This window comes from Phyllobates terribilis, unplaced genomic scaffold (genome assembly GCF_046119375.1).
Source record: "Phyllobates terribilis strain yellow unplaced genomic scaffold, ASM4611937v1 Scaffold_29__1_contigs__length_15306474, whole genome shotgun sequence".
In the NCBI taxonomy this organism is placed as follows: domain Eukaryota; kingdom Metazoa; phylum Chordata; class Amphibia; order Anura; family Dendrobatidae; genus Phyllobates; species Phyllobates terribilis.
In genome coordinates this window covers 2,458,487-2,602,665 of record NW_027362789.1, presented here as the reverse complement: position 1 = coordinate 2,602,665, position 144,179 = coordinate 2,458,487, and the positions used below count along the sequence as shown (strand labels likewise).

The 144,179-nt window shown below is 45.8% G+C and overlaps 3 protein-coding genes and 1 long non-coding RNA gene across 4 annotated transcripts; 2 read left to right on the top strand and 2 right to left on the bottom strand.

The window, feature by feature from the left end:
* The first annotated feature begins 40,294 nt into the window (after nt 1-40,294).
* On the top strand, nt 40,295-81,772 carry LOC141178577 (uncharacterized). The gene is made up of 7 exons (XM_073660454.1): nt 40,295-40,362; nt 71,783-71,993; nt 72,123-72,302; nt 72,386-72,509; nt 72,588-72,685; nt 72,867-72,957; nt 78,059-81,772. Exons 1-7 carry the CDS (start codon nt 40,337-40,339, stop codon nt 79,414-79,416), a joined length of 2,088 nt encoding a protein of 695 aa, XP_073516555.1. The 5' UTR covers nt 40,295-40,336; the 3' UTR covers nt 79,417-81,772.
* Nucleotides 81,773-92,799: 11,027 nt separating this feature from the next.
* On the bottom strand, nt 92,800-103,356 carry LOC141178677 (uncharacterized). Its single transcript, XM_073660565.1, has 3 exons — nt 103,338-103,356; nt 100,659-100,787; nt 92,800-94,983 (listed from the first exon to the last, which is right to left on the bottom strand). Exons 1-3 carry the CDS (start codon nt 103,354-103,356, stop codon nt 94,214-94,216), a joined length of 918 nt encoding a protein of 305 aa, XP_073516666.1. The 3' UTR covers nt 92,800-94,213.
* Nucleotides 103,357-104,052: 696 nt separating this feature from the next.
* On the bottom strand, nt 104,053-112,927 carry LOC141178576 (uncharacterized). Its single transcript, XR_012254840.1, has 3 exons — nt 111,319-112,927; nt 109,641-109,817; nt 104,053-105,248 (listed from the first exon to the last, which is right to left on the bottom strand). It is a non-coding gene; the product is annotated as an uncharacterized lncRNA (long non-coding RNA).
* A 4,118-nt stretch (nt 112,928-117,045) lies between these two features.
* Nucleotides 117,046-143,038, top strand: LOC141178676 (uncharacterized). Its single transcript, XM_073660564.1, has 5 exons — nt 117,046-117,126; nt 122,500-122,649; nt 122,779-122,958; nt 123,544-123,634; nt 140,324-143,038. Exons 1-5 carry the CDS (start codon nt 117,046-117,048, stop codon nt 141,931-141,933), a joined length of 2,112 nt encoding a protein of 703 aa, XP_073516665.1. The 3' UTR covers nt 141,934-143,038.
* The last annotated feature ends 1,141 nt before the right edge of the window (nt 143,039-144,179 follow it).

The following is a 144,179-nucleotide window of genomic DNA, read 5'->3' as shown; positions in this document are numbered from 1 at the left end:
ACCAAAGGGTTGTGTGTCTGTGACCCCAGAAATAAAGGGGTGTGTCTCTGTGACCCCTTCAATAAAGGGTGGCTGTGTTATGGTTTGTGTGTCCCTGGACTAACGGTCTGTGTGTTTTTGTACCGAGCACTGCAGCACTGAAGGGGTGTGTGCACGTGTGTTTATTGTGTGTGTATAGAGGTGAGTATTTGAGTCTGTGTGTGTATGTATGTGTGTGTTGAAGTGAGTGTGTATGTGTGTGAATGTTCATGTATGTATTAAAGGTAACCCATCACTTCATTTCAGGCCCCTAAACCACCACCATTGTGAAATACCACTGTGTAATGAGTTTATAAAGATGCCCCTGTATAAATCATTCATTTCTGCATTGTGTAGAAAATGAGCTTATAATGAACCAACAGTTTATACAAGGACATATTTATTATTCTGTTGGTGCCTTGGTGGTGATTTCATTCCCAGTCCCCTTAAAGGGTTATTTGGGACTTAAGAATTGATGACCTATCTGTAAGATTGCTGATCAGTATGAGATCGGAGGGTCTGACACCTGGCACCCCCACGATCAGCTGAAATCTGCTCCGGCAGGTGCCAGACACATGATAAGCATACTTGATAGGACGCTGCTTCTGGTCTATAGGACGCACACAATACTGAGCACGATTTTTTGTTGTTAAAAAGTGCGTCATATAGTCTAGAAAATACAGTTAATGACGGTCACTCTTTAACTAAGAAATGCATCTTAACTTATGAAGGACTATATCCGTCATAATTCTGCTCTCCGCATTTCTTGCAGGCTCACACGCCGAGTCTGCATCTTTCTCGGCAGATGATGGCTGTGTTATTCAGCAATCATATGCCTCTAACAGTTGCAGGTTGGGCGGAGCTCTGCCCACGACAGTTAGCCTATTAAATCTTGCTATCAGTGTGTGACAGCGGCATTTAATGTGCGCCAGCAGGGGGTGCACCATTCCATCTCTTCATTGGCGCACCCGTGACTTGATCACTGAAGATCCCTGTGTCTGTCATCACTGTATTCCTGTGACAGCCAGCCTGGTGCTAGTGTTCATAGGAGACCGTGATTTCTGCTATATATAGCAATGCTGTATATAGCACAAGCAATCAGATGATTGCAGGTTCAAGCACCCTAAAGAGACGAACAATTACAGTGAAAAGTAAAAAAAAATGAAAAAAGTATAAAAGTTCAAATCATCCCAGTTTTCCCCCCATTAAAAATTAAGAAATATAAAACATTTAAAAAATACACATATTTGGTATCGCTGCGTTTGTAAAAGTCAGATCCATCAAAATATAAAATAAATTAATCCATTTAGTAAACGGCGTAACTAGAACATTAAATAAAATGCCAGAATTACAGATTTTCAGTCGTTGCAACAAGAAAAAAATATATAATAACAGGCAATCAAAACATTGTATATACCCCAAAATGATATCAATATAACCATCAGTTTGTGGTGCAAAAAACTCGCCCTCACGCAGCCCCATTCCCGAAACATGAAAACGCCGCGGCTTTCAGATCCCGGAAAGTGGCGACACGAGCAAAATATTTTTATTATTTTTTTTTACCAATTTCTGAATTTTTTTTCATCACTTAAGTGACGATTTATAGGATTTATATTTAAGTAGAAGAGATGAAGCTTTACTACCTCCTGCTCCAGCTCCAGCACTTCACCGCTGCCGCTGATCTTTAGTCACTGGCTTCAAGGGTGACATCATGACTGCAGCTATGCAGCCAATCACTTGGCTCAGTGGGCCATGCTGACAGAGCTTCTAAGCTCAGTGATTGGCTGCAGCAATGATGTGAGCTGAAGTTGAGCCATCACCCCTGCAGTCGGTCACAATAGAGCACAGGAAGCGCTGAAGATCCAGAGCTGGAGCAGCAGGAGAAAGTAAAGCTCTGTGTGTTTTCTCTACCACTGGGAACCTCCTATATATTACATAAAAACATTCCTGAAAACCCCTTTAATCTGACTTTATAGAAAAAGTCTATATCCGGCTGCTGTCCTCCCCTCATGAATCACAAAATATGCCAAGTGTGAACAACTCCTGTCCCCAAATGAGGACTTGCAGGCGATCAGTTGATAGTCGGGGGTCTGGCAGTGAACACCCTCTGCAATCAGCTGTGTTTTGCTGGACGTAGTGGCCTCTCCAGGACACATGGGGTATTACATGGTGCTCTTTCAGAATAATATGTAATATGTAATACATGATATCTTGACGTCTTCCAGAAGAAGATATTGGCAGACAGGTAATGACTTATTACCTACCAGCCATTGTCTCCTTTATCACTCGCTAGTTCTTATACACATTTGGATGATGTCACATCTTCGTTGGAAGCCGTATTAGGAACTTCCATCGCAGATTTTATCATACAGGACTAGTTCTCAGCCAACAGCTATTTGGCCATTGTTCACATGACGTAAGCCTATGTTATATACAGCGATATGCAGCAGGATACAAGAGATCCAGGGAAATATCCGATCGCCAGAAATTGGGTCAGGAAGGAATTTTTTTCCCCCCTGAATCAGAATTCTTTTGGGGGGGTTTCTTTGCCTTCTTCTGGATCTTTGGGTCCCAATGACTCTCAGGTAGTCCCCAATGACCGCAGCTCGTTTTGTGGTCTCCACCGGGGCCAATCTGAGAGTGACTGTGACCATAGTTTAATTTCTTAAAGGACCAGTAATATTTTCATTACAATGTTGCTTATTGCTATTTCAATAAAAAAATTAATTATATATATATATATATTGTTTTGTGTGTTTTTCTCCTGGATTTCACCTTACTCAGTGAGAATGATAAGAGTAATCACAAAATATGGGGGCTCCAGACACAGAGAGAACTCTGGTACCAAATTCCATGACAATTGTTCTGGGGTTCAGTCTGTGATGGAGCAGTAACATTGTATCCAGGACGTCGTACACACCATGCTACAGAAAGAAGACTGAAGAACGGGACGCAGCCGCAGAATACAGGAGACACAGGGTCTTGTGTAACAGTAAAAAACAGGAAAGATGTTCAACAAGTGGCCGGGGGGCTCCAGGACCAAACCAGGAGGGAGGCCTCAGTCATCAGTGGCCAATATTCCCATGAAGTGGTCCACATTTACCAACCGTTCTGCAGCCACTCGTTTACCTTTGTCCAACACCTCCGTCGCTCCTTGCAGTTATTAGGCCACCACTGAAATTCTTTTCTGATTACACACAGACACGTACATAGAAACCGTGCATGCCGCCATCACCGTCCACAACCAGAGTCCTGGTCCAGACCAGTGGCCTTTCCAATTCAAGTCTACTTGGGTTTAAACAAGGGTCCTGTCTCTAAGAGAACCATGTGCTTGCCACTTGGAACAGCAGTAATACAGTAACACCTGGTTAATATTCTTCGGGCACAGAGATGCACAGACAGTGAACCCTCTTAAAAAGAAGAATTGGACTGACATTCCCTAAGCAATAAGTACCCACACAATTGGAGGGACAGATTGCTAGCCCTTGCTGCACCATGGTGTATGCCCAGTGGTGGCCACTCTTAGTCCAAGTTGGCTCTTCAGATTGTATGGTGAAAGAACCTGAGGGCCATATACCTTCAAGAAAAAGATCTCATAAGGACACGTCGCCTTGAATTGTGAAGAACACAATAATGTTTTCCATATAATTATATTGTGTTCTATTCAGGATATATTAAAAAAAAGTCTGGTCCTTAGAAGTTATAAAATGAGGTCAATACAACCTCAGGTGACGAACAACACATCACAAATTACACCAGGTCATCGAATATTTACCAAAAAATAGACTTAAATGCAGAAACAGTGTGTGAAAAATTACAGGGGTTGTCCAATAAAAACAAGCTCCATTCTACAGGAACCTTCACCCCCGTTAGATTGGAACGGTGGTCCGCATGCTAAAATGCTGCTCCATTCATTCTATATGAGGCGGCCATGAAGTGCGCCCGACTTTTTTGGACCGATGAGACAGAGTGGCCTTACAGAGAAGGGTCCTTGGATTGGACGCCAAGTTACGGACCCCAAAGCAGCACTGAATATGATGTACTAGTGGGAGTAACGAGTGCAAGGGTTCAAGGGCGCCAGTAGTGGAAGACATAGTGCGCGAAACCGAAGAACAAGTAAGCAGACCTGCTGATCAGCACTGCAGTGCTGAGGCCGAGTTATGGCGAAATAGGGAGCGACAGTGCGCCCCACCAGTCCTGGAGTATATTACAGAGGAAGGATACTGTGTGGAAAATGCTTCATACTGTAAAGGAAACGGCCAGAACACTTTGTGCCCGATATCCCTTGTATGCCGGGACGTTGCTAGGGTCCTAAAAGATCAGGGGCCAAAGCCCCAAAGTAGGTGTTTCCCCATACAACCTCCCTGCCACTTAAAAGAGGACCTATACATATATAATTACAGTACACCATTGTTGCTAACCTAAAATACACAACTGAAAGACCAATATTCCCAAAATTACTTCTATACAAGGCAATAATAATCCCGCTACACAATGCCCTCTACCATCAACACTACACAGTGAGTACATAGTATTATGATATGACCATTGCCTCTACATAAAAAACACACTGTACAAAGACCATCTGACTTCTCACATTTCCAGCACCGTCCCCATCTATTCCCACCCTGCATAACCTCCCCATGCTGCCTGCTCTTCCGACGTGGAATAGGAACCTCAATACTTCAAAAATTATGTCATTACTATGATTACCCTCCACCAATTAATGCTACAAAGACTGTGTGCCAGATAGAGGGGACCTATAAAAATAATAGCGTCCCATAGAAAGTAGTAAAGACCCCACTGTGCTACCTAGCAAGTAATAATACCAGATATGAACTTATGAAAGTTTCAATATCTGAAGTGTTCCCTCCAAGCAACAAATACCGTTGAGTATCCCCTTTAACTAATAATGCCCCCTTAAAGCTACAATCAAACTACACCCAACTACAAAGTTCTTCTTCAAGTCTATGGACGATGATTTCGGGGTGGTGAAAGAAGAAATTTCTGATGATGCACCCATTTAAAAGAAATAATGTCCTGAGTGCCCCCATAGCACCCTGTATATTGTATGATAGTCCCACAGCTCACTACACACTGTATGATGGTCCCCACAGCTCCCTATGCACTGTATGATGGTCCCCACTGATCCTTATACACTACATGATGGTCCCCACAGTGCCCTATGCACTGTATGATGGTCTTCACAGCTCCCTATGCATTGTATGATGATCTCCACAACTCCCTATGCATTGTATGATGGACCTTATAGCTCTCTACGCACTGTATGATGGTCCCCACAGCTCCCTACGCACTATATGATGGTCCCCACAGATCCCTATACACTGTATGATAATCCCCATAGCTCCCTATACCCTGTATGATGGTCCCCACAGCTCCGTATGCACTGCATAATGGTCCCCACAGCTCCCTATGCCCTGTATGATGGTACCCACAGTTCCATATGCACTGTATCATGGTCCCCACAGCTACCTATGCACTGTATGATGGTCCCCACAGCTCCCTATGCAATGTATGATGGTCCCCACAGTTCCATATGCACTGTATCATGGTCCCACAGCTCACTACACACTGTATGATGGTCCCCACAGCTCCCTATGCACTGTATGATGGTCCCCACTGATCCTTATACACTACATGATGGTCCCCACAGTGCCCTATGCACTGTATGATGGTCTTCACAGCTCCCTATGCATTGTATGATGATCTCCACAACTCCCTATGCATTGTATGATAGACCTTATAGCTCTCTACGCACTGTATGATGGTCCCCACAGCTCCCTACGCACTATATGATGGTCCCCACAGATCCCTATACCCTGTATGATGGTCCCCACAGCTCCGTATGCACTGCATAATGGTCCCCACAGCTCCCTATGCCCTGTATGATGGTACCCACAGTTCCATATGCACTGTATCATGGTCCCCACAGCTACCTATGCACTGTATGATGGTCCCCACAGCTATCTACGCTCTGTATAATGGTCCCCACAGCTCACTATGCACTGTATGATGGTCCCCACAGCTCCTTAGATACTGTATGATGGTCCTCATACTTCCCTATACACTGTATGATGGTCCCCACAGCTCCCTACACACTGTATGATGGTCCCCACAGCTCCTTAGATTTTGTATGAGGTCCCCACAGCTCCCTAGACACTGTATGATGGTCCCCACAGCTCCCTAGACACTGTATGATGGTCCCCACAGCTCCCTAGACACTGTATGATGGTCCCCACAGCTCCCTATGCTCTGTATGATGGTCCCCACAGCTCCCTACGCTCTGTATGATGGTCCCCACAGTGCCCTATGCACTGTATGATGGTCTTCACAGCTCCCTAAGCATTGTATGATGGTCTCCACAGCTCCCTATGCATTGTATGATGGTCCTCATAGCTCTCTACGCACTGTATGATGGTCCCCGCAGCTCCTTAAGCACTGTATGATGGTACCCACGGCTCCTTATACACTGTATGATGGTACCCACGGCTCCTTATACAATGTATGATGGTCCCCACGGCTCTTTATGTACTGTATGATGGTCCCTGCAGCTCCCTACGCTCGGTATGATGGTCCCCACACCTCCCTATGCACTGCATAATGGTCCCCACACCTCCCTATGCCCTGTATGATGGTCCCCACATCTCCCTATGCACTGTATGATGGTCCCCACAGCTCCTTAGGCACTGTATGATGGTCCCCACAGCTATCTATGCACTGCATAATGGTCCCCACAGCTCCCTATGCACTGCATAATGGTCCCCACAGCTCCCTATGCACTGCATAATGGTCCCCACAGCTCCCTATGCCCTGTATGATGGTCCCCACATCTCCCTATGCACTGTATGATGGTCCGCACAGCTCCTTAGGCACTGTATGATGGTCTCCACAGCTCCCTATGCATTGTCTGATGGTCCCCACAGCTCCCTATGCCCAGTATGATGGTCTCCACAGCTCCCTATGCATTGTCTGACGGTCCCCACAGCTCCCTATGCCCTGTATGATGGTCCCCACAGCTCCCTATGCCCTGTATGATGGTCCCCACAGATCCCTATGCACTGTATGATGGTCCCCACAGCTCCCTATGCATTGTCTGATGGTCCCCACAGCTCCCTATGCACTGTATGGTGGTCTCTACAACTCCTTATAACTGGCATGATGGTCCCTACAACTTCCTATATCCTGTATAATGGCCCTCACAGCCCCATATATACAGTAATGTATAATGGCCCCCGCAGCTCAATATATATTGTATGATGGCCCCCACACCCACTTGTACACTATATTATGACCCCTACAGCTCCCTTTATACTGTATGATGGCCCCACAGCCCCTTATAAACTGTATTCTGGCACCCACTCCCCATTTTATATAATATGATGGTCCCACTGCCCCTCATATATAGCATGATGACTCCCATAGCCCCTTATAGTATGATAGCACTCACACCCCTTATATATACAGGTGCATCTCACTAAATTAGAATATCATCAAAAAGTTTATTTATTTTAGTTCTTCAATGCTGAAAATGAAACTCATATATTATATAAAGTCATTACAATCAAAGTGATCTATTTCAAGTGTTTATTTCTATTAATGTTGATCATTATGGCCAGGGGCGCACATAGAAATCATGAGGCCCCACCAAAAAAATAAAGAAATATTTGTCTGTGTCACAGAAGAGCCGATCTCACAACTTTCCAGCCTTTACTTCGCTTTTCTAATGTTCCTCCTACTGAAGTCCTAGATCCCTCTTTCATTGCCCCCATGAAGTATGATGCCAATAAAAGTGCCCCCCAAACACAGTATGATACCCCCATGGTGCATTCCTCCACATTAGCCTCTACATGAACAGTATAATGACCTTATTGTACCCCACTTCAACTCCCAAGGCAAAGTATGGTGCCCCTAACACAGTATGATTCCCCCAACTGTGACTCCCACACAGCCCTCCATACAGTATAATGGGCCTACATACAGTATAATGGCCCACACTAGCCCTCCAAACAGTATAATGACCCCACACAGCCCTCCAAACAGTATGATGGACCCCACACAAACCTTCACACCGTATAATTGCTTTCATACAGTATAACGGCCCCCCACATAGCCCTCAAAATATCATAATGGCCCCACATAGACTTCCATATAGTATAATATGCCACCCATAATCCTCCATATAGTAAAATGCACCCTCCAAAATCCTCCATATAGTATAATGCACCTCCCATAATCCTCCATATAGTATAATGAACTTCCCATGGTCCTCGATAGAATATAATGCACTCCCCATAGTCCTCCATACAGTATATTTCACACCCCAAAGGGTAAAATGCAGCCCCCATATAGTATAATGCACCACATAGAGTCCTGCAGTATTATGGGCACCACGTACTCACTGATTTTAAAATACTGTATGTTTTAAATAAGACGACCTGAGTATAAGCCGAGGTCCCTAATTTTACCACAAAAAAAATGGGAAAAAGTATTGAGTTGAGTATAAGCCTAGGGTAGGAAAGGCAGCAGCTACTGGAAAATTTCACCATCCTGGTATGTATGGCACCCCTCATCACCAATCCTGGTATGTATGGCACCCCTCATCCCCCAATCCTGGTACATATGGCACCCCTCATCCCCCAATCCTGGTATGTATGGCCTCCTCATCCCCCAATCCTGGTACATATGGCACCCCTCATCCCCCAATCCTGGTATGCGTGGCCCCCTCATCCCCCAATCCTGGTATGTGTGGCCTCCTCATCCCCCAATCCTGGTATGTGTGGCCTCCTCACCCCCCAATCTTGGTATGTGTGGCCTCCTCACCCCCCAATCCCGGTATGTGTGGCCTCCTCATCCCCCAATCCTGAAATGTGTGGCCTCCTCATCCCCCAATCCTGGTATGTGTGGCCTTCTCATCCCCCAATCCCCTGGTGTGTGTGGACCCCTCAACCCCCAATCCTGGTTTGCATGGCCCCCTCATCCCCCAATCCTGGTATGTGTGGCCCCATCACTGCATACTGTCTGTCATCACTGGATTCCTGTGAGAGCCAGCCTGTTGCTAGTGTTCATAGGAGACCGTGATCTCTGCTATATATAGCAATGCTGTATATAGCACAAGCAATCAGATGATTGCAGGTTCAAGCCCCCTAAAGAGACTAACAAATACAGTGAAAAGTAAAACAAAAAATCAAAAAAGTATAAAAGTTCAAATCATCCCAGTTTTCCCCCCATTAAAAATTAAGAATTATAAAACATTTTAAAAAATACACATATTTGGTATCGCTGCGTTTGTAAAAGTCAGATCCATCAAAATATAAAAAAAATTAATCCATTTAGTAAACGGCGTAACTAGAACATTACATAAAATGCCAGAATTACAGATTTTCAGTCGTTGCAACAAGAAAAAAATAAATAATAACAGACAATCAAAACATTGTATATACCCCAAAATGATATCAATATAACCATCAGTTTGTGGTGCAAAAAAACAGCCCTCACGCAGCCCCATTCCCGAAACATGAAAACGCCACGGCTTTCGGTTCTCGGAAAGTGGCGACACAAGCAAATTATTTTTATTATTTTTTTTACAAATTTCAGAATTTTTTTTCATCACTTAAATATAAATGATATAAATCGTCACTTAAGTAGAACAGATGAAGCTTTACTACCTCCTGCTCCAGTTCCAGCACTTCACCGCTGCCGCTGATCTTTAGTCACTGGCTTCAAGGGTGACATCATGACTGCAGCTCTGCAGCCAATCACTTGGCTCAGTGGGCCATGCTGACAGAGCTTCTAAGCTCAGTGATTGGCTGCAGCAATGATGTGTGCTGAAGTTGAGCCATCACCCCTGCAGCCAGTCACAATAGAGCACAGGAAGCGCTGAAGATCCGGAGCTGGAGCAGCAGGAGAAAGTAAAGCTCTGTGTGTTTTCTCTACCACTGGGAACCTCCTATATATTACATAAAAACATTCCTGAAAACCCCTTTAATCTGACTTTATAGAAAAAGTCTATCCGGCTACTGTCCTCCCCTCATGAATCACAAAATATGCCAAGTGTGAACAACTCCTGTCCCCAAATGAGGACTTGCAGGCGATCAGTTGATAGTCGGGGGTCCGGCAGTGAACACCCTCAGCAATCAGCTGTGTTTTGCTGGACGTAGCGGCCTCTCCAGGACACATGTGGTATTACATGGTTCGCTTTCAGAATAATATGTAATATGTAATACATGATATCTTGAAGTCTTCCAGAAGAAGATATTGGCAGACAGGTAATGACTTATTACCTACCAGCCATTGTCTCCTTTATCACTCGCTAGTCCTTATACACATTTAGATGATTTCACATCTTCGTTGGAAGCCGTATTAGGAACCTCCATCGCAAATTTTATCATATAGGTTCTCAACCAACAGCTATTTGGCCATTGTTCACATAAAGTAAACCTATGTTATATACAGCAATATGCAGCAGGATACACGAGATCCAGGGAAATATCCAATCGCCAGAAATGGGGTCAGGAATGGTATGTGTGGCCTCCTCATCCCCCCAATCCTGGTATGTGTGGCCCCCTCATCCCCCAATCCTGGTATGCATAGCCCCCTCATCCCCCAATCTTGGTATGTATGGCCTCCTCACTCCCCAATCCTGGTATGTGTGGCCCCATCACTGCACACACAAAAAATAAACACTTATACTCACCTTCCTTCCTCACCTCTGCTCCAGAGCTGCTGTGTTCTGTCTGCCAGCAGCTCATGTTGGTATCTGAGCAGCGCGCGCTCTCAGTTGCCGAGGTGAGCTGCTGCTGCCAGCATATTCACTCCTCTCCACGCCGGGACTATGAGCGTTGACAAGTGTGAATATGCATTCTCTTTAGTAGAGGGCACTGTAAGCAGGAGCCACGGCTCAGCGCTCCTCCGTGCCTGCTACTAAAGAGAATGAATATTCCTTCTTCTCCACGCCCATGGAAGTGGAGAAGAGGGAATATTCATGTCCCTTTAGCAGCGGGCACACGTGGTAGCTACAGCAGCCGCTACTGCGTGTGCCCGCTCCTCCGCCGCCGTAACCTCCCACCCCCCCAATACTCACCTATCCTCCTCGCTCCCCCGAGGCTCACAGGCCCCATAGCAGTGGTGTGGCCTGCCACCATTGGCGGTACGCCACTGATTATGGCTTACAGCCAATGAAATCACAAAAGTCATTATCTCAGTAAATTAGAATACTTTATAACATCAGCTTGAAAAATGTTTTTAAAATCCGAAATGTTGGCCTACTGAAATGTATGTTCAGTAAATGCACTCAATACTTGGTCAGGCTCCTTTTGCATCAATTACTGCATAGTGCGGCGTGGCATGGAGGCGATCAGCCTGTGGCACTGCTGAGGGGTTATGGAAGCCCAGGTGGCTTTGATAGCAGCCTTCAGCTCAACAGCATTGTTGGGTCTGGTGTCTCATCTTCCTCTTGACAATACCCCATAGTTTCTCTATGGGGTTAAGTTCAGGTGAATTTGCTGGCCAATTAAGCAGAGTGATGCTGTTGTCTTTAAACCAGGTATTGGTACTTTTGGCAGTGTGGACAGGGGCCAAGTCCTGCTGGAGAATGAAATTTCCATCTCCAAAAAGCTTGCCGGCAGAGGGAAGCATGAAGTGCTGTAAAATTTCCTGCTAGACGGCTGCGCTGACTTTGGTCTTGATAAAACACAGTGGACCTACACCAGCAGATTACATGGCTCCCCAAACCATCACTGATTGTGGAGACTTCACACTACACCTCAAGCAGCTTGGATTGTGGCCTCTTCACTCTTCCTCCAGACTCTGGGACCTTGATTTCCAAAGGAAAATTGGAACTCTGGGACCTTGTGGATGGTGTCAATGACTGCCTTCTTGGCATTTGTAAAGTCAGCAGTCTTCCCCATGATTGTGGAGCCTACTGAAACAGACTATGGGATATTTTTAAACACTTAGGAAGCCGTTGCAGGTGTTTTTTGTTAATTATTCTAATTTACTGAGATAATGACTTTTGTGTTTTCATTGGCTGTAAGCCATAATCGTCAACATTAACAGAAATAGACACTTGAAATAGATCTCTCTGTGTGTAACGTCTATTTTGGGATATTTTAGTACACCCATGATGATACTATAGACAGCCATTATACCTGGAATGGCCCCTTCCTTGCGTGCCTGGCTTTTTTTTGCTTACACGTCTAACAATCACATATGTGTTGTGTCCCTTCCCCCATCATCCTATTCTTCTATTGCTGAATAAATATGATAGATTTTATACTCCCTGGACTCCTTTGATGGTCTTTTACCCTGCGGGGTTTTCTTTCATATATGGACTCACTGTGTGGTGGTGATGGTAGAGGACATTGTGTAGCAGGATCATTTTGGCCTTGTATAGTAGTAATTTTGGGAATATTGGTCTTTGTATAGTGTATTTTAGATTAGTAACAGTGGTGTACTGTAATTATATATGTATAAATCCTCTTTTAAGTGACAGGGAGGTTATATGGGGAAACATGTACTTTGGGGCTGGGGTCCCTGATCTCTTAGGACCACAGCAACGCTCCTGCACTGGGGAAAAGCAGGGTCTGGAGGCCACTTTAATATCATCATTTTACGGATATGACGCCAAAGAAACTAATGAAGTGCTTTGCAAAGTTCCATAATTAAAAAATAAAATGGAACCATTTTACAAGACCCGTAGCGTCTCCATTTTTCGGGATCTGGGGCCGGTTTTATTTTTTGCACACCGAGCTGAAGTTTTTATTGATACCATTTTGGGGTAGATCCGATGTTTTGATCGCCAGTTATTGCATTTTATTGCAATGTTGCGGCGACCAAAAAACGTAATTCTGGCGTTTAGAATTTTTTTCTCGTTACGCCGTTTACCGATTGGATTAATTATTTTTTTATATTGATAGATCGGGCAATTCTGAGCACGGCAATAGGAAATATGTGTATCTGGGTGGTATTTTTAGAATTTTATTCTGAATGGGGCGAAAGGGGGGTGATTTAAACTTTTATATATTTTTAATTTTTTTTTATATTTTTAAAAACATTTTTTTTTTTTTTACACTTTTTGCTTGCTTCTATAGTCTCATTAGGAGGCTAGAAGCAGCAACTGTCCAATCACCTCTGCTACATACAGGGGATGAGCAGATCAGCTCTATGTAGCAGAAATGCTCCTGTGCTATGAGCGCCGACCACTAGATGGCGCTCATAGAGTCAGTACATGACAATCACTGGGGTCTGCTGCAGACCCAGGGTTGTCATGCCCACCCATCAGTGACCCGCGATTACGTGACGGGGTCACAGATGGGTGGGGTAAGTGACGCGCTTCCGGCGCGGCGCTGTTAAATGCCGCTGTCAGAGATTGACAGTGTAACGGGTCTGGGAGGTGGAACCTCAGAGCAACTATACAAAGGGGCAGTCCTTGTAAGGAAGCGGGTGGCTCCCAGGGAAGGCGGGCAGGTAGTCACGGCAAGTGACAGGGACAGTCTCTGGGTAGAAGGGCAGGAGGTCATGGCAAGTGACGGGGACAGTCTCTTGACAGGCGGATGGTCACGGCAAGTGGCAGCAGGGTAAGAGTCTCTAGACAGGCAGGTGGTCACGGCAAGTGACAGCAGGATAAGAGTCTCTAGATAGGCTAGCAGGCAGGTAGCAGGTGAGCGCTCCCAGGTGAGCGGGCAAGAGTCTCTGGACAGGCAGGTGGTCACGGCAAGTGACGGCAGAGCCTCCAGGTTCGCTAGCAGGCAGGTAGCAGGTGAACGCACCCAGGTGAGCGGGCAAGAGTCTCTGGACAGGCAGGTGGTCACGGCAAGTGACGGCAGAGCCTCCAGATAGGCTAGCAGGCAGGTAGCAGGTGAGCGCTCCCAGGTGAGCGGGCAAGAGTCTCTGGACAGGCAGGTGGTCACGGCAAGTGACGGCAGAGCCTCCAGATAGGCTAGCAGGCAGGTAGCAGGTGAGTGCTCCCAGGTGAGCGGGCAGGAGTCTCTGGACAGGCAGGTGGTCACGGCAAGTGAAGGCAGAGCCTCCAGATAGGCTAGCAGGCAGGTAGCAGGTGAGCGCTCCCAGGTGAGCGGGCAGGAGTCTCTGGACAGGCAGGTGGTCACGGCAAGTGACGGCAGAGCCTCCAGATACGCTAGCAGGCAGGTGGCAGGTGAGCGCTCCCAGGTGAGCGGGCGAGAGTCTCTGGACAGGCAGGTGGTCACGGCAAGTGACGGCAGAGCCTCCAGGTAAGCTAGCAGGCAGGTAGCAGGTGAGCGTTCCCAGGTGAGCGGGCAGGAGTCTCTGGACAGGCAGGTGGTCATGGAAAGTGACGGCAGAGCCTCCAGGTAGGCTAGCAGGCAGGTAGCAGGTGAGCGCTCCCAGGTGAGCGGGAAGGAATCTCTGGACAGGCAGGTGGTCACGGCAAGTGACGGCAGAGCCTCCAGGTAGGCTAGCAGGCAGGTAGCAGGTGAGCGCTCCCAGGTGAGCGGGCGGGCAGATCCATAGACAGACTGACAGGTGTTGGAAGGCAGACTGTCGGACCGCAGGAATGCAAGCAGATAGACAGGAATCAGGTAGGTATCAAGCAGAGATCTGGTAGGTAACTGGCAGGTATCTGGTAACGGGACCTGAGGGTTGAGTTGAAAGGCTTTACAACAACATTGCTCGGGCACCTCCATTTTGGAGGAGGTGCCTTATATATGGTGAGGTCCTCCGGCCATTGGCCGGGGACTCCTTAGGACAGTGCGCGCGGCCCCTTTAAGAGAGGGAGAGCTCGCGCGTGCCCTAAGCACAGAGGCCGAGAAGCAGCGCGCGCTGCCAGCAGAGCGGGAGGAAGCTGCCGGGCACGGAGCGGAGAGGTGAGGGGAACGGCGTCCCTGCCTAGCAGGAGGCAGGGACGCCGACGCTACAGACAGCAGCATTTAACATGTTAACAGCCGCAAGTGGATCGCGATTCCACCCGCGGCTGTTGGGGGCACATGTCAGCTGTATAAATCACGGTTTTAGGCATTGGTCTTGTAGTGTGGTATTGGTCTGCGACCAAGTGTGAATAGGTTCAACAAAACACAGCTGGCAGACTTTAAATGGAGGGTAATATTTGGCACGCTCCACAAAATGTCACGATTATTAGGTAAGGTGTGTATAGGAAAATGTTATTTAAGGAAATAAAATGTACATTTTATTGGGGAATCCACCGCAGTCAGTGATTTTAGTCCAGTGTTTTCCTGTAACTCACATAGCAGTAGAAGACAAAGACAGAAACACAATACACAAATAACGGTAAAGTTTTAAATATTAGAGTTAGGACTGTCCCATAAGGGTCACCGTTACGAGGCGGGATGGCTTTCGCATTATTTAGACAAAAATTATGTTAACTAAGTACGCTTTATTATTTTCATGCACTATCGCGATTAATTTATTTACTGCAGGGTGTTTGAGTATTGTATTTCTGTCTTAGTTTTTTTCTGGTTAGTGGCCATGTGTGAACATGCTCTTACATTCTGCATGCACGACAATTTAAATTCCAGTTCATGTCTCGAGGTTTTTTTCATATAGCAGAAGGTTATATGGATTAAAATAAAGGTTCATTTAAATAGCTGTCATGAATTATAACATGGGGCTGTGGGATATTTGCAGTCTGTGACTTTTTTGTTTAGTAATTTATTTCCTGAAGTATAAACTTGATACATAAAACAGCAGTGTCCGTTATGATGACATCACAAAGCACATGACAGCACCGAGAACATGACATCATAGACCTCACATGACATCATAACTGCTACAGAATGTATAAAGTTCTATTCCTGAGCCATCTTGTGTCACAGCTTGAAGAGGACCAGTCCAGGTAAGTAGCTCATCACTGAACGCTGGGGGTCGGGTCACATCGGAAAGGGAGGAGGACTGGCTGCACAGCATTGTGTCACAGCACAAACAGCAGAGCAAGATCAGGAAGAGATCTGCAGTGTGTGCTGTATGGACTGTGTCCTCATCCCCATGATATTTCCAGATGATTATTAGCTGCATTGTTTTCTTTCTTCCTGACCTTCCTCAAGGCTGTTCTGAGATCTGTGGAGTAACTATCATACGTCCGGCAATTATCAACTGAGAAGACTTTTTGGGATTCAGCAAGAAGGTAGGTGTGCGTGCATGTGAGTGTGTGTGTAGGCACAGCATTGAAGGTTTGTGTGACCCCAGATCTAAAGGGAAGTGTGTCTGTGACCCCAGCACTACAAGGATGTGTGTCTGTGACCCCACCAATAAAGGGATGTGTGTCTGTGACCCCACCAATAAAGGGATGTGTGTCTGTGACCCCACCAATAAAGGGATGTGTGCCTGTGACCCCACCAATAAAGGGGTGGCTGTGTGATGGTTTGTGTGTCCCTGCACTAATGGGGTGTGTGTTTGTGTCCTCAACACTGCAGCACTGAAGGGGTGTGTGCACGTGTGTTTGGCACACATGTACATGTCTCCAGAAATGTAGCACTGAAGGGCTGTGTGTGTGGCCCCAGCACTTAAAGTGTGTGTCTGTGTCTATTTGTGTGACCTCAGTACCAAAGGGATGTCTGTCTGTGATCCCAGAAATGAAGGGGTGTCTCTGTGACCCCATCAATAACGGGGTGGCTGTGTAATGGTTTGCGTGTCCCTGCACTAATGGGGTGTGTGCTTGTTTCCTAAACACTGCAGCACTAAAGGGGTGTGTGCACGTGTGTTTGGCACACGTGTACATATCCTCTGAAATGCAGCACTGAAGGGCTGTGTGTGTGGCTCTAGCACTGAAGGTGTGTGTCTGTGTCTGTTTGTGTGACCTCAGCACAAAAGGGATGTGTGTCTGTGACCCCAGCAATAAAGATGTGTGTCTATATGGCCCCATCAATAACGGGGAAGCTGTGTGATGGTTTGCGTGTCCCTGCACTAATGGGGTGTGTGCTTGTTTCCTCATCACTGCAACACTGAAGGGGTGTGTGCACGTGTGTTTGGCACACGTGTACATGTCCCCTGAAATGCAGCACTGAAGGGCTGTGTGTGTGGTTCCAGCACTGAAGGTGTCTGTCTGTGTCTGTTTGTGTGACCTCAGCACCAAAGGGATGTGTGTCTGTGACCCCAGCAATGAAGGGGTGTGTCTCTATGGCCCCATCAATAAAAGGGGTGGTTGTGTGATGGTTTGTGTGTCCCTGCACTAATGGGGTGTGTGTTTCTGTCCTCATCACTGCAACACTGAAGGGGTGTGTGCACGTGTGTTTGGCACACGTCTACATGTCCCCTGAAATGCAGCACTGAAGGGCTGTGTGTGTGGCTCCAGCACTGAAGGTGTGTGTCTGAGTCTGTTTATGTGACCTCAGCACCAAAGGGATGTATGTCTGTGATCCCAGAAATGAAGGGCTGTGTCTCTATGGCCCCATCAATAAAGGGGTGGCTGTGTGATGGTTTGTGTGTCCCTGCACTAATGGGGTGTGTGTTTGTGTCCTCAACACTGCAGCACTGAAGGGGTGTGTGCACGTGTGTTTGGCACACATGTACATGACTCCAGAAATGCAACACTGAAGGGCTGTGTGTGTGGCCCCAGCACTGAAGGTGTGTGTCTGTGTCTGTTTGTGTGACCTCAGCACCAAAGGGATGTGTGTCTGTGACCCCAGCAATGAAGGGGTGTGTCTCTATGGCCCCATCAATAAAACGGATGGTTGTGTGATGGTTTGTGTGTTCCTGCACTAATGGGGTGGGTGTTTGTGTCCTCAACACTGCAGCACTGAAGGGGTGTGTGCACGTGTGTTTGGCACAAGTGTACATGTCTCATGAAATGCAGCGCTGAAGGGCTGTGTGTGTGGCCCCAGCACTGAAGGTCTGTGTCTGTGTCTGTTTGTGTGACCTCAGCACCAAAGGGATGTGTGTCTGTGATCCCAGAAATGAGGGGGTGTCTGTGTGACCCCATCAATAAAGGGGTGGATGTGTGATGGTTTGCGAGTCCCTGCACTAATGGGGTGTGTGCTTGTTTCCTCAACACTGCAGCACAGAAGGGGTGTGTGAACATGTGTTTGGCACACGTGTACATGTCCCATGAAATGCAGCACTGAAGGGCTGTGTGTGTGGCCCCAGCACTGAAGGTGTGTGTCTGTGTCTGTTTGTGTGACCTCAGCACCAAAGGGATGTGTGTCTGTGACCCCAGCAATGAAGGGGTGTGTCTCTATGGCCCCATCAATAAAAGGGATGGTTGTGTGATGGTTTGTGTGTCCCTGCACTAATGGGGTGGGTGTTTGTGTCCTCAACACTGCAGCACTGAAGGGGTGTGTGCACGTGTGTTTGGCACAAGTGTACATGTCTCATGAAATGCAGCGCTGAAGGGCTGTGTGTGTGGCCCCAGCACTGAAGGTGTGTGTCTGTGTCTGTTTGTGTGACCTCAGCACCAAAGGGATGTGTGTCTGTGACCCCAGCAATAAAGATGTGTGTCTCTATGGCCCCATCAATTACGGGGAGGCTGTGTGATGGTTTGCGTGTCCCTGCACTAATGGGGTGTGTGCTTGTTTCCTCATCACTGCAACACTGAAGGGGTGTGTGCAAGTGTGTTTGGCACACGTCTACATGTCCCCTGAAATTCAGCACTGAAGGGCTGTGTGTGTGGCCCCAGCACTGAAGGTGTGTGTCTGTGTCTGTTTGTGTGACCTCAGCACCAAAGGGATGTGTGTCTGTGACCCCAGCAATGAAGGGGTGTGTCTCTATGGCCCCATCAATAAAAGGGATGGTTGTGTGATGGTTTGTGCGTCCCTGCACTAATGGGGTGGGTGTTTGTGTCCTCAACACTGCAGCAATGAAGGGGTGTGTGCACGTGTGTTTGGCACAAGTGTACATGTCTCATGAAATGCAGCGCTGAAGGGCTGTGTGTGTGGCCCCAGCACTGAAGGTGTGTGTCTGTCTCTGTTTGTGTGACCTCAGCACCAAAGGGATGTGTGTCTGTGATCCCAGAAATGAAGGGGTGTCTCTGTGACCCCATCAATCAAGGGGTGGATGTGTGATGGTTTGCGTGTCCCTGCACTAATGGGGTGTGTGCTTGTTTCCTCAACACTGCACCACAGAAGGGGTGTGTGAACGTGTGTTTGGCACACGTGTACATGTCCCATGAAATGCAGCACTGAAGGGCTGTGTGTGTGGCCCCAGCACTGAAGGTGTGTGTCTGTTTGTGTGACCTCAGCACCAAAGGGATGTGTGTCTGTGACCCCAGCAATGAAGGGGTGTGTCTCTATGGCCCCATCAATAAAAGGGATGGTTGTGTGATGGTTTGTGTGTCCCTGCACTAATGGGGTGTGTGCTTGTTTCCTCAACACTGCAGCACTGAAGGGGTGTGTGCACGTGTGTTTGGCACAAGTGTACATGTCTCATGAAATGCAGCGCTGAAGGGCTGTGTGTGTGGCCCCAGCACTGAAGGTGTGTGTCTGTGTGACCTCAGCACCAAAGGGATGTGTGTCTGTGACCCCAGCAATAAAGATGTGTGTCTCTATGGCCCCATTAATTACGGGGAGGCTGTGTGATGGTTTGCGTGTCCCTGCACTAATGGGGTGTGTGCTTGTTTCCTCATCACTGCAACACTGAAGGGGTGTGTGCACGTGTGTTTGGCACACGTCTACATGTCCCCTGAAATGCAGCACTGAAGGGCTGTTTGTGTGGCTCCAGCACTGAAGGTGTGTGTCTGTGTCTGTTTGTGTGACCTCAGCACCAAAGGGATGTGTGTCTGTGACCCCAGCAATGAAGGGGTGTGTCTCTATGGCCCCATCAATAAAAGGGATGGTTGTGTGATGGTTTGTGTGTCCCTGCACTAATGGGGTGGGTGTTTGTGTCCTCAACACTGCAGCACTGAAGGGGTGTGTGCACGTGTGTTTGGCACAAGTGTACATGTCTCATGAAATGCAGCGCTGAAGGGCTGTGTGTGTGGCCCCAGCACTGAAGGTGTGTGTCTGTGTCTGTTTGTGTGACCTCAGCACCAAAGGGATGTGTGTCTGTGATCCCAGAAATGAAGGGGTGTCTCTGTGACCCCATCAATAAAGGGGTGGATGTGTGATGGTTTGCGTGTCCCTGCACTAATGGGGTGTGTGCTTGTTTCCTCAACACTGCAGCACAGAAGGGGTGTGTGAACGTGTGTTTGGCACAAGTGTACATGTCTCATGAAATGCAGCGCTGAAGGGCTGTGTGTGTGGCCCCAGCACTGAAGGTGTGTGTATGTGTCTGTTTGTGTGACCTCAGCACCAAAGGGATGTGTGTCTGTGACCCCAGCAATAAAGATGTGTGTCTCTATGGCCCCATCAATTACGGGGAGGCTGTGTGATGGTTTGCGTGTCCCTGCACTAATGGGGTGTGTGCTTGTTTCCTCATCACTGCAACACTGAAGGGGTGTGTGCAAGTGTGTTTGGCACACGTCTACATGTCCCCTGAAATGCAGCACTGAAGGGCTGTGTGTGTGGCCCCAGCACTGAAGGTGTGTGTCTGTGTCTGTTTGTGTGACCTCAGCACCAAAGGGATGTGTGTCTGTGACCCCAGCAATGAAGGGGTGTGTCTCTATGACCCCATCAATAAAAGGGATGGTTGTGTGATGGTTTGTGTGTCCCTGCACTAATGGGGTGGGTGTTTGTGTCCTCAACACTGCAGCACTAAAGGGGTGTGTGCACGTGTGTTTGGCACAAGTGTACATGTCTCATGAAATGCAGCGCTGAAGGGCTGTGTGTGTGGCCCCAGCACTGAAGGTGTGTGTCTGTGTCTGTTTGTGTGACCTCAGCACCAAAGGGATGTGTGTCTGTGATCCCAGAAATGAAGGAGTGTCTCTGTGACCCCATCAATAAAGGGGTGGATGTGTGATGGTTTGCGTGTCCCTGCACTAATGGGGTGTGTGCTTGTTTCCTCAACACTGCAGCACAGAAGGGGTGTGTGAACGTGTGTTTGGCACACGTGTACATGTCCCATGAAATGCAGCACTGAAGGGCTGTGTGTGTGGCCCCAGCACTGAAGGTGTGTGTCTGTGTCTGTTTGTGTGACCTCAGCACCAAAGGGATGTGTGTCTGTGACCCCAGCAATGAAGGGGTGTGTCTCTATGGCCCCATCAATAAAAGGGATGGTTGTGTGATGGTTTGCGTGTCCCTGCACTAATGGGGTGTGTGCTTGTTTCCTCAACACTGCAGCACTGAAGGGGTGTGTGCACGTGTGTTTGGCACAAGTGTACATGTCTCATGAAATGCAGCGCTGAAGGGCTGTGTGTGTGGACCCAGCACTGAAGGTGTGTGTCTGTGTCTGTTTGTGTGACCTCAGCACCAAAGGGATGTGTGTCTGTGACCCCAGCAATAAAGATGTGTGTCTCTATGGCCCCATCAATTACGGGGAGGCTGTGTGATGGTTTGCGTGTCCCTGCACTAATGGGGTGTGTGCTTGTTTCCTCATCACTGCAACACTGAAGGGGTGTGTGCAAGTGTGTTTGGCACACGTCTACATGTCCCCTGAAATGCAGCACTGAAGGGCTGTGTGTGTGGCCCCAGCACTGAAGGTGTGTGTCTGTTTGTGTGACCTCAGCACCAAAGGGATGTGTCTGTGATCCCAGAAATGAAGGGGTGTCTCTGTGACCCCATCAATAAAGGGGTGGATGTGTGATGGTTTGCGTGTCCCTGCACTAATGGGGTGTGTGCTTGTTTCCTCAACACTGCAGCACAGAAGGGGTGTGTGAACGTGTGTTTGGCACACGTGTACATGTCCCCTGAAATGCAGCACTGAAGGGCTGTGTGTGTGGCCCCAGCACTGAAGGTGTGTGTCTGTGTCTGTTTGTGTGACCTCAGCACCAAAGGGATGTGTGTCTGTGACCCCAGCAATGAAGGGGTGTGTCTCTATGGCCCCATCAATAAAAGGGGTGGTTGTGTGATGGTTTGTGTGTCCCTGCACTAATGGGGTGGGTGTTTGTGTCCTCAACACTGCAGCACTGAAGGGGTGTGTGCACGTGTGTTTGGCACAGGTGTACATGTCTCATGAAATGCAGCGCTGAAGGGCTGTGTGTGTGGCCCCAGCACTGAAGGTGTGTGTCTGTGTCTGTTTGTGTGACCTCAGCAACAAAGGGATGTGTGTCTGTGACCCCAGCAGTAAAGATGTGTGTCTCTATGGCCCCATCAATATCGGGGAAGCTGTGTGATGGTTTGTGTGTCCCTGCACTAATGGGGTGTGAGTTTGTGTCCTCAACACTGCAGCACTGAAGGGGTGTGTGCACGTGTGTTTGGCACAGGTGTACATGTCTCATGAAATGCAGCGCTGAAGGGCTGTGTGTGTGGCCTCAGCACTGAAGGTGTGTGTCTGTGTCTGTTTGTGTGACCTCAGCACCAAAGGGATGCGTGTCTGTGACCCCAGCAATGAAGGGCTGTGTCTCTATGGCCCCATCAATAAAGGGGTGGCTGTGTGATGGATGGGGGGCCCTGCACTAATGGGGTGTGTGTTTGTGTCCTCAACACTGTAGCTCTGAAGGGGTGTGTGCACGTGTGTTTGGCACACATGTACATGTCTCCAGAAATGCAGCACTGAAGGGCTGTGTGTGTGGCCCCAGCACTGAAAGTGTGTGTCTGTGTCTGTTTGTGTGACCTCAGCACCAAAGGGATGTGTGTCTGTGACCCCAGAAATGAAAGGGTGTCTCTGTGACCACATCAATAAAGGGGTGGTTGTGTGATGGTTTGTGTGTCCCTGCACTAATGGGGTGTGTGTTTGTGTCCTCAACACTGCAGCACTGAAGGGGTGTGTGCACGTGTGTTTGGCACACGTGTACATTTCCCCTGAAATGCAGCACTGAAGGGCTGTGTGTGTGGCCCCAGCACTGAAGGTGTGTGTCTGTGTCTGTTCGTGTGACCTCAGCACCAAAGGGATGTGTGTCTGTGACCCCAGCAGTAAAGATGTGTGTCTCTATGGCCCCATCAATATCGGGGAGGCTGTGTGATGGTTTGCGTGTCCCTGCACTAATGGGGTGTGTGTTTGTGTCCTCAACACTGCAGCACTGAAGGTGTTTGTGCTCTCGTGTTTGGCACACGTGTACATGTCCCCTGAAATGCAGCACTGAAGGGCTGTGTGTGTGGCTCCAGCACTGAAGGTGAGTGTCTGTGTCTGTTTGTGTGACCTCAGCACCAAAGGGATGTGTGTCTGTGACCCCAGCACTGAAGATGTGTGTGTCTGTGACCCCATCAATAACGGGGTGGCTGTGTGATGGTTTGTGTGTCCCTGGTCTGTGTGTTTGTCTACCGAGCACTGCAGCACTGAAGGGGTGTGTGCACGTGTGTTTATTGTATGTGTATAGAGGTGAGTGTGTATTTGTGTCTGTGTGTGTATGTATGTGTGTGTTGAAGTGAGTGTGTATGTGTGTGAATGTTCATGTATGTATTAAAGGTAACCCATCACTTAATTTCAGGCCCCTAAACCACCACCATTGTGAAATACCACTGTGTAATGAGTTTATAAAGATGCCCCTGTATAAATCATTCATTTCTGCATTGTGTAGAAAATGAGCTTATAATGAACCAACAGTTTATACAAGGACATATTTATTATTCTGTTGGTGCCTTGGTGGTGATTTCATTCCCAGTCCCCTTAAAGAGTTATTTGGGTCTTAAGAATTGATGACCTATCTGTAAGATAGCTGATCAGTATGAGATCGGAGGGTCTGACACCTGGCACCCCCACGATCAGCTGAAATCTGCTCCGGCAGGTGCCAGACACATGATAAGCATACTTGATAGGACGCTGCTTCTGGCCTATAGGACGCACACAATACTGAGGAAGATTTTTTGTTGTTAAAAAGTGCGTCATATAGTCTAGAAAATACAGTTAATGACGGTCACTCTTTAACTAAGAAATGCATCTTAACTTATGAAGGACTATATCCGTCATAATTCTGCTCCCCGCATTTCTTGCAGGCTCACACGCCGAGTCTGCATCTTTCTCGGCAGATGATGGCTGTGTTATTCAGCAATCATATGCCTCTAACAGTTGCAGGTTGAGCGGAGCTCTGCCCACGACAGTTAGCCTATTAAATCTTGCTATCAGTGTGTGACAGCGGCATTTAATGTGCGCCAGCAGGGGGTGCACCATTCCATCTCTTCATTGGCGCACCCGTGACTTGATCACTGAAGATCCCTGTGTCTGTCATCACTGTATTCCTGTGACAGCCAGCCTGGTGCTAGTGTTCATAGGAGACCGTGATTTCTGCTATATATAGCACTGCTGTATATAGCACAAGCAATCAGATGATCGCAGGTTCAAGCCCCCTAAAGAGACGAACAAATACAGTGAAAAGTAACAAAAAAATGAAAAAAGTCTAAAAGTTCAAATCATCCCAGTTTTCCCCCCATTAAAAAATAAGAAATATAAAACATTTAAAAAATACACATATTTGGTATCGCTGCATCTGTAAAAGTCAGATCCATCAAAATATAAAATAAATTAATCCATTTAGTAAACGGCGTAACTAGAACATTACATAAAATGCCAGAATTACAGATTTACATTTGTTGCAACAAGAAAAAATATATAATAACAGACAATCAAAACATTGTATATATCCCAAAATGATATCAATATAACCATCAGTTTGTGGTGCAAAAAACTATCCCTCACGCAGCCCCATTCCCGAAACATGAAAACGCCGCGGCTTTCAGATCTCGGAAAGTGGCGACACAAGCAAATCATTTTTCATCACTTAAATATAAATCCTATAAATCGTCACTTAAGTAGAAGAGATGAAGCTTTACTACCTCCTGCTCCAGCTCCAGCACTTCACCGCTGCCGCTGATCTTTAGTCACTGGCTTCAAGGGTGACATCATGACTGCAGCCCTGCAGCCAATCAATTGGCTCAGTGGGCCACCCTGACAGAGCTTCTAAACTCAGTGATTGGCTGCAGCATTGATGTGTGCTGAAGTTGAGCCATCACCCCTGCAGCCTGTCACAATAGAGCACAGGAAGCGCTGAAGATCCAGAGCTGGAGCAGCAGGAGAAAGTAAAGCTCTGTGTGTTTTCTCTACCACTGGGAACCTCCTATATATTACATAAAAACATTCCTGAAAACCCCTTTAATCTGACTTTATAGAAAAAGTCTATATCCGGCTACTGTCCTCCCCTCATGAATCACAAAATATGCCAAGTGTGAACAACTCCTGTCCCCAAATGAGGACTTGCAGGCGATCAGTTGATAGTCGGGGGTCCGGCAGTGAACACCCTCAGCAATCAGCTGTGTTTTGCTGGACGTAGCGGCCTCTCCAGGACACATGTGGTATTACATGGTTCGCTTTCAGAATAATATGTAATATGTAATACATGATATCTTGAAGTCTTCCAGAAGAAGATATTGGCAGACAGGTAATGGCTTATTACCTACCAGCCATTGTCTCCTTTATCACTCGCTAGTTCTTATACACATTTGGATGATGTCTCATCTTCGTTGGAAGCCGTATTAGGAACCTCCATCGCAGATTTTATCATACAGGACGAGTTCTCAGCCAACAGCTATTTGGCCATTGTTCACATGACGTAAGCCTATGTTATATACAGCAATATGCAGCAGGATACACGAGATCCAGGGAAATATCCGATCGCCAGAAATGGGGTCAGGAAGGAATTTTTTTCCCCCCTGAATCAGAATTCTTTTGGGGGGGTTTCTTTGCCTTCTTCTGGATCTTTGGGTCCCAATGACTCTCAGGTGGTCCCCAATGACCGCAGCTCGTTTTGTGGTCTCCACCGGGGCCAATCTGAGAGTGACTGTGACCATAGTTTAATTTCTTAAAGGACCAGTAATATTTTCATTACAATGTTGCTTATTGCTATTTCAATAAAAAAAATAATTATATATATATATATTGTTTTGTGTGTTTTTCTCCTGGATTTCACCTTACACAGTGAGAATGATAAGAGTAATCACAAAATATGGGGGCTCCATACACAGAGAGAACTCTGGTACCAAATTCCATGACAATTGTTCTGGGGTTCAGTCTGTGATGGAGCAGTAACATTGTATCCAGGACGTCGTACACACCATGCTACAGAAAGAAGACTGAAGAACGGGACGCAGCCGCAGAATACAGGAGACACAGGGTCTTGTGTAACAGTAAAAAACAGGAAAGATGTTCAACAAGTGGCCGGGGGGCTCCAGGACCAAACCAGGAGGAAGGCCTCAGTCATCAGTGGCCAATATTCCCATGAAGTGGCCACATTTACCAACCGTTCTGCAGCCACTCGTTTACCTTTGTCCAACACCTCCGTCGGTCCTTGCAGTTATTAGGCCACCACTGAAATTCTTTTCTGACTACACACAGACACGTCCATAGAAACCGTGCATGCCGCCATCACCGGACACAACCAGAGTCCTGGTCCAGACCAGTGGCCTTTCCAATTCAAGTCTACTTGGGGTTAAACAAGGGCCCTGTCTCTAAGAGAACCATGTGCTTGCCACTTGGAACAGCAGTAATACAGTAACACCAGGTTAATATTCTTCAGGCACAGAGATGCACAGACAGTGAACCCTCTTAAAAAGAAGAATTGGACTGACATTCCCTAAGCAATAAGTACCCACACAATTGGAGGGACAGATTGCTAGCCCTTGCTGCACCATGGTGTATGCCCAGTGGTGGCCACTCTTAGTCCAAGTTGGCTCTTCAGATTGTATGGTGAAAGAACCTGAGGGCCATATACCTTCAAGAAAAAGATCTCATAAGGACACGTCGCCTTGAATTGTGAAGAACACAATAATGTTTTCCATACAATTCTATTGTGTTCTATTCAGGATATATTAAAAAAAAGTCTGGTCCTTAGAAGTTATAAAATGAAGTCAATACTACCTCAGGTGAAGAACAACACATCACAAATTACACCAGGTCATCGAATATTTACCAAAAAATAGACTTAAATGCAGAAACAGTTTTTGAAAAATTAAAGGGGTTGTCCAATGAAAACAAGCTCCAATCTACAGGAACCGTCATCCCCTTTAGATTGGAACGGTGGTCCGCATGCTAAAATGCTGCTCCATTCATTCTATATGAGGCGGCCATGAAGTGCGCCCGACTTTTTTGGACCGATGAGACAGAGTGTCCTTACAGAGAAGGGTCCTTGGATTGGACGCCGAGTTAATGACCCCAAAGCAGCACTGAATATGATGTACTAGTGGGAGTCACGAGTGCAAGGGTTCAAGGGCGCCAGTAGTGGAAGACATAGTGCGCGAAACCGAAGAACAAGTAAGCAGACCTGCTGATCAGCACTGCAGTCCTGAGGCCGAGTTATGGAGAAATAGGGAGCGACAGTGCGCCTCACCAGTCCTGGAGTATATTACAGAGGAAGGATACTGTCTGGAAAATGCTTCATACTGTAAAGGAAACGGCCAGAACACTTTGTGCCCCCCGATATCCCTTGTATGCCGGGACGTTGCTAGCGTCCTAAAAGATCAGGGGCCAAAGCCCCAAAGTAGGTGTTTCCCCATACAACCTCCCCGCCACTTAAAAGAGGACCTATACATATATAATTACAGTACACCATTGTTGCTAACCTAAAATACACAACTGAAATACCAATATTCCCAAAATTACTTCTATACAAGGCAATAATAATGCCCTCTACCATCAACACTACACAGTGAGTACATAGTATTATGATATGACCATTGCCTCTACATAAAAAAACACCCTGTACAAAGACCATCTGACTTCTCACATTTCCAGCACCGTCCCCATCTATTCCCACCCTGCACAACCTCCCCATGCTGCCTGCTCTTCCGACATGGAATAGGAACCTCAATACTTCAAAAATTATGTCATTACTATGATTACCCTCCACCAATTAATGCTACAAAGACTGTGTGCCAGATAGAGGGGACCTATCAAAATAATAGCGTCCCATAGAAAGTAGTAAAGACCCCACTGTGCTACCTAGCAAGTAATAATGCCAGATATGCTCTTATGAAAGTTTCAATATCTGAAGTGTTCCCTCCAAGCAACAAATACCGTTGAGAATCCCCTTTAAGTAATAATGCCCCCTTAAAGCCACAATCAAACTACACCCAACTACAAAGTTCTTCTTCAAGTCTATGGAAGATGATTTCGGGGTGGTGAAAGAAGAAATTTCTAATGATGCACCCATTTAAAAGAAATAATGTCCTGAGTGCCCCCATAGCACCCTGTATATGGTATGATAGTCCCACAGCTCACTACACACTGTATGATGGTCCCCACAGCTCCCTATACACTGCATGATGGTCCCCACAGCTCCCTAGACACTGTATGATGGTCCCCACAGCTCCCTACGCACTGTATGATGATCCCCATAGCTCCGTATACCCTGTATGATGGTCCCCACAGCTCCGTATGCACTGCATAATGGTCCCCACAGCTCCCTATGCCCTGTATGATGGTCCCCACAGCTCCCTACGCACTGTATGATGATCCCCATAGCTCCCTATACCCTGTATGATGGTCCCCACAGCTCCCTATGCACTGTATGATGGTCTCCACAGCTCCCTATGCACTGTATCATGGTCCCCACATCTCCCTACGCTCTGTGTGATGGTCCCCACAGCTCCCTATGCACTGTATGATGGTCCCCACAGCTCCCTATGCACTGTATGATGGTACCCACAGCTTCATATGCACTGGTAACATGGTCCCCACAGCTCCCTACGCTCTGCATGATGGTCCCCACAGCTCCCTATACACTGTATGATGGTCCCCACAGCTCCCTACACACTGTATGATGGTCCCCACAGCTCCTTAGATACTGTACGATGGTCCCCACAGCTCCCTAGACACTATATGATGGTCCCCACAGCTTCATACACACTGTATGATTGTCCCCACAGCTCCTTAGATACTGGATGAGGGTCCCCACAGCTCCCTAGACACTGTATGATGATCCCCACAGCTCCCCCATGCACTGTATGATGGTCCCCACAGCTCACTATGCATTGCATAATGGTCCCCACATCTCTCTATGCTCTGTATGATGGTCCCCATAGCTCCCTATGCCATGTATGATGGAACCCACAGCTCCCTATGCACTGTATGATGGTCCCCACAGCTATCTACGCTCTGTATGATGGAACCCACAGCTCTCTACGCTCCGTATGATGGAACCCACAGCTCACTATGCACTGTATGATGGTCCCCACAGCTCCCTACACACTGTATGATGGTCCCCACAGCTCCCTACACACTGTATGAGGGTCCCCACAGCTCCCTAGACACTGTATGATGGTCCCCACAGCTCCCTATGCTCTGTATGATGGTCCCCACAGCTCCCTATGCTCTGTATGATGGTCCCCACAGCTCCCTACGCTCTGTATGATGGTCCCCACAGCTCCCTACGCTCTGTATGATGGTCCCCACAGTGCCCTATGCACTGTATGATGGTCTTCACAGCTCCCTATGCATTGTATGATGGTCTCCACAGCTCCCTATGCATTGTATGATGGTCCTCATAGCTCTCTACGCACTGTATGAAGGTCCCCGCAGCTCCTTATGCACTGAATGATGGTCCCCACGGCTCCTTATACACTGTATGACGGTCCCCACGGCTCCTTATGTACTGTATGATGGTCCCCGCAGCTCCCTACGCTCGGTATGATGGTCTCCACAGCTCCCTATACACTGCATAATGGTCCCCACAGCTCCCTATGCCCTGTATGATGGTCCCCACATCTCCCTATGCACTGTATGATGGTCCCCACAGCTCTCTACGCTCTGTGTGATAGTCCCCACGGCTCCTTATACACTGTATGATGGTCCCCTCAGCTCCTTATACATGGTATGATGGTCCCCACAGCTCCTTATGTACTGTATGATAGTCCCCACAACTCCCTATGCACTGTATGATGGTCCCCACAACTCCCTATGCACTGCATAATGGTCCCCACAGCTCCCTACGCACTGCATAATGGTCCCCACAGCTCCCTACGCACTGCATAATGGTCCCCACAGCTCCCTATGAATTGTCTGATGGTCCCCACATATCCCTATGCACTGTATGATGGTCCCCACAACTACCTATGCACGGCATAATGGTCCCCACAGCTCCCTATGCATTGCATAATGGTCCCCACAGCTCCCTATGCATTGCATAATGGTCCCCACAGCTCCCTATGAACTGTATGATGATCTCCACAGCTCCCTATGCATTGTCTGATGGTCCCCACAGCTCCTTATGCACTGTATGATGGTCTCTACAACTCCTTATAACTGGCATGATGGTCCCTACAACTCCCTATATCCCGTATAATGGCCCTCACAGCCCCATATATACAGTACTGTGTGATGGCCCCCGCAGCCCAATATATACTGCATGATGGCTCCCACACCCACTTGTACACTATATTATGGCCCCTACAGCTCCCTTTATACTGTATGATGGCCCCACAGCCCCTTATAAACTGTATTCTGGCACCCACTCCCCATTTTATATAATATGATGGCCCCACTGCCCCTTATATATAGCATGATGAATCCCATAGCCCCTTATAGTATGATGGCACCCACACCCCTTATATATACAGGTGCATCTCACTAAATTAGAATATCATCAAAAAGTTTATTTATTTTAGTTCTTCAATGCTGAAAATGAAACTCATATATTATATAAAGTCATTACAATCAAAGTGATCTATTTCAAGTGTTTATTTCTGTTAATGTTGATGATTATGGCCAGGGGCGCACATAGAAATCATGAGGCCCCATAGCAGAAGCTCTAATTGGACCCCCCCCACCAAAAAAATAAAGAAATATTTGTCTGTGTCACAGAAGAGCCGATCTCACAACTTTCCAGCCTTTACTTCATTTTTCTAATTTTCCTCCTACTGAAGTCCTAGATCCCTCTTTCATTGCCCCCATGAAGTATGATGCCAATAAAAGTGCCCCCCAAACACAGTACGATACCCCCATGGTGCATTCCTCCACATTAGCCTCTACATGAACAGTATAATGACCTTATTGTACCCCACTTCAACTCCCAAGGCAAAGTATGGTGACCCTAACACAGTATGATTCCCCCAACTGTGACTCCCACACAGCCCTCCATACAGTATAATGGGCCTACATACAGTATAATGGCCCACACTAGCCCTCCAAACAGTATAATGGCCCCACACAGCCCTCCAAACAGTATGATGGACCCCACACAAACCTTCACACCGTATAATTGCTTTCATACAGTATAACGGCCCCCCACATAGCCCTCAAAATATCATAATGGCCCCACATAGACTTTCATATAGTATAATATGCCACCCATAATCCTCCATATAGTATAATGCACCCTCCAAAATCCTCCATATAGTATAATGCACCCCCCATAATCCTCCATATAGTATAATGAACTTCCCATGGTCCTCAATAGAATATAATGCACTCCCCATAGTCCTCCATACAGTATATTTCACACCCCAAAGGGTAAAATGCAGCCCCCATATAGTATAATGCACCACACAGTCCGGCAGTATTATGGGCACCACGTACTCACTGATTTTAAAATACCGTATGTTTTAAATAAGACGACCCGAGTATAAGCCGAGGCCCCTAATTTTACCACAAAAAAACTGAGAAAACGTATTGAGTTGAGTATAAGTCTATGGTGGGAAATGCAGCAGCTACTGGAAAATTTCACCATCCTGGTGTGTATGGCTCCCTCATCACCAATCCTGGTATGTATAGCACCCATCATCCCCCAATCCTGGTATGCATGGCCCCCTCATCCCCCAATCCTGGTACGTGGGTCCTCCTCACCCCCCAATCCTGGTATGTGTGGCCTCCTCATCCCCCAATCCTGGTATGCATGGCCCCCTCATCCCCCAATCCTGGTACGTGGGGCCTCCTCACCCCCCAATCCTGGTATATGTGGCCCCATCACTGCACACTGTCTGTCATTACTGTATTCCTGCGACAGCCAGCCTGGTGCTAGTGTTCATAGGAGACCGTGATTTCTGCTATATATAGCAATGCTGTATATAGCACAAGCAATCAGATGATTGCAGGTACAAGCCCCCTAAAGAGACGAACAAATACAGTGAAAAGTAAAAAAAAAATGAAAAAAGTATAAAAGTTCAAATCATCCCAGTTTTCCCATTAAAAATTAAGAAATATAAAACATTTAAAAAATACACATATTTGGTATCGCTGCGTTTGTAAAAGTCAGATCCATCAAAATATAAAATAAATGAATCCATTTAGTAAACGGTGTAACTAGAACATTACATAAAATGCCAGAATTACAGATTTTCAGTCGTTGCAACAAGAAAAAAAATAATAATAACAGGCAATCAAAACATTGTATATACCCCAAAATGATATCAATATAACCATCAGTTTGTGGTGCAAAAAAACAGCCCTCACGCAGCCCCATTCCCGAAAAATGAAAACGCCACGGCTTTCGGAAAGTGGCGACACAAGCAAATTATTTTTACAAATTTCTGATTTTATTTTCATCACTTAAATATAAATCCTATAAATCGTCACTTAAGTAGAACAGATGAAGCTTTACTACCTCCTGCTCCAGCTCCAGCACTTCACCGCTGCCGCTGATCTTTAGTCACTGGCTTCAAGGGTGACATCATGACTGCAGCTCTGCATATGCATGACCCCCCCCCTCATCCCCCAATTCTGGTATGCATGGCCACCCCTCATCCACCAATCCTGGTATGCATAGCACCCCTCATCCCCCAATCCTGGCATGCATGGCCCCCCCTCATCCCACAATCCTGGTATGCATGGTCTCCTCATCCCCCAATCCTAATATTTATGGCCTCTTCATCCCCCAATCCTGGTATGCATGGCCTCTTCATCCCCCATTCCTGGTATATATGGCCCCCCTCCTCCCCAATCCTGTTATGCATGGCACCCCTCATCCCCCAATCCTGGTATGCGTTCCCCCCCTCATCCCCCAATCCAGATATGCGTGGCCCCCTCATCCCCCAATCTTGGTATGCGTAGCCCCCTCATGCCCCAATCCTGGTATGTGTGGCCTCCTCATCCCCCAATCCTGATATGTGTGGCCTCCTCATCCCCCTATCCTGGTATGTATGGCCTCCTCATCCCCCAATCTTGGTATCTGTGGCCTCCTCATCCCCAAATCTTGGTATGTGTGGCCTCCTCATCCCCCAATCCTGGTATGTGTGGCCTCCTCATCCCCCAATCCTGGTATGTGTGGCCTCCTCATCCCCCAATCCTGGTATGTGTGGCCTCCTCATCCCCCAATCCTGGCAAGTGTGGCCTTCTCATCCCCCAATCGTGGTATGTGTGGCCTCCTCATCCCCCAATCCTGGCAAGTGTGGCCTTCTCATCCCCCAATCGTGGTATGTGTGGCCTTCTCATCCCCCAATCCTAGTATGTGTGGCCCCCTCAACCCCCAATCCTGGTATGCATGGCCCCCTCATCCCCCAATCCTGGTATGTGGGGCCTCCTCACCCCCCAATCCTGGTATGTGTGGCCTCCTCATCCCCCTATCCTGGTATGTATGGCCTCCTCATCCCCCAATCTTGGTATCTGTGGCATTCTCAAACCCTAATCTTGGTATGTGTGGCCTCCTCATCCCCCAATCCTGGTATGTGTGGCCTCCTCATCCCCCAATCCTGGTATGTGTGGCCTCCTCATCCCCCAATCCTGGTATGTGTGCCCTCCTCATCCCCCAATCCTGGTATGTGTGGCCTTCTCATCCCCCAATCCTGGTATGTGTGGCCTCCTCATCCCCCAATCCTGGTATGTGTGGCCCCCTCAACCCCCAATCCTGGTATGCATGGCCCCCTCATCCCGCAATCCTGGTATGTGGGGCCTCATCACCCCCCAATCCTGGTATGTGTGGCCCCATCACTACACACTGTCTGTCATCACTGTATTCCTGTGACAGCCAGCCTGTTGCTAGTGTTCATAGGAGACCGTGATTTCTGCTATATATAGCAATGCTGTATATAGCACAAGCAATCATATGATTGCAGGTTCAAGCCCCCTAAAGAGACGAACAAATACAGTGAAAAGTAAAAAAAAAAATGAAAAAAGTATAAAAGTTCAAATCATCCCAGTTTTCACCCCATTAAAAATTAAGAAATATAAAACATTTAAAAAATACACATATTTGGTATCGCTGCGTTTGTAAAAGTTAGATCCATCAAAATATAAAATAAATTAATCCATTTAGTAAACGGCGTAACTAGAACATTAAATAAAATGCCAGAATTACAGATTTTCATTTGTTGCAACAAGAAAAAAATATATAATAACAGACAATCAAAACATTGTATATACCCCAAAATGATATCAATAAAACCATCAGTCTGTGGTGCAAAAAAACAGCCCTCACGCAGCCCCATTCCCGAAACATGAAAACGCCGCGGCTTTCGGTTCTCGGAAAGTGGCGACACAAGCAAATTATTTTTATTATTTTTTTTACAAATTTCTGAATTTTTTTCATCACTTAAATATAAATCCTATAAATCGTCACTTAAGTAGAAGAGATGAAGCTTTACTACCTCCTGCTCCAGCTCCAGCACTTCACCGCTGCCGCTGATCTTTAGTCACTGGCTTCAAGGGTGACATCATGACTGCAGCTCTGCAGCCAATCACTTGGCTCAGTGGGCCACGCTGACAGAGCTTCTAAGCTCAGTGATTGGCTGCAGCAGTGATGTGTGCTGAAGTTGAGCCATCACCCCTGCAGCCGGTCACAATAGACCACAGGAAGCGCTGAAGATCCAGAGCTGGAGCAGCAGGAGAAAGTAAAGCTCTGTGTGTTTTCTCTACCACTGGGAACCTCCTATATATTACATAAAAACATTCCTGAAAACCCCTTTAATCTGACTTTATAGAAAAAGTCTATATCCGGCTACTGTCCCCCCTCATGAATCACAAAATATGCCAAGTGTGAACAACTCCTGTTCCCAAATGAGGACTTGCAGGCGATCAGTTGATAGTCGGGGGTCTGGCAGTGAACACCCTCAGCAATCAGCTGTGTTTTGCTGGATGTAGTGGCCTCTCCAGGACACATGTGGTATTACATGGTTCGCTTTCAGAATAATATGTAATATGTAATATATGATATCTTGAAGTCTTCCAGAAGAAGATATTGGCAGACAGGTAATGACTTATTACCTACCAGCCATTGTCTCCTTTATCACTCGCTAGTTCTTATACACATTTGGATGATGTCACATCTTCGTTGAAAGCTGTATTAGGAACCTCCATCGCAGATTTTATCATACAGGACGAGTTCTCAGCCAACAGCTATTTGGCCATTGTTCACATGACGTAAGCCTATGTTATATACAGCAAAATGCAGCAGGATACACGGGATCCAGGGAAATATCCGATCGCCAGAAATGGGGTCAGGAATGGTATGTGTGGCCTTCTCATCCCCCAATCCTGGTATGCATAGCCCCCTCATCCCCCAATCCTGGTATGTGTAGCCCCATCATCTCCCAATCCTGTAAAGTGCTGCGGAATATGTTGGCGCTATATAAATAAAAATTATTATTATTATTATTATCCTGGTATGCATGGCCACCTCATGCCCCAATCCTGTTATGTATGGCCTCCTCACCCCCCAATCCTGGTATGTGTGGCCCCCTCATCTCCCAATCCTGGTATGCATGGCCCCCTCATCCCTCAATCCTGGTATGTATGGCCTCCTCACCCCCCAATCCTGGTATGTGTGGCCCCATCACTGCGCACACAAAATATAAACACTTATACTCACCTTCCTTCCTCACCTCTGTTCCAGAGCTGCTGTGTTCTGTCTGCCAGCAGCTCATGTTGGTATCTGAGCAGCGCGCGCTCTCAGTTGCTGAGGTGAGCTTCTGCCGGCATATTCACTCCTCTCCACGCCGTGACTATGAGCGTTGACAAGCGTCAATATGCATTCTCTTTAGTAGCGGGCACTGTAAGCAGGAGCCACGGCTCAGCGCTCCTCCGTGCCCGCTACTAAAGAGAATGAATATTCCCTCTTCTCCACGCCCATGGAAGTTGAGAAGAGGGAATATTCATGTCCCTTTAGCAGCGGGCACACGTGGTAGCTACAGCAGCCGCTACTGCATGTGCCGGCTCCTCCCCCGCCGCAACCTCCCACCCCCCAATACTCACCTATCCTCCTCGCTCCCCTGAGGCTCACGGGCCCCATAGCAGTGGTGTGGCCTGCCACTATTGGCAGTACGCCACTGATTATGGCTTACAGACAATAAAATCACAAAAGTCATTATCTCAGTAAATTAAAATACTTTATAACATCAGCTTGAAAAATGTTTTTAAAATCCGAAATGTTGTCCTACTGAAATGTATGTTTAGTAAATGCCCTCAGTACTTGGTCAGGGCTCCTTTTGCATCAATTACTACATCAATGCGGCGTGGCATGGAGGCGATCAGCCTGTGGCACTGCTGAGGTATTATGGAAGCCCAGGTGGCTTTGATAGCAGCCTTCAGCTCGTCTGCTTTGTTGGGTTTGGTGTCTCTTATCTTCCACTTGACAATACCCCATAGATTCTCTATAATAGATTCTCTATGGGGTTAAGGTCATGTGAGATTGTTGCCAATCAAGCACAGTTATACTGTTGTCTTTAAACCAGGTATTGGTACTTTTGGCAGTGTGGACAGGTGCCAAGTCCTGCTGGAGAATGAAATTTCCATCTCCAAAAACTTGTCGGCAGAGGGAAGCATGAAGTGCTGTAAAATTTCTGGGTAGACGGCGGCGCTGACTTTGGTGTTGATAAAACACAGTGGACCTCCACCAGCAGATGACATGGCTCCCCAAACCATCACTGATTGTGGAGACTTCACACTAGACCTCAAGCAGCTTGGATTGTGGCCTCTCCACTCTTCCTCCAGACTCTGGGACCTTGATTTCCAAATAAAATTGGAACTCTGGGACCTTGTGGATGGTGTCAATGACTGCCTTCTTGGCATTTGTCAAGTCAGCAGTCTTCCCCATGATTGTGGAGCCTACTGAAACAGACTATGGGACATTTTTAAACACTTAGGAAGCCGTTGCAGGTGTTTTTTGTTAATTATTCTAATTTACTGTGATAATGACCTTTAGTGTTTTCATTGGCTGTAAGCCATAATCGTCAACATTAACAGAAATAAACACTTGAAATAGATCACTCTGTTTGTAATGACTCTATATAATAAAGGAGTTTCACTTTGAAGAACTCAAATAAATTAACTTTTTGAGGATATTCTAATTTAGTGAGATGCACCTGCATATGATGACTGTTGCCCCCAGTGGAATATATGCGGTGTCTATTTTGGGATATTTTAGTACACCCATGATGATACTATAGACAGCCATTATACCTGGAATGGCCTCTTCCTTGCGTGCCGTGCTTTTTTTCGCTTACATGTCTAACAATCACTTATGTGTTGTGTCCCTTCCCCCATCATCCTATTTTTCTATTGCTGAATAAATATGATAGATTTTAAACTCCTGGACTCCTTTGATGGTCTTTTACCCTGCGGGGTTTTCTCTCATATATGGACTCACTGTGTGGTGGTGATGGTAGAGGACATTGTGTAGCAGGATCATTTTGGCCTTGTATAGTAGTAATTTTGGGAATATTGGTCTTTGTATAGTGTATTTTAGATTAGTAACAGTGGTATACTGTAATTATATATGTATAAATCCTCTTTTAAGTGGCAGGGAGGTTATATGGGGAAATACGTACTTTGGGGCTGGGGTCCCTGATCTCTTAGGACCCCAGCAACGCTCCTGCACTGGGGAAAAGCAGGGTCTGGAGGCCACTTTAATATCATCATTTTATGGATATGACGTCAAAGAAACTAATGAAGTGCTTTGCAAAGTGCCATAATTTTCACAATTCTGAAAAAAAATTGTAAGTTTAGTTCCACTATAAGTGATGTTAATTCTGTTATGAGAGCTAACCTTCTGAGACAGTTTATCACTGCGGTGTGTGAATTGTCACATGAAGCTTTGCTACATCTATACATAGTGAAGCTCAGGATCAAAATGCTGCAGGTCCCATCTCTTCTACAGAACAATCCCATGGAAATAAAGCTGATCATTTTATCAGATGGGATCATTAGAACTTACCTGGTTGGATCCTTTGTTTCTGGTGGTTTCTTTCCCAGGTCGTCATTAAGGCCCTTTACAATAAGCTCCAAAAACTCATCGGACTTTCAGAATCTTTCAAGCGTTTTCTCCATCACAGAAAGGAGGCGCTTATCCTGGCAGAAGAGAATCAGAGATATATTGTTCTACATCTTCCAGATGTTTGGATTTATCTACAGACTAATGATTAATCTCACAAGAAGAATGAGATATTATAACAGATCACAATTTTGGGCTAAAATTATCAATTTAAAAAAAATATATATAGCAATTACATTATTCTGACAAGACCAATTTTTTGTTTTTTTCCTCCCCTTTTTCCCCAAAAATATAACTTTGTTTTTTCATTCACATAGACGGAGGGCTTGTGTTTTGTGGGACTAGTTGTTGTTTGGAATGACAATATTCAATTTAGCACATAAAGTATTGAAAAATGGGGAAAAATCAAAGTAAGGTTATTATTTTTGTTTGGGTTTTTTTTATGAACATTTAAAAAAAATGTGGTTTGTGAGACCATTTTCATCTTGTGAAGACCTAATTTTATAAAATGATTCCATTGATGGAGTTGTCGGCTTTTTCTTGTGGAGAGATCAGTAGTTACAAGTTTCTGATTGCATTTTTGGGAGGGAAGTAGAGAGACCCAAAAACCACAACCACAACCCTGGCACTTTACTGTCCTTTACAGCATTGACCCGACGTGTAATAGATTTATATATAATGAAAGATTGTACTTATGTCAATGCAGCAGAAACAAATATTGTTTTCCGCTTTTTCTTTTTTATAGTTGGCCAGAAAACCGCAGAACCTTAAGCAGAAAATGACAGGAATGAGAACATCTGCCCGGCTTGTACCGGATCCGGGGGTGTTACATACAAGGCGAAGGACCCAGAATAAGGATTTGTTTCATTTTGGTGCAGAGTTTCTAGTAGTTTCTGGTTACTACTGTTACAGGCAGATGCCGTCTGCATAATACAGCCAGCACCGCCTCAACCCCCTCCATGCATGTGGACCCCGGCACAAACACTCAGGTACATCCTTTTATGCTGAGACATTAATAATTCTACAATTATCACACACAACTTATATACAGAAACCTCCCAACCGTCCCCGATCCAATGGGACTGTCCGGCTGTCGCTGGAGGTCGGGGCTATGTCCTGACGAGCTGTGTTCTGTCAGGACAGTCAGTGTAGTACAAGAACGTCTCATGCCGTGCTGCTGTGATCGCTCCTGGGGAGGGGCAGCATCCGCTCCGTACACACCGTACACGTCCGGCTCCGCTCCGTAAGCCTCGTACACACACGCGGCTCCGCTCCGCACGCCTCGCACACACGCGGCTCCGCTCCCTACACCTCGTACACGCGCGGCTCTGCTCCGCACGCCTAGTACACGCCCGGCTCCGCTCCGCACGCCTCGTACACGCCCGGCTCCGCTCCGCACGCTCCGCTCCGTACACCTCGTACACGCCCGGCTTCGCTCCATACACACACGGCTCCGCTCCGTAACCTCGTACACACGCAGCTCCGCTCCGTACACCTCGTACACGCGCGGCTCCGCTCCGTACACCTCGTACACACGCGGCTCCGCTCCGTACACACGCGGCTCCGCTCCGTACACCTCGTACACACGCGGCTCCGCTCCGTACACCTCGTACACATGCGGCTCTGCTCCGTACACCTCGTACACACGCAGCTCCGCTCCATACGCCTCGTACACACGCGGCTCTGCTCCGTACGCCTCGTACACACGCGGCTCCGCTCCGTACACCTCGTACACACGCGGCTCCGCTCCGTACGCCTCGTACACACGCGGCTCCGCTCCGTACGCCTCGTACACACGCGGCTCCGCTCCGCACGCCTCGTACACACGCGGCTCGGCTCCGTACACCTCGTACACACACGGCTCTGCTCCGTACACCTCGTACACACACGGCTCTGCTCCGTACACCTTGTACACACGCGGCTCTGCTCCGTACACCTTGTACACACGCGGCTCTGCTCCGTACACCTCGTACACACGCGGCTCTGCTCCGTACACCTCGTACACACGCGGCTCTGCTCCGTACACCTCGTACACACACGGCTCTGCTACATCCACACTGTAAACCCCTCCTGACCCCACACATAAACTTCAGCTCATCCAGCACCATGACAACCAGCACAGCAGAGTCCTGCATCCACTGAGGCCCCTGATCATGTGACCCCTGACTCCTCCCCTCCTGTGACCTCATCACAGCTCCTGTGCGCACAGAGCAGCCATATATGTGGTGGCGGCTCTGCAGGTGGAGGTATGTGGAGACCCCCATTACTGGGCGCAGGGGGCATTAACCCCTTCAGCATGGAGACTCTTTTGGGGTCTTGTGTTGCCCCTTTATAAGAATCATAAGGTTTTTGTTCTGTTTCCTGTAATAGATACATACGACCCAACTATGGAGACAGGAAGGGAGGAAACGTATTGTTCTCATAGTACAGGACCCCTTTACTGCCCCCACAGTGTAATGCCCCCATTATGCCCCTTATGCAGGATGTATGATGCCCCCACACAGTGTAATGCCCCCATTATGCCCCTTATGCAGGATGTATGATGCCCCCACACAGTGTAATGCCCCCATTATGCCCCTTATGCAGGATGTATGATGCCCCCACACAGTGTAATGCCCCCATTATGCCCCTTATGCAGGATGTATGATGCCCCCCACAGTGGAATGCCCCCATTATGCCCCTTATACAGTATGTATGATGCCCCCACACAGTGTAATGCCTCCATTATGCCCCTTATACAGGATGTATGATGCCCCCACACAGTGTAATGCCCCCATTATGCCCCTTATGCAAGATGTATGATGCCCCCACACAGTGTAATGCCCCCATTATGCCCCTTATGCAGGATGTATGATGCCCCACACAGTGTAATGCCCCCATTATGCCCCTTATGCAGTATGTATGATGCCCCCACACAGTGTAATGCATCCATTATGCCCCTTATGCAGGATGCATGATGTCCCACACAGTGTAATGCCCCTTATGCAGGATGTATGATGCCCCCACACAGTGTAATGCCCCCATTATGCACCTTATGCAGTATGTATGATGCCCCCACACAGTGTAATGCCTCCATTATGCCCCTTATGCAGTATGTATGATGCCCCACACAGTGTAATGCCCCCATTATGCCCCTTATGCAGGATGTATGATGCCCCCACACAGTGTAATGCCCCCATTATGCCCCTTATGCAGGATGTATGATGCCCCCACACAGTGTAATGCTCCCATTTTGCCCCTTATGCAGGATGTATGATGCCCCCACACAGTGTAATGCCCCCATAATGCCCCTTATGCAGGATGTATGATGCCCCCACACAGTGTAATGCCCCCATTATGCCCCTTATGCAGTATGTATGATGCCCCCACACAGTGTAATGCATCCATTATGCCCCTTATGCAGGATGTATGATGCCCCCACACAGTGTAATGCCCCCATTATGCCCCTTATGCAGGATGTATGATGTCCCACACAGTGTAATGCCCCCATTATGCCCCTTATGCAGTATGTATGATGCCTCCACACAGTGTAATGCCCCCATTATGCCGCTTATGCAGTATGTATGATGCCCCCACACAGTGTAATGCCCCCATTATGCCCCCACACAGTGTAATGCCGCCCTTATGCCCCTTATGCAGGATGTATGATGCCCCCATTATGCTTCTTATGCAGTATAAAAAAAAATGTAAAAAAACGTGACGTGGCGGGATGACTTTTACATTATTTTGATCAAAATTATGTTAACTAAATACCCTTTATTATTTATCATTATTTTTATGCACTTGCGATTTATCCATTTACTTCCAGTTATTTGGGTATTTTTCTTGTCTTTGGTTTTTCTCTGTCTAGTGGCCTTATGTGAACATGCATTTACATTTTGCATGCACATCAATTTATGTTTTAGTTCAGACTCCCAGGTTTTTTCTTTGTAGTTTAGTGTGCTTCAGTGCATATAAGGGTGTGGCCGCCCTTTGTCTGAGCTGAAAGGTTCATTCTGCCTCTCAGGTCTATGCTTCTACTAGGGTTCAGTCTCTCTGCCCTTATCCATATGTATATCACTTGACAAATGGTAAGATTTTAATATTAGAGTTAGGACTGTCCCATATGGGTTGCCGTGACGTGGCAGGATGGCTTTTACATTATTTTGATCAAAATTATGTTAGCTAAATATCCTTTATTATTTATCCTTATTTTTATGCACTTGCGATTTATCCATTTACTTCCAGTTATTTGGGTATTTTACTTGTCTTAGGTTTTTCCCTTATGCAGGATGTATGATGCCCCCACACAGTGTAATGCCCCCATTATGCCCCTTATGCAGGATGTATGATGCCCCCACACAGTGTAATGCCCCCATTATGCCCCTTATGCAGGATGTATGATGCCCCCACACAGTGTAATGCCCCCATTATGCCCCTTATGCAGGATGTATGATGCCCCCACACAGTGTAATGCCCCCATTATGCCCCTTATGCAGTATGTATGATGCCCCCACACAGTGTAATGCCCCCATTATGCCCCTTATGCAGTATGTATGATGCCCCCACACAGTGCAATGCCCCCATTATGCCCCTTATGCAGGATGTATGATGCCCCCACACAGTGTAATGCCCCCATTATGCCCTTTATGCAGGATGTATGATGTGTAATGTTCCCGTAGTATCGCCTGAGGTCTTGCAGTTGGAATAATTCCTCTGGAAATGGTTTTCCTTTCCCTGCTCCCTTACATGTGGACCCTCGAGCATGTATACATGCATGTAGGGGAGCAGGCCTTACTAGATATCAAGGCTTTGTACAGTAATATTCTGCATGAGGATGGTATCAGAGGAGTAAGACCTTTCTTGAAATCGAGATCAATAGAGTGTAGCAGACATAATGACTTCATGGAGGATCTTCTAAAATTCACGCTTACTCAAAACTTCTTTATTTTTGACAGGAAGTACTTCCATCAGGTCAGGGGTACTGCGATGGGGAGCCTCTGTGCCCCCTCGTCTGCTAACCTATCCCTGGACTGGTGGGAGGAAAACATAATATTCATAGATTATCATAAGTGGTGGCAACCATATATTGGGGTATGGTACAAATATATTAATGACATTTTTATCATCTGGTCAGGGACGAGTGAACAATTTCTTGAATTTGTCAGGGAACTCAATATCCATAGAGTGGGCCTTAGATTTACATCGGAGTTTAATTATAACCAGTTGCCTTTCTTGGATGTACCAATCAAGAAAGTACGGCATGTGACTCTAGGGACACTCATCTACCATAAACCTACCAGCACTAATAAACTATTGAAGTGGGATAGTCACTACCCCATCCTTAAAAAAAAAAAAAAAAGCAATATCTAAGGGCCAATTTTTACAGTTGAGAAGAAACTGCTCTAATGTCACAGATATTAATATACAGTTTATAAACATGAACACCAGATTCAAGGAAAAAGGGTACCCACAGTACATTTTGGATTCCACACAATTGTTTGCAGAAAAACGGGAGAGACAGATGACGCGCCCCCTGGGCCTGTGTTGTGCAGGGGAACCCGGAACCGGGCCTGTTGTAGAATGCTGGGGGTTGTAGTCTCCGTGTGGCGGTGACCCGGTCCGTGCCCAGGGTGGTCAAACCAGTGGCAGTCTTAATGTATAGCAAATGTCCGACTACGCCACCCGTGGATTGCGGTCAGTGGGGACCGCCGCTGCGCTGCCGACCGCTGAGGCTGATGTTGTTTGCGCAGCCAAGTATGGGATAACTCCCCACGGGAGAAGTATTGCCTCAGGGCAGCTAATGGGAGAGATGATGGGAGTGATGGTGTGAGGGTCCCAGTGCTAATGGTGCTGGTGCAGCAAGGAATCACAGAGACGTGAGGTGCAGTTCAGGGTCTTTACTGATGGTACAAGGCAGACCCTCCCGGGAGTACTGGCTAGTATAAGGGGCCTGGTCAGTCTGCGAGCAAGCAGGAGTTCCCCTGGCCAGGTGGAGTTGTAGGCCTCCCCGTTTATCTGCAATCTTCCTGGCTACTTTGCTGTCAGCGGTTACAAGTAGCCCACGTCCCTGAGTATACCGTGTGGTGCTCACCCGTATGGCTGGTGACTTGGGGCCTTCTGTTAGCCTCCGCTCCTGGATGGCGGCGCTGGTCCCTTCTTTGTGACTGAGCCTCCGGGCTTCTATGGCCAGAGGACCTGGAATCCCCTGCCGGTTGGTTTCTGCTGCTGGGTATATATCAGTCCCCACAGCCTCGGACTCCTGTGTCCGGTTTTAGTAACTTCAGCCAGGGCGAGCTATATCTCTGCTCACAGCCCCTGGCCTTCTGCCTCTGCTCCTACATAGCTCCTAGTTCTTCCTTTCCCTGTGTCTGGAACTTCACTCCAGGCTCTGACTGCTCTGCTTGTTCTGCAGGCTCTGTCTCTGTCTGCAGCTTCACTCACTAATCCCGCCCCAGACCCAGTTTATAAGGGCAGATTCCTCCCCTCCCAGGTCTGGGTGGGCCGTGTTGCATGCTTAGGGCTCCTGACCAGAGAAACCTCCCACTTGCTCTCAGACATAATATCTCTATTACTGTGGCAACCAGACCCCTGGGGTGTCACACAGACACTCCTCCATACCTAACCAAGAGACCAAGAAAAGATGGGATAACACGAGTAATAGGAACTTACGATAATCAGAGTGACCATATCTTTAATATCCTCAGAAAACCCTGGCCAACTGGGACCTGAGAGTGCTGTGGCATCTACTCCCACAATAACTTTCAGAAAGGGTTAGTCAATTAGGGACCGTTTATTGCATAGAGTCTATACAAACCTGCACCGAAAGGGTCTTGGCTAGATAGAAGAGTCTGCGGTTTCTTTAGATGTGGAGAAAGTTGTACATGTAATTGGATGAGACCATGTAAATCTTTCCCGAGTTCCTCTATAGGTAAAATCTTTTTCCAGAGGGATTATTCCAACTGTAAAACCTCAGGATTTGTGTATATATGGCCACATGCACCCGCCCCCTAGATTATGTAGCCATGACCAAGAGGCAGTCTAGGAGGAGGGTGGGGGAGCATTTGGGTGATATACGCCATGGTCGGGACACCTCATTATTGAGACACATGAACAGTGTACACTGAGGTGAAACTGGAGACATCTCCTTTTGCATCATTGAGGTGGTTAATCCCAATGTGAGAGGAGGTGATCACAATAGATGTATCCTCAAAAAGGAAAGTGAGTAGATTTTTAGATTGGATTCACGAGCCCCTAAGGGACTCAATGAGCAAAATTCATGTGCCTGTTTTGTGTGAATAGAGCCCCATCCTGGATTACATTTTGGATTTTATACTCTACCCCATTGCTACTCAGTTCCCTGTGAATGGGGTTCACATATTGTTTTACTTCATTGAGAGATCTGAGCTTCTTTATCAGAATTATTTCTTATCAGTTATATCCCATATGTACTATTTAGTAGCTAACAAGTGTGGTGTTCCTTGTGTATCTCTAATTGTGCAATAGGGGTCAAATTTGACCATTTAGGAATATAATGTGCGCCATCATCCCATATTTTATGTAGTGATAAATTAGATCTTCATGCCTGTTGCATGATGGGAGGATGTGCAATACTTGCTTTAGTCTCCCATGACTCTGATCTCAGAGACAGGACTTTTCTATATTGGTGGATTAGATTCAGTATGCGCTCCGGCGTGGAACGTATGCTTCCGGACATGCGCAGTCTCAGACAATGATCCTAGATGTGCTGCGACATGGAACACATATCTACGGGCATGCGCAGTCACGGGTACGAGTGGCGCGGTGGAAATCAGTTTATCTGGTGTTTAAGTTTAAAGCACGTCACTTCCGGAGATGCACAGTAGGGGATGGACATTATCGGAACTCTAGCTCATGAGAAGTAGCGTAGGCGCAGTACATTATTGTAGACAGAATCCATTCTATATGTCTTATGACAATTCACCTTTAGGAATCGGAATGGGTTTCCTAGTTTGGGGAGGGGTTTTGGATGAAGTGGGATATTTATACATGGACATCTGGCTATTAGGCACACTATGCTGAACATCATGAATTATCATCGCTGTATCAAGCCTCCTGATGAAGCTGTTGGGGAAACTCGTTGAGGTGGATTATTGAAACATTCTCTGATGAGTACCATACCCTTTCCTTTACATATACCTTGAGACCTATCTGGTCCTATTTAATGTATCAGGCTAGGCAGTGTCCGCTTTGTTTAGGTACAAGATAGGGTAAGGTAGTGACTATATTAATTATTCAGCAACATCATTGTTTATATACATTTACAACAAGCCATTCAGCTTGTAATTTTTCTACCATTAAGTATATATATGTTGTTAGTCCTGTTTTTAATGCATATATTTAATAAAGGTGTAACATTTTACTTTAGGGGTGTTTTCCCACAGTATTGCCCCCTACACACACAATTTGGTATCATCTACCCCACCGCTAATTAATAAATATTCACTTACCCCATTCTTGGTGCAGATATTTATGAACCCAGGACCTATGAGATATTTACCACACAATAGTTGGATAGGCAGAAGCTTATCATCCATAACAGCAGCCCACATGGCCACTATTTAATTGAGACAGCTCGGAATGGCTTGGCAGCGGTCACCCACTCCATCCCCATCATCACAATTTCAGTGATATCCATATTCCCATGACAGTGAAATCATTGAATAGAATAGAGAATCAAAGAGTCGAAAGCTCCCTGATCCACCATTCAGCCTTCGCCTGTGAGTCTGAGTGCCACAGGATATATCAATGAAGAAGAAAGAGAATCCAGCGTGCGGATCATCAATAAAAATATTCCATTTATTGAAATTCAATTGTTATCCACACAAAAAGTCTCAACCCCTACAGTGGGATTATAGGCGTGGGCAAACACATTTTGGATTAGAATCCTTAATCATTGTGTGCTTGTTTTTTTAAAATATCAGGAATTGTGGTGGCATCATATTAAGTGAAGGGCTGGTGGGTGCCTTTATACTGAGTGGTGGACTGTGGTGGACTGCAAGGGCCTCCATACTGAGTGGGGGTCCTTACTTTGTGTAGCAGGCTGTTGTAGCCATAATACTGTGTGAGGGGCTGTGAGGGCCATCATACTCTGAGGGAGCCCTCATTCTGAGTTACATGGGCACACATGAGTACAATTTCCTGGTGATGGGTTAGAAAGGGACAAGTAAGTGAGAAATACAGACATTTAGTCCATCTGGTTGCAGACTTGAATTGATATGGTGTTGTGTGCCAGGAGGGAGACATTAGTACAATGGGAAGGAAAGTAAAGATATAATTGCTGTGGAAATCTGTATTCCAGGCAGGGAGCAGAGTGGAGACAAAAAGCAGGGTGAGGTCCTTAGCTCAGGCCAGGAGGCCTAGTTAAACGGTACAGATCTTTATCCAGGGGCCGAAGAAGGTCTGAAGACCTAATTAAAGGGATAAAACTTTGCAAAGGTGAGCAGCAGGATAAGGTACTTGGTTCAGACCAGGAGGCCTACTTAACCCCTTTCTGACGTGGGGCGTAATAATACATACCTGCCCCCTGGACTTTAATGACGTACTATTACGCCTCGGCGATCACGCCCGCACAGAAGTTCTGCAGGCTTGATCACCGCTGGGTGTCAGCGGATTCCGCTCCCGGCACCGATCCCGGCACATTAACCCCCGGAATTCTGCGATCGAAGTCGATCTCAGCATTTCCGGGTCAGGCAGAGGTAAGAGCGCCCCTCTTACCTTGGATCGGAGACCCCGCACTGTGTGCGGGTGGTCCCGATTGTTGCTGTGGTGACCTCATGTCGTCATGGTCACCATGCATCAGGAAGTTAGATAGATCGTGCGCAGTGCACAATCTATCTAACTTGTGCCAGTGCAGAGTTGACAGCCTGCATAGCACAGGGATGCTGCTGTATCCCTATGCTTGGCAAGCGATCAGCCTGCAAAAAAATGAAAGTCCCATAGTGAGACAAAGTGTAAAAGTGAAAGAAATTGTCAGAAAGTTAAAAAAAATTGTAAAAATATTTTTTTTAAAAATGAAAAAATAACCCCCCAAAAAATAAAAATATACTGTACCCTTTGTGACAAAGTCACTGGTAAAGTGCTGGAGGGGAGATATGTTTCCCTGAGGCTGTTGGTGTCAGTGAACTAAAACCATTAAATTTCCTCCAGCATGTTATTTGTTGAAAGGGATTAAGTATATAGTAAAAGGGAGTGTTTTTTGTGAATGGCCATTGTGAAGGGTGGGAGGCCATTCACCATATCTCTCCACCTCAAGGTGTGGTCTGGGGGAGTTTAAATTCTCGGCCAGCTGAGGCATTCAGAGTTCAATGTCTGGGGAAGTAAGCTCCAGAAGGGAGCTTGTGTTTGTTCCTGAACCATGGGAAGTTGCTGAACTCCCAGCAGGCGAAGCCATGCTACTACAAGGACTGCGTTCTTTCTGTTACCATTTTAGATATTGCTTTCCTGTTTTGCCCAGCGGGCTGTGTTTATTTTCATGGACTAAAGGTTGGTTTATGCTGTTATAATAAGCCAACCAAAGATTTAAAGAGATGGTGTATCTGTATCTACCTCCATTTGCAGCCGAGTGAGCGATCTACCACAGGTAGTGGAGAATGCGGGCAAGATCCCCAGGAGGCACCTGTAACGGCTGAGGACAAACCGCATGCCCTGTGTAAAGGCGGCCATAAGCCAGGAAACGAAGACTGACAGTATGGAGGACCTGGTCAAGCATCTTTTGTGTTACGCACACGCCCGGACTGACTGGCGTGAGCGTGATTAGTGATCCCACTAGACCATGAACCGAGGAGTGCTTGGAGGGGCGTGACTAAGTATCAACTCGGACCGACCAAGGTCGCACGGCGGCTCAATTGACTCAGTGAACCAGGGAGCAACCGAGCAGAGGGACCAGGTGCTACTCCAGGTCAGACTCAGGTCACAGCTGTTGACCGACACCGGGGAATGCAGGAACAGGCAGGTTAGGCTGGCGTACGGACAGGTGGGTACTGGCAGGCACGGCTGGTATGCAGACAGGTGGGTACTGGCAGGCACGGCTGGTATGCAGACAGGTAGGTACTGGCAGGCACTGCTGGTATGCAGACAGGTGAATACTGGCAGACACGGCTGGTATACAGACAGGTGGGTACTGGCAGGTAGGAACGCAGGCAGAATAGGGACCAGTACAGACTGGGATACAGGAACAGAGCCACAAGTGCGGCAGACAAGCAGAGCAGAGCAAAACCCGCAGGTGCGGTAGACAAGCAGAGCAGAGCAAAACCCGCAGGTGCGGTAGACAAGCAGAGGAGAGCAAAACCCACAGGTGCGGTAGACAAGCAGAGCAGAGCAAAACCTACAGATGCGGTAGACGAGCAGAGCAGATACACACAAGGTACTTACAGTAAAGCAGCGAGTGGACACTAAACTCACAAACAGAAGTGCAGAGACAACGAGTTGGAATTAGGTGCAGGCTCAGACACTGCAGGAAAAGGAAAGATACGAACATAGAGACAAACAAGTAACAGGCTAGGACACTGTTCAGACAGGAACTGAACCAGGAACAAGATACAGGAACGAGCCTGGGAACTCAGCCCCCAGGGTGGCGGAACAGACTAGAAGTCACAGATACAGGTAACAGGCCTGGGTACTCGGCCCCCAGGGTGGCGGAAACAGACAAGATACAGAACAGGACCTGGCAACTCAGTTGCACAGAACACACTGAAAGAAAGAGTTGCTCAGGCACCTCCCACTGGGTGGAGGGGGTCTAAGTATCCAGTGACTCACAACAATAGGCTGGGGACGCATTAGAAGTGTGCACACAGCAACTACAAGAATCAGGCAGTAACCGCGCCACTGCCCTAAGCAATCAGACAAGAGACATGCACACAGAAGGTACTGGAGCAAAGTGTGCAGCCTGGACTGATAGGTAAGATGGCGGTCTTGCATGGTGGGAGGTGGTAAACCGTGCCAGCACGCCGCCAGGGATGTTACATTTTGCTAGCACAGCAGGAGCCAAGCAAGCTACTAGTCCAGCAGATCCACCAACAGCAGCAGCACCAACAGGACCAGCTCTGACAGCAGCAGCAGTAGATGGAATTGCTCGCAGAGGCGGTTCGTGGAAGGCCGACAGCCCCTCCCCCAACTCCAGGTGATTACTCGAGTGTCCGGAAAGCGGTAAGGCGAGCCATGCAAAAAATGATCCCAGGCGATGATGTGGAGGCATTTTTGACTGTGTTTGAACGGGTTTCAGAGTGGGAGAAGCTCTAGCTGGAGCAGTGGTCGGAGGTGCTGGCCCCCTATCTGACTGGTAAGTCCCAAAAGGCTTATTACGACCTGGCCTTGCAGGATGCTCAGGAGTATATTAAACTTAAAACTGAGATACTGGGATGTGCTGGAGTGACTATGTCATTGAGAGCCCAAAGGGTCTACCACTGGGCATATTGCAGTGATAAACCCCCTCGCTCCCAAATGTTCGATCTCCTCCATCTTGTACAAAAGTGGTTGCAACCAGAGTCCTCCATCCCAGCCCAGATGGTAGAACAGGTCATGATGGATAGGATTATTCACTCCCTGCCTAGGCCGGTGCAGACCTGTGTTGCCCAGGGAGACCCCCGGAATGCGGAGGACCTGGTCGACCTCATAGAAAGATACCAGGTGGTCGAGATGTCCCTATGGAAACGAGGTGATACTGCATCTCCATACTGAGGTACTCAGGGGGAGCCAGAGTCCCAAAAGAGGGGAGTAGAGCCACGACTGGGGGGAGTCCAAGGTCCCAAGGGGTTGCTGAGTGGCTGCCAAAGGCCACTGGGAAAGGCATGATCTGCTGGAGGTGTCGCGGTTCTGGCTGCCAGGTGTCCTATGAGCAGATGGACTGCAGCGTAGGAAGACGCTGCTCATACTATGCTTATACCACCTGCAGTGTGGACTATCAGCCTGGTGAGGGACCACAGTCATGTCCCGTGACCGTAAATGGGGTACTGGTGTCGGGACTTTTGGAGTTTGGTGACTCTGGTAAGGGCCACACTTCCCCACCAGTTGGTCCCTGGGAAACACATGGGCGTCCGCTGTATCCACGGAGACGCCAAGAACTACCCCGTCGCCCAAGAGTCTATAAAAACGAGCCGTGGTATTGAGGTCGGAGTAGTCAGAGACTTGTTACACCCGGTTATAATCGGGCGGGACTTCCGGCTGTTCTGGGACTTATGGGGAAAGGCGGCGTTGCCCGCTTGCTCAGACCAGAGCTGGTTCGTCCACGAAGAATCCCCATTACAGCCAGAGGCGGTTGAGTTCCCCCTGTGTGTCCTTGCTGGAGACGAGGACGAGACAGGGACCCAAGAGGCTGAGATTTCTGAGTTGGGAGTTTCTGGGGGAAATTTTGGGGCTGCTCAAATGGAGGACCTTACGCTAAAAGGGGCATGGAACAATGTGACTGTGATAAATGGAGTTGTCCAAGAGCCGGGAGCTGACACCAGGTTTCCTTATTTTTCAGTGAATGAGGATTTGCTATATCGGGTCACTAAACAGAGAGGGGAAATGTTAGAACAGCTGGTGGTACCTGGTCCTTATAGGCGTAGGGTACTAGACCTAGCCCATTCTCATGTCTTGGGGGTCATCTGGGCATAGACAAAACCCAGGAGCGGTCCTTCAAAGATTTTGCTGGCCTGGATGTCACCGGGAGGTTGTCAGCTATTGTCCGTCCTGTCCGACGTGTCAGTTAACTGCTCCCGTGTCCCACTTCCGTAGTTCCCTGGTCCCCTTACCCATTATAGAGGTCTGATTTGACCAAATTGCTATGGACCTTGTAGGGCCCTTAGTTAAGTCTGCCAGGGGACACCAATACATCCTAGTGGTGCTGGACTATGCGACACAGTACCCCAAGGCAGTACCACTGGGAAACTCCTCTGCCCGGAGTATTGTGCGAGAACTGGTCCATATCTTCTCTCGGACGGGCTTGCCAAAGGAGATCCTGACAGACCAGGGAACTCCGTTCATGTCGAAGGTGATGAGCGAGTTGTGTAAGGCTCTCCAGATTACACAACTGAGGATGTCAGTGTACCATCCGCAGACGGACGGCCTGGTGGAGATGAGGTTCAATAAGACCCTAAAGTCCATGCTTAAAAAGGTCGTGGAGAAGGAGGCCAAGACTGGGATTGCCTACTCTCCTACCTGCTATTCTCCATTAGAGAAGTCCCACAGACCTCTACGGGGTTCTCACCCTTCGAGTTCCTTCACGGACGGCATCCTCAGGGACTTTTGGACATTGCGAAAGAGACCTGGGAAGCCGATGCAACACCTCACTGGAGCGTCATCGAGCATGTGGTCCAAATGCAAGGCCGGATCACGAGGGTGATGCCAATTGTAAGGGAAAGCCTCTTACAAGCACAAGAGGCCCAGGCAAGGGTCTACAATCGATCGGCGAGACTGAGACAGTTCAGCCCTGGAGACCGGGTGTTGGTGTTGATCCCAACGGTGGAGAGTAAATTCCTGGCCAAATGGCAAGAGACATATGAGGTGGGGGGTAAAGTCGAATGATGTCAATAAGGTCCACCAACCAGGAAGAAGGAAGCCGTATCGGGTATATCACGTTAACCTGCTCAAACCTTGGCGAGACAGGGAGCTGGTGGAAGCTACGTGTCTGGGGGCCCATCCTGAAGCCCGAGTCGAGGATGTCACAGTGGCGGAGACACTGTCACCGTCCCAGAAGCAACAGTGCCGAGAGCTGTTTCACTGTTTTCAGAGCTGCCAGGTTGTATGCAGGTGGTCGAACATGAAATCCTGACAGAGCCACATGTGAGGGTGAATCAAAGGCCATAACGGACTCCTGAAGCCCGCCGCGAGGTAATCTCCAAACAGGTGAGGATAATGTTGAGCCTGGGCGTCATCGAGGAGTCAAAGAGCGGTTGATCCAGCCCCATTGTCCTGGTGCTGAAGCCAGACAGAGAATAGCGGTTCTATAATGACTACAGGAATCTGAATAAGGTGTCAAAGTTCGACGCATATCCAATGCCCCGCGTCGATGAGCTTATTGAGAGGCTAGGGACAGCCAGATGTATCACCACCCTGGACCTAACGAAAGGGTACTGGCAGATTCTCTTGTCCCCAAGTGCCAAGGAGAAAACGGCCTTCTCTACTCATTACGGGTGCTTTCAGTACACCAGGATGCCGTTTGGTCTGCAGGGAGCCCCAGCTACCTTCTAGAGGGCCATGGACCTCATCCTAGTCTCTCATAAGAAGTACGCTGCAGCTTACCTGGATGACATCGTAATCTTCAGCCTGGATTGGGGAAGTTAATTAGAGAAGGTCCAGACGGTACTGGATGCGCTAAGGAAAGCAGGGTTTACGATAAACCCAAAGAAGTGCGCCATCGGGAAGAAGCGAAATACTTGGGCTACGTTGTCGGAAGGGACGAAATAAAGCCGCAAGTAAAGAAGGTGGAGGCTATCCAAAACTGCCCGCAACTGAACTCCAAGAAGCACGTTTGTGCGTTTCTGGGAATTGTGGGATATTATCGGTGATTTATCCCAAATTTCACCATGATAGCCGCCCCCATGACTGATCTTCTTAAGGGCATGAAGACATCAATGGCCAAGTGGTCCCCTTAAGCGGAGATGGCTCCTATGTAAGCAGCCTGTCTTAGTAGCACCTGACTTCAATAAGGAGTTCGTGGTTCAGACTGTCTTCTCCGAGGTCAGTTTGGGAGCCATGTTTTCCCAGGAAATAGATGGGGATGAACATCCAGTCATATTCCTGAGTAGGAAACTCTCCTCCTGTAAAAAGAACTATGCCATTGTAGAGAAGGAATGCCTGGCCATCAAATGGGCCATTGAGACCCTAAGATACTATCTGTTAGGCCTAAAATTCAGGCTAGTTTCAGACCATGCACCCCTGAGATGGATGAGGGAAAGGAAGAAGACCAATGCCTGGGTAACTAGGTGGTTCCTAGCACTCCCAAGATTTTAATTTTCATGTAGAGCACAGGCCTGGGAAACTACATGGAAACGCAGATGCCCTGTCCAGATTTCCCTGTTTAGCAAATGAAGGTGCCAAAACCCCTGGCTTTGGGCAGGGGAAGGGGATATGTGAAAAAGTCACTGGTAAAAAAAAAAAATAAAAACGAAGCAAAAAACGATGCTTTATCATCATATCGCCAAACAAAAAATGGAATAAAACGTGATCAAAAAGACGAATGTAAATAAAAATAGTACTGCTGAAAACGTCATCTTGTCCCGCAAAAAACAAGCCACCATACAACTCCATCAGCCAAAAAATAAAAAAGTTTTAGCTATCAGAATAAAACTATGCAAAAAAATGATTTTTTCTATAAAATAGTTTTTATTGTGTAAAAGCGCCAAACCATAAAAAATATATAAATATGGTACCAATGTAAACGTACTGACCCAAAGAATAATGCTGCCTTATCAATTTTACGGCATTTAAAAAAAAAAAAAAAAAAATTCCTGAATTGTTGGTTTTTGTTTATTCTGTCTTCCACAATTCGGAATAGAAAGCGACCAAAAAATGTCACGTGTCCGAAAATGGTACCAATAAAAACGTCAACTTGTCCCGCAAACAACAAGTCCTTACATGACCGTTGACCGAAATATGTAAAAATGATTGCAAAAAATAGTCTTTGCAAAAAAAACGTCTTTTAGTGTGTGACAGCTGCCAAACATAAAAACCCGATCTGAATCTGGTATCGCTGTAATCGCACCGACCCAAAGAATAAAGTCGTATAATCACTTATACGTCACAGCTTAAAAAATAAACTCTAGGATTAGATTTAGGCAGGGCCGGCGTCAGCACCTGGGCAAGTGCCGGGGCCCTGAGCAGGCGGAGGGGCCCACTCACCGTCAGTTACCACGCCGCGCTATGGGACCCGTGAGCGGAGGAGAGCAGTGTCAGCGCCCGCTCCCCCCGCTTGCTCAGGGCCCGGCAGCCTGCACAATACTCGCCTCTCCCCGTGTCTCCGTAGCATCTTCCGTGTCCTCTGACTGTGACGTCTTTCCACCACGCTCTCTCCTGAGCAGTTACAGCGCAGAGCGGGAAGACGCCGGCGACGCTGGAGTCCATAGCAGAAGCAGGCAGGTGAGACCTGAGGTGAGTATTTTTTTTTTTTTAATGAATGGGGGCAGGGGGCATTATATGGGGGGGCTGACATCCTGCATGGGGCATTATAAGGGAGGGGGGGGGATGTGACATCCCTCATGGCACATTACAAGGGAGGGGGGGAGTGACATCCCGCCTGGGGCATTGTAAGGGAGGGCATTAAAAGGGGGGGGGGGTGACATCCTGCATGGGGCATTATAAGGAGGGGGGTGTGTGTGACATCCTGCATGGGGCATTATAAGAGGGGGTGGTCTGACATTATGCATGGGGCATTGAAAGGGGGGGGAAGTGACATCCTGCAAGGGGCATTATATAGGGGGGGAGAGGTGACATCCTCCATGGGGCATTATATGGGGGGGAGAGGTGACATCCTGCATGGGGCATTACAAGGGGGGTGACATCCTGCATGGGGCATTATAAGGGGGGTGACATCCTGCATGGGGCATTATAAGGGGGGAACAGCCTTCATGGAGCGTTTTATGGGGGCCAGTATTCTGTATGGAGCGTTATATGGGAGCTAGTATCCTGTATGGAGCATTTTATGGGGGCCAGTATTCTGTATGGAGCGTTATATCGGGACCAGTATCCTGTATTTAGCATTATAAGGGGGTCAGTATCCTGTACGTAACGTTATATGGGGGCCAGTATCCTGTATGGAGCGTTATAAGGGGGTCAGTATCCTGTATGGAACGTTATATGGGGGCCAGTATCCTGTATGGAGCATTTTATGGGGGCCAGTATTCTGTATGGAGCGATTCGCTGGTTTCTGAGCTATTGTAGAATTTACAATAGATATCGCTCATGTAATGTAAGAAGTGAAATCTTTGGCCTTGTACTATATTTATATTTCTCTGTGGTATCTGTGCATCATGAATCGTGGTATGTGTCAAAGGGGCCCACTGAGACTCTTTCGCCCGGGGCCCACAAAAACCTGGAGCCAGCCCTGGATTTAGGGGTAGGGTTAGGATTGGGTTAGTGTTATGTTACGGTTAGGGTTGTGTTAGTGTTAGGGTTGTGGTTAGTGTTGTGTTAGGGTTGTGTTGGGGTTGGGATTTTTTAAAAAGTAAAGATAAAAAATAATGACGAAATGGCGACTAGTGTTGAGCACAAGTGCTCTCTATTTCAGTTTGCATCGGGTGCTCGAGTATGCACCAAGTATCACGGGTGCTCGGGTGAAATGTTCGAGTCTCCGCCCCATATGTTTTGCAGCTGTTATACAGCTAAAAAAAACACGCGGGGATTGCCTGCCATGCACGGGCCATCCCCGCATGTTTTTTTTGGGTGTCTAACAACCATGAAACATGCGGGTTGGGGAATCGAGCATGTCACTTGAGCACCTGTGATGCTTGGTGCATACCCGAATACCCGATGCAAACTCAAGTAGTGAGCACTTGCCCTCAAGACTAATGACAAGTTATTCAATATGATGACCTAATGTTATCAAATTCTGTGTCGTACCTCTGGGTTCAAAATTTTCACCCCTTGATAAAATCCTTGAGGAGTCTAGTTTTCAAAATGGGGTCACTTGTGGGGGGTTTCCACTGTTTAGGCGCATCAGGGGTTCTCCAAACGTGACATAGCATTCATTCTTGGTTCTAGTTTTACCCCACATATGGGATATCTGCGTAATCAAAAGAAATTGCACAACAAATTTGGGGGTTTATTTTTCCTGTTACCCTTGTAAAAATAAAAAAAATAATAAAAATAAAATTTTAGTGACAAAATGTAAAATGTTCATTTTTTCCAGAAGCACCAGAAGGGTTAATACACTTCTTGAATGTGGCTTTGAGTACTTTGAGGGGTGCAGTTTTAAGAATGGTGTCACTTTTGGGTATTTTCTGTCATACAGGCCCCTCAAAGTCACTTCAAATGTGATGTGGTGCCTAAAAAATGATTTTGTAAATTTTGTTGGAGAAATTAAAAATCGCTGCTCAACTTTTATCCTTTATAACTTCCTAACAAAAAAAAAAATGTTTTAAAAATGATGCAGATGTAAAGTAGACATGTAGGAAATATTATTTATTAAAGGAGTTGTCCACTACTTTTTAAGAGACCCCCAATGTATTAATCCAGTGATTTTAAGATGTTTTGGAAATACCTTGCTGTGTCCTTCTTGCCTGTGAGCAGCGCTATCACTAGCCGCTCACAGGTATCACGTGACCCCCCCACCTGCAGCCGACTTTGACATCCGCTGATGTCACGTCAAGTGCCGGCTGCAGCTGGCGGTTACTCACTTCTGCGATCCACGGTGAGTGATGGGCTGTGGGCGGGGTTACCCCGCACGTCACACTCGGCATCCACCACGCACCTCTCCTCATTCATTGGGAAAGCGCGCCCACAGCCCAGCATCCACCTTGGGGACCGCGTCACTGATGTCACGCCTCACTTGATGTGACATCAGTGGGGACGCCTGTGAGCGTCCAGCGATAGCGCCGCTCCCAAGCAAGAAGGACACAGCAAGGTATTTACAAAACGTCTTATAATCACTGGGTTAATACATTGGGGGTCTCTTAAAAAGTAGTGGACAACTTCTTTAACTATTTTGTGTGACATAACTCTCTGGTTTATAGGCATATGAATTAAAAGTTTGAAAGATATTTTCAAAAATAAACGCAAGTGATATCGAAGAAATTTTACCACTATTATGAGGCACAATATGTCACGAAAAAAACAATCTCAGAGTCAGTGGGATCTGTTGTTCCAGAGTTATTACCACATAAAGTGACACTGGTCAGAATTGTAAAATTTGGCTTGGTCATTAAGGACATAATTGGTACATTGTGTGTGATATGTGTGTTACGTGTGGCGAGCACCTTGAACCCCCAGGTGCTTCACAGAAGTTTATAATGTAGAGCCGTGACAATAAAAAAATCAAATTTTTTCCACAAAAATGTACTTTTAGCCCCAATTTTTTTATTTTCACAAGGGTAAAAGGAGAAAATGGACCCCAAAATTTGTTGTGCAATTTCTCCTGAGTACTCCGATATCTCATATGTGGGGTACATGGCAGGGTTGGGAATGGAAGGAGCACCGTTTGACTTTTTGAATGCAAAAATGTCTGAAATCGAGAGCAAACGCCTTGTCGCTTTTGGTGAGCCCCCAATATGCATAAACCGTGGAAACCCCACAAGTTACCCCATTTTGGAAACTACACCCCTTAAAGGGAACCTGTCACGTCCTAGTTGCTATGTACACTGCCCCCATTGCTTTGTTAGTGATGCAATGTGCTTCACTAACAAGCTTTTTTCATTAAAATTTGTGGTAGTATAATTATTTTATAACTTTATATATACTTTGTCCTGCCTGCTCATTCAGTCATAGGGGTGTGATTCTCATATTCAGTCATGGGCGGCACCACATTCTGTCACTGCTGACGCCGCCCATGTATTTGAATACTGCTCCAGGCAAGGTTGCGTCTAGATCGGAGTTGTTTTTTGAGGCCCTCACTTTAGCCACACCGATGTAGACGCTTCACTGCTGAGGAGACTAAATCGGAGTTGCTGGAGTGAGGGTCTCAGTAATCCCCTCCAATGTAGACAGTACAGCACTGACACCACTAGATCGGCGTTGATTCCAGGATCCTCGTACTCGCTGTCTAGTCGCCTCTTCTGGCTTTTTAATGTTTTTCTTGTTTTTCTTATGCATTTTTATGCAATTGCTCATGTTTTTAATGGAGCAAACATCACAAGTCAAAAATATTTTTTTTACACTGTTCTATAATTTACGTATTTTTACACTGTTATATATTTTATGGAATTGGGCAAAAAATTTTTTTTCCTGATTAATGAAACTTACATTTTTATTGTCGCTTTATATAATATAAAAAAAATCCCCTGATTGTTCAGTTTTGCCACAATGTGACTCTTCCCATTAGTCCACAGTCCCATCCTCAGCACCGACATTGTGAAGCGTGTGCGGAGCTCTGCGGGGAGAGGCGTAAAAGAGCGCCCCCAACAGTCACCATAATGTACAACACAGAAGTTACAAATTGTTACAGGAATGTCTAAGGGCATTGGAGAACACTGCTGTTATAATTTATGCCACTTTTGTGATGTCAATTATGATGATTCTGTCGGCTGCTCCGTTACTGTCACCACCCTCCCTGCAAATCTCCACCCAATCTTAGTTTGAAGTTGATTTTTTGAGGACCTCACTCCAGCAACTCCACTGTAGTCACCTTGGTAGTGAACCATCTAGAGTGGAGGCTACGGTCAGGTCCTCAAAAAATCACCTCCGCTCTACTCAACTCACTAGTGAGCCGCCTACAGTAGAGGCTAAAATAAGGTACTCAAATAATCATGTCCAACCTAGATGGTTCCTTATAGAAGTGGCTAGAATGCAGTTACTGCAGTGTGTAGTGTAACATCCCTGGCGGCGTGCTGACATGGCTTACCACCTCCCACCATGCAACATCGCCATCTTACCTATCAGTCCAGGCTTTCATTAATCAGGAAAAAAAATTTTTTGTCCAAATCCATAAAATATACAGTACAGACCAAAAGTTTGGACACACCTTCTCATTTAAAGGTTTTTCTGTATTTTCATGACTTTGAAAATTGTACATTCACACTGAAGGCATCAAAACTATGAATTAACACATGTGGAATTATATACTTAACAAAAAGTGTGAAACAACTGAAAATATGTCTTATATTCTAGGTTCTTCAAAGTAGCCACCTTTTGCTTTGATGACTGCTTTGCACACTCTTGACATTCTCTTGATGAGCTTCAATCTAGAATATACGACATATTTTCAGTTGTTTCACACTTTTTTGTTAAGTATATATTTCCACATGTGTTAATTCATAGTTTTGATGCCTTCAGTGTGAATGTACAATTTTCAGAGTCATGAAAATTCAGAAAAATCTTTAAATGAGAAGGCGTGTCCAAACTTTTGGTCTGTACTGTATAACAGTGTAAAAATACATAAATTCTATAACAGTGTAAAAAAATCATTTTTGACTTGTGATGTTTGATCCATTAAAAATATGAGCAATTGCATAAAAAAGCATAAGAAAAACATTAAAAGGCCAGAAGAGGCGACTAGACAGCAGTGAGTATGAGGATCCTGGACTCAGCGCCATCTAGTGGTGTCAGTGCTGAACTGTCTACATCGGAGGGGATTTTTTGAGGCCCTCATTCCAGCAACTCCAATCTGGTTTCCTCAGCAGTGAAGCGTTTAGATCGGAGTGGGTAAAGTAAGGAGCACAAAAAATCAACTCCGATCTAGACGCTTCACTGCTGAGGAGACTAGATCGTAGTTGCTGGAGTGAGGGCCTTAAAAAATCAACTCCGATCTAGACTCAACCTTGCCGGGAGCAGTATTCAAATACATGGGCGGTGCCAGCAGTGAGTGAATGAGAGAATCACACCCTTATGACTGAATATGAGCAGGTAGGACTAGGTGTATATAATGTTATAAAATCATTATACTACCACCGATTTTAATGAAAAAAGCTTGTTAGTGATACACATTGCATCACTAACAAAGCAATGGGGGCAGTGTACATAGCAACTAGGATGTGACAGGTTCCCTTTAAGGATTTTATCCAGGGGTGTAGTGAGGTTTTTGAACCCACAGGTACTACACAGACTTTGATAACATTAGGTTGTCATATTGAAAATATTCATTTTGAAACACGAAAATTTACTTTTAGCCCCAAATTTGTCATTTTCACAATGGATAATAGGAGAAAACAGAAACCATAATTTGTTATGCAATTTTTCCCGAATGCGATGATACCCCATATGTGGTCGAAAACTTCTGTTTGGGCACATGGCAGGGCTAGGAAAGGAAAGAGTGCTATTTGACTGGAACATATTGTGAATGCCATGTCACATCTGGAGAGCCCCTGACATGCGAAAACAGCATAAACCCCCCACAAGTGACCCCATTTTGGAAACTAGTCCCCTCAAGGAACTCACCTAGGAGTGTACTGAGCATTTTTAACCTACGGGTGATTCACAAAACTTTATAAGTTCCAGATGTGAGAACAAAGAATTATTTTTTTTCCACTAAAATACTGTTTTAGCACCAATTTTATAATTTACAGTGGGTACGGAAAGTATCCAGACCCCTTTAAATTTTTCACTCTTTGTTTCATTGCAGCCATTTGGTAAATTCTAAAAAGTTCATTTTTTTCTCATTAAAGTAGACTCTGCACCTCATCTTGACTGAAAAAAAGAGAAATGTAGAAATTTTTGCAAATTTATTAAAAAAGAAAAACTGAAATATTACATGGTCATAAGTATTCAGACCCTTTGCTCAGACACTCATATTTAAGTCACATGCTGTCTATTTCCTGGGGTGATTCACCTTGAGATGGTTCTACTCCTTCATTGGAGTCCAGCTGTGTTTAATTAAACTGATAGGACTTGATTTGGAAAGGCACACACATGTCTATATAAGACCTCACAGCTCACAGTGCAAGTCAGACCAAATGAGAATCATGAGCTCAAAGGAACTGCCCAAGGAGCTCAGTGACAGAATTGTGGCAAGGCACAGATCTGGCCAAGGTTACAAAAGAATTTCTGCATTACTTAAGGTTCCTAAAAGCACAGTGGCCTCCATAATCCTTAAATGGAATAAGCTTGGGACCACCAGAAGTCTTCCTAGACCTGGCCATCCAGCCAAACTGAGCAATCGTGGGAGAAGAGCCTTGGTGAGAGAGGTAAAGAAGAACCCCAAGATCACTGTGGCTGAGCTCCAGAGATGCAGTAGGAAGATGGGAGAAAGTTCCACAAAGTCAACTATCACTGCAGCCCTCCACCAGTTGGGCCTTTATGGCAGAGTGGCCTGACGGAAGCCTCTCCTCAGTGCAAGACATATGAAAGTCCGCATAGAGTTTGCTCAAAAACACATGAAGGACTCCCAGACTATGAGAAATAAGATTCTCTGGTCTGATGAGATGAAGATAGAACTTTTTGGTGATAATTCTAAGCGGTATGTGTGGAGAAAACCAGGCACTGCTCATCACCTGCTCAATACAATCCCAACAGTGAAACGTGGTGGTGGCAGCATCATGCTATGGGGGTGTTTTTCAGCTGCAGGGACAGGATGATTGGTTGAAGGAAACATGGATGCGGCCAAGTACAGAGATATCTTGGATGAAAACCTCTTCCAGAGTGCTCTGGACCTCAGACTTGGCCGAAGGTTCACCTTCCAACAAGACAATGACCCTAAGCACACAGCTAAAATAACAAAGGAGTGGCTTCAGAACAACTCTGTGACCATTCTTGACTGGCCCAGCCAGAACCCTGACCTAAACCCAATTGAGCATCTCTGGAGAGACCTGAAAATGGCTGTCCACCAACGTTCACCATCCAACCTGACGGAACTGGAGAGGATCTGCAAGGAATAATGGCAGAGGATGCCCAAATCCAGGTATGAAAAACTTGTTGCATTATTCCCAAGAAGACTCATGGCTGTACTAGCTCAAAAGGGTGCTTCTACTCAATACTGAGCAAAGGGTCTGAATACTTATGACCATGTGATATTTCAGTTTTTCTTTTTTAATAAATTTGCGAAAATTTCTACATTTGTTTTTTTTCAGTCAAGATGGGGTGCAGAGTGTACATGGATGAGAAATAAAAGAACTTTTTAGAATGAGTGAAAAATTTAAAGGGGTCTGAATACTTTCCGTACCCACTGTACATATGAGGGGTAATAGGAGAAGATGGACCCCATAATTTGTTATGCAATTTTTACCGAACACCGTGATACCCCATATGTGGTTGTACACTACTGTTTGAGCACACAGTAGGGGTCGGATGGGAAGGAGCACTACTTGGCTTTTAGAGCGCAGATTTCGTTTGAGTAGATTGTGGGCTCCATTAGCCGAGCCCCTTAGGTGCCAGAACAGAAAAACCCCTCTAACCCGGGTGACACCAAATTGGAAACTCCACTGCCAAAGGAATTCATCTAGGGGTGTAGTGAGTATTCTGAACTCATAGGTGCCTCATTGAATTTTATAACATTGGGACGTGGAAATGTAACATTTTTGTGGTAAAAATGTAATTTTTGTATTTGCTGCTAACTTGACAGGTACACAAGGGTTAATAGGTGAAACTGGACCCCATAATTTATTGTGCATTTGCTCCCGAACGAGGTGATGCCCCATATGTCGTCAGAGATTACTGTTAGGCCACACATCAGGGCTGAGAAGGAAGGAGCTCTATTTGGCTTTTTGAGCACAGATTTTGGTAGAATACTTTGCGGGTGACATTTGCGGAGCCCCGAAGGTGCCAGAACAGCAGGAAAATCTCAAAAGTGACCCCCATTGTAGAAATTACACCTCTCAATGAATTAATCTATTGCTGCAGTGACTATTTTCTAACATCCACGCCAGGGTTTTTTTCTGGAGAATTGCAAATATGGCAGTTTAGTCACATACATTGTGCTGCCATATATTGTAGCGCCCCCATACATTTTGCCCAGCTTGTGCTTCTGGAGACACGCACCCTGTAAATTGTTAAGTGCGCACTCCTGATTACAATAATGGCAATGTGGCCGCTTACTCTGGTTTAGGCACAGTGGGGGCCAGAAGCAAAGGGGCGTTTGGATTTGGGAGCACAGAATTCACTGGATTTTATTTGATGGGGTAAAAGCTGTCGCTTTTCTAGAGTCTTTGTAATTATTATTATTATTTATTATTATAGTGCCATTTATTCCATGGCTCTTTACGTGTGAAAAGGGATATACATAGCAAATACACTTACAATAATCTTGAACAAAACGAGTCAGCGACTGGTACAGGAGGAGAGAGGACACTGCCCGCGAGGGCTCACAATCTACAAGGGATGGGTGAGGATACAGTAAGTGAGGGTAGAGCTGGTCATGCAGCGGTATGGTGGAACATTGGTTACTGCAGTTTGTACACTTGTAGGAAGAGGTTGGTTTTCAAGTTCCTTTTGAAAGTTTCCGCCAGGGCTGTGCAGTCAGTAAGCCAAACCTGCGACTCCGACTCCTCAATTTCCCTTACACCGACTCCACCTCCCACATATATTGCTTATATTTAAGTGAAAAATTTATTTAGTACAACCATCTCGATTGGGTTCAGGTCTGGTGACTGTGGAGGCCAGGTCATCTGGCGTAGCACCCCATCACTCTCCTTCTTGGTCAAATAGCCCTTACACAGCCTGGAGGTGTGTTTGGGGTCATTGTCCTGTTGAAAAATAAATGATGGTCCAACTAAACGCAAACTGGATGGAATAGCATGCTGCTGCAAGATGCTGTGGTAGCCATGCTGGTTCAGTATGCCTTCAATTTTGAATAAATCCCCAACAGTGTCACCAGCAAAGCACCCCCACACCATCACACCTCCTCCTCCATGCTTCACGGTGGGAACCAGGCATGTAGAGTCCATCCGCTCACCTTTTCTGCGTCGCACAAAGACACGGTGGTTGGAACCAAAGATCTCAAATTTGGACTCATTAGACCAAAGCACAGATTTCCACTGGTCTAATGTCCATTCCTTGTGTTCTTTAGCCCAAACAAGTCTCTTCTGCTTGTTGCCTGTCCTTAGCAGTGGTTTCCTAGCAGCTATTTTACCATGAAGGCCTGCTGCACAAAGTCTCCTCTTAACAGTTGTTGAAGAGATGTGTCTGCTGCTAGAACTCTGTGTGGCATTGACCTGGTCTCTAATCTGAGCTGCTGTTAACATGTGATTTCTGAGGCTGGTGACTCAGATAAACTTATCCTCAGAAGCAGAGGTGACTCTTGGTCTTCCTTTCCTGGGTTGGTCCTCATGTGAGCCAGTTTCTTTGTAGCGCTTGATGGTTTTTTGCAACTGCACTTGGGGACACTTTCAAAGTTTTCCCAATTTTTCGCACTGACTGACCTTCATTTCTTTAAGTAATGATGGCCACTCGTTTTTCTTTACTTAGCTGCTTTTTTCTTGCCATAATACAAATTCTAACAGTCTATTCAGTAGGATTATCAGCTGTGTATCCACCAGACTTCTGCACAACACAACTGATGTTCCCAACCCCATTTATAAGGCAAGAAATCCCACTTATTAAACCTGACAGGGCACACCTGTGAAGTGAATACCATTTCCGGCGACTACCTCTTGAAGCTCATCAAGAGAATGCCAAGAGTGTGCAAAGCAGTTATCAAAGCAAAAGGTGGCTACTTTGAAGAACCTAGAATATAAGACATATTTTCAGTTGTTTCACACTTTTTTGTTAAGTATATAATTCCACATGTCTTAATTCATAGTTTTGATGCCTTCAGTGTGAATGTACAATTTTCAAAGTGAAAATACAGAAAAATCTTTAAATGAGAATGTGTGTCCAAACTTTTGGTCTGTACTGTATATAACACTACGTAATTAACTATGTAAGTGGCAAAAAACAGTTTTCAACAAAAACATACTAAATAACATTTGTGCAGTTTATGAATTTATTCTAAGAAATAGAATTGCCTCCATCAGATCCTCCTTCATAGATGACCTCAAATCTGACCTAATAATTTTAAGGCTAGAGAACAACCTCTCTACACTAACTTGGGTTGGAGGCAAAGCCGTAACCACATGGGCAACATCTCTAACAATTTCCGGGTATAAAGGAATTGCCTCATGCACAGTCAGTTTTGATGAAGGGTTAAATTTTTCTATTTCTTTGAGAGCAAGTGAAACATTTTGCTGAAATATGGTCAATCTGCTTGCTATAGGAGATGGAGTGAAATCTTTTTCCTTGCGGCAACACTTTGCCTGCTCCATGTCGTCCAAATACTTGTCAAAGTCAAACTCCTCATCTGATGAGGATGAAGATATGGCGGCAGTAGCACTGTCAGGACCCAAGTCCTATTGCGCCTGACAGTCCTCCTGTAGGCCACTCATCCTAACTGCTACCTCAGTCAGAGCTTCATTCTTTTTGGTACAGATAAGATATGGATAGACAGATATGGATAAATGGATGCATAGATAGATAGATAAAGTCATAGAGGGATAGATAGATAGATAGATGGAGGGATGATAGATAGTGGGATAGAGGGATGGATAGGTAAATAGAGGGATGGATAGATGGAGAGATAGATAGATACAGGGATGGATGAATAGATTGATACAGGGATATATGGATGGATGGATAAATATATAGCCATACGGATGGATAGCTGGAGGGATAGATGAAAGGATGGATAGATAGATAGATAGACAGAGGGATGGATAGACAGAGGGATAAATGAAAGGATAGATGGATGGATAGATGGAGGGATAGAGAAATGGATAGATAGAGGGATGGATAGATAGATGAATACATGGAGGGATAGATAGAGTGTGATAGACAGATGACAGCTACAGACAGCAAATAGTACATTGCACATATCGCACATATAGTTCACACATTGTACTAAGAGCACATAATAATCACCTACAATATTAGCATTAGTTACCTTCCTGTGACAGAGATGAGCAGTAGTACTTTCACTTTCTCACTTTCTCCAGCTCGGGGCTCAGGAATCGGATCCTGTGCAGGGCAGGCACCCCTCCCCCTCCTCTCTCTGGTGAAGACGGCAGAAGACAGGACAGAGGAGGGGAGATTGCCCCCTGCAGTCTGGAGCCGGTGCAGGACAGGAGCACTGCAGCATACAAGTGAGTTTTGATAGGCGTGTGCCCCTGCTTCTGGGCTGCCCCCCTGCCCCTCTCTGGCTATGGCCATGATTCACACACAGCGTTTTTGCGGATCCGTTTTTTGCAGTAAAAAGCAGTGACTCTGGGCATCCCAGCAAAGTCAATGGGTTTCAAGATATGACATTCAGACACATTGTTTTGTGAGGATCAAAAACGGATCCTCACAAAGAATGAGCATGTCAGTTTGTGCGGCGTTTTTCTAATCTGCTTTTGCTATTGAAAACAGTATCTGTGAGCTCAAAAACTTTCAGGTGATGCGGTTTTTTAAAAAGCTGATCTGCTTTTGCAGCTTAAAAACGTATCCTCAAAAAACGCAGCAAAAACGCTGTGTGAGAATGTAGCCTTAGATAAGGAATAGAACAGCCATTTATAGGACATTTCATAACTTTCCCAAATTCCTATGAAAAAATATTCAGCACATTCTGCATTGAACTACTGTACCCAATTTATTATATATTTTAGGAGTCGGAGTTGGTCCATTTTATACCGACTCCGACTCCACCAAAATGAGCACCGACTCACACTCCACAGCCCTGGTTTCCGCAGTTGGCGAGAGTCTGATATGTTGGTGTAGAGAGTTCCAGAGTAGAGGGGATGCAAAGGAGAAGTCTTGTATGCGATTGTGGGAAGAGGAGATAAGAGGGGAGTAGAGAAGGAGATCTTGTGAGAATCAGAGGTTGAGTACAGGTAAGTACCGGCAGACTAGGTCACAGATGTATGAAGGAGACAGGTTGTGGATGGCTTTGTATGCCAAGGTTAGGGTCTTGAACTTGAGTCTGCACAATGGGGAGCCAGTGAAGGGATTGACAGAGTGGAGAGGCCAGGGAATAATGGGGGGGACAGGTGGATTAGTCGGGCAGCAGAGTTTAGGATAGATTGGAGGGGTGCGAGAGTGTTAGGGGTGTGAGAGCAGAAGGTTGCAGTTGTCGAGGCTGGAGATGATGAGGGCTTGCACTAGTGTTTTTGCAGAGTCTTTGCTGAGGAATGTTTAGATCCGGGAGATATTTCTGAGTTTGAGTCGGCTGGAAGTGGAGAGGGCTTGGATATGTGGTTTGAAGGAGAGATCAGTGTCCAGGGTTACACAGAGGCAGAGAGCTTGTGTTACTGGGGAGAGTGGGCAGTCATTAACTTTGGATAGGTCAGTTGAGGGGTTTGTTCTGCCAGTAACGTAGGAAACCCCTATATTTCCAGTGACAGATGACGGACCTGGGGGGGGGCGGGTTTTGTGTGGGATAAATTAGGGTTTTATTGATAACATTTTGGGGTACATAATATTTTTAGATTGCTTCCAGAATAAAGTTGGGATCACATTCTTTTGTTTTACGCTGAGCACTTACCTTGGGGTTTCTGTGTAAATCCCCCAAAAATGCATTTCAGACGACACCCCCGACGGAACCACCCACCATAATGAGGCAGATGGAGACACTTTGGAGTCCGTTTGGCATCTACTCCGGTGGTATCCATCTTTTTAGGTGTGCACAGATCTGTAGTCATCCACACTTGTGCTCTAAAAAGACGCCTAAAATGGTGGGACACCGCCGGAACACAGACCAGTCTAAAGTGACTCCATCTGCCTCATAAGTGAGTGGTTCCGTCAGTGTTTTTATCTGAATCGCGGTTTTGGGGAATTTACAAGGAAACCCTGACTTAAGTGCTCAGCGGAGAGAGCAGGATAGATGTGAGCAGAGCCTTATTCCAATTTTTGGGAGGTAGAATGAACAGTACAAGAATAGTTCTTATTTTTATTTTTGCACGGTTCACTGTGAGGTATATGTGATGAGGTGGATTTATTCTTCGGGTCGGTGCGATTACAGCGATACCAGATTTATAGTGTGCTTTGTTAGGTTTTGCTGCTATCACATGGTAAAAATGTTTTTTTTTTTTACAAAAAGTAGGTTTTTTTATATGAATATAATAAGCACTGTAACTTTTTTATTTTTTGGCAAACAGCGCTGTATGAGGGCTTATTGTTTGCGGGACGAGTTGCAGATTTTTTTCGGATTATTTTGAGGCACAAAGTAATTTTTGCAAATTGTATTTGCTTGAGTTCATGTCTTTTTTCTTTTTTTAACAGTGGGACTTTGTGGTGACTTCTTGCTAAGAGATTAGCTTCACACAGGCGTCTTCTAACTGTCGCAGTACTCACAGGAAACTTGAGACAGTCTTTGATCATCCTGGAGCTGGAGCTGATCATTGGCTGAGCCTTTGCCATTCTGGCTATTGTTCGATCCATTCGAATGGTAGTCTGCCGTTTTCTTCCACGTCTCTCTGGTTCTACTTTCCATTTTAAAGCATTAGAGATCATTATAGCTGAACAGCCTATCATTATCTGCACTTCTTTATAAGTTTTACCCTCTCCAATCAACTTTTTAATCAAAGTACGCAAGACACAGATACAGGCTTTCCTGACTTTGTCTGTTCCATGTGAACAGAGCACTGTCTTGCCTGGCTGCGCTCTGCCGCATTCCCGCCTGCCCTGCTCTGCTTCCCCTTCGTACCTGCGGCTCTGCTCCGCTTCCCATCCGCACCTGCGGCTCTGCTCTGCTCCGCTTCCCGTCCGCACCTGCGGCTCTGCTCTGCTCCACTTCCTATCCGCACCTGCAGCTCTGCTCTGCTCTGCATACCGTCCGCACCTGCGGCTCTGCTCTGCTCTGCTTCCCGTCCGCACCTGCAGCTCTGCTCCTGTATCCCAGTCAGTACTGGTCCTTATCCGCCTGTCTGTATACCAGCCGTGCCCGCCAATACCGGCCTGTCTGTATACCAGTCGTGTCTGTCAGTACCTGCATGTCTGTATACCAGCTGAACCTGCCCCTTCCTGCATACCCTGGTGTGGGTCAGCAGCTCTGTGACCGAGGTCTGCCCTGGTGTGGCACCTGGGTCACCTCCCTAGTCCCTCCTCGGATCGGGGAGTTGTTTGAGCCGCCGTGCGTCCAGGGTCGGAGTGGCCAGACCCTTAGTTACGCCCTTCCAGGCACTCCTCGGTTCATTGCCAGTGGGACCACAAACCACGCTCACGTCAATCAGTCTGGGCGTGAGCGAAACACAGACACTGCTATTTTTTTAGAACAGCCCAATGTTCTTTTTTTGTTATTTTCTGTAAAGTAGTTAAAACTTATATACATTTCTCTTCATGTTTTGAATTAGAAAACAGTGTGCAATGCTCCCAATGCATGGAAGTAAAAGCTAGTAGAAAGATTTTGTGCTTAAGGCTGAGTTCACACGATGCGTATTTCATGCGTTTCCGCGGCGTTTTTGCAGTTGCGTAAACGCCGCGGAAACGCATGAAAAACGCATGGTAGAAGGGAAGCAATGTTCCCCAATTGAAATCCGCATGTGCTGTGCCCATGATGCGGATTTTTCCGCAGCGTAAACGCTGCGCTCAAAAATCCGCAGCATGTCATTTAATTTTGCGGAAACGCGGCGTTTTCGCCGCCATTGACTTGCATTAGAACGCGCCAATTCCGCAAGACTGCATCTGTACTTGCGTTATTGGCGCGTTCTAATGTGCGGATGGTACCCGGGTGTTGAGGAGAGGAGAGTCTCATCCACACCCAGGTACCATTAAAAAAGCTGTAAAAACAAGAATAAAATAAAAAATATATATATACTTACCATCTGTCGGCCCGCGCAGCGCTCGTGCTTGGTTCCCGGCACTTTGCAGTGAGTTGTACGACCTGCGGTGACGTCAGAGTCATGTGACGGGTCACGTGACGCTGACGTCGGCAGGTCTTTCAATTCAAAGTTGCCGGCAGCCGGGAGAACGGAGTGAGCGGGACAGCGCGGGCCATCGGAGGTAAGTATATACACTCTCTCGGGTCACACTATATAAATCCATGCTGTTTGCATGGATTTATATAGTGTGACCTAGTTGTCAAGCACTTTCCAGGTGATGCTAAAAGCGCCTGGAAAGCGCTTGTCAATCTGCATGCGGAAACGCATGTGAATCTGCATGTGGATCCGCATATATTCTGCAGGAAAAACGCATGCACAATCTGCATGCGTTTTTTCTGCCAGGGAGATGCAGAAATGATGCAGAAATTTTCTGCTTCATTTCTGCATCGTGTGCACATACCCTAACTCATGTTTTTGAAAACACTGCTACTATTTTGAACACTACTGTATAAGTATCATAGAAAATAGGCAGCCCCATACTATCGTGTACTTGGGGGAGGAGGGGCATTCAGTCGAACTCTGTCAAACATTCTTAGATGCCATGTTTGCTTTTGACAGTAGCAAGCAGTTAAACTTCAAGGGTTTTTGTTGCAACCGCACCTGTGCCATCCCTGCGGTGTACATCTGTGTTCTGGTGCCCAAAAGAGTTTTTTTTTTTTTAAACAAATGTTTAATGTGTTAAAAAATAATAAAACTTGTATTGTGCTTTTTGCATGATTTTTTCTTATTACAATAATTGTTGGTGCCAGTTTATTTTTTTTTCTGGTGTATTTCTTGTAATATAGGAAAGCCTAAGGCCAGATATAAACCCCATAAAACATGGTACATGGAGACTTTGGTATCAAATTATTTTTGTCCGCGGTGTTTGTGTAAACAAAAAAGCCTCAAACTTCTGTGTGTGAATCAGACGTGAGATCTAACGTGATAGAAGATTACAGTCCGGGGAAGACGGGAAACATTCATATAGACGGCCGGTGGTGATGTAGTCAGTGATGGACTCTGGCCAAATATGTTTCTAGAGCCGTAGTAGAAGATGAAGATGTCGTCCTCATCATGATACTGATTCCAGTGTCGGTAAATTAGACAAGAATTAGTGTTATGGAAGATGAGTCTTTGAGAAACGTATTCAGCTGCAGACTCTTGAGGAAGAAACTGCTTGTTGTCTGTGGCCTAAAATGTATAGGTTTTATTAGTAGATGTAAAGAAGAAAACTAAATACTATAAAATAATAAATCACCTCATATGTTTCCCTTATTATCTCCAGTAATTGTATTATTACACAGGATTTTTATGATGTTACATCGGCTCATCTTCTTCCCATTCATATCCCTACAATATCGGATCCTCTCAGTGAAGATCTTCTATGTAAGATAATTTTCCTGATTTACCCATCAAGGATGGATATGGACAGAGACAAAATGGCAGAAAAAATATTACACCTCACCCTAGAGATCCTCTTCCGGCTTACTGGAGAGGTGAGAGATTCTGATGGCTTCACATTACATCATTCTTATCTATGGGAATAACAGATGGACAGAACTGGAGAGGTGAGGACTCTGGAAATGTCTGTAGTGAGATTAATTAATGTGTCTCTCCATAACCAGGATTACACAGTAGTGAAGAAGACCTCTAGTGAGCGCTGTTGGGACCCTGTGTCTGAGGGATGGGGAAGACCCCTGAGCCCAATCACAGGGCCTCCACCTCACCCGATGATACATAAGGCCATCAATGACCAGAAGATCCTAGAACTCACCTACAAGATGATTGAGCTGCTGACTGGAGAGGTGACACTGCTGGGAATGCTAGGACATTATTAAGTAACGCTGTGAAGGAATCAGTGGGATGATGGTATCATTGTTTATGTCAGGTTCCTATAAGGTGTCAGGATGTTGCTGTCTATTTCTCCATGGAGGAGTGGGAGTATTTAGAAGGACACAAAGATCTGTACAAGGACGTCATGATGGAGGTTCTCCAGCCCCTCACATTACCAGGTAATACAAATAATTTTAGGCCATGTATATTTAGTGTATGTAAAACATGAATTCAGTCCCTGTATGTGTCTCCTACAGGTCTATCCATTAAGTCGACAACACCAGAGAGATGTTCCCGTCCTCTTCTTCCACAGGACTATAAACAAGAAGATCCCAGTGTTCCTCAGGATCATCAGGTAGATGGAGAAAATGTGTCATGAGATCTCTCCTATGATATTTAGACAACTGTGTTCAGTTTTGTTTTATCCTCCAGTATTATATGTTTTATACTTGTGTAATGAGAACGGTGGAGACGGCAGGATTAGAGCTGATCATAGATGTGACTTCTCCTTATTTCTGTGACCATATTTCTTTCAGGGTGAAGATCTGACCCATATTAATACTACAGAGACATATGTGAGGGGTGATGAGCGGTGTAAAGAGGAGATTCCCACATATGACTACCCAGGTGAGTAGTAACCACTAAATGCAGAGAAGTCACAGATTCGTCTGAGTCACCTGCTGTGGCTGCTTTATATGTTGTGTAGTCCGGCCATATCACAATCATGTGTGCACCATTTTGCTGCTAGACCACAACATTCTCCTCCACCCAAAACTGTTCAAATGACTTTGGGCATTGAAGGTGCTTTTCTGTAGAACCTTACAAACTACAAAACCAAATGACAGCGTACAAACAATGTGCTGACACACTGAAGAAAAATATTATGATGGATCTGTAAGAGAAAGCGGAGGGTAATGATGCTGTTGGCTTCCTAGAATCATGATATCTTATTGGATGAATCTACCTTCTCTCCCCTCTGTGCTGATAAATGTGCTCATATGGTCCCTTCAAGACCAGGTACAGTCTTTCTGACCAAACTTGGCTGTAATATACATTTATTCACGCCTGCAGGAGATGTGTTGGCATGGCTTGAGTCCTGGTTTCATGGATTCACTCCACGTCATAGATTGCATTATGTTTTCAATCCTAAGGAATTCAGATTACTGCACAATCTCTCCTGAAATGGGGGCGCTAATACTTTCTCTATTCTCCTGGTCAGGACTCATAGGAGCTCCAATGGTCCACCATAAATGAGTGCAACTCCAGTTTAATGTTGTAGTTCTCTGCCAATACATACAGTGGGTACGGAAAGTATTCAGACCCCTTTATATTTTTCACTATTTGTTTCATTGCAGCCATTTGGTAAATTCTAAAAATCATTTTTTTCTCATTAAAGTACACTCTGTACCTCATCTTGACTTAAAAAAAAAAGAAATGTAGAAATTTTTGCAAATTTATTAAAAAAGAAAAACTGAAATATCACATGGTCATAAGTATTCAGACCCTTTGCTGAGACACTCATATTTAAGTTACATGCTGTCCATTTCCTTGTGATCCTCCTTGAGATGGTTCTACTCCTTCATTGGAGTCCAGCTGTGTTTAATTAAACTGATAGGACTTGATTTGGAAAGGCACATACCAGTCTATATAATACCTCACAGCTCACAGTGCATGTCAGACCAAATGAGAATCATGAGCTCAATGGAACTGCCCAAGGAGCTCAGAGACAGAATTGTGGCAAGGCACAGATCTGACCAAGGTTACAAAAGAATTTCTGCATTACTCAAGGTTCCTAAGAGCACAGTGGCCTCCATAATCCTTAATTGGAAGAAGCTTGGGACCACCAGAAGTCTTCCTAGACCTGGCCGTCCAACCAAACTGAGCAATCGTAGGAGAAGACCCTTGGTGAGCGAGGTAAAGAAGAACCCCAAGATCACTGTGGCTGAGCTCCAGAGATGCAGTAGGGAGATGGGAGAAAGTTCCACAAAGTCAACTATCACTGCAGCCCTCTACCAGTCGGGCCTTTATGGCAGAGTGGCCCGACGGAAGCCTCTCCTCAGTGCAAGACATATGAAAGCCCGCATAGCGTTTGCTCAAAAACACATGAAGGACTCCCAGACTATGAGAAATAAGATTCTCTGGTCTGATGAGACGAAAATAGAACTTTTTGGTGATAATTCTAAGCAGTATGTGTGGAGAAAACCAGGCACTGCTCATCACCTGCCCAATACAATCCCAACAGTGAAACATGGTGGTGGCAGCATCATGTTATGGGGGTGTTTTTCAGCTGCAGGGACAGGACAACTGGTTGCAATTGAAGGAAACATGAATGCGGCCAAGTACAGAGATGTCCTGGATGAAAACCTCTTCCAGAGTGCTCTGGACCTCAGACTTGGCCGAAGGTTCACCTTCCAACAAGACAATGACCCTAAGCACACAGCTAAAATAGCAAAGGAGTGGCTTCAGAACAACTCATTGTGACCATTCTTGACTGGCCCAGACAAAACCCTGACCTAAACCCAATTGAGCATCTCTGGAGAGACCTGAAAATGGCTGTCCACCAACGTTCACCATCCAACCTGACGGAACTGGAGAGGATCTGCAAGGAAGAATGGCAGAGGATCCCCAAATCCAGGTGTGAAAAACTTGTTGCGTCATTCCCAAGACTCATGGCTGTACTAGCACAAAAGGGAGCTTCTACTCAATACTGAGCAAAGGGTCTGAATACTTATGACCACGTGATATTTCAATTTTTCTTTTTTAATAAATTTGCAAAAAATTCTACATTTCTGTTTTTTTTCAGTCAAGATGGAGTGCAGAGTCTACTTTAGTGAGAAAAAAATTAACTTTTTAGAATTTACCAAATGGCTGCAATGAAACAAAGAGTGAAAAATTTAAAGGGGTCTGAATACTTTCCGTACCCAGCGTACATTCTTGTTGGAGATGTAACATGTTTTTTTATTCTATGTCTATTTGTTTACAGTTTTTAATTTTTTATGACTTGTGGTGGGATTGGCCTGCCTCACTAGTCTGCAAGTCCCTGGTAGTGTTTAAAAAAAGGTCTTCATTGTCTCTTCCAAATGCCTGAGATCTAAATTTAAGACACCTCAGATCTGCACTATTGTAAAAAGTTCTATTTAGATGTCTAATATTCTTTCTTGAAACTCTTCTTATAGAAAATATTGGCCTTTACAATATTTTAGATTACCAAGAGCCACCAAGCCCCATACTCCAATTACCTCAGAGAGGTTTCACCAGTAGTTACTCATCTCATTTTTTTTTGCTGATGAAGACTGTTGAGTTTGATAATTTCATTAAATGTGTCATTGTCTATAGTCATAGTTTTGACCATCACCCTTTAACCTCTCTACATAGATCTTGACTTACACAGAAACCCCTATGCTTGGGCCACAATGTTACTGGCTGTTCTGTGGTGTGAGATGGCAAGAAGAATGGTCAGATAGCCGGGTCAGAATAAGGAGGGCAGAGAAAATACACCAGGAAACAAATACACAAGCCGTGAGCTGAGCACAGAGGACTGAACCAGAAAAGAACAAGACTATCTGGCAGCTTCCAGCTATTTGCTTCAAGCTTTAGTAGGGTGTGGTGCATTCCAGTTGGCTGATGTAGGGAGTAGATTACTCCAGCTGGACAGCACACACACCTATATTGCCAGACTGAATGGTACAACAGGCCCAAGGCACTCCAATCTTAGTGGCTAGGCTCTGTCCAGAGCGCCGCCCAAAGCTTCTGGTTCTGACGTCTCCTCCATTACCAGTGCCGCCTGCAGAATGAATAAGGCCACACATGGTGAAAGAAGCAGACATTACAGGAGCAGATCCCAGAGGAGATTGGACACACCATTAGCAGAAGCCCTAATATGACAAAATGGCAGAAAACCAGAGAAGTATAAATCCCCATAAAGTGACTCCATTTTGGAGATTATAGCCCTCAATGAATAGAAGTGACTATTTTGACTTCACAGCCACTTACCTGAAATTAGCATGCACTGGATGTTGGAGAGTGAAAATTGCAAATATGCCATTTTATTACCCAACACATAGTGCCCAGATTGTGCTCCAGGAGGTTTTTCTCACTATAGTAATGCCAAATACATGGATGCTGAATGTGGTTTGGGCACACTGCAAGGCTCAGAAGTGAGGGGGAGATATGACTTTGGGAGATCGGATATTGCTGGACTGGTTTCTGGAAGCCATGTTGCTTTTCAAGAGCCTTTGGGCCACTAATAATGATAGCTAGCAATATTATGATTTATATTCAAATATGTATGTCATACCCAGTCATCAGGAGAGTATAGCAAGGGCATTTCAGACTATAAAATATAACTTTTAATAGATACATTTAAAATATTTAGTATAAGACAATTATGACAGAGACAAAGTGCACATACTCCTAAGGTCGGAATAACAACTAAATAAGAGAGTAAAGCACGTCACCTGAGTGGCGTACCGGACCATGGTCAGAAAGGGTCATTTTAATAAAGCCTAAATGACACAGGGTCTCTGTGAAGCGTCCAACAAGTAAGTGGACAAAATTAGATGTTTCTCAAAAAATCAAATAGTATCAATGTGATGATCCTGCTATTAACACGGGATAAACGTCTTAGGATGATTGAAAAAACGTTTCTCATATGCATTCAAAATAGATGAGGTAAGATTATGGCAATGATATCATCAATAGAAAACATCATCAATACAGAATAACATTTAGAAAATTGAATAAGAGTAATGGAACGTCCTCACCCAATATGTGGAGTAGTTCACGTCACAGTGAGTAAAAAGGACGAGATGTTTACTGAAGGGGAAGCAGGTAGACAGGCAATAGTCCAGGGGAGGCGTATTTTTCTGCCGCTATTAACACCCTATATGGACTGCACTATCCCTGTACCCCTTTACTCCTGCCCTAACAAGGACAGTCCACATCTAGACTGCTCTAGTAGCCCTGTGCTTGCCCTATAGTCCGGACGCGTTTCTTCCTTTCGGAGTCATCAAGGGACCCCACTGTGTAGCACCATGAAGGCTAAGCTGTCTCAACATGATAAAGCATAACTGTCTTCACTAATCTCAGGTGAAAATTTTTATTTGATTTTTTGAGAAACATCTAATTTTGTCCACTTACTTGTTGGACGCTTCACAGAGACCCTGTGTCATTTAGGCTTTATTAAATTGCCCTTTCTGACCAGGGTCCGGTACGCCACTCAGGTGACGTGCTTTACTCTCTTATTTAGTTGTTACTCTGACCTGGGGAGTATGTGTACTTTGTCTCCGTCATAATTGTTTTATACTAAATATTTTACATTTATCTATTAAAAGTTATATTTTATAGTCTGAAATGCCCTTGCTATACTCCACTAATAATGAGGAAACTTCTGTTTTTCCATTGATAGATGATGGACCTGAGTGGGGACTTGTTTTTTTGTGAGATGATTATAAGTTTTTATTGGTATTATTTTGGCCTACATAATATTGTTTGGTGGCTTTTTGTTCCATGTTTGGGAGGCAGAATGAACAAACAAATTGAACACCATGTTCCACTGGTTCATGCTATGAGGTTTTCTATTAGACATTGAACTGTCATCAACTTGGTGAATAATTCAATATTTTTACATAACTTGCCATTTCTACAGCTGGTTCAAGTACAAATGTTAAAAAATATAAAATTCAAGGATACTTTATTTAAAAATAATAATTGGTTTTATTCTTTGCAGATGACTGCACCAGGAGACCAGAGGAACAGCTGACGTCTTCAATTTTTAAATTAGATGAGCTTGAGATACCACAGAATACAATTGAAGTGAATGCCATTACTCCAGATACACCATCATCCCTTCACAGCAAAGATCAATCATCTGATACTTTGAAACAGGTCTTGTCTTCTGATTCATTACCGAACACTAAGGAAAATCCAAGTCACGAAATAAGCATTAAAAATCGAGCTGCTCCTAAAGCAAAGAAACCATTTTCACAAACCGAATATGGAAATAGTTTTCTCCTCGAAAACTCTGTTCTTAAACATCCAAAAATTCACACAGCGAAGAAAAGATTTTCTTGCTCCATGTGTGGAAAATGTTTTAACCAGAAATCAGGTCTTGCTAGACACCAGAGAAGTCACACAGGGGAGAAGCCATTTTCATGTTCAGAATGTGGGAAATATTTTACATGGAAATCAAATTTGGTTCAGCACCAGAGAAGTCACACAATGGAGAAACCTTTTTCCTGTTCAGAATGTGGGAAATGTTTTAATCAGAAATGGGATCTTGCTATACACCAAAGAACTCACACAGGGGAGAAGCCTTTTTCATGTTCAGAATGTGGGAAATGTTTTAACCAGAAATCAACTTTGGTTGACCACCAGAGAACTCACACAGGGGAAAAGCCTTTTTCATGTTCAGAATGTGGGAAATGTTTTAACCGTAAATCAGCTTTGGTTAAGCACCAGAGAACTCACACAGAGGAGACTCCTTTTTGCTGTTCAGAATGTAGGAAATGTTTTAACCAGAAATCAGCTTTGGTTATGCACCAGAGAACTCACACAGGGGAAAAGCCTTTTTTCTGTTCAGAATGTGGAAAATATTTTAAACAGAAACGGACTCTTGCTATACACCAGAGATCTCACACAGGGAAAAAGCCTTTTTCATGTTCAGAATGTGGGAAATGTTTTAACCAGAAATCAGCTTTGGGTGACCACCAGAGAACCCACACAGGGGAGAAGCCTTTTTCCTGTTCACAGTGTGAAAAATGTTTTAACTGTAAAGGGCATCTTGATCGCCACAAGAGAACCCACACAGGAGAGAAACCTTTTTCCTGTTCGAACTGTGGAAAATGTTTTACCCGGAAAGCACATCTTGATATCCACCGAAGAACCCACAAAGGAGATAAGCCTTTTTCCTGTTCAGAATGTGGAAAATGTTTTAACTTTAAATCGCTTATTGATAGACACCAGAGAACCCACACAGGGGAGAAGCCTTTTTTCTGTTCAGAATGTGGAAAATGTTTTGTAGATAAATCGACTCTTGTTACACATCAGAGAACTCACACAGGGGAGAAGTCATTTTCATGGTCTTAATGCAGGATATGTTTTACATGGAATACCACTCTTAATAAACTTTAGAGAAGTCACACAGGGAAGAAGCCTTTTTCATGTTCAGAATGTTGGAAATGTTTTTACTGAAAATTGTATTGTCTTGTATTGCCCACTTATAGGGCAATCCCTTGTCATTCCTCATGTTTGGCCTCGTTAAATTAAAAACATTCATACTCCCCTTCCGTGGCGGCACCGTTCCAGTGGTATCTGCACTCGTGTTTCCAGGACTCATGTGAAGTTGTTACATGACATGTGTGTTCCTTCACAATCAGCTTCAATCGGCTTCACTGTCCCCGCCTTCAGATGAATTAAACATCAACAGAAAGCCAGAGCTGCTGCTTTCTGACTTCCTTTAATTGTTCGATGTGTCCGAAAGTGGGGACAGTGACGCCAATGCTGACTGGCCGCAGGGCTCACATGACGTAACAACATCACATGAGCCTCAGAAACGCAAGTGCTCACATCACTGGAACAGCACAAGCATGGGAAGTTTGTATAATTGTCTTTCTTTTAACAGGACCAAGCATGAGGAATGAGAAGAGATTGTTCAAGTACTGGAAAACCCCTTTAGAAATCAAAAATTCCACACAGAGAGAAGCCATTATCATACCAAGTGTGAAAAAGAATTACTGGAAAATTGTATTTTGTTGACCATCAAAAATAACTCAGTTGGCGGAGAAACTATATATGTTGTTGACAAATTGTACAAAAACATATAACAGACAATCATAATTAAATGAGAAAGGGAAAAATGTTTGGTTTTTTTGGACTATAAGACACACTTTTAAACAAGAAAAAAATCTTGCTAATAAGTGAGTGCATCTTATAGACAGTGTCGTTCCTGATCACTGAGAGAACTGCTTACTCTCCTCTAGCCCCACACTTATCTGATTGGTGCAGGAAAGGAAGGTACTAGTACCTGCACAGAGGCTGCACATCCTGAGTGAGCAGCTAAAGAACCATCTACCCGACTAGCTCAAGCACCTTTCAGATCATATAATCAATCACATGACCTGGATGGAACTGAAAAATGGGAAAATGTATATAAAGTGTATGTGTATGCAACTGTGCATATGTAGCAGAGCTGTGTGTGTATATAAATGTGCATATATAGCAAAGCTGGGTATGCATGCACTATCCATGCTGCAGTGCTGTGTGTATGTCCATGCAGCAGTGTTATGTGCTCACCCTGCTGTCTTTAACAACACCGCACGGGCCGGAGCTCATCCTATTGATTGCCGTTCACGTTTCCTGTGGACATAACAATACTCAGACAATGCAGGGTGAGGGTACCACACTCTGGTAAGACTTTATTGTTCACCGACAGTTAACAGCATATATAACATACCCACTGGCTTGCTGGGAATTAGAACCTCTGCGACTTTGGGACATTCAGGGCCAACTACCCCAAACAGCAGTGCCTAGATTTTGACAGGCACCCGCAGAAAGGAGATAGCAGCTAGCATAGGAAGCTGACCGAGCACAGTGAAATATGTAGCCAGGTGACCGAATTGTCACAACCTGGGTTATCAAAACAAATTTGTGGGCTCAGTGTTGAGCATTTCTGAAATCCACTGGCTGAAGTCCTGTGGAATCACACTGGTCACAGGAGCAGACCCCTTTTTATAACCCTCAACTCCTATTTTTGATTATTCAATTAGATTGCCTAATTATCCTTCAGATGTTGCAGACTAGTACACCACAGGAGACTAATGCAATAAGTAATCAGCAGACATTCCACAAATTAGCATACAAAAATGGGCACAGGACAGTTTCACATGAAACAATGGCTCATGTTCCTTGACTTACTGAACACAGGAATAGTAAGTCTAGCATAATTAAGAATAGTTCACCCCCCTTCCGCCACACAAGTGGCACTGAGTCGTTGCACACATCTCCACTTTACACTAGCAAGGCAGATTTAATTAGTATGAAAAATGTTTTTCCTTTTTTCTGCTGTTTAAACATTGGATACAGTATATTAGAATTAAAATTATATTCAGACACTAATCTTTAATCCAAAAAACAATATCCAAATGAGTATTGAACACTTCACCAATTTTCTAAGTAAGTATATTTCTAAGGGCTCGCTCTCACTTGCAATTAAATCAGACTACTGCAATGGGATAAAAAATTGGATTGCACTCGTATTAATTTATTCCTATGATAGTGTGATCAGTGGCGTTTCTTTTCCAGCCCTGATCGGATTGCGATCGGACTGAACAAAAAAAGCAGCATTCTGGATTCGGATCGCATGCCCCCATATAAGCCTATGTGTGCGTGTGAAACATTGCACGGCACATAAGTCCACCAAAGAGATAGCAAAAATGTTAGGAGTGACCAAATCAACAGATACGTTCTGCAAAAAAATGTTCACTGGTGAGCTTGGGAACTCAAAAAGTTGTCAAACAGAAGACAGTGGTGGATGATCACAGAATCCTTTCCATGGTGAAGAAAAGCCTGTTTATAATATCAACCTAAATGAAGAACACTCCAGGAAGTAGGTGTTTTTCAGTGTATAGGTCTAACATAAAAGAGAAGACTTCATGAGAGAAAATACAGAGAGTGTTCAATACAAGGTGCAAACCATTAGTGAGCCTTAGAAATACAAAGGCTAGATTAGACAATATGAAGCGGATGTATTATACCCTGTCGCGGCCACTACCAGAAGACAGCTAGCTCCGCAAGTGAGTACTTCTGGCCAACAACGATAACAGCTGATGGGCAGGGGGCCGGGTGTCTGACCCCGACCCATCAGACATCAGTGACCTATCCTAAGGATGGGTTATCAGTGAAAACGTAGTGGGCAACCTCTTTAATTTGTCCAATTACTTTTGAGCCCCTGAAATAAGGAGGCTTTATAGATAAATGGTTGCAATTCCAAAACGTTTCATAGGATATTTTTGTTCAGCCCCTTTAATTAAACCTGAAAGTCTCCACTTCAATTGCATCTCAGTTGTTTCATTTTAAATCAAGATTAGTGGCCTGCAGAGCTGCAATCACAAAGATTCAGTCACTGTCCAAATACTTCTGGACCTAACTGTATTCATATATTTACTAATGATGAGCAAGCATGCTTGCCACTGCTCGATACTTAATAGATCATCGTGGTGCTCGGGTTTTCAATCAAATATTTCAGGTGCTCGAGTCCCCGCCCCACGTTTTGCGGGTGTTAGATAGCCAATAAACACGCAGGGATGGCCTGTCATACACAGTAATGTCGTAGCCATGTTTTCTACTGCCATTACTCTGATTGGCCTGCCGTATTGCATCATCAGGTTTTATACTCGAACGAGTAACAAGCACACCCGAGTACCCCGATGCTTGATCAAGTATCGAGCAGTGGCGAGTACGCTTGCTCATCACTAATATTTACAATACATGGACAGATATTGCATCTTTTTCCCCCACCCTCCCAAAACAAAACCCAAAATGTCCACCTGCCCCTTTTCCTACCACCTAATCCCAAAATAGACAAGGACATTCGGAGTTGCCAATCCTCCCTCTTTGGCCACTGCCCTGCTATCAGTATTTGGTCAGTATTCGGTCAGTATTTTTTCTCGAGTGAGAGCCAAAACCAGGTGAGGAGCAATCAGGGAAAAGGTATAATAGAAACAAGTCACCAATTCTACATTTATCACCCACTCCTGAGAAAAAATACTGAGCCAAAATCAGGAGTGGGTGATAAATTCAGAATTTGTGCACTTGTTTCTATTATACCTTTTCTCTGATTGTTCCTCGTCTTGTTTTGGCTCCCACTCCTGAGAAAAAATACTAACCGAATACTGACCAAATACTGATAGTGGGACTGTGGCCTATGAACAAGATCAGAGTCTCATTATACCAAGTAGAGAAGCTCCAGGAACAAAGATCCCGTGTGGTCCTAACACGCTGGGGGTCTGGAGTATCCAGCCACGGGGCCCGGATTCTCTCATTTGTGGCCCCAGCGTTTCTTGTAGAATAAATCCCTTTCTCATCCAGTCCTGTAGTAATGACTTTATCAGGTTTTGTAGGAGGGTTCGTCTGACTCCATCTTATGTTATCAATACCTGTGCAAGAAACGTCCGAGCGCAGTTTTACCGAGTGTCCAGTGTCAGTTCTTCTACACTTCGCACACTTCCTAAACATGCAGCTCCGCGCCGTACATGTCGTAGACTCACGGCTCTGCTCCGTACACATGCGGCTGTCCTCCGTATACATCATACACACACGGCTCCGTACACACACGGCTCCACTCCGTATACTCATGGCTCCACTCCGTACACCTCATACACGCGGCTCCGCTCACCTCTTACACACAATGCTCCGCTCCGTAAAAGGCTCTGCTCCGTAAACCTTATACACACGTGGCTCCGCTCCGTCCACTTCTTACACACGCTGCTCTGCTCCGTACAAGGCTCTGCTCACCTCATACACATGAGAACACTGTCAATATATACAAATTTGTAATGTTCACATGTCCACCATTTAAACTATGCTCCTATAGACATGACATGAGAACTATAGTATTTAAGACGTAGCATTTATTATTAGAATAAATTAAAATCACATAAAAAAATCACAAAAAAGGGAAGAGGACCACATAGCAGAGAAGATCAGACTAGGGGGTATAGATAAATAAATACAATCGATAAAACATCCCAAAGGCACCATTCATGTATTAACCTCTAACAGGCACTGTTCATGACAATATACCACTGCCCCACAGATATATCATTAAATGCCTCTTAGAGAGAAGTGTGGAGAGGATATATATATATATATATATATATATATAAGTGCTTAGTGCATACAGCCCCACTCTCCACCTTTCTCCATAACCCTCCAACACAGAGGACTATGGCATATATAAAGTGCTTGATGCAAATAACGGCAAAATTGTCATCAGTTAACAGGTCACATTAGATATTACTATCATAATAACATACTGAGAAGGTGAAATGAAGATGCATGGTATAAAGTGGTATAAAGTGTTACTAACCCCTGAGTGCTGATCGGATCCAACGCGCGTTTCACCACTGGCTTTAACGTGAATAATCACCTCATACACATGTGGCTCTGCTCCGTACATACGCGACTCCTCTTCGTACACCTTGTACACGCACGGCTCCACTTCATACACCTCGTACCCACACGGCTCTCGTCCGTACACCTCGTACACACATGGCTCTGCTCCGTACGCCTCGTACACACGCGGCTCTGCTACATCTGTAATGCCAGTGATGCACTACTCTGCCATAGATCACACACGTGTAGGTATTACCACTTCACTAAGGCAGGAATAAAAGTAAAAGAAAATGTAGTTTGTGGCGCCAGGGTGCACTGTATTAACTTCTGTTTCCTGGTGTGATGATATGTTGTGCACCCGATAGTCCAGAAAACAGAGACAGATAATAGGCTGCTGGTAAACTCTACTTCTTGCAAACAACTTCAGATAAATCCAGACAGATGATTCAGCAGAGTTTCTCTTTCAATGCAGCAAGCTCAGTTACTTTCCAGTATGATAATGCAGATACACAAACGGTGCAGTGACTCCTGGGTCCTAGCTTCTGCTTATCTGTACAGTCCTATCACACAGCTGATTGCAGCTGTGACTGTGGTCTCTCATACAGCAGATATCTGGGCTTCCATACCTGCTCCTCAGCTCATCACAGGCAAGACCAGACACCACACCATGTCTCCTCCTCTCTCCTCTTTCTGAGCACACACTGAACTAAGCTCAGGGCCTTGTCATATGGTCTAACCACCTTATTGCCATATATGGAAACCAGGGCTAATTCATTAACGCTTAGTAATCTGAGAGCAGAACAGAATAATCACTCTCTACATATATAAACCATTCTGTATACTGGATCCTCATGTACATTATCTGCAAAGGGAAATATAAACATTGTGCAGACATAATGAGGTAGCTGCTGGCTCTGCTACATCTTAAAGGGACATACACATCCAACTTTGGGGCACTACATGTATAAAATAGAAATTGTCGTTTTATTAATCACAAGATACTCCTTTAGTTCCCCTAAAGTCTATAACTTGCAACGAAAAAGGGTTTAATTTCCATGTGGGTATATACTGCATTGGGAGACTAAGCTTAGGGAGACACAGGGAGGAGAAAGAAAAAACTCTGGGCAGGAACTGATGCAGGACTATAAGACTCAGTATCATACCATGTCCAAGAGCCAAGTCCATGCTCGACAAAGAGGAGAATGTGGATGAAAAACAGGAGTATTGGTATACATTAGGATGACGGCCTCTCCAAAGAGCAATTAAAGCTGTCTCCTTAAGTGACCAAAATGGGTACAATTGCTTCTACCCTCTTAGCTTCATGTCTTCCTCTATCCCAGTGAGAGTCCGGTATATTATTAAAGTACCATTTTATAATATAGGGGATTTGCGAGAAGTCGGCAATAATAGTTAGAATTTTGTGTATGATTCTCCTGGAATATGGTGGTGATATGTAGATAGATTATTAATAGAGATTTAGTAATAACTTACAGAACAAACATACGTACTGACCCTCTATATCTATTATCACTGTAAGACGCTCACATTGTGACTGACTCCCCGAGAGTATGGAGAGCGCGTGGAGTGATAGTCGGCTGTAACCACTTCTTGTTTAGTAGATGAAGTTTCTCAGAGGTAAGATGTGTTTCTTGCAGACAAATCAGAGCAAGTTTTTTCATTTGAAGATACTGAAAGATCACCTGTCTTTTAACACTAGAAGAATGACCCCTTACATTCCAGCTATTTTCATTGACTCCACCATATTTAATGTAATAGATACAGTGGGTACGGAAAGTATTCAGACCCCTTTAAATTTTTCACTCTTTGCTTCATTGCAGCCATTTGGTAAATTCTAAAATGTTCATTTTTTTTTCATTAAAGTACACTCTGCACCCCGTCTTGACTGAAAATAAATAGAAATGTAGAAATTTTTGAAAATTTATTAAAAAAGAAAAACTGAAATATCACATGGTCATAAGTATTTAGACCCTTTGCTCAGTATTGAGTAGAAGCACCCTTTTGAGCTAGTAAAACCATAAGTCTTCTTGGGAATGATGCAACAAGTTTTTCACACCTGGACTTGGGGATCCTCTGCCATTCTTCCTTGCAGATCCTCTCCAGTTCCGTCAGGTTGGATGGTGAACGTTGGTGGACAGCCATTTTCTGTTCTCTCCAGAGATGCACAATTGGGATTAGGTCAGGGCTCTGGCTGTGACCATTCTTGACTGGCCCAGAGTTGTTCTGAAGCCACTCCTTTGTTATTTTAGCTGTGTGCTTATTGTCATTGTCTTGTTGGAAGGTGAACCTTCGGCCAAGTCTGAGGTTCAGAGCACTCTAGAAGGGGTTTTCATCCAGGATATCTCTGTACTTGGCCGCATTCAAGTTTCCTTCAATTACAACCAATCGTCCTGTCCCTGCAGCTGAAAAAACACCCCCATAGCATGATGCTGCCACCACCATGTTTCACTGTTGGGATTGTATTGGGCAAGTGATGAGCAGAGCCTGTTTTTCTCCACACATACCGCTTAGAATTATCGCCAAAAAGTTCTATTTTTGTCTCATCAGACCAGGGAATCTTATCTCATAGTCTGGGGTCCTTCATGTGTTTTTGAGCAAACTCTACGCAGGCTTTCATGTCTTGCACTGAGGAGAGGCTTCCGTCAGGCCACTCTGCCATAAAGGCCCGACTGGTGGAGGGCTGCAGTGACAGTTGACTTTGTGGAACTTTCTCCCATCTCCCTACTGCATCTCTGGAGCTCAGCCACAGTGATCTTGGGGTTCTGCTTTACCGCTCTCACCAAGGCTCATCTCCCACGATTGCTCAGTTTGCCTGGATGGCCAGGTCTAGGAAGACTTCTATTGGTCCAAACTTCTTCCATTAAAGGATTATGGAGGCCACTGTGCTCTTAGGAACCTTGAGTAATGCAGAAATTCTTTTGTAACCTTGGCCAGATCTGTGCCTTGCCACAATTCTGTCTCTGAGCTCCTTGGGCAGTTCCTTTGAGCTCATGATTCTCATTTGGTCTGACATGCACTGTGAGCTGTGAGGTCTTATATAGACAGGCGTGTGCCTTTCCAAATCAAGTCCTATCAGTTTAATTAAATTCAGCTGGACTCCCTAGAAGGAATAGAACCATCTCAAGGATGATCACAAGGAAATGGATAGAATGTGACTTAAATATGAGCGTCTGAGGAAAGGGTCTAAATACTTATGACCATGTGATATTTTAGTTTTTCTTTTTTAATAAATTTGCAAAAACTTCATTTCTGTTTTTTTCCAGTCAAGTTGGGGTGCAGATTGTACTTTAATGAGAAAAAAATGAACTTTTTAGAATTTACCAAATGGCTGCAATGAAACAAAATGAAAAATTTAAAGGGGTCTGAATACTTTCCGTACCCACTGTATACAGGTGCAGCTCACTAAATTAGAATATCATCAAAAAGTTTAATTATTTCAGTTCTTCAATACAAAAAGTGAAACTCATAAATTATATAGAGTCATTACAAACAGAGTGATCTATTTCAAATTTCTATTAATGTTGATGATTATGGCTTACAGCCAATGAAAACACAAAAGTCATTATCTCAGTAAATTTGAATAATTAGCAAAAAATACCTGTAAAGGCTTCCTAAGTGTTTACAAAGGTCCCTTAGTCTATTTCAGTAGGCTCCACAATCATGGGGAATACTGCTGACTTGATAGATGTCCAGAAGGCAGACACACTCCACAACGTCCCAGAGTCTGGAGGAAGAGTGGAGAGGCCACAATCCAAGTTGCTTGAGGTTTAGTGTGAAGTTTCCATAATCAGTGATGGTTTGGGGAGCCATGTCATCTGCTGGTGTAGGTCCACTGTGTTTTATCAAGACCAAAGTCAGGACAGCCATCTACCAGGAAATTTTAGAGCACTCCATGCTTCCCTCTGCTGATAAGCTTTTTGGAGATGGAAATTTCATTCTCCAGCAGGACTTGGCACCTGTCCACACTGCCTAAAGTACCAATACCTGGTTTAAAAACAACAGTATCACTGTGCTTGATTGGCCAGCAAACTCGCCTGACCTTAACCCCATAGAGAATCTATGGGGTATTGTCAAGAGGAAGATGAGAGACACCAGACCCAACATTGCAGACGAGCTGAAGGCTGCTATCAAAGCCACCTGGGCTTCCATAACACCTCAGCAGTGCCACAGGCCGATAGCCTCCATGCCACGCCACATTGATGCAGTAATTGATCCAAAAGAGCCCCAACCAAGTATTGAGTGCATTTACTGAACATACATTTCAGTAGGCCAACAGTTCGGATTGTAAAAACATTTTTCAAGCTGTTATAAAGTGTTATACTTTACTGAGATAAATGACTTTTGTGCTTTAAGCCATAATCATCAACATTAACAGAAATAAACACTTGAAATAGATCCCTCTGTGTGTAATGACTCTATATAATATATGAGTTTCACTTTTTGTATAGAAGAACAGAAATAAATTAACTTTTTGATGATATTCTAATTTAGTGAGATGCACCTGTATGTAGTTTCCAATATCCTATCAGCAGAGCATTTCTGTTTTACATAGCTAGTTAAGCGCATATTACAAGATTGTCAACAATATAAAACATACCCCAATAAACAAAAAAGACCCCCCCTCCCCATAAAAGGCAGATATAAAACACCTTTCTCCGGGTGAGAGACTGGGCGAAGTATTTCCATAGCTGTCGCTTTTAAAGTAGAAAAAATGGCGGCTCAGTCAGTGTTGAACATATGGGAGAATTCCACCTAGAACCTAAGCCTTCTTGGGGGATAATTCAACCCCAATTAGGCAAGAAAAATGTGATATAATCATAATAGAACCTGAAGTAAAAACAACATTTGTAAAGAACTGTCCAACAAGCAAGGACGCACTTCTTCCCATATACTTGCGAATCACTGTGTTTTTGAAGAATTAGGGTTTGTACCACAGGATCTTCAACTTTTAACATCCCGAATTTGATCCCGGCGTATTTACCTCTCATTCATATCGAGCCAGTGAAGGGTTTATGAATCCTGAATAAAGTGCACAGTACCTCGGGCTACCACCCTTAACTTGGCAGGGTATATCATTGAATATCAGGATCTGGAGATATTTGTGGATACTTCCCACGCTGCTGGTTTATTGAAAACATCAATTCAGAAAGGTTTATTAAATTGCTGTTTTTATTAAATGCGTGTAAAAGTGACAAGCACTTCTTCAGGAAACAACCACATGCAGACAAAATCCTGCAAGACAGTTTAAAGGCTTGAGTTTTGAATTAAGGCTCCAAATCAACACATAACTGACTTGTGTCAAAGTTCACTGGATTGGCACATGATTACATCGGAAAATAACAAAATTGCGTGCATTTCAGTTATATAAAGAAATACCTCCTAAAAAATGTATCACGATTCATATACTATAAACCTATTCGACATTATTTAAAATTGTATATATATATATATACAAGTTCAAATGTTCGCTAAAATAAATGTATTTATTCACTTATTCTAAAAGCAGGAGTTGGGCTACAACCTATATCTCTATAGGGAAAACCACTGTGTCCTGTGTTCTTTACTCATTAAGCCACTATGTGTATTTAGGAATTAACAAAAGATTAAAAAGAAAAGCAAATCCAAGGGTAGGAGAAAAGTTTGTAAAAAACTTGTAGTTCATTGTATGTCAAAAAAATTCTTGTTTTATTTAATATGTCTTTTGATGAGCTAAAATGCTCTTATAAGAATTCCTCTAAATGTTATTTTAGTTTATTATATTTATTACAGTCCATTTGTCGTGTTTCATATGTCAGAATATTATTTTGTGTCATTATACTGATAGTGTGTTTTATCAATTCCTGTATAATTTTATTAGAAGGAAAATAAATATCATTATAAATTAATTCCACGCTTCCTTTTTTAATTAATTTGTTAAATGAGCACATTATGAGATCATTCTACAGCTTATAGAAGGGTTAAGGTTTCAAGCCTCATTATTAATTTCAGCCAGTTTTCAAAGAATTCAGTAGGAAAGGAGCCTTCTATTTTTTTTCAGGCACACCAATAACTGGTATATCTTTGAGCCTTGACCTATTTTCAAGGTCATCTGTTTCCGCCAGCAGTGCTGATATTTGCTGTTCTGCAAGCCTGTTCTCATTGCTTTTATCGGCTATCTGGTCCTCAATGGCACTGACTTAGCCTTCCACTGCCCCTACTCTATTTTCTGCAGTTTGTGTAATATACCTGTTGTCTCATCTTTAAGACCACCAAAATGTACATTGAAAGCAGAGAGAGAATTTACAATGTATCACTGCAATGAAAACATCTTTTAAAGTAGGTTCCTCAGGTACCTGTATGTCCCATTGGTGCAGGTTAGGCCGTGGGGCAGGGAGTATTGTGCCACATGCAATTTTGTGGTCTTTTCATCCCCTTCAAAGCGGCTGCCTCTCCCATCTCCTGCACACCCAACTCCTCCACTTGGAGCCCGTGCACAGGTGTGGGGTAGCTGTTATAAGGCCACTGTCACGTGCTGAGACCTGTGTTTCTGTGCAGGCAAACTGCTACAGCCAGGCCACCACTTCCCTCCTTTTTTGTCTCCCCTGCTCAATCTGTCTCCAGCGTGACAACCGTGGTGTCATCTTAGAGCTGAGAACCTGCTTCTCCCGCAGTCTTTATGTGGCTTTTCCTGGTCATTTTTTTCCCCTGGAGCAAACTACTTCCACACTCAGACAATTAACCGGTAGATGTATGCCGATTTTCAAGATGGTCGTCAGGTCCTACAGTGCAGACCAAAAGTTTGGACACACCTTCTCATTTAAAGATTTTTCTGTATTTTCATGACTATGAAAATTGTACATTCACACTGAAGGCATCAAAACTATGAATTAACACATGTGGAATTATATACTTAACAAAAAAGTGTGAAACAACTGAAAATATGTCTTATATTCTAGGTTCTTCAAAGTAGCCACCTTTTGCTTTGATGACTGCTTTGCACACTTTTGGCATTCTCTTGATGAGCTTCAAGTGGTAGTCACCGGAAATGATTTTCACTTCACAGGTGTGCCCTGTCAGGTTTAGTAAGTGGGATTTCTTGCCTTATAAATGGGGTTGGGACCATCAGTTGTGTTGTGCAGAAGTCTGGTGGATACACAGCTGATAGTCCTACTGAATAGACTGTTAGAATTTGTATTATGGCAAGAAAAAAGCAGCTAAGTAAAGAAAAACGAGTGGCCATCATTACTTTAAGAAATGAAGGTCAGTCAGTCCAAAAAATTGGGCAAACTTTGAAAGTGTCCCCAAGTGCAGTTGCAAAAACCATCAAGCGCTACAAAGAAACTGGCTCACATGAGGACCGCCCTAGGAAAGGAAGACCAAGAGTCACCTCTGCTTCTGAGGATAAGTTTATCCGAGTCACCAGCCTCAGAAATCGCAGGTTAACAGCAGCTCAGATTAGAGACCAGGTCAATGCCACACAGAGTTCTAGTAGCAGACACATTTCTTCAACAACTGTTAAGAGGAGACATTGTGCAGCAGGCCTTCGTGGTAAAATAGCTGCTAGGAAACCACTGCTAAGGACAGGCAACAAGCAGAAGAGACTTGTTTGGGCTAAAGAACACAAGGAATGGACATTAGACCAGTGGAAATCTGTGCTTTGGTCTGATGACTCTAAATTTGAGATCTTTGGTTCCAACCACCGTGTCTTTGTGCGACGCAGAAAAGGTGAACGCATGGACTCTACATGCCTGGTTCCCACCGTGAAGCATGGAGGAGGAGGTGTGATGGTGTGGGGGTGCTTTGCTGGTGACACTGTTGGGGATTTATTCAAAATTGAAGGCATACTGATCCAGCATGGCTACCACAGCATCTTGCAGCGGCATGCTATTTCATCCGGTTTGCGTTTAGTTGGACCATCATTTATTTTTCAACAGGACAATGACCCCAAACACACCTCCAGGCTGTGTAAGGGCTAGCTGACCAAGAAGGAGAGTGATGGGGTGCTACGCCAGATAACCTGGCCTCCACAGTCACCAGACCTGAACCCAATCGAGATGGTTTGGGGTGAGCTGGACCGCAGAGTGAAGGCAAAAGGGCCAACAAGTGCTAAGCATCTCTGGGAACCCCTTCAAGATTGTTGGAAGACCATTTCCGGTGACTACTTCTTGAAGCTCATCAACAGAATGCCAAGAGTGTGCAAAGCAGTCATCAAAGCAAAAGGTGGCTACTTTGAAGAACCTAGAATATAAGACATATTTTCAGCTGTTTCACACTTTTTTGTTAAGTATATATTTCCACATGTGTTAATTCATAGTTTTGATGCCTTCAGTGTGAATGTACAATTTTCATAGTTATGAAAATACAGAAAAATCTTTAAATGAGAAGGTGTGTCCAAACTTTTGGTCTGTACTGTATATCGCATAAATAGCTAGATGCTCGGCCGGAGCTCCTACATCTGCTTGTTCACATATGTCATCAAGGTTGTTGCACACAAGTACTGCTGCTTTCTGTGTGAGTGGGATAGTTGTGCAAGAGAATATGGCTACAATAAAAGGGACTGGCCTCTCCAACATTCACTTCAGCAAGGGAGTAAACTGTCCTGCATCCAGAAGTTGAGGATCCTCCTAGGCAATGGTGGTAACAAAATCTTATCAAGTTGGGCCTAATGAAGAACTTAGTAAAGGCTATGGATAAAAATGTAAAAGCATTCATGCATCTGATTGATAACTTTCCAAGGTTAAGTGAAGCAAATATAAAAGAAGGAGTCTTTATTGGACTTCAGATTCGTAAGCTTCTTCAAGATGAGCAGTTTCTTCATTTGTTCCAGGGCAAGGAAAAGTCTGCATGGTTTACATTTGCATTTGTGGTAACTAACTCTTTGGGAAACTCAAGAGCACATACAGTAACTATGAAGAGTTGGTGTTATTTCTACTCAAAACATGTAAGGATCTTGGCTGTAACATGTCCTTAATGATTAATTTCTTATATTCTAGACTTTTCTTCTTCCAAACTGTGGAGTAGTGAGAGACGAGGATGGTGAGAAATGTAACCAAGATATTGCAACTATGTAGAAAAGATATCAAGGAAGATGAAATCCATCAATGCTTGCAGATTAATGTTGTATAATTTTAAGAGATGATCCGATACAGGAGTACAAGAAACAAGCAAAAAAACAGTTGTCACTGAATGAGGACTAATTTTGTAGTGCAATTTCTGCAACTGTTTAAATTCGCAATAGGGTTTAGACAGGTTTTAGTTATTTGAATTGTTTCTAAGTTTTCTCTAAATAAATATCAGAAAATTGGCATAACAAAATATTCTGCATCTGTATATTTACAGAAATAATAGTGTTTCAAAGTACTGGAACTTTTATCATTAAATTATATGTAGCAGTAAAATGAAAAACTCATTGTCCAATTTGAATTCAGGAGGTCAAATTCATTAAGAAATGGCTCAGTTCATAATGGAACCTGACAACTTTTACAAATATGTAAAACAGTGTTACATGATCTGAAAGGTTCATGAGCTAGATTCTTCAGCGGCTCAGTCAAGACGTGCAGCCTCTGTACAGGTCCCAGTACCTTCCTCTCCTCTTCTGCACCAATCAGAAAAGTGTGGGGCTTGAGGAGAGATCACTTCTCTCACTGATCAGGAAGGACACTGTCTCATTGTTCTCGGTCACAGGAAGCTACCTTCAGTCTATAGGACGCACTCACTTATTAGCACGATTTTTTCTTGCTAAAAGTGTGTCTTTTCAAGTAAAACATTTTCCACATTAAGGATATAAAAAAGGCTTCTCCCCTCTGTGACTTCTCTGATGTCTAACAAGAGCTGATTTCTGGTTAAAACATTTCCCACATTCTGAACATGAAAAAGGCTTATCCCCTGTGTGAGTTCTCTGATGTGTAACAAGATCTGATTTCTGGTTAAAACATTTCCCACATTCTGAACAGGAAAAAGGCTTATCTCCTGTGTGAGTTCTCTGGTGCTTAACAAGATTTGATTTCTCTGTAAAACATTTCCCACATTCTGAACATGAAAAAGGGTTTTCCCCTGTGTGAGTTCTTTGATGTGTAACAAGATCTAATTCCTGGTTAAAACATTTCCCACATTCTGAACATGAAAAAGGCTTCTTCCCTGTGTGAGCTCTTTGGTGACTAAGAAGACTTGATTTCTTGTTAAAACATTTCATACACTTGAAACATGAAAATATATTCTTTGCTGTGTGAATTTTTTGATGTTTAAGAAAAAACTTTTTGAGGGGAAAACTATTTCCATATTCTGACCGTGCAAATGGCTTCTTAGCTTTAGGAGCAGTTATTTTTTTAATGCTTAGTTTGTGACTTTGATTTTCCTTAGTAGTCAGTAATGAATCAGAAGACAGGACGTGTTTCAAAGGATCAAATGACACATCTTTGCTGTAAAGGGATGATGGTATATTTGGAGTAATAGCATTCCCTTCAATTGTATCCTGTGAGATCTCCAGCTCATCTGTTTTGAAAATTGAAGAGGTCAGCTGTCCCTCTGATCTCCTAGTACAGTCATCTGCTAAGTAAAAAAAATATATTTGAATAAAAAATTCTTGAAATTCATATTTTTGAACATTTCTACTTAAACTGTTGGTACAAATGGCAAGTTATGTAAAAATATTGATTTATTCACCAAGACAATGACAGTTCACAGTCTAATATAAAACCTCATATCATGAACCAGTAGAGTTTGGTGTTCAACTGTTTGTTCATTCTGCCTCCCAAATATGAAATATGTGAAAATTATACCAATAAAAATTTCTACTCATATCATAAAAAGCAAGCCTCCGCTCAGGTCCATAATCTGTCAACGGAAAAACAGAGGTTTCGACATCATTAGTGGCTCAAAAACGCTTGAAAAGCAACATGGCTTCCATAAACCAATCCAGCAAAATCCGCTCTTCCAAAATCAAATATGCTCCCTACTTAACTCAAATGGAAAGCACCACACCCTACTAAAACTCACGCATAATGCCGGAAGCAAACTGATGCAGCCTTGTTCTTCGCTGGTTAAGTCTTCTGTGTTCAGCTCCCGTGTTGTGTATTTTCTTCTTAGTATCTTCTTGTGATCCCAGCACGTTTACTGACTACTATTGTGTCTTCTGATTTTGTATTAACTCTGCCCTCCTGGTTCTGATCCGGCAACCTGACTATTCTTCTTGTCATGTCACACCACAGAACAGCAGGCAACACTAAGTCCAATCCTAAGTGTCTTTGTGTAAGTACAGATCCATGTAGAGGGGTTAAAGGGTGTAGGGCAAAACTTTGACTGTAAACAATAACACATGTAATGAAAAGATCAAAAAAAAAGAGAGAGAGAGTAACTAGTGGTGAAACCTCTCTGGGATAATTAGAGTATGCTTCTTGGTAGCTCCTGGCAATTTAACCTATAGTAAGGGCCAATATTTTCTGGCAAATGAGTCTCAAGAAAAAATATACATTTGATGAGAACTTTTTATAATAGTGCAGAGCTGAGGTGTCAGGAGGAGGAAGCAACGCTGATGAATAGCATCCAGGTTGATGCCCAGAAAACTTTGAAGTTGGATGGGCTTGGGTCTTGATTTTTCTTCGTTTACTATCCAACCCAACCTTGTTATGATGGATAGAACTTGTTTGGCTGCTACAGTACAGGCTTTTTGTGAGTCCCCGACTATTAAAAAATCGTCTAGGTATGGCATTATTAATGTCTTTTTTCCATACATAGGATGTCATTTCTGCCAATACCTTGGCAAAAATTCTGGGCGCTAGTGACACCCCAAATGGCAGGCACTGATATTGCAGATGCAAGAGGTCGCCTTGGAATTCTACGGCCACCCTGAGATATTGTTGGTGGTCTGGGTGGATTGGGATGTGATAGTATGTATCCTTTAAGTTTATCACTGCCAGGAAACAGAAGGGGTACAAAAGCTTTACTGTCGATCTCAAAGTCTCCATCTTGAATTTTTATACATACGTTCAAGGCTTTTAGATTTATCATTGTACTGTAGGAACCATCAGGCTTTTTTTTTATTAGAAATAGATTGCTGTAAAATCCTCTTCCTTTTTCTAGCTCTGGCACACTGACTAACATGAGTTTGTCTGGTAACTTTATGATTTCGGCTTCTAATGCGATCTGTTTTGCCTTGCCTACCCGGGTCTCTATCATCCAAAGTGGGGGAATGGAAGAAAATATTATTTTTAAGCCTCTGGAAAGGGTATCCGCTACCCATTGAGTAGCGGGCAGCGAGGCCCACTGAAGAAAAAACTGCTTTAATCTTTCCCCCATTGGTAAACTGGCATCATTGGTGTTTGGGCCCCCCTTTGAAGGTGGTATCCTTATTAAACAGGAATGCCTTGGACTGACTCCTGTCTCTTCTCCAGGCTCGACCCCCTCTTCCACTATCCTGTCTCTGGCTTCTTCCTCTTCCCCCCTAGTAGTTGACCCTTGAAAGTTTTTTTTATATTTTTGAGAGGGAAGGGGAAAATTTTGCTTTTTATCGGCCGCCTTCTCTAATATGTCGTCCAGGACAGTCCCAAATAAATAGTCACCTTGGCAGGGAATGGCACAATTTCATTTTGGATTGGAAATTGGCTGACCAATTCTTAAGCCAAAGGGCTCTCCGTGCCGAGTTTGAGAGACCACAGGCCCGGGACGCAAACCTCACCCTGTCTACTGAGGCGTCAGTCAAGAAGTAAGCTGCTTTCTGGATAGTGGGGAGTGCTTCCAGGAGTTGTTCCCTAGGACATTTATTACTTATCTGGGACTCCAGTTCTTGTAGCCACTTTACTAGAGACCTGGCAGTACATGTGGCTGCGATGCTGGGCTTAAAGGAACCTGCTGCTGCATCCCATGTGCCTCTCAGGAAAGTGTCAGCCTTTTTATCTAAAGGATCTTTTAAAGAACCTAGATTCTCAAAAGGAAGGGCTACCTCCTTAGAAACTCTGGCAATAGCCACGTCAATCTTTGGGGATCTTTCCCAAACACTAGTCAACTAATCTTCAAAAGGATACTTCCGTTTAAGTGTGTTTGGGACTGACACCTTTTTAACTGTTTTTTCCACTCTTTTTTTTATCAAGGAAAGTAAGTTTTTGTGGACTGGGAACACCTGATGTTTGTGCTCCTCCAGGTTACTGAACATGGAATCCTGCACAGATCTATGCTCTCTCGGGGTCTCTACCCCCATAGTAGACCTAATGATTTTTAGTAGTTTTGTAATTTCTTCCACCGGGAAGCAAGGCTGGCCATATTCCCCATCAGTTGAAGATGGTTCTGAACTATCAGAGTCAACTAATTCCCCTGAGCTAATGTCTGAGTGTGTATGCTGTATGCCTGAGGAGGTGGACGGACCCAGAGTATGTCGTATTTCCTTTTTTACAGTGTTTTTAACTTCGCCTTGATTAAGGTTTTTATCTCCTGAAAAAGAGACAGGGATTCCTCCATTACTGTTTTCTCTATACCAGCCTGGCAAAGCTTTTTAGTGTATGACTAAAGCTTCCTTGCATAAGGCATATTCTTTATTTTTTGTCTTGGTCACTGTTTTCCTGGGTCTATCCTAAAATAGATAATGACGTGTGTGTGTGTGTGTGTGTGTGTGTGTGTGTGTGTGTGTGTGTGTGTGTGTGTGTGTGTGTGTGTGTGTGTGTGTGTCATCATATCCAGCATCACTATGCCCCCGTAAGTGACCCCGCACCGCGCATGCGCCGTTCTGCAAACCGGCGCTATCTTTCTTATGCGCTTCTGATTCTCTGCGGTCCTCTCAGCACCAACCTCTGAATCCAGAGGTGGCCCGTGGAAGTCCAGCGCTCCGGTTGGAGCGATTTCTCCAAGAAAAGTGCCCCCACCTCTTGGAACAGCCCTCCGGCCGCCAGGTTTACCGGGTCAGAACGGCACCAGGAGAAATCTCCCCAGGTATACTGTTCCACCGTAGGCATCCTCTTCCAGGAACAGGAAACCACACTGGGGAGGAAGAGAGGTGCCGCCCCTTTTATTTTAGTAGGTTTCCTGTGCCTGGCGGCGGATACTCTCTCTGTACGGTGCTGTCATGATGAAGGGTAAAACTAGTGACTGACTACTGACCAGATACTGATAGTGGGCCGTGGCCTAAGTGAGTATTTATTCATTAGTCACGGGGTAGTCGGTGGGGTGGATGGTACCATATTGTGTGTATAAGGGGCAATACTGTGGGAAAACTCCCCTAAAATAAAATCTTAAACTTTTCTTTTTAAATATATGCATTGAAAACTGGACTAACAACACACATATATGCATATTTAAAACTAGCAAAGTTACAAGCTGAATGGCTTGTTGTGGTGTATATAAACAGATGTAAACAATGATGCTGCTGAATAATTGATACAGTCACTACCTTACCCTATCCTGCCTAAACACGGAGGTTGGCACCCTAAGGAACGACAATGGCGCCCCACTCACCTGTGGCTCTCCCTCAGAAGCCGTAGTTAACCCTGATATATATCAAAAAAGTACACTGATGCATTAAATAGAACCAGATATGTCTCAAGGTATATATAAAGGAAAAGGTATGATAGTCATCAGAGAATGGGTTCAATAATCGGTCTCAACGCGTTTCCCCAACACGTTCATCAGGAGGCTTCATACAGCGATGATAATTCATGATGTTCAGTATAGTGTGCCTAATAGCCAGGTGTCCATGTATAAATATCCCACTTCATCCAAAACCTCTCCCCAGAATAGGAGACCCATTCCCATTCCTAGAGGTGAATTGTCATAAGACATATAGAATGGAGTCGGTCTACAATATTGTACTGCACCTGCGCTAATTCTCATGAGCTAGAGGTCAGATAATGTTCATCCCCTAGTGTGCATGTCCGGAAGTGACGCGCTTTACACTGAAACGCCAGGTAAACTGATTGCTGCCGCGCCACTCGTAGTAATGTGTTCCACGCCTAAGAGCATAATGGCCTATATGTGTCCGGACCATCATCCTTGTCAGTAAAGTAACATACGATTAGAGGGTTTGTCTGTGCGTTACATCAGGTCATCTGATCACAGGAGCATAATGGGGGCATTACACTGTGGGGGCATCATACATACTTGCATAAGGGGCATAATGGGGGCATCATACATACTTGCATAAGGGGCATAATGGGGGCATTACACTGTGTGGGGGCATCATACATACTGCATAAGGGGCATAATGGGGGCATTACACTGTGTGGGGGCATCATACATACTGCATAAGGGGCATAATGGGGGCATTACACTGTGTGGGGGGCATCATACATCCAGTATAAGGGGCATAATAGGGGCATTACACTGCGAGGGGGCATCATACATACTGCATAAGGGGCATAATGGGGGCATTACACTTTGTGGGGGCATCATACATACTTGCATAAGGGGCATAATGGGGGCATTACACTGTGTGGGGGGCATCATACATACTGCATAAGGGGCATAATGGGGGCATTACACTGTGTGGGGGGCATCATACATCCTGCATAAGGGGCATAATGGGGGCATTACACTGTGTGGGGGGCATCATACATCCTGCATAAGGGGGGCATTACACTGTGTGGGGGGCATCATACATCCTGCATAAGGGGCATAATGGGGGCATTACACTGTGTGGGGGGCATCATACATCCTGAATAAGGGGCATAATGGGGGCATTACACTGTGGGGCATCATACATCCTGCATAAGGGGTATAATGGGGGCATTACACTGTGTGTGGGCATCATACACACTGCATAAGGGGCATAATGGGGGGCATTACACTGTGTGGGGGGGCATCATACATCCTGCATAAGGAGCATAATGGGGGCATTACACTGTGGGGGGCATCATACATCCCGCATAAGAGGCATTACACTGTGTGGGGCATCATACATACTGCAAAAGGGGCATAATGGGGGCATTACACTGTGTGGGGGCATCATACATCCTGCATAAGGGGCATAATGGGGGCATTACACTGTGTGGGGGCATCATACATACTGCATAAGGGGCATAATGGGGGCATTACACTGTGGGGTCAGTAAAGGGGTCCTGTACTATGAGAACAATACGTTTCCTCCCTTCCTGTCTCCATAGTTGGGTCGTATGTATCTATTACAGGAAACAGAACAAAAACCTTATGATTCTTATAAAGGGGCAACACAAGACCCCAAAGGAGTCTCCGTGCTGAAGGGGTTAATGCCCCCTGCGCCCAGTAATGGGGTCTCCACATACCTCCACCTGCAGAGTCGCCACCACATATATGGCTGCTCTGTGCGCACAGGAGCTGTGATGAGGTCACAGGAGGGGAGGAGTCAGGGGTCACATGATCAGGGGCCTCAGTGGATGCAGGACTCTGCTGTGCTGGTTGTCATGGTGCTGGATGAGCTGAAGTTTATGTGTGGGGTCAGGAGGGGTTTACAGTGTGGATGTAGCAGAGCCGCGTGTGTACGAGGTGTACGGAGCGGAGCCGCGTATGTACGAGGTGTACGGAGCAGAGCCGCGTGTACGAGATGTACGGAGCGGAGCCGCGTGTGTACGAGGTGTACGGAGCAGAGCCGCGTGTGTACGAGGTGTACGGAGCAGAGCCGCGTGTGTACGAGGTGTACGGAGCAGAGCCGCGTGTGTACGAGGTGTACGGAGCAGAGCCGCGTGTGTACGAGGTGTACGGAGCAGAGCCGCGTGTGTACGAGGTGTACGGAGCAGAGCCGCGTGTATACGAGGTGTACGGAGCAGAGCCGCGTGTGTACGAGGTGTACGGAGCAGAGCCGCGTGTGTACGAGGTGTACGGAGCAGAGCCGCGTGTGTACGAGGTGTACGGAGCGGAGCCGCGCGTGTACGGAGCGGAGCCGCGCGTGTACGAGGTGTACGGAGCGGAGCCGCGCGTGTACGAGGTGTACGGAGCGGAGCCGCGCGTGTACGAGGCGTACGGAGCGGAGCCGCGCGTGTACGAGGCGTACGGAGCGGAGCCGCGCGTGTACGAGGCGTACGGAGCGGAGCCGCGTGTGTACGAGGTGTACGGAGCAGAGCCGCGTGTACGAGATGTACGGAGCGGAGCCGCGTGTGTACGAGGTGTACGGAGCAGAGCCGCGTGTGTACGAGGTGTACGGAGCAGAGCCGCGTGTGTACGAGGTGTACGGAGCAGAGCCGCGTGTGTACGAGGTGTACGGAGCAGAGCCGCGTGTGTACGAGGTGTACGGAGCAGAGCCGCGTGTGTACGAGGTGTACGGAGCAGAGCCGCGTGTGTACGAGGTGTACGGAGCAGAGCCGCGTGTGTACGAGGTGTACGGAGCAGAGCCGCGTGTGTACGAGGTGTACGGAGCAGAGCCGCGTGTGTACGAGGTGTACGGAGCAGAGCCGCGTGTGTACGAGGTGTACGGAGCAGAGCCGCGTGTGTACGAGGTGTACGGAGCGGAGCCGCGTGTGTACGAGGCGTACGGAGCGGAGCCGCGTGTACGAGGCGTACGGAGCGGAGCCGCGCGTGTACGAGGCGTACGGAGCGGAGCCGCGCGTGTACGAGGCGTACGGAGCGGAGCCGCGCGTGTACGAGGCGTACGGAGCGGAGCCGCGCGTGTACGAGGCGTACGGAGCGGAGCCGCGCGTGTACGAGGCGTACGGAGCGGAGCCGCGCGTGTACGAGGCGTACGGAGCGGAGCCGCGCGTGTACGAGGCTTATGGAGTAGAGCCGAGCTGTGTGTACAAGGTTTAAGGAGCGGAGCCGGGTGTGTGCGAGGCGTGCGGAGCCGCGTGTGTACAAGGCTTACGGAGCGGAGCCGTGCGTGTACGAGGTGTACGGAGCGGAGCTGTGTGTACGAGGTGTACGGAGCGGAGCCGCCTGTGTACGAGGTGTATGGAGCGGAGCCGGGTGTGTACGAGGCGTACGGAACAGAGCCACGCGTGTACTTGGGGTACGGAGCGGAGCCGCGCGTGTACGAGGCGTACGGAGCGGAGCCACGCGTGTACGAGGCGTACGGAGCGGAGCCACGCGTGTACGAGGCGTACGGAGCGGAGCCACGCGTGTACGAGGCGTACGGAGCGGAGCCACGCGTGTACGAGGCGTACGGAGCGGAGCCGTGCGTGTACGAGGTGTACGGAACCGAGCTGTGTGTACGAGGTTTACGGAGCAGAGCCGTGCGTGTACGAGAGGTGTGGAGCCGGGTGTGTACGAGGCGTACAGAGCGGAGCCGCGTGTTTACAAGGCGTACGGAGCGGAGCTGTGTGTACGAGGTGTACGGAGCGGAGCCGTGCGTGTACGAGGTGTACGGAGCGGAGCTGTGTGTACGAGGTGTACGGAGCGGAGCTGTGTGTACGAGGTGTATGGAGCGGAGCCGTGTGTGTACGAGGCGTACGGAGCGGGCCGCGTGTACAAGGTGTACGGAGCGGAGCAGTGTGTGTATGAGGTATACGGAGAGGAGATGTGTGTGTATGAGGTGTACGTAGCGGAGCCGCGTGTGTACGAGGTGTACGTAGCGGAACCGCGTGTACGTAGCGGAGCCGCGTGTGTACGAGGCGTACGGGGCGGAGCCGCGTGTGTACGAGGCGTACGGAGCGGAGCCGCGTGTGTACGAGGCGTACGGAGCGGAGCCGCGCGTGTACGAGGTGTACGGAGAGGAGATGTGGTGTACGGAGAGGAGATGTGTGTGTATGAGGTATACGGAGCGGAGCTGTGTGTGTATGAGGTATACGGAGAGGAGATGTGTGTATGAGGTGTACGGAGCAGAGCCGTGTTAGTACGAGGTGTACGGAGAGGAGCCGTGTGTGTACGAGGTGTACGGAGCGGAGCCGTGTTAGTACTAGGTGTAAGGAGCGGAGCTGTGTGTGTACGATGTATACGGAGTGGAGCCGCGCGGGTACGAGGTCTACCGAGCGGATACGTGTGTGTACGAGGTGTACGGAGCCGTGTGTGTAAAGAACCATGTATGTACGGAGCCATGTGTGTACGAGGTGTACAGAGCGGAGCCGTGTGTGTACGGAGTGGAGCTGTATGTATGCAAGGTGTACGGAGCGGAGCCGTGTGTCCCGGATTTCTCCTTTAGTTATTATTATTTTCTTATTTTTTTATGGAAATTACAGTAAAATGTCCCCAATCCCTTTTTCTCCTTTCTCCCAATCCATAATGCTGGGGTAAGATTATCTCTACAGAGACCCCTGTACAGGAGTATTAGGGCTCCAGCGACATCACATCTATTATACAGAGAATAGCGCTATCTCCACAGCTCTGTACACAAGGACATAGAGATCAGACAAAGTCCTCATATTCAGGCAGCTTCTATTTTACTCCAACCCTCTTTATAAGAACAAGATCATTATACCGAGCAGAGAAGCTCCAGGGACAAAGACCCCGTCTGGTCCTAATATTAGGGTGAACACTTTGGTATGTTCACTAGTTGCCTGCTCCTGGCCTAATGGATATGATCAAGTGCATGCAAGAAAGAATAACATCAGACACACACAGTCGGATGTAAGCCCTCCTTGATCAGCTATGGCACAGCTCCAAGTGTCCTTTATTCAACTCCAACATAGATTTATATAAACTCTGTATATGGGCTCGGTTAGCCCCAGAATGTGAGTAACCAGATGTATTGATTGGTTAGTCCACGGGGAGTGGTCCTTAAGGTCATCAAGGGGCGTGATCCATGAGGTCATCAGGGGGCATGGTCAATGAGCCCATCGGGGGCGTAGTCCATTAGGTCATCAGGGTGGGTTGGTCCAGAGGTCATCAAGGGGCGTGATCCATGAGGTCATCAGGGGGTGTGGTCAATGAAGTCATCAGGGGGCGTAGTTCATGAGGTCATCATGGTGGGTTGGTCCATGAGGTCATCAGGGAGCATGATCCATGCGATGTGTCGCTCTGTGGTTGGTTAGTCCTTCTATAGAATGCTGCTTCCTCCCAGAACAGAGCATGGTGTGATGAAACAGGAGATGGCAGCCATCTTTTGATCTAAACAAGCTTATGTAAGGTGAAATAATACACTTTGTGGGTCTTTTCTCTCAATCTCCTGTGTCTTGAGGTTAATTAAGTATTTGAGTCTATTGCTCTCCTCAACAGTCCCCCCTAAATACTTTATTAATCTTATGTCCCCACTGTGGTTCCCTCACCCATCAGTGTTAAGTGTCACTATGACATCAGAGGCTTCATGGCAATATGGATGCTATGGACATCAGAGAATGTGTGACCAATTATGAGTATTTCAGTATGTATATAGGAGCTCGCTACCCGCGTCCTTGGGACTTTCCTACCTGCTTCACCTCAGTTCCCTACCTGGATACCCACAATTTTATCACAACACTAATGAACCTTCTTGTCTCTGGTCCATATTATACCACCAGGGATTCTTTGGTAATATTTCCCTTTATAGATGAACCTAATCACCTTGATAATAGCATAATGGTTTGTGCATCGCTGGTCAACATTTCATGCCATACCAGAAGTATATCCAAAGGAAATTAACACAACAAACACAAACTCGCATACACCTACTATGACTGCCTACTTGGGGACTGTAAAAGACTGAAGGGGGCCTAGCTTTTCTATATCTGCAGAATAACTAACCTCTTGAGCTAGTAAAGTGGGCACTGATGTTTCTACTCCTTTCTCGATCATCTTCCTTACACAAGGAAGAACACAACAAACAATAATAGCTGCAATAATTAAGATGACAAGGATAACAACACCTATCTGAGCTAGCCAGCTCTGCCATCCATTCATCCACGAAAAGTATTGGTCCCAAGGATCTTCTCCACCTGAATTCCTTTTTAATTCTTTTTGTAGAGAATTCAGCTTTTTTATGGCTACTGTAACCTTCCCGGTGGGACCTGTATTATCTGGAATATAGGTACAACATGCAGATTTCACCATTTTGCAAAAATCTCCTTTTTCTGCTAATATGTAAAAGGCCATTCTGTTTTGAAACGCCAATATCGATGTAGGGCCTAGTTGGTCTGCTAAACCTTGAAGAGCTTCTCTAGTGTAATTGACAAATCTCTATTGATTATAATAGATGTAATTGATCCAGTCTACATTTTTATTTATGGTCGCTAGGGGTAAGATACAGTAAATGATTTGAAACCTGCTTTGACTTGATCTCTGGCTTTAAATTCATCCGGTACCGCCCTTGGAACACCTATGGCATCAATATAAATGTGGGGGTCGAAACTGCCTTTTGGTTCTGAAATGGTTTCCCTTTTTGTTCTGTGGAGATCTTCTGAAGTTAGGGCTTCCCTACCTTCTGCTGCTATGTAGAAGGGCATTATGGCTTTGGCTAGTGTACATTCTCCTATCCATTCTCCTTCTAAATAAGTTCTGATCTTCATGTCTCCACATATCCAGAAAACATCAGAAATAGACTGGATTTGGTTGATCAGGTCTCCTCTGGTTGCATTACTATATCTTCTGCAATATCCCTTTGTGAAATTACCCAAAAATGTGCTCCCTTTGGTACTGGTATAATAGGTGTATTTTCCCGGGTATATGGTAATGCCAGGTTAGGTGTTTCTGTGACTATGGTGTACTTCTTTTTCCAGTTTTCGCAATTCATTCCGTCAAGGGATTTGTTAGTGAACAGACTCAGAAAACATTTTTCCACATCTGGCGGTAAGTCTAGAGGGACAGATCCCAAGTGGGGTATCGCTCCCTCACAGACAAAGCAATTGGATATATTATATTGATTGGCTGTATATTTCATCCACTTCAACCATAAGTTGGTCTCAGTGTACCCCGTTTCAACGGCAAGAACATCTTCAAATGTGGGTTTTGCAACGGCTATCATTTTGTTAAATTTTTGAATATGGAACATTATGGAGTTTGAGTGTGTATTTGTAGCGTCGGCGTCCCTGCCTCCTGCTAGGCAGGGACGCCGTTCCCCTCACCTCTCCGCTCCGTGCCCGGCGGCTTCCTCCCGCTCTGCTGGCAGCGCGCGCTGCTTCCCGGCTTCTGTGCTTAGGGCGCGCGCGCCCGCTCCCCTCTCTTAAAGGGGCTGCACGCGCCGTTCTAAGGAGTCCCTGGCCAATGGCCGGAGGACCTCACCATATATAAGGCACCTCCTCCAAAATGGAGGTGCCCGAGCAATGTTGTTGCAAAGCCTTTCAACTCTGCTTCAGCCCTCAGGTCCCGTTACCAGATACCTGCCAGATTCCTGCTCGATACCTGCCTGATACTTGTCTATCGACTTGCATTCCTGCAGTCCGACAGTCTGCCTACCAGCTCTGCCAGTCTGTCTATGGATCAGTCTGCCCGCTCACCTGGGAGCGCTCACCTGCTACCTGCCTGCTAGCCTACCTGGAGGCTCTGCCGTCACGTGCCGTGACCACCTGCCTGTCCAGAGACTCTTGCCCGCTCACCTGGGAGCGCTCACCTGCTACTTGCCTGCTAGCCTACCTGGAGGCTCTGCCGTCACGTGCTGTGACCATCTGCCTGTCCAGAGACTCTTGCCCGCTCACCTGGGAGCGCTCACCTGCTACCTGCCTGCTAGCCTACCTGGAGGCTCTGCCGTCACGTGCCGTGACCACCTGCCTGTCCAGAGACTCTTACCCGCTCACCTGGGAGCGCTCATCTGCTACCTGCCTGCTAGCCTACCTGGAGGCTTAGCCGTCTCTTGCTGTGACCACCGGCCTGTCCCGAGACTCTCCCCCGCTCACCTGGGAGCGTCCACCTGCTGCCTGCCTGCTAGCCTACCTGGAGGCTCTGCCGTCACTTGCCGTGACCACCCGCCTGTCAAGAGACTGTCCCCATCACTTACCGTGACCTCCTGCCCTTCTACCAGAGACTGTCCCCGTCACTTGCCGTGACCTCCTGCCCTTCTACCCAGAGACTGTCCCCGTCACTTGCCGTGACCTCCTGCTCTTCTACCCAGAGACTGTCCCCGTCACTAGCCGTGACTACCTGCCCGCCTTCCCTGGGAGCCACCCGCTTCCTTACAATGACTGCCCCCTTGTATAGTTGCTCAGAGGTTCCACCTCCCAGACCCGTTACAGTATTATTATCTTTCGTTGACATTTCTTTTACGTCCCCTAATTTGAACATACCCAGCTGGGCACAACTGGCACACACACCATATACAGTACAGACCAAAAGTTTGGACACACCTTCTCATTTAAAGATTTTTCTGTATTTTAATGACTATGAAAATTGTACATTTACGCTGAAGGCATCAAAACTATGAATTAACACATGTGGAATTATATACTTAACAAAAAAGTGTGAAACCACTGAAAATATGTCTTATATTCTAGGTTCTTCAAAGTAGCCACCTTTTGCTTTGATGACTGCTTTGCACACTTTTGGCATTCTCTTGATGAGCTTCAAGAGGTAGTCACCGGAAATGGTCTTCCAACAATCTTGAAGGAGTTCCCAGAGATGCTTAGCACTTGTTGGCCCTTTTGCCTTCACTCTGCGGTCCAGCTCACCCCAAACCATCTCGATTGGGTTCAGGTCTGGTGACTGTGGAGGCCAAGGCATCTGGCTTAGCACTCCATCACTCTCCTCCTTGGTCAAATAGCCCTTACACAGCCTGGAGATGTGTTTGGGGTCATTGTCCTGTTGAAAAATAAATGATGGTCCAACTAAACGCAAACTGGATGGAATAGCATGCCGCTGCAAGATGCTGTGGTAGCCATGCTGGTTCTGTATGCCTTCAATTTTGAATAAATCCCCAACAGTGTAACCAGCAAAGCACCCCTACACCATCACACCTCCTCCTCCATGCTTCACTATGGGAACCAGGCATGTAGAGTCCATCTGTTCACCTTTTCTGCGTTGCACAAAGACACGGTGGTTGGAACCAAAGATCTCAAATTTGGACTCATCAGACCAAAGCACAGATTTCCTCTGGTCTAATGTCCATTCCTTGTGTTCTTTAGCCCAAACAAGTCTCTTCTGCTTGTTGCCTGTCCTTAGCAGTGGTTTCCTAGCAGCTGCTTTACCATGAAGGCCTGCTGCACAAAGTCTCCTCTTAACAGTTGTTGTAGAGATGCGTCTGCTGCTAGAATTCTGTGTGGCATTGACCTGGTCTCTAATCTGAGCTTCTGTTAACCTGCGATTTCTGAGGCTGGTGACTTGGATAAACTTATCCTCAGAAGCAGAGGTGACTCTTGGTCTTCCTTTCCTGGGGCGGTCCTCATGTGAGCCAGTTTCTTTGTAGCGCTTGATGGTTTTTGCAACTGCACTTGGGGACACTTTCAAAGTTTGCCCAATTTTTCGGACTGACAGACCTTCATTTCTTAAAGTAATGATGGCCACTCGTTTTTCTTTACTTAGAATTTGTATTATGGCAAGAAAAAAGCAGCTAACAGTCTATTCAGTAGGACTATCAGCTGTGTATCCACCTGACTTCTGTACAACACAACTGATGGTCCCAACCCCATTTATAAGGCAAGAAATCCCACTTATTAAACCTGACAGGGGACACCTGTGAAGTGAAAACCATTTCCGGTGACTACCTCTTGAAGTTCATCAAGAGAATGCCAAGAGGGTGCAAAGCAATCATCAAAGCAAAAGGTGGCTACTTTGAAGAACCTAGAATATAAGACATTTTCAGTTGTTTCACACTTTTTTGTTAAGTATATAATTCCACATGTGTTAATTCATAGTTTTGATGCCTTCAGTGTTAATGTACAATTTTCAAAGTCATGAAAATACAGAAAAATCTTTAAATGAGGTGTGTCCAAACTTTTGGTCTGTACTGTACATGTGTACCCAACAGATAGGTGCCCTTATCGCCAGGTTGATGGTTCTCCAGGTTGAGGATTAAAGGATTACATTGGCTGATGGTATCACAAGGCTTAAGAACTTTTGTATGAAAAAGTGTCATCCTAGTAAGTAGGAATTTATCCTGTGGATCTTGTTTATTTAAGGCTGTGTTTGGTCTATACCCCCAATCTTCACCAGTGTTCCACCCTACCGCCCTCCATGAACTACAAGTTTGTCCCCATCCATCTCCTGTAACACATATATATTGTTGCCCTGATCTCAGCTGTGCCGGTTGACTCATTGCGGAGGGTGAGGAAACCCATTGATTATCACACTGTACTACATCGCAATAATCAAATTTGAAAGAAGCAACGTGTGCTGTGGTGTTGTAGCAGAACGTGATCACCCCCCTTGCTTGGGTGATTGCGACCTGTTGTGCTCCTACATATGAGTATAGAATGGCACAACACACAAAGTAAAGGATATGCAACATTATGTAGAAGGTTCTGATGGAGGCATGAACTTCTTACAGTGGGAGGCATGTATCCACGTCGGTCTTCCTTCAAGTTTGACTGAAGTAGGAGTGGTCAGGAGCACTTGATAGGGACCCTCAAATCTCAACTCCAGGGATGTCCTTCTGGTGAACTTCTTTACCAGCACGTAGTCACCAGGTTGGAAAATGTGAGTACCTTCACTGAAATCTGGATCTGGAATCGATGACAAAACTCGTGCATGTGTTACTGACAATTCTTTAGTGAAGGGGAATGACATAATTTACAAGAGTATCACTTCCTAAGGCTAGCTGTTGTAGCGGAAGTGTTGCGAGGAGAGGTCGCTGCTTGAAGTAACTCGTGTGGACGTGCGGCTGAGTTGCCAGTGGAAGTGACAGTGGAAAGGGTCGGTGCTGGGGATGATCCAGGTGGGAGAATAGCTGGGCTCACGATGGGAGTGTTAGGTGAAAGGGTTGGTGGCCCACTGGACACCGTTGTGACAGGGAACACGGGTAAAGCCTGTTCACTTCCCAAAGGAGTATAGTACTGGCCAATAGTGATCATTACTGGGTAAAAAGGATCTGGTCTTGTGGTGTGTAGCATTGGCCTAGTATGTTCAGCACCAAAAGTCGTGTTTATATTCCTGGATTGTGCCTCACTCGATTTAGCCAGATCTACTATACATCAGTTACATGATGATATGGCTCAGTTTGTATAATCTGGGGCAACATTCCAAGATGGCCGCCGCCACATAACTCAAAACTCTGTCCTTCTTTTTCCTTTCCTCTTCTACCCAATTTTCTCTATACAAACTTTCAGAGACTCTTTCCCATGCCCTAGCAGTAGATTATCTTCTAGAGTACCTTTTCTTTCTTTTAATACACTCTTCCACTCCAGGGGTTGTAACCCCCCCCCCCCTTCAGGCATTCCACACAACTTCATAAGCTTTTTACATTGTTTTACATGACTTTTCCCTTCACGAGTTGCTACTAATGCACACGGGTCCAACTTGCCATCTGAATTTGGCTTAGTACCAATACGACAAAACTGCATTAATTTCTCCATCTTCTCTATATAGACCAAGATAAACACAAAACAAACAATAAGACGGGGGAGAATGACTCAAACCTAAGATTCTAAAGGAAAACTGAGTCTGCAGCACACACTTTCTGTCTCCGTCCAGCCTGTCTGATTTCCATATAAAAAAATAAAACACCTCGTATTAATCCAATTACCCGGCCCGAGGCCAGTCACTCACACTAGGCTATGTGCCGAAACTCAATTTACTAATCCAATTACCAGGCCCCTTACCGAGTCACTCACTCTAGGCTACGTGCCAAAACTCAATTTACTAGGCTCCGGGCCGAGTCACTCACTCCAGGCTAAGTACCCCTACTTTCTCCACCAGAACTGAAGATCATATCACAGGCGACAAACGTGAACTGTACGACAGCCAATATCCTTTACTTCTCCAGACACCACTCAAAGACTCACTTGCTCCCTTTAAATACCAGTCAATCTCCCCTCAACACGACACATAACAGGCAGCAGGCAACTGAGCACGTGACGGTTCTTCCGCAGTTAAATGGCCAGCAGCGGAGAGACCCTTCTGCCGTGTTACAGATACCTCGAAAACCGGACACAGTCAGGCAATCTGCACAGGATACCCAGAGGAACATGGGAAACTACTACAGATTATAAAAATCAGCAGACTTACCGTGTTTGGTTATGGAGGTGATCAGTCTCCTGGCTCGGAGTATTCAGTGCGTCCTGCCGTTCCACTCGCCGGTCCTAAAGGTATAGGGCTTTCCCTCTGCTGGCCCCACGTTGGGCACCAAAAATGTTAGGGTGAACACTTTGGTATATTCACTAGTTGCCTGCTCCTGGCCTAATGGATATGATCAAGTGCATGCAAGAAAGAATAACATCAGACACACACACAGTCGGATGTAAGCCCTCCTTGATCAGCTATGGCACAGCTCCAAGTGTCCTTTATTCAACTCCAACATAGATTTATATAAACTCTGTATATGGGCTCGGTTAGCCCCAGAATGTGAGTAACTAGATGTATTGATTGGTTAGTCCAGGGGACGTGGTCTATGAGGTCATCAGGAGGCGTGATCCATTAGGTCATCAGGGGGTGTGGTCAATGAGGTAATCAGGGGGCGTAGTCCATAAGGTTATCAGGGTGGGTTGGTCTATGTGGTCATCAGGGGGCGTGATCCATGCGATGTGTCGCTCTGTGGTTGGTTAGTCCTATAGAATGCAGCTTCCTCCCAGAACAGAGCATGATGTGATGAAACAGGAGATGGCAGCCATCTTTAGATCTAAACAAGCTTATGTAAGGTGAAATAATACACTTTGTGGGTCTTTTCTCTCAATCTCCTATGTCTTGAGGTTAATTAAGTATTTGAGCCTATGGCTCTCCTCAACACTAACACGCTGGGGGCCCGAATTCTCTCATTTGTGGCCCTAGCGTTTCTTGTAGAATAAATCTCTTTCTCATCCAGTCCTGTAGTAATGACTTTGTTATCAGGTTTTGTAGGAGGGTTCGTCTGACTCCATCTTATGTTATCAATATCTGTGCGAGAAACAAGAAATGTCCGAGCGCAGCTTTACCAAGTGTCCAGTGTCAGTTCTTCTACAGTCTGATAAAGAGCCGCGGTGTCTCCGACCGAACCTAGGGAGTATACAGCTGTATACAGCGTACACACATGGCTCTGCACACACACGCAGCTCCGCTCCATACACCTCGTATATATACGGCTCCACTCCATACACACGGCTCCGCTCTGTACACATCGTACACACATGGCTCCGTACATACATGGCTCTGTACACACACGGCTCTGTACACACACGGCTCCATACACCTCGTACACACTCCTCTCTGCTCCGTACACTTCGTACACATGCGGCTCCGCTCCCTACACACGCGGCTCTGCTCCGTACACCTCGTACACACGCGGCTCTGCTCCGTACACCTCGTACACACGTGTCGCCACACCGTACACCTCGTACACACAAGACTCCGCTCCGTAAATCCTCGTACACACACTTGTTCCGCTCCCTACACCTCGTACACACACGTCTCTGCTCCGTACACCTCGTACACACGCGGCTCCGCTCCGTACACCTCGTACACACGCGGCTCTGCTCCGTACACCTCCTACACACGCGGCTCCGCTCCGTACGCCTGGTACACACACAGCTCCGCTCCGTACACCTCGTACACACGCGGCTCCGCTCCGTACACCTCGTACACACGCGGCTCCGCTCCGTACACCTCGTACACACACGGCTCCGCTCCGTAAATCCTCGTACACACACTTGTTCCGCTCCATACACCTAGTACACACACGGCTCTGCTCCGTACACCTCGTACACACGCGGCTCCGCTCCGTACACCTCATACACACGCGGCTCCGCTCCGTACACCTCGTACACACACGGCTCCGCTCCGTACACCTAGTACACACACGGCTCTGCTCCGTACACCTCGTACGCACGCGGCTCTGCTCTGTACACCTCGTACGCACGCGGCTCCGCTCCGTACACCTCGTACGCACACGGCTCCGCTCCGTACACCTAGTACACACACGGCTCTGCTCCGTACACCTCGTACACACAAGGCTCCGATCCGTACACCTCGTACACACGCGTCTCCGCTCCATACACCTCGTACACACGCGGCTCCGCTCCGTACACCTAGTACACACGCGGCTCCGCTCCGTACACCTTGTACACACGCGGCTCTGCTCCGTACACCTCGTACACACACAGCTCTGCTCCGTACACCTCGTACACAGGCGGCTCCGCTCCGTACACCTCGTACACGCAGCTCCGTACACCTCGTACACGCGGCTCTGCTCCGTACACCTCGTACACACACACGGCTCTGCTCCGTACATCTCGTATACACGCGGCTCTGCTCCGTACACCTCGTACACGCGCGGCTCTGCTCCGAACACCTCGTACACACGCGGCTCCGCTCCGTACACCTCGTACACACGCGGGTCTGCTCCGTACACCTCGTACACACGCAGCTCTGCTACATCCACACTGTAAACCCTTCCTGTCCCCACACATAAACTTCAGCTCATCCAGCACCATGACAACCCGCACAGCAGAGTCCTGCATCCACTGAGGCCCCTGATCATGTGACCCCTGACTCCTCCCCTCCTGTGACCTCATCACAGCTCCTGTGCGCACAGAGCAGCCATATATGTGGTGGCGGCTCTGCAGGTGGAGGTATGTGGAGACCCCCATTACTGAGCGCAGGGGGCATTAACCCCTTCAGCACGGAGACTCTTTTGGGGTCTTGTGTTGCCCCTTTATAAGAATCATAAGGTTTTTGTTCTGTTTCCTGTAATAGGTACATACGACCCAACTATGGAGACAGGAAGGGAGGAAACGTATTGTTCTCATAGTACAGGGCCCCTTTACTGCCCCACAGTGTAATGCCCCCATTATGCCCCTTATGCAGGATGTATGATGCCCCCACACAGTGTAATGCCCCCATTATGCCCCTTATGCAGTATGTATGATGCCCCCAAACAGTGTAATCCCCCATTATGCCCCTTATGCAGGATGTATGATGCCCGCACACGGTGTAATGCCCCATTATACCCCTTATGCAGTACGTATGATGCCCCCACACAGTGCAATGCTCCTATTATGCCCCTTATGCAGTATGTATAATGCGCCCACAGTACCGCCTGAGGTTTTACAGTTGGAATAATCCCTCGGGAAAATGGTTTTCCCTTTGGCTGCTCCCCTACATGTAGACCCTCGAGCATGTATACATGCATGTAGGGGAGCAGGCCTTACTAGATATCGAGGCTTTGTACAGTAATATACCGCATGAGGATGATATCAGAGGAGTAAGACATTTCTTGAAATCGAGATCAGTAGAGTATAGCAGACATAATGACTTCATGGAGGATCTTCTAAAATTCACTCACTCGTACTCATAACTTCTTTCTTTTTGACAGGAAGTACTTCCACCAGCTCAGGGGTACTGCGATGGGGATCCCCTGTGCCCCCTCATATGCTAATCTATTCCTGGGCTGGTGGGAGGAATCCACAATATTCAGGGATGATCATAAGTGGTGGCATCCACATATTGGGGTATGGTATAGATATATAGACAACACTTTTATCAACTGGTCAGGGACGAGTGAACAATTTTTTGAATTTGTCAGGGAACTCAACATCAATAGAGTGGGCCTGAGTTTAGTTATAACCAGTTGCCTTTCCTGGATGTACCAATCAAGAAAGAACGGGATGGGACCCTAGGGACATTCATATACTATAAACATTCAAGCATTAATAAACTATTGGAGTGGGATAGCCACCACCCCATCCCCCTAAAAAAGGAATACCCAAAGGCCAATTTTTACGGTTGAGAAGGAACTGTTCAAGTGTCACAGATTTTAATATACAGGCAATAGACATGAACACCAGATTCAGCGAAGAAGGTACCTACAGTACATTTTGTATTCCACACAATCAATTGCTGAAAATCGGGAAAGACAGACACTCCTCCATACCTAACCAAGAGACCAAGAAAAGATGGGATAACACGAGTATTAGGAATTTATGACAATCAGAGTGACTGTATCTTTAATATCTTCAGAAAACATTGGGGTATGCTTGGGGCTGACCCAGATCTGAGGGTGTTCTGGGATCGTCTCCCACAATAACTTTTAGAAAGTGTCGGTCAATTAGGGACTGTTTAGTGCATAGAGTCTATAAAAAAACGGCTTCCTAGGGGACTTGGCTAGATAGAAGAGTCTGTGGTTTCTTTAGATGTGGAGAAAGTTGTACATGTAATTGGATGAGACCATGTAAATCTTTCTCAAGTTCCTCCACGGACTTTTATTTATGGCTACATGCACCTGCCCCCTAGACTATATAGGCAAGACCAAGAGATAGTCTAGGAAGAGAGTGGGGGAGCATTTGGGCAATATATACCATGACTGTGACACCCCATTAGTGAGACACATGAACAGTGTACATTGAGGTGAAACCTGAGACTTTATGTCTCCTTATTCTGAGACATTATTCACCCTGACCAGGCGGGCTTTATGCCCAAAAGAGAAGCAAGGGACAACACCACCAAGGCCTTGAATCTTATTTATAGGGCCAAATTGGATGGCACCCCTTTGATGCTCTTATCCACAGATGCCGAAAGGGTCTTTGACCGGGTCAACTGGGTGTTCATGTAGGAGGTGTTGAAATCTATCAGGTTGCAGATCTCCCTTCAGCCCCCTAATCTTTATCCTCACTTCTTTTGGTGTATCCGGTCTAACCCAGACATTATGGGTCTAAAGATTCAAAATATCTCTTACAAAATTGCAGCCTATGCGGATGACCTGTGATTCTTCATAACTAACCTGATTGTATCTCTCTCTAGCTTGATGTTGGAATTTAAAAATATGCATTTTTGTCTAATTTTAAAATCAACTTAACTAAGTCAGAGGCTTTTGAATATAAATCTCCCTTTGAAATTAGTTTCCTCATTAAAGAATTCAATCAAATTTCGTTGGTCATCTCAGTCCCTGAAGTATTTAGACATTCTCCTCTCTGCTGATATTAATTCCATCTTCAAACTTAATTTCTTACCATTGCTCCAGAACACTAAAGTTAATTGTTCAAAATGATCTTAACTTTACTTTACTTTGTTTGGCAGATGTGAAATTCTTAAAATGAATATCCTCCCTCACATATTATATCTCTTTCAAACTCTTCCCATTAAAATCCCTAGCTCTTTTTTAAATCTATCGTGTCCTTGCAAATAGGTTTCATATGGGCTAACAAACCAGCTAGACTCCAGCGATCCCTTCTATGTAAACCAAAAAGTCGGGGAGGCTTGGGCCTTCCGGATGTAAAAACATACTATTTATCTGCTCTTATGTCTAGAGTTATAGATTGGTGTAAGCATGCCTCGGCGAAGCCATGGGTACAAATAGAACAAAGCTTTTCAGAGGCCACTTTAGCTTCTCTCCCCTGGGTACCTTTCTTTTCACAATCTTCACTGAAATCTCATCCCACAATTATTGCTACACTCTACTGCTGCTCCAGACCAGAGATACGCAAACTTCTCCTTCCCATTCCATCTCCTTTATCGCCTACTATCGGCTCTCCGGACTTCTCCACTGGTTTGTCAAATCCTGTTTTTAGACTTTGGATTTCTCAGGGAAGGTTTAGGGCTTTCCAGATTGGTGTAGATAATGATTGGCCTTCTTTAGAGGCACTTCAAGCGATTACTGATCCCTTACAACTGGGCACATGGCATTCTCTCCAACTGCATCACTTTGTTCACTCCCTTCCAAATTACGCTCAATATACACGAACCCCTTCCGCGTTGGTTAATCTTTGCATGGGTAAGGGGGTGATTCGTCATGCACTTTTCTCCATACACTCAATGCTAACTAACGCAATGGATCAGCTTCCTCCCAGATTTTTAACACAATGGGAAGAGGACTTGGGTATCACTCTCTCCATGGAACAAAGGGAAAAGGTGCTGTCCTTAGCGCATAAATCTTCCATAAGTTCTCGGCTTCCGGAAGCAAATTTCAAACTCCTTTGAAGGTGGTACAGGGTCCCGGATAAGTTGAACAAAATGTTCCCCTCTATTGACCCTAAGTGTTGGAGATGTGGATCAGACGAGAGAGATTTCCTTCATATCTTTTGGTCTTGTCCGGTTTTACAACTGTTCTGGACTAAAGTGAAAAGCATTATCAAGTCGATTACAGGCATTTCATCTGAAATGGGTCCTGAATAGGGTTGAGCGAGTATGTTCTGTCCGAGTATGCTCGGGCCGAGCTCCGAGTATTTATAGCTGCTCGGTGATGAGGTTAAATCGCTCCCGTGTGCATGATTTGCAACTGTTTGACAGCTTTATTACATGTGAGGAATGTGTAAGAAATAGACATTCCTTGTGGTGCCCTGCTGCCCACGGGTGCCACAGAACCCAGTAGGGTGCATGGATGGACTTCTCCACAAGAGGCCCTCACACATTAACACACCTCCACCCTACAACCTCACACCACCAGAGGGAGCCTGTTAGGGATATATATATATGGAGGGTGGAGCCAGGCAGTTGAGTGCAGTGTTTAGTCTGAGAGTGTGCTGACGCTAGGAGATCAGTGAAGAGGCAGCACGCAGGCTGCTGTGCTTAGGCGAGCCAAGGCCTACAGCACGAGTTGAAGCCTAGTGAGGGCCCTGAGGGTGGCCGACGGTAAGGAGGAAAGGAGAGAGGAGTCGAGGGGGCAGAGGAGTGTACCAGGCTCATCCCAAACTATACACCGGACACTGGGTCCGTGCCTACGGGGCCCCTTTATACCCAGTAGGGACCACCGGATACCTGGAGGACTACAAGTCCCAGGTCGACCAACGCTGACTATTGTACCAGGGCTAGGAATCACGGAGGCCCCAGCGTCCAGGGAGAGTGATCTCCAAGAGAAGGCCCTACCACCAGGTCAGCAGGTGCAAGAGAGAGAGACAGTAATTAAGCCAGGCCTAGCTCCAGGCAGGTCAGAAGCTTAGCAAGTGGAAGTAATGGATCAGGGGGCCCTGTACCCACTCACTGGTGAGAGTCCAGAAGTGCACCCTGCCTACCGAGTACCCTGGACCATACCTGCATCTACACCAGTAAAGGTACTGAAGCGAACCCCCGTGTGAGTGTCCGTCATTTCTTCCTGAACCGCCCTGGCCGTCTCTCCCCTGTACCACCATCCATTACCCCATGCTGCCCTGAGGCCCGCTCCACCTGTGGGGAGCCGTTCCATCACAAGCTGCCCTACCATCTGCCTCAGAGGACTGCTCCGCAGCGGCGGCTCCCTTTAGCCGCATTCCACAGGTGGCGTCACGAACACTTTACAAATCCCCTATAAATAATTCCCCTTTTGGGTGACCGCCCTGGGCCACTGACCGGGCCAGCCACCGTGATATCCAACCCCACCGGCATCCATAGAGGCCCGGCTGCCGAGTACCCCACGGCCCTGGGGGCGCATCATCCTCACATGTAATAAAGCTGTCAAACAGTAGCAAATCATGCACACGGGAGCGATTTAACCTTATCACTGAGCAGCTATAAATACTCGGAGCTCGGCCAGTGCATACTCGGCGAAAGGGTTAATAGAACATACTCGCTCAACACTAGTCCTGAACTATTCCTTCTACAGCTCGGTGAGACTTCTATTTCCTCCTACAAACGTTCCCTATTAAGATTTTTGGTGAAGGCTGCCAGAGCTTGTATTCCGTTGTTATGGAAGAAAGTTAATCCACCTAGCCCGTCCCTCTGGATTTCTAAGGTCAATGATTTAATGTACATGGAGGATTTGACGGCTTCTCTCTACAATAGATATGAGGTCTTCTATAAAACGTGGTTCTATTGGATTTAATTGAAGCAATCTAATGAATATGGAAGCCTTGTGCAGCTCGACTCTCAGACATGATCGCCATTGGGGGATTTTTGTTCAAACGGTTGTCCTAGACTGGGGTGTGATTTTTTCCTCTTTTTTTTTTTTTTTTCCCTTCTCCCCACTCCCCTTCCCAATCCCCCTCCCCCCTGTCTACTTTTCTCTTTTAGTCCCTTCCTTTTTTGCCTGAATTTCTTCTTTTCTCTCTGCTCTTCTTCTCCTTCCTGTATTAATATGAAAAATTTGGACGAAACTAAAGTCACAATGTGGATTCTTGATTACATTACAGATGTTTATTATATTATATATACAGTACAGACCAAAAGTTTGGACACACCTTCTCATTTAAAGATTTTTCTGTATTTTCATGACTATGAAAATTGAACATTCACACTGAAGGCATCAAAACTATGAATTAACACATGTGGAATTATATACTTGACAAAAAAGTGTGAAACAACTGAAAATATGTCTTATATTCTAGTTTCTTCAAAGTAGCCACCTTTTGCTTTGATAACTGCTTTGCATACTCTTAGCATTCTCTTGATGAGCTTCAAGAGGTAGTCACCGGAAATGGTGACTTGTTGACCCTTTTGCCTTCACTCTGCGGTCCAGTTCACCCCAAACCATGTCGATTGGGTTCAGGTCTGGTGACTGTGGAGGCCAGGTCATCTAGCGCAGCACCCCATCACTCCCTTCTTGGTCAAATAGCCCTTACACAGCCTGGAGGTGTGTTTGGGGTCATTGTCCTGTTGAAAAATAAATGATGGTCCAACTAAACGCAAACCGGATGGAATAGCATGCCGCTGCAAGATGCTGTGGTAGCCATGCTGGTTCAGTATGCCTTAAATTTTGAATAAATCCCCAACAGTGTCACCAGCAAAGCACCCCCACACCATCACACCTCCTCCTCCATGCTTCACGGTGGGAACCAGGCATGTAGAGTCCATCCGTTCACCTTTTCTGCGTCGCACAAAGACACGGTGGTTGGAACCAAAGATCTCAAATTTGGACTTTTCAGACCAAAGCACAGATGTCCACTGGTCAAATGTCCATTCCTTGTGTGCTTTAGCCCAAACAAGTCTCTTCTGCTTGTTGCCTGTCCTTAGCAGTGGTTTCCTATTTTACCATGAAGGCCTGCTGCACAAAGTCTCCTTTTAACAGTTGTTGTAGAGATGTGTCTGCTGCTAGAACTCTGTGTGGCATTGACCTGGTCTCTAATCTGAGCTGCTGTTAACCTGCGATTTCTGAGGCTGGTGACTCGGATAAACTTATCCTCAGAAGCAGAGGTGACTCTTGGTCTTCCTTTCCTGGGGCGGTCCTCATGTGAGCCAGTTTCTTTGTAGTGCTTGATGGTTTTTGCAACTGCACTTGGGGACACTTTCAAAGTTTTACCAATTTTTTGCACTGACTGACCTTCATTTCTTAAAGTAATGATGGCCACTCGTTTTTCTTTACTTAGCTGCTTTTTTCTTGCCATAATACAAATTCTAACAGTCTATTCAGTAGGACTATCAGCTGTGTATCCACCTGACTTCTGCACAACACAACTGATGGTCCCAACCCCATTTATAAGGCAAGAAATCCCACTTATTAAACCTGACAGGGCACACCTGTGAAGTGAAAACCATTTCCGGTGACTACCTCTTGAAGCTCATCAAGAGAATGCCAAGAGCGTGCAAAGCAGTCATCAAAGCAAAAGGTGGCTACTTTGAAGAACCTAGAATATAAGACATATTTTCAGTTGTTTCACACTTTTTTGTTAAGTATATAATTCCACATGTGTTAATTCATAGTTTTGATGCCTTCAGTGTGAATGTACAATTTTCATAGTCATGAAAATACAGAAAAATCTTTAAATGAGAAGGTGTGTCCAAACTTTTGGTCTGTACTGTATATATATTATTCTCCTTTTTAAGGTTGGTGGGGCCCAATTAGAGATGTTGCTGTAGGACTTGTGATTTCTATCTACGTCACCGTGTATAGGATAATAGAGTATAATAAAGTTGTTATGGACGTGACTTAACATTGTGTAGTGAGTCTGTTTTGCCAACAGTGATGGATATTTCTTGTTGCCAAAACTGTGATATCTTTATTCACGTTAAACCTTTGTTAACCAACTCTCATTAGTGTGATCATACAAATACAAGCCTCTGATTGCTCAGGTGATGCACTGTACTACTGTATTATCCCTGTCAGTGTAATACTAACGGCCCTATACACATGATAGATATTGGCCGAACGGTCATTTGGCAGATGGCTATCTCTCCCAACTCCCCCATACACACAAATATTCCAACTTTCCTGTGGTCTGTATGAGAGAGTCGCCTCCAGACTCCTCTAGTGGAGGATTATCTACAGGAAGAACAAACAGATTAGCTTGTGAAATTCAGGCCCCCAAATACATTATATAGTCAACCAAATTCCCCGAAATCAGTGCTTTCATGCAACTTTAGTCTAATGTGTATGAGGGGGTTAAAAGGTAACTTATTGGACATTCCCTTTGGCCCGACCAAATAGACTTTCGTACATTGCAGGCCCAGACACCATTATTAGGCATTTAAATATCGTAGTAACTAGGCAGCCCCATACTATCGAGTACTTGAAGGAGAAGGGGCATTGAGCCGAACTCTGTCAACCTTCTGAGATGCCATGTTTGCTTTTGACAGCAGTAAGTGGTTAAACTGCCAGGGTTTTTGTTACAGCCGCATCTGTGCCACCCCTGCAGTGTACATCTCTGTTTTGATGCCCAAAAGAGTTAATTAAAAAAAAAAAAATATTTCATGTTTTTTTTTTCTTTTTACAAAAATTGTTGGTGCCAATTTTCTGTTGCAACATTTTAATATCTGCCTTTTTTCTGGTGTCTTTTCTTGTCATATAGAAAAGCTGAAGGCCAGAAATAAATCCCAAAAGAGACTTTGGTTTCAAATAATTTCTGTCCTCGGTATTTGTGCAAACAAATAAGCTTTTATAAGTGCCTCAAACTTCTGTGTGTGAATCAGACATGAGATGTCATGTGATAGAAGATTAAAGTCTAAGGAAGACGGGAAACATTTATATAGACGGCCGGGGGTGATGTAGTCAGTGACTGACTCTGACCAAATATGTTCCCGAGCCAAAGTAGAAGATGAAGATGTCGTCTTCTTCATGAAGTAGCTATTTCTCATGTCACGTGTAATGAATATCTCCTGCAGTATTACCAATGCCGATTCCAGTGTCAATAAATGATTAGAGAATTCACTTTATGGAAGATGAGTCTATGAGAAACGTCTTCAGCTGCAGACTCAAAGGAAGGAACTGCTTGTTGTCTGTGGCCTAAAATATATAGGTTTTATTACTAGATGTAAGGAAGAAAACTAAATACTGTATAATAATATATCTCCTCATATGTTTTCCTTATTCTCTCCAGTAATTGTATTATTACCCAGGATTTTTATGATGTTACATCGGCTCATCTTCTTCTCATTCAGATCTCTACAATATCAGATCCTCTCAGTGAAGATCTTCTATATAAGAGAATTTTCCTGATTTACCCATCAAAGATGGATATGGACAGAGACAAGATGGCAGAGAGGATATTACACCTCACCCTAGAGATCCTCTTCCGGCTTACTGGAGAGGTGAGAGATTCTGATGACGTCACCTTACATCATTCTTATCTATGGGAATAACAGATGGACAGAACTGGAGAGGTGAGGACTCTGGAAATGTCTGGAGTGAGATTTATTAATGTGTCTCTCCATAACCAGGATTACACAGTAGTGAAGAAGACCTCTAGTGGGCTCTGTCAGGCCCCTGTGTCTGAGGGATGGGGAAGACCCCTGAGCCCAATCACGGAGCCTCCACCTCACCCCCTGATACATGAGGACATCAATGACCAGAAGATCCTAGAACTCACCTACAAGATGATTGAGCTGCTGACTGGAGAGGTGACACTGCTGGGAATGCTGGGACATTATACAGTAACACTATTAAGGATTGGGGGATGACTGTATCATTGTATGTGTCAGGTTCCTATAAGGTGTCAGGATGTCGCTGTCTATTTCTCCATGGAGGAGTGGGAGTATTTAGAAGGACGCAAAGATCTGTACAAGGACGTCATGATGGAGGTTCCCCAGCCCCTCACATCACCAGGTAATAGACAGGACTAAATACACACGGCCTATAATTATCTGTATGTAAAGAATGAATTCAGTCCCCTGTATGTGTTTCCTCCAGATCTATCCAGTAAGAGGACAACACCAGAGAGATGTCCCCGTCCTCTTCTTCCACAGGACTGTAAACAAGAAGATCCCAATGTTCCTCAGGATCATCAGGTAGATGGAGAGAAGGTATCATGAGATCTCCCCTATGATGTGTAGACGGCTGTGAAGGTCTTGTCTTCCATCTTGTTTTATCCACCAGTATTATATGTTTTATATTTGTGTAATGAGAACGGTGGAGATGGCCGGATTAGAGCTGATCATAGATGGGACTTCTCCATCTGTCTGTGACTTTTACAATATTTGTTTCAGGGTGAAGATCTGACCCATATTAATACTACAGAGACATATGTGAGGGATGATGAGCAGTGTAAAGAGGAGATTCCTACATATGACTACCCAGGTGAGTAGTAACCACTAAATGCAGAGAAGTCACAGATTCTTCTCAGTCACTGTCTGCATCTGTTTTATCAGTTGTGTAGTCCGGCTGTATTACAATCATGTGATCACCATTTTGCCTCTAGACCACAACATTCTGCTCCACCAAAAACTGTTCAAATGATTTTGGGCATTAACCCCTTAACGACATGTCACGTATTAGTACGCGCATGTCGTTATCCCTCGGTTCAGTGAGGGCTCCGGCGCTGAGCCCGCACTGAACCGAGCACATGTCAGCTGATTATTACAGCTAACATGTGCCTGCAACAGGCGCGGGTGGAATTGCGATCCACCCGCGGCTGTTAACATATTAAATGCCGCTGTCAATCTCCGACAGCGGCATTTAACGCGCGCTTCCTGGAAGAGCATCACTTACCCCACCCATCGGCGACCCCGTCACATGATCACGGGTCACCGATGGGTGGTCATGACAACCCTGGGTCTGCAGCAGACACCAGTGGTTGTAATGATCCTGTCGCTATGAGCGCCACCTAGTGGTCGGCGCTCATAGCACAGGACCATTTCTGCTGCATACAGGGGATCTGCTGGTCCCCTGTATGTAGCAGAGGCGATCGGACAGTTGCTGCTTCTAGTTTAAATCACCCCCCTTTCGCCCCATTCAAAATAAAATCATTAAAAAAAAAAACCCACATACACATATTTGGTATCGCCGCGTTCAGAATCGCCCGATCTATCAATATAAAAAAAGAATTAATCCGATCGGTAAATGGCGTAATGAGAAAAAAATTCTAAACGCCATAATTACGTTTTTTGGTCGCCGTAAAATTGCAATAAAATGCAATAACGGGCGATCAAAACACCGGATCTACCCCAAAATAGCATCTATAAAAACTTCAGCTCGGTGCACAAAAAATAAGCCCTCACCTGGCCCCAGATCCCAAAAAATGGAGACGCTACGGGTCTCGGAAAATGGCACCATTTTTTTTTTTTTTTTAAATTTTTTTTCACCACTTAAATAAAAAAGAACCTCTACATGTTTTGTGTCTACAAACTCGTAATGACCTGGAGAATAATAATGGCAGGTCAGTTGTAGCATTCAGTGAACGTGGTAAAAAACAAACAAAAAAAACCTCAGTGGTATTGCACTTTTTTTGCAATTTCACGGCGCTTGGAATTTTTTTCCCGTTTTCCCGTACACGACATGGTAAAACTAGTAATGGCGTTGAAAAGTACAACTCGTCCCACAAAAAATAAGCCCTCACATGGCCATATAGACCAAAAAATAAAAACGCTATGGCTCTGGGAACAAGGGGAGCAAAAAACCAAAATGCAAAAACGGAAAATGCTCCGGGGCTTAAGGGGTTAAAAGCCATTTTCTCTAGAACTTACAACCTGGAGGATCTACCTACCCCCTGGGATTAGTAGATGCTGACCGTTAGCTGCCCAGATCTGTAAACTGCAAAGCCAAATGGCAGAGTATGTAATATGTGCTGACAAGTGAGAAAATCTAAATTATGATGGACCTGTAAGAGAAAACGAACGGTAATGATGCTGTTGGCTTTCTAGATCCCTGATATCTTATTGCATGAATCTACCTTCTCTCCCTTCTGTGCTGCTGAATGTCCTCATATGGTCCCTACAAGACCAGGTCCAGTCTTTCTGGCCAAACTTCACATTTATGATCAACAACATTAAATGTGCAGTGAGGGCCAAGTGTGAATTTCTGTATAATAACAGAGTTTCCCTTTTTCTAAACTTTAAAATTTATTTTAACCCCTTTACAACCTATGACGTACTAATACGCATCTGTGCACTGGGCTTTAAGAGCCTGTGCCATATTAGTACGTCATGGCGATCGCGCCCGCACACAGCCTGTGCGGGCGCGATCGCCGCCGGGTGTCAGCTGATTGTCACAGCTGACACCCGGTACTATGTGCAGGGAGCGGTCCCGCACTGCTCCCGGCGTATTAACCCCCGCAATGCTGCGATCGAAGTCGATCGCAGCATTGCGGTGGCTAAGGGGAGGTGATCGGTATACTCACCTCCTCTTCCGGCCTCCAGCGCTGGTCTGCCGCGGCTTTCAGGATGTTGCCATGACGACCCGATGTCGTCATGACAACATCCGGGTCACCAGACAGCAGGAAGATTTTTTGGACATGCGCAGTGCATCTCCAAATTATCTTCTCCCTGTCCAGCTCTGACAGCCTGCACGGCACCGGGATGGTACTCCATTCCTATGCCATGCAGGCAATCAGAGAAAAAAAAGTGAAAGTCCCATAGTGGGACAAAGTAAAAAAGTAAAAAAACTGTCAGAAAGTGAAAAAAAAAAAAAAAATAATCCACCAAAAATAAAAATATAATGTACCCATCAATAAATATTATGAAAAAAAAAACCAAAAAAAACCCCCAAAAAAACCAATAAAAGTACACATATTTGGTATCGCCGCATCCGGAACGACCTGACCTATAAAACTGTCCCACTAGTTAACCCCTTCAGTGAACACGGTAAAAAAAATAAAAAACGAAGCAAAAAACAATGCTTTATCATCATACCGCCAAACAAAAAATGGAATAACACGCGATCAAAAAGACGAATATAAATAAAAATAGTACTGCTGAAAATGTCATCTCGTCCCGCAAAAAACAAGCCGTACAGCTCCATCAGCCCCAAAATAAAAAAGTTATAGCTCTCAGACTAAAGCGATGCTAAAAAATAATTTTTTCTATAAAATAGCTTTTATTGTGTAAACGCGCCAAAACATAGAAAAACTATATAAATGTGGTACCGCTGTAAACGTACTGACCCGAAGAATAAAGCTGCCTTATCAATTTTACCACACGCGGAACAGAATAAAAAAATAAAAAAAGAACAATTCCTGAATTGTTGTTTTTTGTTTATTCTGCCTCCCAAAAATCGGAATAAAAAGCGATCAAAAACTGTCATGTGCCTGAAACTGGCACAAATAAAAACATCAACTCATCCCGCAAAAAACAAGCCATCACATGACTCTGTCAGCCGAAATATAGAAAAATTATAGCTCTCAAAATATGGCGAAACGCGACATGGTGTCCGCTAACAAATTGGAACCATGTCGAGTTTGGAGAGCCCCTGTGTGTCTAAACTTTGGAGCTCCCCCACAAGTGACCCCATTTTTGAAACTAGAACCCCCAAGGAACCTATCTAGATGCATAGTGAGCACTTGGAACCCCCAGGTGATTCATAAATTGATTCGTAAAAATGAAAAAGTGGAAAAAAAAATAATTTTTCATTTTTACGAATCAATTTGTGAAGCACCTGGGGGTTCCAAGTGCTTACTATGCATCTAGATAGGTGCCTTGGGGGGTCTAGTTTCCAAAATGGGGTAACTTGTGGGGGAGCTCCAATGTTTAGGCACACAGGGGCTCTCCAAAAGCAACATGGCGTCCGCTAATTATTCAAGCAAATTGTTTTTTCCCCACATATGGGGTATCTGCGTGCCCAGGGGAAATTGCATAACAAATTTTGGGGTCCATTTTTTCTTGTTACCCCTGCGAAAATAAAAAAAATTGAGTCTAAGGTAACATTTTTGTGAAAAAAGTTAAATGTTAATTTTTTTCTTCCACATTCCAAAAATTCCTGTGAAGCACCTGAAGGGTTAATAAATTTCTTGAATGTGGTTTTGAGCACCTTGAGGGGTGCAGTTTTTAGAATGGTGTCACTTTTGGGTATTTTCTGTCATAAAGACCTCTAAAAGTCACTTCAAATGTGATGTGGTCCCTAAAAAAATGGTTTTGTAAATTTTGTTGGAAAAATGAGAAATCGCTGGTCAACTTTTAACCCTTATAGCTCCCTAGCAAAAAAAAATTTTGGTTCCAAAATTGTGCTGATGTAAAGTAGACATGTGGGAAATGTTATTTATTAACTCTTTTGTGTGACATATCTCTCTGATTTAAAGGCATTAAAATTCAAATTTTGAAAATTGCAAAATTTTCTAAATTTTCGCCAAATTTCCGTTTTTTTCACACATAAACGAAAGTGATATCGAAGAAATTTTACCACAATCATGAAGTACAATATGTCACGAAAAAACATTCTCAGAATCAGGGGGATCCGTTGAAGCGTTCCAGAGTAATTACCTCATAAAGTGACAGTGGTCAGAATTGTAAAAATTGGCCTGGTCATTAACGCGCAAACCACCCTCGGGGGTTAAGGGGTTAAATCTAACTTCAAACAGGATTGTGATAAACTAAACAAAAAAAAACATTACACATGTGCCATGATATATCTCTAAGTTGAGCGTGGCTGATGGTTGTAATATACACTGCTCAAAAAAATAAAGGGAACACTCAAATAACACATCCTAGATCTGAATGAATGAAATATTCTCATTGAATACTTTGTTCTGTACAAAGCTGAATGTGCTGACAACAAAATCACACAAAAATCATCAATGGAAATCAAATTTATTAACCAATGGAGGCCTGGATTTGGAGTCACCCCCAAAATTAAAGTGAAAAAACACACTACAGGCTGATCCAACTTTGATGTAATGTCCTTAAAACAAGTCAAAATGAGGCTGAGTATTGTGTGTGGCCTCCACGTGCCTGTATGACCTCCCTACAACGCCTGGGCATGCTCCTGATGAGGTTGCTGATGGTCTCCTGTGGGATCTCCACCCAGACCTGGACTAAAGCATTCGCCAATTCCTGGACAGTCTGTGGTGCAACGTGACGTTGGTGGATGGAGCGAGACATGATGTCCCAGATGTGCTCAATCGGATTCAGGTCTGGGGAATGGGCGGGCCAGTCCATAGCTTCAATGCCTTCATCTTGCAGGAACTGCTGACACACTCCTGCCACATGAGGTCTGACATTGTCCTGCGTTAGGAGGAACCTAGGGTCAACTGCACCAGCATATGGTCTCACAAGGGGTCTGAAGATCTCATCTCGTAACCTAATGGCAGTCAGGCTACCTCTGGCCAGCACATGGAGGGCTGTGTGGCCCTCCAAAGAAATGCCACCCCACACCATTACTGACCCACTGCCAAACCGGTCATGCTGAAGGATGTTGCAGGCAGCAGATCGCTCTCCATGGCGTCTCCAGACTCTGTCACATGTGCTCAGTGTGAACCTGCTTTCATCTGTGAAGAGCACAGGGTGCCAGTGGCGACTTTGCCAATCCTGGTGCTCTGTGGCAAATGCCAAGTGTCCTGCACAGTGTTGGGCTGTGAGCACAACCCCCATCTGTGGACGTCGGGCCCTCATACCACCCTCATGGAGTCAGTTTCTAACCGTTTGTGCAGACACATGCACATTTGTGGCCTGCTGGAGGTCATTTTGCAGGGCTCTTGCAGTGTTCCTCCAGTTCCTCCTTGCACAAAGGCGGAGGTAGCGGTCCTGCTGCTGGGTTGTTGCCCTCCTACGGCCCCCTTCACTTCTCCTGGTGTACTGGCCTGTCTCCTAGTAGCGCCTCCAGCCACTGGACACTACGCTGACAGACACAGCAAACCTTCTTGCCACAGCTCGCATTAATGTACCATCCTGGATGAACTGAACTACCTGAGCAACTTCAGTGGGTTGTAGAGTCCGTCTCATGCTACCACGAGTGTGAAAGCACAACCAACATTCAAAAGTGACCAAGACATCAGCCAGAAAGCATTAGTACTGAGATATGGTCTGTGGTCCCCACCTGCAGAACCACTCCTTTATTGAGGGTGTCTTGATAATTGCCAATAATTTCCATCTATTGTCTATTCCATTTGCACAACAGCATGTGAAATTGATTGTCAATCAGTGTTGCTTCCTAAGTGGACAGTTTGATTTCACAGAAGTTTTACTTGGAGTTGCAGTTATATGAAAAAGTTTGGGCACCCCTATTAATCTTAAGCTTAATGTTTTTTAAAAATTGGTGTTTTTTCAACAGCTATTTCAGTTTGATATATGTAATAACTGTTGGACACAGTAATGTTTCTGCCTTGAAATGAGGTTTATTGTACTAACAGAAAATGTGCAATCTGCATTCTAAATTTTTTTACAGGTGCATAAGTATGGACACCTCACCAGAAAAGTGACATTAATATTTAGTAGATCCTCCTTTTGCAAAAATAACAGCCTATAGTTACTTCCTGTAGCTTTTAATGAGTTCCTGGATCCTGGATGAAGGTATTTTTGACCATTCCTCTTTACAAAACAATTCCAGTTCAGTTAAGTTTGATGGTCGCCGAGCATGGACAGCCCTCTTCAAATGATCCCACAGATGTTCAATGATATTCAGGTCTGGGGACTGGGATGGCCATTCCAGAACATTGTAATTGTTCCTCTGCATGAATGCCTGAGTAGATTTGGAGCGGTGTTTTGGATCATTGTCTTGCTGAAAGATCCATCCCCTGCATAACTTCAACTTTATCACTGATTCTTGAACATTATTGTAACGGGTCTGGGAGGCGGAACCTCTGGGCTACTATACAAGGGAGCGGTCCTTGTAAGGGAGCGGGTGGCGACCAGGCAGGCAGTCACAGCAGGTGACCGGGACAGTCTCTGGGTGTACGGGCAGGAGGTCACGGCAAGTGATCAGGGCAGTCTCTGGAAGAACGGGCTGGAGGTCACGGCAAGTGACCGGGGCAGTCTCTGGAAGAACGGGCTGGAGGTCACGGCAAGTGACCGGGGCAGTCTCTAGGTAAAGGGTAGGTACGACCTGTGATGGCTGAACCTCCAGGTAGGCTAGCAAGGCAGATGGAGGATGTGTGCTCCCAGGTGAGCAAGCGAGAGTCTCTGGAATAGCAGGTGGTCACAGCACGTGACGGCGGAGCCTCCAGGTAGGCAAGCAGGCAGGTAGCGGAGAAGCGCTCCCAGGTGAGCGGGCAAGAGTCTGGAATAGCTGGTGGTCACAGCACGTGACAGCGGAGCCTCCGGGCTGGCAAGCAGGCAGGTAGCGGAGAAGCGCTCCCAGGTGAGCGGGCAAGAGTCTGGAATAGCTGGTGGTCACAGCACGTGACAGCGGAGCCTCCGGGCTGGCAAGCAGGCAGGTAGCGGAGAAGCGCTCCCAGGTGAGCGGGCAAGAGTCTGGAATAGCTGGTGGTCACAGCACGTGACAGCGGAGCCTCCGGGCAGGCAAGCAGGCAGGTAGCGGAGAAGCGCTCCCAGGTGAGCGGGCAAGCTGGTCCATAGACAGACTGACCGGAGTTGTAAGGCAGACCGTCGGACCTCAGGCAAGCAGGCAGGTAGCTGATGTGCGCTCCCAGGTGAGCGGGCAAGTTGGTCCTTAGACAGACTGACCGGAGTTGTAAGCTAGACCGTCGGACCTCAGGCAGGCAGGCAGGTAACAGGAAATCAGGCAGGATTAGGACAGCAAGCTGGCAGGAATCTGGCAGGTAACTGGCAAGGGACCTGAGGGCTGAAGCAGAGTAACAACATTGCTCGGGCACCTCCATTTTGGAGGAGGTGCCTTATATATGGTAAAGTCCTCCGGCCATTGGCCGGGGACTCCTTAGGACGGCGCGCGCGGCCCCTTTAAGAGGGAGGGAGGGCGCGCGCGCGCGCCCTAAGCACAGTGGCCGGGAAGGAGCGCGCTGCCAGCAGAGCGGGAGAGGGACGCCGGGCACGGAGCAGAGCGGTGAGGGGAACAGCGTCCCTGCCTAGCAGAGGGCAGGGACGCCGGCACTACAGTACCCCCCCCTTTAGGCCCCCCCTTTTTTAGGCCAGATAGAAATTTAGCTAGGATGAGAGGGGCATGGATGTTCTCCCGGGGCTCCCACGTTCTCTCCTCAGGACCAAACCCCTTCCAATCTACCAGAAAAAAGGTCTTTCCTCTTACCCTTTTGGTGGCAAGAATGTTCTCTACCTCAAACTCGTCCTCAGCAGAAACCGGAGCAGGAGGCGTACCTGTAGACTTGGAAAAAGAGTTAAGCACCACGGGTTTGAGGAGAGATACATGGAAGGAGTTAGGGATCCGTAAGTTGGCCGGGAGTTTCAATTTATAGGCCACCGGGTTGATCTGACTGATGACCTCCAGAGGACCGATGAACCGAGGTCCTAACTTGTAAGAAGGTATCTTGAGTCGAACATATTTAGATGAGAGCCAGACTTTATCTCCTGGACGAAATTGTGGAGGATCCAGGCGTTTTTTGTCAGCGTGTCTTTTCATACGCTCGGATGACAGAAGGAGTGCGGACCGGGTACTCTCCCATATGGAGGAAAATTTGCTAACGAGAGATTCCGCAGCCGGGTTGTCCACAGAGGTGGAGACAGGAAAAGGAATCCGAGGATGCTGACCAAAGACTACAAAAAACGGGGATTTGGAGGAGGATTCGCTCTCGTGATTATTATAAGAGAACTCGGCCCATGGTAGGAGATCCACCCAGTCAGAATGGTGGGCATTAACGAAGTGCCGGAGGTAACTGGTCAGGTTCTGATTGATCCGCTCCACTTGACCATTGGACTGTGGGTGGTAAGCGGAAGAGAAGTCCAGGGTGACGTCTAGTAGTTTACAAGTGGCTCTCCAGAAACGTGAGGTGAACTGTACCCCACGATCCGACACGATGTGGAGGGGCAGGCCATGAAGACGGAAGATGTGGCGGATAAAGTCTTTAGCCAGCTCGGGTGCAGACGGAAGGCCTGGCAGGGGAATAAAGTGAGCCATCTTGGAAAAGCGGTCAGCGACCACCCAAATGACCGTACAACCGGCAGAGACGGGGAGATCAGTTATAAAGTCCATTGCTATATGCTGCCAGGGGGCAGCAGGTACAGGAAGCGGAAGGAGGCGTCCGGCTGGCAGATGTCTCGGGACTTTGTTGCGGGCGCAGGACACACAGGCAGAAACAAAGTCTATTATGTCCTTGTGCAGGGTAGGCCACCAATAGTGCCGGGCAATAAGCTGGAGGGTCTTTTTCTGACCGGCGTGGCCAGCTAGTTTAGACGAATGGCCCCAGTGTAGGATCTTCTCCCGATCAGGTACTGAAACAAACGTCTTACCGGGAGGGAGACGATTTAGACTCACGGGAGCCACCTGCATTACTCTGGCGGGATCGATGATATGTTTAGGTTCTTCCTCGAGATCGGACACCAGAAAGGATCGGGACAAGGCGTCTGCTTTGACGTTTTTGTCAGCCAGGCGAAAATGAAGAACAAAATCAAAGCGAGCAAAAAACAAGGACCACCGGGCTTGGCGCGGGTTAAGTCTCTGGGCATGCTGGAGGTAAGCCAAGTTCTTGTGGTCAGTGTAAATTATTACCGGATGAAGAGCCCCCTCGAGTAGGTAACGCCACTCCTCCAACGCCAGCTTGATGGCCAATAACTCTCGGTCTCCTATGGAATAGTTGCGCTCAGAAGAGGAGAAGAGTTTGGAGAAGAAGCCACAAGTTACCATTCTCCCGGAAGATGATTTTTGAGTAAGTACCGCTCCGGCTCCAGAGGAGGAGGCGTCAACTTCCAGGAAGAACTGCTTGTTGCCGTCCGGGCGATGCAGCACCGGGGCGGAAGAGAAGGCCTGTTTTAGGGAAAGAAAGGCCTCCTCTGCTTCGGGCGGCCACTCTTTGGGATTAGTACCCTTACGGGTGAGCGCGGAAATTGGGGCAGTCCGGGAAGAGAAGTGCGGGATGAAGAGGCGGTAATAGTTGGCGAAGCCCAGGAACCGTTGAATAGCCTTCAGCCCCTCTGGTCGGGGCCATTTCTCGATGGCAGACAGTTTCTCAGGATCCATTTGTAGGCCGGTCTGAGAGATAATGTAGCCCAGAAACGGAAGCGAGGTCTGCTCAAAGAGGCACTTCTCATATTTAGCGTAGAGATGGTTCTGCCTGAGCCTGAGCAGGACCTGACGAACATCTCTCCGGTGAGTCTGGAGATCTGGAGAGAAGACCAAGATGTCGTCCAGGTACACCACTACGCAGGAGTAGAGAAGGTCCCGGAAGATGTCATTGACCAACTCTTGAAAGACGGCAGGAGCGTTACAGAGGCCAAAGGGCATTACCAGATATTCATAGTGGCCGTCCCGGGTGTTGAATGCCGTCTTCCATTCATCCCCCTGACGGATACGAACCAGGTTGTACGCCCCACGGAGGTCCAGTTTGGTGAAGATTCTAGCCCCCCTCAGACGATCAAATAACTCCGGAATGAGCGGAAGGGGGTACTTATTCTTCACCGTGATCTGGTTAAGGCCTCTATAGTCTATACAGGGACGGAGAGAGCCGTCCTTCTTTTTGACGAAAAAGAAGCCTGCTCCCGCCGGGGAGGTAGATTTCCGGATGAATCCCCTGGCCAGATTCTCCTCAATATATTCGGACATCGACCGGGTCTCAGCAGCGGATAATGGATAAATACGCCCACGGGGAGGAGAAGTACCAGGTAACAGGTCGATAGGGCAGTCGTATGGTCTATGAGGGGGTAGTGTCTCTGCCTCCTTTTTATTAAAGACATCAGCATAAGACCAATAAGGAATCGGAAGTCCAGGTAGATTAGCTGGGGTAGGAGAAGGACGGACGGGATGAACGGGAACCAGACAGGTCTTATGGCAGCCCTGTCCCCAGCGAAGGACTTCTCCGGTCTGCCAGTCAAGAACGGGTGCATGTTTCTGGAGCCAAGGTAGGCCTAACAAGAGGGCGTGAGAGAGTCCAGGCAGAACATGGAAGGAGATACTTTCAGAATGCAGCATTCCCACCTGCAGAGTAATGGATTCGGTGATGAGTTGGATGGGGCGTGGTAAGAGCCCCCCATCCACGGCAGCAACAGACAAGGGTACAGCCAGAGGTTTGGTGGGGATGCGGTATTTCTCTACCAGGGACTGTGAAATAAGATTCCCGGCTGCTCCAGAGTCCAGTTGGGCTAGTTCGAAATAACGGTTCTCCCCGTAGACGATTGAAACTGACAACAGCAGGGATGGAGAGGATTTATTCTTGTCTAGGTGGACCTCTCTGAGCGAACCTAGACACAGGCGTTTCCCGACCTCTCCGGGCAGGCACGGATCCGGTGCTCCTTACTGCCACAGTAGAAGCAGGTCCCCTCGGCACGGCGTAAGTCCTGACGGGTCTTGACCATCTTGGTCTGGTCGACCTGCATAGGCTCAAGAGGGTGTACCTGGTTAGAGACAGAAGGAGTGACGGGTTTCTGAAAAGTAGGAGCTAGACGTGGTAACCTCCTCTCACGGGTGACCTCTCTGGCACGCTCCTGGAACCGTAGGTCAATCCGGGTGGCAAGAGTTATTAAGTCATCGAGAGTGGTAGGAATGTCCCGACCGGCAAGTTCATCTTTAATACGGCCGGACAGACCCTCCCAGAAGACGGAAACCAGAGCGTCGTTATCCCAGGCCAGCTCCGAGGCAAGGGTACGGAACCGTATGGCATATTGGCCCACGGTGAGACTTTCCTGACGGAGGCGTAGCAACGATGATGCGGATGAGGTCTTCCGTCCGGGTTCGTCGAAGACTTTCCGGAAAGCCGTGAGAAAAGCAGGCAAGTTGGACACCAGGGGGTCTCCTCTCTCCCATAGAGGATTTAGCCAGGCCAGGGCCTCCCCGGTGAGGTGGGACATGATGAATGCAATTTTGGCTCGGTCGGAGTTAAACTGGTGGGACAATAGTTCAAAGTGCAGGGTGCACTGATTTATGAAGCCCCGAGCCTGGGCTGAGTCGCCTCCGAAGCGAGGAGGTGCAGAAAGCCGAGGTCCGGGGTAGGATATCATGGTGTTAGTGGACAGCGGAGCTGCCGGATTGCGAGACATGGCACTGGCGGAGGTTGTTGGTGGAGCAGTCAGAGTGTCCAGGCGAGTATTGACATTCCGCAGGTGACCCAGGATGGACTCCTGTTGGGACCTCTGACGGGACAGTTCATGACACAGGTCCGAGAGCGAGGGAGCTTGGATGCCACCGGGTTCCATGGCCCGAGCAAACTGTAACGGGTCTGGGAGGCGGAACCTCTGGGCTACTATACAAGGGAGCGGTCCTTGTAAGGGAGCGGGTGGCGACCAGGCAGGCAGTCACAGCAGGTGACCGGGACAGTCTCTGGGTGTACGGGCAGGAGGTCACGGCAAGTGATCAGGGCAGTCTCTGGAAGAACGGGCTGGAGGTCACGGCAAGTGACCGGGGCAGTCTCTGGAAGAACGGGCTGGAGGTCACGGCAAGTGACCGGGGCAGTCTCTAGGTAAAGGGTAGGTACGACCTGTGATGGCTGAACCTCCAGGTAGGCTAGCAAGGCAGATGGAGGATGTGTGCTCCCAGGTGAGCAAGCGAGAGTCTCTGGAATAGCAGGTGGTCACAGCACGTGACGGCGGAGCCTCCAGGTAGGCAAGCAGGCAGGTAGCGGAGAAGCGCTCCCAGGTGAGCGGGCAAGAGTCTGGAATAGCTGGTGGTCACAGCACGTGACAGCGGAGCCTCCGGGCTGGCAAGCAGGCAGGTAGCGGAGAAGCGCTCCCAGGTGAGCGGGCAAGAGTCTGGAATAGCTGGTGGTCACAGCACGTGACAGCGGAGCCTCCGGGCTGGCAAGCAGGCAGGTAGCGGAGAAGCGCTCCCAGGTAAGCGGGCAAGAGTCTGGAATAGCTGGTGGTCACAGCACGTGACAGCGGAGCCTCCGGGCAGGCAAGCAGGCAGGTAGCGGAGAAGCGCTCCCAGGTGAGCGGGCAAGCTGGTCAATAGACAGACTGACCGGAGTTGTAAGGCAGACTGTCGGACCTCAGGCAAGCAGGCAGGTAGCTGATGTGTGCTCCCAGGTGAGCGGGCAAGTTGGTCCTTAGACAGACTGACCGGAGTTGTAAGGCAGACCGTCGGACCTCAGGCAGGCAGGCAGGTAACAGGAAATCAGGCAGGATTAGGACAGCAAGCTGGCAGGAATCTGGCAGGTAACTGGCAAGGGACCTGAGGGCTGAAGCAGAGTAGAACGGTGCAACAACATTGCTCGGGCACCTCCATTTTGGAGGAGGTGCCTTATATATGGTAAAGTCCTCCGGCCATTGGCCGGGGACTCCTTAGGACGGCGCGCGCGGCCCCTTTAAGAGGGAGGGCGCGCGCCCGCCCTAAGCACAGTGGCCGGGAAGGAGCGCGCGCTGCCAGCAGAGCGGGAGAGGGACGCCGGGCACGGAGCAGAGCGGTGAGGGGAACAGCGTCCCTGCCTAGCAGAGGGCAGGGACGCCGGTACTACAATTATTGTCAAGAATCTGCTGATACTGAGTGGAATCCATGCGTCCCTCAACGTTAACAAGATTCCCGGTGCCGGCATTGGCCTCACAGCCCCAAAGCATGATGGAAACTCCACCAAATTTTACTGTGGGTAGCAAGTGTTTTTCTTGGAATGCTGTGTTTTTTTGCCGCCATGCATAACGCCTTTTTGTATGACCAAACAACTCAATCTTGGTTTCATCAGTCCACAGGACCTTCTTCCAAAAAGAAATTGGCTTCTCCAAATGTGTTTTTGCATTCCTCAGCCGACTCTGTTTGTGGCGTGCTTGCAGAAACGGCTTCTTTCGCATCACTCTCCCATACAGCTTCTCCTTGTGCAAAGTGCGTTGTATAGTTGACCGATGCACAGTGACACCATCTGCAGCAAGTTGATGCTGCAGCTCTCTGGAGGTGGTCTGAGGATTGTCCTTGACTGACCTCGCCATTCTTCTTCTCTGCCTTTCTGATATTTTTCTTGGCCTGCCACTTCTGGCCTTAACAAGAACTGTCCCTGTGTTCTTCCATTTCCTTACTATGTTCCTCACAGTGGAAACTGACAAGTGAAATCTCTGAGACAGCTTTTTGTATCCTTCCCCTGAACAACTATGTTGAATAATCTTTGTTTTCAGATCATTTGACAGTTGTTTTGAGAAGCCCATGATGCCACTCTTCAGAGGAGATTCAAACAGGAGAACAACTTGCAAGTGGCCACTTTAAGTAGCTTTTCTCATGATTGCATACACCTGGCTATGAAGTACAAAGCTCAATGAGGTTACAAAACCAAAAAAGTGCTTTAGTACGTCAGTAAAAAGTAGGTAGGCGTATTTAAAACAAGAAAATGATAAGGGTGCCCATACTTATGCACCTGTCAAATTTTGTTTGAATGCAGATTGCACATTTTCTGTTAGTACAATAAACCTCATTTAAAGGCAGAAACATTACTGTGTCCAACAGTTATTACATATATCAAACTGAAATAGCTGTTGCAAAAACACCAATTTTTAAAAATCATTAAGCTTAAGATTAATAGGGATGCCCAAACTTTTTCATATAACTGTATATTCTGTTGTTTAAGAGTTCCCTTTATTTTTTTTGAGCAGTGTACATTTATTCCCGCCTGCAGGAGATGTGTTGGCATGGCTTGAGTCCTGGTTTCATGGATTCACTCCACATCATAAATTCCATTATGTTTTCGGTCCTAATGAATTCAGATTACTGCACAATCTCTCCTGAAATGGGGGCGCTAATACTTTCTCTACTCTTCTGGCCAGGACTCATAGTAGCTCCAGTGGTCCACCATAAATTAATGCAACTCCGGTTTAGTGTCGGAGTTCTCCCCCCATACATATGTTGTTGTTGGGGATGTAACATTTTCTTTTATTTTATGTCTATTTTTTACAGGTTTGTTCTGTGTGATGGTTTGATTGTGGTGGGATTGTCCTGCCTCACTTATTTGACTCTGTAACTCCCTGGTAGTCTTTTAAAAAGATCTCCATTGCCTCTTCCAAATGCCTTAGATCTAAATTTAAGACACCTCATCCCTGCACTATTATAAAAAGTTCTCCTTGAATGTCTAATATTTCTTCTTGAAACTCATCTGATAGAAAATATTGTCCCTTACGATAGTTTAGATTGCCAAGAGCCACCAAGCCCCATACTCTAATTACCCCAGAGAGGTTTCACCAGTAGTTACTCATCTTTTATTGATGAAGACTGTTGAGTTTGGTCATTTTAGTAGATGTGTTATTGTCTATGCTCACAGTTTTTGACTAGGCAAAAAATGGAAGCTGGCACGTTTAGGCAGGCTGCGCTGCAGGAATGAAGAGGCTATTTTTATTAATACCAACTCGTTTCTGCGCGGGATCAGCGCCTTTCTCAAGGTATAAAAACCAAATGCCACAATTTTTGACTACAGTAGTTAATGTCCAAAATACTCTGATTTAACCTCTTCCTGCAGCCAGTTTTGTGTTCCTAATTAGGCCCCAATTTTCACATCTGACGTGTGTCACTTTATGTGGTGATAACTTTGGAAATCTTCACAAAGGATAATAGAAAACAAATGGACTTTTGCAAATTATTTTCCAACTTCTCTTGAATCCGACAATCCCCTATATACAGTTATACACTTCTGTCTGGGCACATGGCAGGTTAAGAAAGAAAGGTTTTAGCTATTTGAATGCAGATCTTGCTGGAATAATTTGCAGACACAATGTATTGGGGCCCTGTTCATGGGCACCTGGCAGCTGAAAAGATGGCTCCTACGAACAGGCTTGGCACTATCCACCCCGTTTTCCAGATCTCAGGAATTTTCTTGTTCATCACCCTTTAAGCATTAAAGGGTGATGAACAAGGACTTACACAGAGACCCCTAAGCTTGGGCCTCGGTGTTACCTGCTATTCTGTGGTGTGACTTGGCAAGAAGAATAGTCGGGTAGCCGAGTCAGAACCAGGAGGGCAGAGAAAATACAAAATCAGAAGACACAAGAGTAGTCAGTAAGTGGGCCGGGGTCACAACTGGAATCAAATAAACAAGCTGTGAGATGAGTACAGAGGACTGAACCAGAGGATACCAAGCCTGTATCTGGCAGCTTCCAGCAATATGCTCTGAGCTTTACTAGGGTGCGGTGCTTTCCAGTTGGCTAAAGCAGGAAGCTGATCACTCAAGCTGGACAGCACACACACCAATACTGCCAGACTGGATGGTACTATAGGTCCCAGGCACCCTAATCTTAGTGGCTGGGCTGAGCCTGGGCCGCCTAGAGCTTCTTGCTCCGACACCTCCATTACTAGTACCACCTGCAGAATGAATAAGACATCGCCTGGTGACAGAGCAGGACACAAAGGAGATGGGACACCTCTTTTGAAGAAGCCCTAATATGACAAAATGGCAGAAAACCAGAGCAGTAGAAATCCCCTAGGAGTAGTGACTATTTTGACTCTACAGGCACTTTCTAGAAATTAGCACGTAGTGGATGTTGGAGAGTGAAAATTCCAAAATACTATTTTAATTCCCAACACATAGTGCCCAGATTGTGCTCCAGGAGACACACACCGTAAATTAAGTGGGTTCTTCTCACTATAGTAATGTCAAATACATGGATGCTAAATGTGGTTTGGGCGCACTGCAAGGCTCAGAAGTGAGGGGGAGATTTGACTTTGGGAGAAGCGGATATTGGTGGATTGGTTTATGGAAGCCATGTTGCTTTTTAAGAGCCTTTTAGTCACTAATAATGTGGAAACCTCTGTTTTTCCATTGACAGGTGATGGACCTGAGTGGGGGCTTGATTTTTGTGAGATCAGTAGAAGTTGTTATTGCTATAATTTTCACCTACATAACATTGTTTGGTGGCTTTTTATTCCGTATTTTGGAAGCAGAATGAATAAACAGTTGAACACCGCACTCCACTGGTTCATCCTATGAGGTTTTCTATTAGACTGTGAACTGTCATTGTCTTAGTGAATAATTCTATATTTTTATATAACTTGCAATTTTTACAGACAGTTTAAGTAGAAATGTTGAACAATATAAAATTCAAGTATATTTTATTCAAAAATAATTGTTTTTCTTCTTGGCAGATGACTTCACCAGGAGATCAGAGGGACAACTGACATCTTCAATTTTTAAATCAAATGATCTTGATATCCCACATGATACAATTGAAGTGAATGCCATTACTCCAGATTTACCATCATCCCTTCACAGCAAAGTTCTGTCATCTGATGCTTTGAAACAGGTCTCGTCTTCTGATTCATTACCGACTGCTAAGGAAAATGAAAGTAAAAAAATAAGAATTAAAAAACAAATTGCTCCTAAAGCAAAGAAGCCATTTTCACATTCAGAATCTGGAAATAATTTTCACTTCGAAAAGCCTTTTTTTAAACATCAAAAAATTCACACAGTGGAGAAAAGATTTTCTTGTTCCAAGTGTGGGAAATATTTTAACCAGAAATCACATCTTGCTATACACCAGAGAAGTCACACAGGTGAGAAGCCATACTCCTGTTCAGAATGTGAGAAATATTTTAACCGGAAATCAAATTTGGTTAAGCACCAGAAAACTCACACAGGGGAGAAGCCTTTTTGCTGTTCAGAATGTGGAAAATGTTTTAACCAGAAATCAGATTTGGTTAAGCACCAGAGAACACACACAGGGGAGAAGCAATTTTCCTGTTCAGAATGTGGGAAACATTTTATGCAGAAATGGAATCTTGTTATACACCAGAGAACTCACACAGGGGAGAAGCCTTTTTCCTGTTCAGAATGTGGGAAATATTTTATCCAGAAATGGAATCTTGTTATACACCAGAGAAGTCACACAGGGGAGAAGCCTTTTTCCTGTTCAGAATGTGGGAAATGTTTTAACTATAAATCACTTTTTGTTAACCACCAGAGAACCCACACAGGTGAGAAGCCTTTTTCATGTTTAGAATGTGGGAAATGTTTTGGGAATAAATCATGTCTTCTTCGTCACCAAAGAGCTCACACAGGGGAGAAGCCTTTTTCATGTTCAAAATGTGGAAAATGTTTTGTGACAAAATCAATTCTTCTTGGTCACCAGAGAATTCACTCAGGGGAGAAGCCTTATTCCTGTTCAGAATGTGGGAAATATTTTAACCGGAAATCATATCTTTATAGCCACAAGAGAATCCACACAGGGGAGAAGCCGTTTTCATGTTCAGAATGTGGGAAATATTTTAACCGGAAATCATATCTTTATAGCCACAAGAGAATCCACACAGGGGAAAAGCCTTTTTCATGTTCAGAATGTGGGAAATATTTTAACCGGAAATCACATCTTTATAGCCACAAGAGAATCCACACAGGGGAGAAGCCTTTTTCGTGTTCAGAATGTGGGAAATATTTTAACCGTAAATCAGCTTTGATTAAGCACCAGAGAACCCACACAGGGGAGAAGCCTTTTTCATGTTCAGAATGTGGGAAATATTTTAACCAGAAATCGCATCTTGATAGGCACCAGAGAATCCACACAGGGGAAAAGCCTTTTTCATGTTCAGAATGTGGGAAATGTTTTAACCAGAAAGCAGGTTTAGTTGTGCACCAGAGAACCCACACAGGGGAGACACCTTTTTCATGCTCAGAATGTGGGAAATATTTTGTGAAGAAATCATCTCTTCTTAGTCACCAAAGAGTTCACACAGGGGAGAAGCCTTTTTCATGTTTTTAATGTGGGAAATGTTTTACACGGAAATCAACTATTAAAAAACATCAGAGAAGGCACACAGGGGAGAAGCCTTTTTCATGTTCAGAATGTTGGAAATGTTTTAAGCGAAAATTGTACTTTCTTAAAGGGGTTGTCCACGATTAGGGCAATTCCTTGTCATTCCTCATATTTGGCTTGTTAAAATAAAAAGACTCGTATTTTCCATTCCAGCGGTGTCGGCAATCGCATTCCCGGGGCTCATGTGAGGTTGTTACATCACATGAGTCCTGTGTCTAATCAGGGACGGCTTCACTATCCCCGCCTTCAGATGCATTGAACATCAACAGGAAGCCAGGGCTGCGGCTGCTCTCTGACTTGATGTTCAATTTGTCTGAAGATGGGGACAATCACGCCAGCACTAATTGGCTGAAGAGCTCACGTGACGTAACAACCTCACATGAGCCCCGGGAACGCAAGTGCTGACACCGCTTGAACGACGCCTCCATGGGAGGTTTGTATCAGTGCTTTTATTTTAACAGGACCAAACATGAGGATTGAGAAGGTGTTGTCCATGTAGTGGACAACACTTAAAAAGTAAAAAATCCCACACAGAGAAGCCATTGTCATACCTAGAGTGTGAAAAATGAATTACTGGAAAATTGTATTTTGTTGACCATCAAAAATAACTCAGACTTAGATAAACTATGTGTTATTGACACATTGTACAAAGAGATATAACAGACGTATTAATAAATGAGAAAGGGAAATCATTTTAGAACGTATCATATTTCTTGGCCTATAAGACATATTTTTAGCATGAAAATATCTTGTTAATAAGTAAGTGTGTCTTATAAACTGGAGGCAGCATCCTGTGACAGAGGAGAATGCTGAGACAGTGTCCTTCCTGATCACTGAGAGAACTGCTCTCTCTCCTCCAGCCCCACCTGTATCTAACTGATTGGTGCAGAGCAGGAGGGGAAGGTACCAGGACCTGTACAGAGGCTGCACGTCCTGAGTGAGCAGCTGAAAAACCTTCCACCTGACTAGCTCAAGGACCTTTCCGATCATGTAATCATTCATATGACCTGGAAGGAACTGCAAAATGAGGAAATGTGTACACAGTGTTTGTGTATGCAAATTTGCATATAATAATAATCTTTATTTTTATATAACGCTAACATATTCCACAGCACTTTACAGACATTATATGTAGCAGAGCTGTGTATGTATGTAAATGTGCATATGTAGCAGAGCTGTGTGTATGTAAATGTGCATATGTAGTAGAGCTGTGTGTATGTAAATTTGTCTCACAAAGAAAAATCTCCATTAAAATGTATATACTTTATTTATACCTTATTAAAAAAGAACTATTACATATGTTCCCGATCAAATTTTACAAATTGGCACTATAGAAATGAAAAAAATGTATGTAATTCCTAGGCCATATAAATTAAATCAGGGGTTAAAGGCAGGTAGGGGAGGTGGGGATGGAGCCTCACTCCTTTCCCTATTTGTTATCCCTCATTATTTACCCTTCCTTTCCGCTGAGGTTTACACCCTAAAAGAGCGCAAGTTGTGGCACCCCCACTTTCTGTCGTATCACCCTAATTATCCCTAGATGATCCTAGGTACTACAACCACTCACAGGAGGAAAAAATTAAACCAAACATAGTTTTGGCAAATAGTTATCAGCCAAGATATCCATAAATAAAATCACAATGCGTGAACCAACAGTATAGCTTATACTACATTAAGAGGCTCCTTCAATATCTGCAGAGGTATACCGGATTTTTCGGACTATAAGACGCACTTTTTTCCTCTAAAATTTTTGGAGGAAAGTGGGTGGTGCGTCTTAAAGTCCGAACATATGTTCTGTGGCTGGTGGGGGGCTGGGGGTGAGCGACAGCGGGGGAAGAGCGGGGCACAGGAGGTAGCAGCCGCCTGCTGCAGCCTACGCTGTGCCTGCTGCTAAAGAAAATGAATATTCCCTGCTCCCCACGCCCATGGGCGTGGGGAGCAGGGAATATTCATTCTCCTTAATAGCGTGCCCACTGTAACCATAGCTCGGCTCCTGCTGCAGCCGGCGGTCTGTGTGCCCACTATTAAAGCTCATGAATATTCGCTACAACCCACTCCCATGGGTTGTAGTGAATATTCATGGTCTTTAATAGCGTGCACACTGACCACCGAGCGCAGCAGGAGCAGCACTGCAGCTACAGTGTGCACGCTGTGTAAGGGTGCATGGCAAGGACGCCATGCAAACCCTGCTA

Bases quoted from the DNA above. Each gene is read 5' to 3' on its own strand.
- LOC141178577 (XM_073660454.1), top strand. From the start codon at position 40,337: ATGTGGTGGCGGCTCTGCAGGTGGAG. The intron at 40,363-71,782 runs GTATGTGGAGAC...TATTATCTCCAG, and splicing joins TGGCGGCTCTGCAGGTGGAG to TAATTGTATTATTACACAGG. The intron at 72,686-72,866 runs GTAGATGGAGAA...TATTTCTTTCAG, and splicing joins GTGTTCCTCAGGATCATCAG to GGTGAAGATCTGACCCATAT.
- LOC141178677 (XM_073660565.1), bottom strand. The intron at 94,984-100,658 runs GTATGTGGAGAC...TTTACTTAGCAG, and splicing joins TGGCGACTCTGCAGGTGGAG to ATGACTGTACTAGGAGATCA.
- LOC141178676 (XM_073660564.1), top strand. From the start codon at position 117,046: ATGGATCAGCTTCCTCCCAGATTTTTAACACAATGGGAAGAGGACTTG. The intron at 117,127-122,499 runs GTGCTGTCCTTA...CTTCTCATTCAG, and splicing joins CCATGGAACAAAGGGAAAAG to ATCTCTACAATATCAGATCC. The intron at 123,635-140,323 runs GTGAGTAGTAAC...TCTTCTTGGCAG, and splicing joins TCCTACATATGACTACCCAG to ATGACTTCACCAGGAGATCA.